Source organism: Pseudophryne corroboree (genome assembly GCF_028390025.1).
Source record: "Pseudophryne corroboree isolate aPseCor3 chromosome 3 unlocalized genomic scaffold, aPseCor3.hap2 SUPER_3_unloc_7, whole genome shotgun sequence".
Taxonomy (NCBI): Eukaryota; Metazoa; Chordata; class Amphibia; order Anura; family Myobatrachidae; genus Pseudophryne; species Pseudophryne corroboree.
In genome coordinates, this window is record NW_026967563.1 from 204,444 (window position 1) to 318,744 (window position 114,301).

General features: G+C 48.1%; 2 protein-coding genes across 3 annotated transcripts; both read left to right on the forward strand.

Annotated features, from left to right (window-relative positions):
* Positions 1–9,473: 9,473 nt before the first annotated feature.
* Positions 9,474–96,277, forward strand: LOC134984617 (uncharacterized). 2 transcript variants are annotated; one of them, XM_063950162.1, is made up of 7 exons: positions 9,474–9,535; positions 13,123–13,271; positions 16,603–16,794; positions 38,156–38,234; positions 38,355–38,452; positions 38,551–38,953; positions 96,151–96,277. In XM_063950162.1, exons 2-7 carry the CDS (start codon positions 13,194–13,196, stop codon positions 96,189–96,191), a joined length of 891 nt encoding a protein of 296 aa, XP_063806232.1. In that variant the 5' UTR covers positions 9,474–9,535; positions 13,123–13,193; the 3' UTR covers positions 96,192–96,277. The 2 variants fall into 2 exon arrangements, with proteins under 2 accessions (XP_063806232.1, XP_063806233.1); XM_063950163.1 differs by lacking the exon at positions 16,603–16,794 and having other exon boundaries at positions 96,151–96,233.
* LOC134984616 (gastrula zinc finger protein XlCGF17.1-like) lies at positions 96,199–110,041 on the forward strand. Its single transcript, XM_063950161.1, has 2 exons — positions 96,199–96,287; positions 108,685–110,041. Exon 2 carries the CDS (start codon positions 108,726–108,728, stop codon positions 109,680–109,682), a length of 957 nt encoding a protein of 318 aa, XP_063806231.1. The 5' UTR covers positions 96,199–96,287; positions 108,685–108,725; the 3' UTR covers positions 109,683–110,041.
* The last annotated feature ends 4,260 nt before the right edge of the window (positions 110,042–114,301 follow it).

Sequence of the window (114,301 nt, forward strand, 5' to 3'; positions counted from 1 at the left end):
TTTTCTCTAACGTCCTAGTGGATGCTGGGACTTCCTTAAGGACCATGGGGATTATACCAAAGCTCCCAAACGGGCGGGAGAGTGCGGATGACTCTGCAGCACCGAATGAGAGAACTCCAGGTCCTCCTCAGCCAGGGTATCGAATTTGTAAAATTTAGCAAACGTGTTCGCCCCTGACCAAGTAGCTGCTCGGCAAAGTTGTAAAGCCGAGACCCCTCAGGCAGCCACCCAAGATGAGCCCACTTTCCTTGTGGAATGGGCTTTAACAGATTTTGGCTGTGGCAGGCCTGCCACAGAATGCGCAAGCTGAATTGTACTACAAATCCAGCGAGCAATCATCTGCTTAGACGCAGGAGCACCCAACTTGTTGGGTGCATACAGGATAAACAGCGAGTCAGATTTTCTGACTCCAGCCGTCCTGGAAACATATATTTTCAGGGCCCTGACTACGTCCAGCAACTTGGAGTCCTCCAAGTCCCTAGTAGCCGCAGGCACCACAATAGGCTGGTTCATGTGAAACGCTGAAACCACCTTAGGTAGAAATTGAGGACGAGTCCTCAATTCTGCCCTGTCTGAATGAAAAATTAGGTAAGGGCTTTTATAGGATAAAGCCGCCAATTCTGAGACACGCCTGGCCGAAGCCAGGGCTAACAACATTACCACTTTCCATGTGAGATATTTAAAATTCACAGTGGTGAGTGGCTCAAACCAATGTGATTTTAGGAACCCCAAAACTACATTGAGATCCCAAGGTGCCACTGGAGGCACAAAAGGAGGCTGTATATGCAGTACCCCCTTGACGAACGTCTGAACTTCAGGCACTGAAGCCAGTTCTTTCTGGAAGAAGATCGACAGGGCCGAAATCTGAACCTTAATGGATCCCAATTTTAGGCCCATAGACAGTCCTGCTTGCAGGAAATGTAGGAACCGACCCAGTTGAAATTCCTCCTTAGGGGCCTTCTTGGCCTCACACCACGCAACATACCTCCGCCAAATGCGGTGATAATGTTTTGCCGTTACATCCTTCCTGGCTTTGATCAGGGTAGGGATGACTTCATCTGGAATGCCTTTTTCCTTCAGGATCCGGCGTTCAACCGCCATGCCGTCAAACGCAGCCGCGGTAGTCTTGGAACAGACAAGGACCCTGCTGAAGCAGGTCTTTTCTTAGAGGTAGAGGCCACGGTTCCTCCGTGAGCATCTCTTGCAGTTCCGGGTACCAAGATCTTCTTGGCCAATCCGGAGCCACGAGTATAGTTCTTACTCCTCTCCTTCTTATGATTCTCAGCACCTTGGGTATGAGAGGCAGAGGAGGGAACACGTATACCGACTGGTACACCCACGGTGTTACCAGAGCGTCCACCGCTATTGCCTGAGGGTCCTTTGACCTGGCGCAATATCTGTCCAGTTTTTTGTTGAGACGGGACGCCATCACGTCTACCATTGGTTCTTCCCAACGGTTTAAAATCACTTGGAAGACTTCTGGGTGAAGTCCCCACTCCCCCGGGTGGAGGTCGTGTCTGCTGAGGAAGTCTGCTTCCCAGTTGTCCACTCCCGGAATGAACACTGCTGACAGTGCTATCACATGATTTTCCGCCCAGCGGAGAATCCTTGCAGCTTCTGCCATTGCCCTCCTGCTTCTTGTGCCGCCCTGTCTGTTTACGTGGGCGACAGCCGTGATGTTGTCCGACTGGATCAATACCGGTTGACCCTGAAGCAGAGGCCTTGCTTGACACAGGGCATTGTAAATGGCCCTTAGTTCCAGGATATTTATGTGAAGAGACGTTTCCATGCTTGACCACAAGCCCTGGAAATTTCTTCCCTGTGTGACAGCTCCCCAGCCTCTCAGGCTGGCATCCGTGGTCACCAGCATCCAATCCTGAATGCCGAATCTGCGGCCCTCTAGAAGATGAGCACTCTGTAACCACCACAGGAGAGACACCCTTGTCCTTGGAGATAGGGTTATCCGCTGATGCATCTGAAGATGCGATCCGGACCATTTGTCCAGCAGATCCCACTGAAAAGTTCTTGCATGGAATCTTCCGAATGGAATCGCGTCGTACGAAGCCACCATTTTCCCCAGGACTCTCGTGCATTGAAGCACTGATACTTGGCCTGGTTTTAGGAGGTTCCGGACTAACTCGGATAACTCCCTGGCCTTCTCCTCCGGGAGAAACACCTTTTTCTGGACTGTGTCCAGAATCATCCCTAGGAACAGTAAACGTGTTGTTGGAATCAGCTGTGATTTTGGGATATTTAGAATCCACCCGTGCTGACGTAGCACTACCTGAGAGAGTGCTACTCCGACCTCTAACTGTTCTCTTGACCTTGCCCTTATCAGGAGATCGTCCAAGTAAGGGATAATTGAGACGCCTTCTTTTCGAAGGAGAATCATCATCTCGGCCATTACCTTGGTAAAGACCCGGGGTGCCGTGGACAATCCAAACGGCAGCGTCTGAAACTGATAATGACAGTCCTGTACTACAAACCTGAGGTACCCTTGATGAGAAGGGAAAATTGGGACATGAAGATAAGCATCTTTGATGTCCAGAGATACCATATAGTCCCCTTCCTCCAGGTTCGCGATCACTGCTCTGAGTGACTCCATCTTGAATTTGAACCTTTTTACGTAAGTGTTCAAGGATTTTAAATTTAAAATTGGTCTCACCGAGCCGTCCGGCTTCGGTACCACAAACAGTGTGGAATAATACCCCTTTCCCTGTTGTAGGAGGGGTACCTTGATTATCACCTGCTGGGAATACAGCTTGTGAATAGCTTCCAATACTGCCTCCCTGTCGGAGGGAGACGTTGGTAGAGCAGACTTCAGGAACCGGCGAGGGGGAGATGTCTCGAATTCCAATTTGTACCCCTGAGATACTACCTGCAGGATCCAGGGGTCCACTTGCGAGTGAGCCCACTGCGCGCTGGAATTTTTGAGACGGGCCCCCACCGTGCCTGAGTCCGCTTGTAAAGCCCCAGCGTCATGCTGAAGCTTTTGTAGAAGCGGGGCCGGGCTTCTGCTCCTGGGAATGGGCTGCCTGGTGCAGTTTTTTCCCTCTTCCTCTGCCCCTGGGCAAAAAGGAGTGTCCTTTTGCCCGCTTGCCCTTATGGGAATGAAAGGACTGATTTTGAAAAGACTGTGTCTTCTTCTGCTGAGAGGTGACATGAGGTAAAAAGGTGGATTTCCCAGCAGTTGCTGTGGCCACCAGGTCCGATAAACCGACCCCAAATAACTCCTCCCTGTATACGGCAATACTTCCATATGTCGTTTGGAATCCGCATCCCCTGACCACTGTCGCGTCCATAATGCTCTCCTGGCAGAAATGGACATCGCACTTACTCTTGATGCCAGGGTGCAAATATCCCTCTGTGCATCTCGTATATATAGTAAAGCATCCTTTAAATGCTCTAAAGTTAATAATATAGTGTCCCTATCCAGGGTATCAATATTTTCAGTCAGGGATTCAGACCAAGCCACCCCAGCACTACACATCCAGGCTGAGGCAATCGCTGGTCGTAGTATAACACCAGTATGTGTGTATATGCTTTTAAGGATATTTTCCAGCCTTCTATCAGCTGGTTCCTTGAGGGCGGCCGTATCTGGAGACGGCAACGCCACTTGTTTTGATAAGCGTGTGAGCGCTTTATCTACCCTAGGGGGTGTTTCCCAACGCGCCCTAACTTCTGGCGGGAAAGGATATAGTGCCAATAATTTATTAGAAATTAGCAGTTTTTATCGGGGGAAACCCACGCTTTATCACACACCTCATTTAATTCATCTGACTCAGGAAAAACCACAGGCAGTTTTTTCACACCCCACATAATACCCCTTTTTGTGGTACTTGTAGTGTCAGAAATGTTCAACACCTCCTTCATAGCCGTGATCATGTAACGTGTGGCCCTACTGGACATTACGTTCGTTTCCTCACCGTCGACACTGGACTCAGTATCCGTGTCTGGGTCTGTGTCGACCACCTGAGGTAGTGGGCGTTTTAGCGCCCCCTGACGGTGCCTGAGACGCCTGGACCGGCACTAATTAATTTGCCGGCTGTCTCATGTCGTCAACAGTTTTTTGCAAAGTGCTGACACTATCACGCAATTCTTTAAACACGACCATCCAGTCAGGTGTCGACTCCCTAGGGGGTGACATCACTAACACAGGCAATTGCTCTGCTTCCACATCATTTTCCTCCTCATACATGTCGACACAATCGTACCGACACCCAGCACACACACAGGGAATGCTCTGATAGAGGACAGGACCCCACTAGCCCTTTGGGGAGACAGAGGGAGATTTGCCAGCACACACCAGAGCGCTATATATGTACAGGGATAACCTTATCTAAGTGTTACTCCCTTAATAGCTGCTTATATTGTTATAATATGCCAAATAGTGCCCCCCCCTCTCTTGTTTTCACCCTGTTACCGTAGTGTACTGCAGGGGAGAGTCAGGGAGCTGTCCTTCCAGTGGAGCTGTGAGGGAAAATGGCGCTTGTGTGCTGAGGAGATAGGCTCCGCCCCCTTCTCGGCGACCTTTTCTCCCGCTTTTTTCTGGAAAACTGGCAGGGGTTAAATACATCCATATAGCCCAGGAGCTATATGTGATGTATTTCTTTTGCCACATAAGGTATTTTATAGGTTTTATTGCGTCTCAGGGCGCTCCCCCCCCAGCGCCCTGCACCCTCAGTGACCGGAGTGTGAAGGGTGCTGAGAGCAATGGCGCACAGCTGCGGTGCTGTGCACTACCTTATCCGAAGACAGGAACGTCTTCTGCCACCGCTTTCTCCGGACCTCTTCGCTCTTCTGGCTCTGTAAGGGGGCCGGCGGCGCGGCTCCGGGACCCATCCATGGCTGGGCCTGTGATCGTCCCTCTGGAGCTAATATCCAGTAGCCAAGAAGCCCAATCCACTCTGCACGCAGGTGAGTTCGCTTCTTCTCCCCTTAGTCCCGCGTTGCAGTGAGCCTGTTGCCAGCAGGACTCACTGAAAATAAAAAACCTAAATATACTTTTACTTCTAAGCAGCTCAGGAGAGCCACCTAGATTGCACCCTTCTCGGCCGGGCACAAAATCTTAACTGAGGCTTGGAGCAGGGTCATAGGGGGAGGAGCCAGTGCACACCAGCTAGTCCTAAAGCTTTTACTTTGTGCCCAGTCTCCTGCGGAGCCGCTATTCCCCATGGTCCTTAAGGAAGTCCCAGCATCCACTAGGACGTTAGAGAAATAATAAATACAACACAGGCCGCTCCCCCTGTATACTATGACAGCACAGAAAGCTAACCCTGTATATTATGACAACACATGCCGCTCCCCCTGTATACTATGACAGCACAGAAAGCTACCCCTGTATATTATGACAACACAGGCCGCTGCCCCTGTATATTATGACAACACAGGCCACACCTTCTGTATAGAAAGAAAATACATTCCGCTCACCCTATATAATAATAGTAACAAGACACCACAGGTCCCTCCACTTGTATATTATGACAACACAGACCGCTCCCCCTGTATACTATGACAGCACAGGATGCTACCCCTGTATATTATGACAACACAGGCCACTCCCCCTGTATACTATGACAACACAGGCCACTCCCCCTGTATACTATGACAGCACAGGATGCTACCCCTGTATATTATGACAAAACAGGCCACTCCCCCTGTATATTATGACAACACATGTCGCTCCCCCTGTATACTATGACAGCACAGGAAGCTACCCCTGTATATTATGACAACACAGGCCGCTCCCCTTGTATTCTATGACAACACAGGCTGCTACCCCTGTATATTATGACAACACAGGCCGCTCCTCCTGTATACTATGACAACACAGGCCACGCATCCTGTATAGAAAGAAAATACATTCCGCCCACCCTATATAATAATAGTAACAAGACACCACAGGTCCCTCCACTTGTATATTATGTCAACACAGGCCACTCCCCCTGTATACTATGACAGTACAGGATGCTACCCCTGTAATATGACAACATAGGCCACTCCTTCTGTATAGAAAGCCAATACATGCTGCTCACCCTACATAATAATAGTAACAAGACACCACAGGCCCCTCCCCCTGTATACTATGACAGCACAGGCTGCTCCCCCTGTATCCAATGATGGCACAGGATGATATCCCTCTATATTATGACAATACAGGCCGCTCCCCCTGTATACTATGACAACACAGGCCACGCATCCTGTATAGAAAGAAAATACATTCCGCCCACCCTATATAATAATAGTAACAAGACACCACAGGTCCCTCCACTTGTATATTATGACAGCACAGGTCACTCCCCCTGTATACTATGACAGCACAGGATGCTACCCCTGTATATTATGACAACACATGTCGCTCCCCCTGTATACTATGACAGCACAGGAAGCTACCACTGTATATTATGACAGTACAGGCCGCTCCCCCTGTATAATATGACAGCACAGGAAGCTACCCCTGTATATTATGACAACACAGGCCGCTCCCCTTGTATTCTATGACAACACAGGCTGCTACCCCTGTATATTATGACAACACAGGCCGCTCCTCCTGTATACTATGACAACACAGGCCACGCATCCTGTATAGAAAGAAAATACATTCCGCCCACCCTATATAATAATAGTAACAAGACACCACAGGTCCCTCCACTTGTATATTATGACAACACAGGCCGCTCCCCTGTATACTATGACAGCCCAGGATGCTACCCCTGTATATTATAGCAACACAGGACACTCCTTCTGTATAGAAAGACAATACATGTCGCTTACCCTATATAATAAAAGAAGACACCACAGGTTCCTCCACATGTATATTATGACACCACAGGCCACTTACCCTGTATAAAAGGGCAACACAGGCTGCTCCCCCTGTAAAGTAGGATGTCATAATCCACTACCCCTGTATAGGAGGATGCCCCAGGTCGCTCCCCCTGTACAGTAGAACAACACATGCCACTCCCCTGTATTTTAATACAGCTCCCCTGAATATTAATACAACATATGCCGCTCCACCTGTATAGTACAATGCCACAGGACACAACACCTGTAATGGCCCGTTTATAGAATTACAGTAACGGCGGGGTCTGCGCCACCTGTATTACGGTACCGGCGGGGTGTGCGCCCTCTGTATTACGGTAACTGTAGGGTCTGCGCCATCTGTATTACGGTAACGACGGGGTCTGCGCCACCTGTATTACGATAACGGCGGGGTCTGCGCCACCTGTATTACGATAACGGCGGGGTCTGAGCCACCTGTATTACGGTAAAGGCGGGGTTTTGCGCCACCATTATTACGGCAATGGTGGGGTCTGTGCTACCTCTATTATGGTAACGGTGGGGTCTGCGCCAGCTGTATTACGGTAACAGCAGGGTCTGCGCCACCTGTATTACGGTAATGGCGGAGTCTGCGCCACCTGTATTACGGTAACAACGGGGTCTGAGCCACATGTATAACGGTAACGGCGGGATCTGCACCACCTGTATTACTGTAACGGCGGGGTCTGAGTCACCTGTATTACGGTAACGGCGGGGTCTTGTGCCACCTGTATTACGGTAATGGTGGGGTCTGCGCTACCTGTGTTACGGTAACGGCGGGGTCTGCGTCACCTGTATTACGGTAACGGCGGGGTCTGAGCCACATGTATAACGGTAACGGCGGGGTCTGCGTCACCTGTATTACGGTAACGGCGGGGTCTGCGTCCCCTGAATTACGGTAACGGCAGGGTCTGTGTCCCCTGTCTTACAGTAACGGCGGGGTCTGCGCCACCTGTATTACGGTAACGGCGGGGTCTGCGTCCCCTGTATTACGGTAATGGCGGGGTCTGCGTCCCCTGTATTACGGTAATGGCGGGGTCTGCGTCCCCTGTATTACGGTAATGGCGGGGTCTCCGTCCCCTGTATTACGGTAATGGCGGGGTCTGTGTCCCCTGTCTTACAGTAACGGCGGGGTCTGCGCCACCTGTATTACGGTAACGGCGGGGTCTGCGTCCCCTGTATTATGGTAACGGCGGGGTCTGCGTCCCCTGTATTACGGTAATGGCGGGGTCTGCGTCCCCTGTATTACGGTAATGGCGGGGTCTCCGTCCCCTGTATTACGGTAATGGCGGGGTCTGCGTCCCCTGTATTACGGTAATGGCGGGGTCTCCGTCCCCTGTATTACGGTAATGGCGGGGTCTGTGTCCCCTGTCTTACAGTAACGGCGGGGTCTGCGCCACCTGTATTACGGTAACGGCGGGGTCTGCGTCCCCTGTATTATGGTAACGGCGGGGTCTGCGCCACCTGTATTACGGTAACGGCGGGGTCTGCGTCCCCTGTATTACGGTAATGGCGGGGTCTGCGTCCCCTGTATTACGGTAATGGCGGGGTCTGCGTCCCCTGTATTACGGTAATGGCGGGGTCTCCGTCCCCTGTATTACGGTAATGGCGGGGTCTGTGTCCCCTGTCTTACAGTAACGGCGGGGTCTGCGCCACCTGTATTACGGTAACGGCGGGGTCTGCGTCCCCTGTATTATGGTAACGGCGGGGTCTGCGCCACCTGTATTACGGTAACGGCGGGGTCTGCGCCACCTTTATTACGGTAATGGCGGGGTCTGCGACACCTGTATTACGGTAACGGAGGGCTCTGCGCCACCTGTATTACGGTAACGGCGGGGTCTGCGTCCCCTGTATTACGGTAATGGCGGGGTCTGCGTCCCCTGTATTACGGTAATGGGGGGGTCTGCGTCCCCTGTATTACGGTAATGGCGGGGTCTCCGTCCCCTGTATTACGGTAATGGCGGGGTCTGTGTCCCCTGTCTTACAGTAACGGCGGGGTCTGCGCCACCTGTATTACGGTAACGGCGGGGTCTGCGTCCCCTGTATTATGGTAACGGCGGGGTCTGCGCCACCTGTATTATGGTAACAGCGGGGTCTGCGCCACCTGTATTACGGTAATGGCGGGGTCTGCACCTCCTGTATTACGGTAACGGCGGGGTCTGCGCCACCTGTATTACAGTAATAGGACACTAGAGTGTCAGCCACATGTACAGGGATAATGCAGCACCAGAGGCTGCTCCAGCTGCACTATAACAAGGCACCAGAGGCTGCTCCCCCTGTAGTACAGAACCTGACACCAGAGCTGCTCAGCCTATAGAATAATAATAATAATATCATTACCTGCTGCCAGACACAACAATGGCTGCTCTCTGCTCCTGCTGCCTTGTGGGAATGATAGAAGGAAGGCGGAGCTCAGACCAGGGGAAAATGGCCGCCGCTCCTGACGTCACTACACGGCCAGGGAACCTATTGCTGCTGCCGGACAGGTCTACAAGAAAATGGCCGCCGGCCTTCTGCACGGAGGACAATTATGGTAATAGTCATTACAGAGGGCGGGGATGTGGGAGGGGAGCAACCGGTCACTAGAAATCAGCTTGTGCCAATCACTCTTTACTTCCGGCCTGTGCGTTCCACCTTACTTCCGGACTGTGTGTTCCACATACAGGAAGTTAGTTTTCTTGGACTGCTGCAGCCTCGCAGTGTCCGTGGAGATCAGGTAATTGCGTCTTACTATACAGGGGGAGCAGCCTGTGGTGTCCTGTTATTATTACTATACAGGGGGAGCAGCCTGTGGTGTCCTGTTATTATTACTATACAGGGGGAGCAGCCTGTGGTGCCCTGTTATTATTATTATTATTATGTCAGCTGCAGGGCATTACTACACCACTGGCAGTGTGACAGCTGCAGAGCATTACTACACCACTGGCAGTGTGACAGCTGCAGAGCATTACTACACCACTGGCAGTGTGACAGCTGCAGAGCATTAATCCACCACTGGCAGTGTGACAGCTGCAGAGCATTACTCCACCACTGGCAGTGTGACAGCTGCAGAGCATTACTACACCACTGGCATTGTGACAGCTGCAGAGCATTACTCCACCACTGGCAGTGTGACAGCTGCAGAGCATTACTACACCACTGGCAGTGTGACAGCTGCAGAGCATTACTACACCACTGGCAGTGTGACAGCTGCAGGCTGAGCCCCCTCATTGCCGTCCCCCCCAGCAGTCACGTCACTATAATGGTGTAAAATGTGAAATGCCCGCTAGGAGGGTGCCACACGTATAACGACGGCCATCTGCTGTAGAGACACCGGGTTGTATTTTATAATGCCAGTATCAGAAGAGACTGACGTCACGTATGTAACAAGAGTTTCTGCAGCAGCTGTGCCTGGCGTTTACTATTATTCTATAGGCAACCTATTATTTTATATACGTGCCGGCAGCCGGGCTGTTACTCTGCCCCGTGCTGTGTGCAAATGTGGGGAATACCAGGGAGGCGCTCTATCCAAATGATGCAACCAAAACATAAAAACAATATAAACAGTAATATAGAGCAAAACATATACTAATGGGTGTTACCCTGAGGTGTATGATATCTCTGGTATATATAATATACACAATGAGTATACACAAAGGTATCACTGATATAATCAATGTAAAAGGAAAACGCTGATCCTTCTACATAGGAGACTCTCAGAGGATTTGTCAGTCTCTTATAGTAAATTAGTAGGCCACAGTGTGAGTGAGAAGAAATCCTCCAGCTCTTGGAAAAGCTGCCCGGTGTGCGGAGAAACGCGTTGAGGGCACAGAGAGAGGGATTGCTGATACCTATAGTGCCCACAGAAGAAGATACAACCTCCAATAGCTGATGGTTCACCAATTGCCGGCAAATGTGAAATGAACATCGTGGAGAGACTGCACCATGTGTTCCTCCCTATTCCGGGTAAGTCCAGACACTGTGCTGCTGATACAAACCTTACCCGTGCTGGGAGTACGAGACAGCGGCTCTGCGCATCCACATTGCACCGCACGACAGGGAACAGCTTATAGCAGACCGCGCCGCCCAGAGCTTCTTCACCCGGGCAAAGGGTGATGCGAAGCGGGTCTGCAGTATCAACTTTGTGTTGCAAGCATAGGCGTGTTCAGGGGGGGTTCCTGGTGCGCACATGCACCCCCTAATGTCCGGCACCCCGATCTCACATGCCTGATGCAGCGATCACCGAGCAGGCTGATTACTGTCCCCTCTGCGCTGCACCCTGTCAGGACTGCATTACTGACCGGATGCCTGGGTTAATCAAGGGTGCCACTGCCACCGGCTTTCAAACTCCCAGTTCCACCTCCATGTACCATACCCTCCAACATTTTACACATGAAAATTGGTACAAATTAGAAAAGGGGGCGTGGGCACGGGTAAAGGGGACGTGGCTACATCCCTTTTCCTATACTTTCAATGGAAGTTTGGAGAGCCAAAAATTGGTACAGACCTTTAAAAAAAGCTACTGTACCTATTAAAAAGGTCCACCTGGAGGGTATGATGTACAAAAACAGCGTGATGTGACGTGATGACGTCATGCTGCTTGCAAGCCCACCCATCACACGCCCACCTATCTCCTTCTATTCTATGCCAACACCAGCCACTGATGAGCAGCATGTGGCTGGTGGTCGGTAGCAGCATTAACACGTCACACGTTTATCCAGCAGCAGCAGTACTAGTGTGCGACTGTCAGTGTCAGCTTGCAGGTGAAAGAGAGGGGGAGCCAGACCAGGCTGAGGAGGAGCAGTGTAATTGCAGTGAGTGCCATCTGGGGTGTTTGTTTGGTGCACATCACAACATCTGACAATGTATCTGCATTATTAGGATTGGTACAAGGGTGGATATTTTATATTGCGTTGACCGTCAATAGATGATGCTAGACACACCCCTCCAACGGTACACCTCCTAATAAAATGTGCTGCGCACGCCTATGGTCGCAAGGACTACCAACACTGGTGCAGTGACTACTAACCACCATCACATCTATACATATGTATACTCACTTTGTTGTTACACCGGAACTAAGCGGATGGACAATTACCATATAAAGGTCATTCTGGTTCAGGACACATTCCTGTATGAACCATATCAGCTGGAGGATTTCTTCTCACTCACACTGTGCGCTGCTAATTTACTATAAGAGACTGACAAAACCTCTGAGAGTCTCCTATGTAGAAGGATCAGCGTTTTCCTTTTACATTGATTTTATCAGTGATACCTTTGTGTATACTCATTGTGTATATCATGTATACCAGAGATATCATATACCTCAGGGTAACACCCATTAGTATATGTTTTGGTCTATATTACGGTTTATATTGTTTTTATGTTTTGGCTGCATCATTTGGATAGAGCGCTACCTGGTATTCCCACATTTGTCTATGTTTGTGGAGGCCGGTTACCCCTCTCCGGGTGGCTGCTAACCCTAAGGTGTATTCCATCACAGACCTGCCCAGCGCCAACAAACCTTGTTTTTTCATGCTGTGTGCGCTGCCAACATCTGCACCCATGCAGCAAGTAGGGGAGGGCAGCATCTAGAAGCAGGCCCAGAGAGCGGCACTTACTCCTCCAGGGGGCTTCCTCGCTCATCCGCCTCAGGGGGCTCCCAGCAGCTCATCCTTCCTAGGCTGCAGAGGGTGTGGGTAGGAGGCAGGGGGCTGCGGGTCTAGCATGGCAGGAGTCTCTGGTATGGGAGGGCCGGGTTATAGCCTGCAGGCAGCTGGCACTGTACCCCGCTCGTGGCTGCTGCTGCTGACCCCGTCCGAGCCCCATCTCATGTTACTCCATGCGGCTGCTCCCCTGTCTGTCTCCTGCCGCGTTTCCCCTGCCTGTCTCCTGCCGCCTTTCCTTGCCTTCCTGTCTCCTGTCACCACCCACCCTACAGCCTCATGCCAGCTCCATGAATGAGGCCATGAAATTTTCCTCAGGAGATCCTGTCCCTTCACAACCAATTCTCACCCTTACACCACTTCATGGCTGCAGCCATACTCGTCTGACAACTCAGGACACATAGAGCACATGCTCCGTACGGGTCGGGCACATGAGCGGTGTACCGAACATCAGTTCATTGTGACTCCTCCCACAATAGCGCTAATATCTAGATCAGGCCCACTATACAGTACAGCCTTATGGGGCTGGGTCACAGGAACCTTGGAGACACTTTCCAGGACTCTATGGCTGTGGGGAAATAGGAGACTTAATGATCACTCTATTGCATATTTACTATGTTACATGTGCAATATGTTTTATGTGTTATATTTATTCCAGGAACTCCAGCTGTGGGGAACGGAGTCTTTATTACACATCACACGTTCTGTATTCTCTCTGATTCACAAAGGATGGACAAGGACAGGAGTCACAGGACTGAGAGTATAGTAGAAATCACCCTGGAGATCATCTACCTGCTGACTGGGGAGGTGAGTGGATCTGGGAGCGTTTCAGTGACCTTATATCTATAGTAATAATACCGGGACATGACTGGGGAGGTGAGTGGATCTGGGAGCATAACAGTGACCTTATATCTATAGTAATAATACAGGGACATGGCTGGGGAGGTGAGGCGATCTGAGAGCATCACTGTGACCTTATATCTATATTAATAATACAGGGACATGACTGGGGAGGTGAGGGGATCTGGGAGTGTCACACTGACATCACTAGTATCTATAGCAATACAGGGACATGACTGGGGAGGTGAGGGGATCTAGGAGAGGCACAGTGACATCACTTATAGCTATAGCAATAATACAGGGACATGACTTGGGAGGTTAGGGGATCTGGAAGTGTCACAGTGACATTACATATATCGCTAGTAATAATACAGGGACATGACTGGGGAGGTGAGGGGATCTGGGAGCATCACAGTGACATCACTAATATCTATAGTCATAATAGAGGGACATGACATGGTAGGTGAGGGAATCTGGGAGGGTCACAGTGACCTAACATCTATAGTAATAATAATAATAATAATTCAGGGACATAACTGGGGAGTTGAGGGGTTCTGGGAGCACTACAGTGACTTCACTTATATCTATAATAATAATAATAATACAGGGACATGACTTGGGAGTTGAGGGTTTCTGGGAGCACTACAGTTACTTCACTTATATCTATAATAATACAGGGACATGACCGGGGAGGTGAGGGGATCTGGGAGCATCACAGTGACTTCTCTTATATCTATAATAATAATAATAATGCAGGGACATGACTGGTGAGGTGAGAGGATCTGGGAGCATCACAGTGACTTCACTTGTATCTATAATAATAATAATAATACAGGGACATGACTGGGGAGGTGAGGGGATCTGGGAGTGTCACAGTGACATGACTTATATCTGTAGTAATAATACAGGGACACGAAAGGGGAGGTGAGGGACTATGGTAGCGTAACTGTAACATCACTTATTTTTAGTAATAATATAGAGACATGACTGGGGAGTTGATGGAATCTAGGAATGTCACAATTATGTCACATATAGCTATAGAAATACACAGGGACATAACTGGTGAGTTGAGGTGATCTGGGAGCGTCACAGTGACATCACTTATATCTTTAAAAATAATACAGGGACATGACTGAGGAGATAAGGGGATCTGGGAGTGTCACAGTAACATCACATATCTATAGTAATAATACAGGGACCTGACTGGGGAGGTGATGGGATTTGGAGCCTCACTGTGACATCACTTATATCTATATTAATAATACAGGTATATTACTGGGGAGGTGAGATAATCTGACAGCATCACAGTGACATCACATATATCTATAGTAATAATACAGGGACGTGATTGGGGAGGTGATGGAATCTGGGAGCGTCACAGTAACCTAACTTATATCTATAGTAATAATACAGAAACATGACTGGAGATGTGAGGGGATATGGAAGCGTCACTTTGACATAGCATATTTATAGTAATAATTCAGGGACGTGACGAGGTGAGGGGATCTGGGATCACAGTGATGTCACTTTTATCTATAGTAATAATACAGGGACATGACTGGGGAGGTGACGGGATCTGGGAGCATCACAGTGATATCACTAATATCTGTAGTCATAATAGAGGGACGTGACTTGGGAAGTGAGGGAATCTGGGAGCGTCACAGTGATCTAACTTATATCTATAGTAATAATACAGGGACATTAATGGGGAGGTGAGGGAATATGGTAGCGTAACTGTAACATCACTTATTTTTAGTAATAATACAGGGACATGACTGGGGAGGGGGAGGGGATCTGGGAGTGTCACAGTGTATATCTATTGTAATAATACGAGAACATGACTGGGGAGGTGAGGGGATCTGAAATTGTCACTGTGACATCACTTATATCTATTGTAATAATACGAGAACATGACTGGGGAGGTGAGGGGATCCGGGAGTGTCACAGTGACGTCAGTCATATCTATAGTAATAATACAGGGACATGACTGGGGAGGTGAGGGGATATGGAAGCGTCACAATGATAATACAGGGACATGACTGGGGAGGGTGAGGGGATCTGGGAGTGTCACAGTGTATATCTGTTGTAATAATACGATAACATGACTGGGGAGGTGAGGGGATCTGGGATTGTCACTGTGACATCACTTATATCTATTGTAATAATACGAGAACATGACTGGGGAGGTGAGGGGATCCGGGAGTGTCACAGTGACGTCAGTCATATCTATAGTAATAATACAGGGACATGACTGGGGAGGTGAGGGGATATGGAAGCGTCACAATAACCTCAATTATATCTGTAGCAATAATACAGAGACATGACTGGGTGGGTTTAGGGGATCTGAGAGCGTCACAGTAATGTCACTTTTATCTATAGGTGAGGGAATCTGGGAGTGTCACAGTAATGTCACTTTTATCTATAGTAATAATACAGAGATATGACTGGAGAGGGTGAGGGGATCTGGGAGTGTCACAGTGACATCACATATCTATTGTAATAATACGAGAACATGACTGGGGAGGTGAGGGGATCTGGGAGGGTCACTGTGACTCACATCTATAGTAATAATACAGGGACATGACTGGGGAGGTGAGGGGATCTGGGAGAGTCACAGTGACATCACTTATATCTATAGTAATAATACAGGGACATGACTGGGGAGTTGAGGGGATCTGGGATTGTCACTGTGACATCACATATCTATTGTAATAATACGAGAACATGACTGGGGAGGTGAGGGGATCTAGGAGAGGCGCAATGATGTCACATATCTATAGTAATAATACAAGGACATGACGGGAGGTGAGGGGATCTGGGAGCGTCACAATGACCTCACTTATATCTGTAGCAAAAATACAGAAACTTGACTGGGTGGGGTGAGGGGATCTGGGAGCGTCACAGTAATGTCACTTTTATCTATAGTAATAATACAGGGATAGGACTGGGGAGGTGAGGAAATCTGGGAGTGTCACAGTGACATCACTTATATCAATAGTAATATTACAGGGACATGACTGGGGAGGTGAGGGGATCTGGGAGCGTCACAGTGACATCACATATCTATAGTAATAATACAGGGACATGACTGGGGAGGTGAAGGGATTTTAGAGCTTCATAGTGACGTCAATCATATCTATAGAAATAATACAGTGACATGACTGGGGAGGTGAGATGATTTAGAAGCGTCACTGTGAAGTCACTTAAATCTATAGTAATAATAAAGGGACATGACTGGGGAGGTGAGGGGGATCTGGGAGTGTATATATTGATATTTGATGTCTCCTCCATTACTCAGGATTACAAAGTAGTGAAGAAGACATCCAATGAGTGTGAGATACTCAACAGCCATCCCCGTGTGTCAGGAGGACTGAGTAGAACCCAGAGCCCCATCCCAGTGCCTCCACCTCTCTCACTAATACATGAGAGACACAATGACCAAAAGATCCTGGAACTCACCAACAAGATCATTCAGCTGCTGACTGGAGAGGTGACTGCTGGGAATGGGGCATTATACAGTAACACAGGAGACATGTCTGGGTGATGACTGGAGAGGTGACTTGATAAAGCTAAATATTTATCTTATATAAAACCCTTTAAGAGGTCTAAGAACAATGTACGCTATTTACGTATGGAGTACCGTAAGGGTACGCACGTTGCGTAACACTCGCTTATCCGTGGTCGAGACGCTCAAGCGTCACGTTCGCTCACGGCCAAGGGAACACAGGCAGGCACGATATTGGCTGCCGACTAACGTAATGGTTCGCTATAGCGTAGCGGACGCTCGGGACCACGAGGAGATCACCAGCGGCGCTGACGCTCACAATGTTAAACCTTTATATCTAAACCATAAACAGTGTATTATGCAGCAAAACCTTAGTGTAGTGATAGGGTGTAAATGCAACACAGTATAACCTTATTAACTCAAAAGCTGTTCGAGCGTCACCGACGCTCTGAGAATACTTAACACTATAAGAAATACACAGATACCGTGCTTAGGGTCTAACGCCTTATATGAATGTTAATACTTGCAAAAAGATAAATACAGTACAAGTCACACACTACAATATAACATAGACTAACTAACCAGATAACTACACAGGAAATACAATATAATACAATTACGTTTAAGGGAAATTTGGAGAGAAAGAGGAGAAGAGAGAGAGAGAGAGAGAGAGAAATGGCTCACAATAAGAACAATATGATTGCGGAGAAAACTTACGCACAAGGGGAAACGATCGCATGCGCCTCTGGATATCCAGCTCCCGATTATCAGCAATGAGAACCGTTGAAGAGAGTGAGCTGGATACCATCGGCTTGTCTATTTATGCCCCACACACAATACAATTCAATGGTCCCTACAATCTCATTGTTCATTGGACACAGGAATTCGGCTTCGCATTATAACAAAAGGTCATAGGTTGATTCATACAGGTGGGCTGTGACTGTTTCCAACTGCTCAGGTGGGTGGGAAACTAGGTTTCCCGCCGCATGGCTAAGTAAGTGCAAATAATAGTAAATGGTCATAAACTTCTTATGTCCATAACTATTCGCACGAGCGATTAATCCGCTCCAAACCAACACCAGAATATTGCTAATTAAATACTCTTCCGATGGATACTAAACACCACTGTATGACCCGTGTTGGACCCTTCGTACAATACAAAGAGGGATCTCTCTGTCCAGGAACATGCTACCTTAACTAAACTTTCAGAATCTATCAAAGGGACCATGATCTTTAAAATACATTATATAGTGAAAATATGTAACGATTTAGTCGCACGCTACGAACACATAAACTCTACCGTAAATCCGCATACCGTGCACCTGCGGGTGCACGTAACAGCGGGTATGCGCACGCACGGGAGAGCGCACGCATGCGCAGCACGGACCTGTACGAGGTGCAAATATGGTAGTGTGCGTAGAGATATTTTTCTGACTTTGACAGTCCACTCTTTGGCAGTCAACAATAACTGCCACTTTCTAAAACATTTCAAAAAGAGAAAAATATATGTCAGGGGTTAATACATTTCCATGGTTGGGTAAGGGAGGAGAGAGGAGAAGGTGTGAAGAGGGTATGACCTAGTGAGATAGCAGAAGCATGTTGTGTATGAATCCATGTTTGGGGGGTCATGTATCATCGTGCCGTACGTGTTGTACATCAAGCTTCGAGGTATTGCGAAGTATACATTTGAATTCCTTCTTATCCCGTATTAAGGGTCTGTGGATGGGCTGTCAAACTCTACCGAGCTCTTTTCGGCTGTGGTTGCAACAAAATGGGGAAGCACATTTTAGTTGATGATACATGAATGGGGGAGGTATGTGGTTGCTGATATCTGTGCCTGTATTCCCTATCGACTATGTGTGTCATTACCTGAGGGTTGTAGAAATGAAGATAAAGAACACTTATGGTAAATGCAGTGGTATTCTATGTCAGGTTAATGAACATTTGTTGGTTGAGGTCTTGTTCGGTGTCTGTTGATTGCAGTCTTCTTTGTGCTTTTGCCCATAAGGTGCGAGCAAAAAGCTTTGTCAATGTCCATAGGCTTACAAAAGTGTTGGGCTAGCGTAATTTTTAAATTTCTAGGGAAACTGGGGGTCTATGGCATTGTTCATCAAAATCTGTGTATAAGGTTGTCAAAACTTCTTCTTTAATCCATCTGTTGTCTGTATATCGGCTCATCAAATTCCTCATCCAAGTGGGTCTCTTTACCTTGGAGAAAAACGGAAAAACAGGTGAAAGAAACGGACTGTATAATCGCATTTTCATTACATCATTGTTTCTACCGTTGGGTCATAAATCAAATCCATTGGAATTACAGTTTCCTCACTCCTTAGACTCATTACCCTGGTACGACGTTTGCACTTCATTAAAGCCTGACCGCATCTAAATATCAAGCCAATTGATATGACAACACCTAAGATACATAGAAGAAACTTCCCAACATCCATTATGACTCCTTGAGCCCATTCTCCTAAACCAGAGAACCAATTTCGCGGGTTCAACCATGACACCCAACCAGTCAGCTCATTACCTACGGCAGCAAGAGTGAGATTGTGTCTCCTGCGAAATTCCCACTTTAATTGGAGAATATCATCCATCTTTTGGTCTATGATCTCGACCGGGTCCTCGGTACTATTTGTGATATATGTGCAACATTTCACGCCGTACTGTGTTGCCAGTGTGACACAATATCCGCCTGTCACTGCTGTGAGGTAATTGAGAACCATTCTATGCTGTACCAGTTCTGTTTTATAAGCTTGAAGTTCTCTTCCAGTATACCTAAACGTGTCATCATACATTTCAGTGATATTATCTAACAAATTTGCAAGCGCAGATATGTATCTATAGTTCATCACTCCCCTAGCGGTGCGAGTGAAATCTAACGCAAGTAGAACCTGAATCCCGGTGGATTCATGGATCAGATCAGAGGCCGGATGCTCTGTCCTTTCTGTCAGTTGCCTTATAACTACGTGCTCGTAATGGGTATGAGTATAAGGAGCTTGGGCACCACGGTGTATGTCTTTCATTTTGTCATGTGATACAGTCATTACTTCAGGCAGTACTTTTCCAATATAACACAATCCTTCAGAGTTTGGGGCAAGCCACTTATACGCCTTCCTCCCGCATATGAAATATGCATCATCGGGGAGAACATATGGGACAAAGTAGGACATAACCATATTACACATCCTCCATGTGAAATCTCCTACCCCTAATGCTCCCATCTGTTTAGTACACGTATCAGTTTGTACGATATGTGCGCAGTATCCTGGTGATACCTCTCCAACTCTCGTAATTCTACTTCCTAGGGTATACCTATATCGGAAAGATTTTTCTCTACTGGCTATGTGGCGTATAAGTTATGTATCTGTCGGCATTCTATCTGCTCTATATGAAAAGGTCATGGTTTGGCTACTCCATGACACTTCCCAATTTCCCGGCTTTCGGGGATTGGTAATGTTAAAACATATTAGGGATCTATCCACATGATATTGGTGGAGCTTCAAACTAGGAGGACTGGAGATATTAAACCTCCTGTCCACCGGTCTCCCACCCTTTAGCTCAAGTACCTCCCCTACCGTTAAAGGAAATGGTACTAGCCCTGATTTGCTATGACCTTGAGGTACTTGAGAGCATACCCAACAATCTGTTTGATTTAACACACTACCCACTAAGGAGTGATAGTCACTCAATGGATGCCAGTCCATGTGGATATTAAAACTGGATTGGAATTTCTTGATACACCCATCCTCAACTACATTGTCACAAAGCCTACAGATACAGTTTTCTTCAGCTAACAATCCTTCACAATTCCTTCTATTGTCAATGCTATCGGATCGTTTTCTGATACTCGCCTTTACTTGTTGGTTAAGTTGTTCTTGGAAAACTACGCCTTCATCTTTATCATCAGAACCCATTCCAGAACCTCTCTTGACCTCCATGGTACTCTCGCCGGAACAGACTGCTCTGGTCAACATCATGGTCAACAGGAAAATCCGGATCACAGTCTCTTGGGGCAAGTCCATCTTATAGGAGGAAATGGAGAAGAATGAGAAGGGGGGAAAGAAATAATTGAGGGAGATGGGATGGGAAGTTGGAGAAAAACAATAAAAGGGAAACAGGGGATCGACAACTGCTTTCGATCTTGTGATTCTCAATGCTCGGGTGCCGCCTCAATCCTCCTGGAACAGACACTCCAGTGATACAACTTCTACCGTCTGTTCCTTATCACGGGACTTCTCTGGATCAGCGACCTTCTTACAGTGGGACGAATGAACCCAAGTCTCTCTCTCGGCAACCTTCAATGCTGTAGTGCTAGTCAATAAGACTTGGTATGGTCCTTCCCATCTGTCAATAAGGCAACCTGAGCGTAGAAAATTCCGTATCATTACATAATCCCCAGGTTCAATGTCATGACAATTACTATCTGGTAAATCAGGAATCACTAACTTCAAATTATCATTTTGATTCCTTAACTGTTTACTCATGTTAATCAAGTATTTTACAGTCACTTCATTGTTACACTTCAAATCATCCTGAGGGTTAATCATAACATGTGGTTGTCGACCAAACAAAATTTCAAAGGGAGACAGATTAAGAGGGGACCTGGGAGTGGTTCTGATGCTGTACAGTACAATGGGTAAAGCTTCTGGCCATGTCAATCCTGTCTCTGCCATAACTTTGCTCAGTTTATTTTTAATAGTGCTGTTCACTTATTCCACCTTCGCACTCGCCTGTGGACGGTATGGAGTGTGCAGCTTGCTATCAATTCCCATCAACTTACACATCCCTTGAAAGACATCACCTGTAAAATGGGTACCCCTATCACTTTCGATTATTCTAGGGATACCATATCTACATACAAATTCCTGCACAATTTTCTTAGCAGTAAACATGGCCGCAGGAAATGCTTCGACCCAATTTGAGAATACATCTATACAAACAAGTACATATTTCAAATTTCAACAAGGGGGTAATTGAATGAAGTCAATCTGTATTACCTGGAAAGGGCCGCCTGCAGGTGGGATATGAGATGGTTCTGTTGGTATTGCCTTTCCGATGTTCTTTCTCAAACAGGTAAGGCATGACATTGCTCTTTTACCCGCATGAGATGAAAATCCTGGGGCGCACCAATATGCTCTTACCAACTTGCACATCCCTTCCTTGCCCAGATGAGTCAGCCCGTGAGCTGCCTCAGCTAAACATGGAAGGTATGCTCTGGGGGCCACCGGTTTACCATGTCCATCCGTCCAGAGTCCTGAGGACTCCTGGCCATATCCCTTTGCCTTCCAGACTGCCTTTTCCTGTATGGAACACAAATTTTGCATTTCACACAGTTTCTGTGTGTTGATGGTATTAAATACCATCAGTTGTGTGGTGTCTGTCTGTCTGGGGGTACCGGTTGCTAACTTAGCAGCTTCGTCTGCTCGGCTGTTACCAAGTGATACTGGGTCCTGGCTATATGTGTGTGCTTTACACTTGATAACAGCCACTCTGTCGGGTTCCTGTATCGCTGTTAGAAGCCTTTTTATGTGAGCTGCATGCGCTACCGGTGTACCAGCTGCCGTCATGAAATTTCTGAGGCGCCATAGGGCTCCGAAATCATGGACTACCCCGAAGGCGTATCTAGAATCAGTGTAGATATTGGCTGACTTACCCTTAGCCAATTCACATGCTCTGGTTAGGGCGACCAGTTCAGCAACCTGGGCTGAGTGAGGTGGGCCTAGCGGTTCTGCTTCTATGGTGCCTTGGTCATCTACGACTGCGTATCCAGTACACAAGTCTCCCGAGTCTGACTGTCTATGACAACTACCATCCGTGTAGAACGTGAGTTCTACATCTTCCAGTGGGTTGTCACTGATGTCAGGCCTTGCGGTGAAATTTTGGGTCAAATATTCCATACAATCATGTGTGTCTTCCTTTGTATTAAATCCTCCTTCCCCATCACTCTCACCTTCCACCCTTTGTGCCTGTCCAGGCACACCTGGGAGATATGTTGCAGGATTTAATGTACTGCATCTCCTTATGGTGATGTTTACGGGGGCCATTAGTGCCAATTCCCATCTTGTAAACCGCGCTGATGAGACGTGCCTGGTTTGGGCAGAATTTAACAAGGCTGACACTGCATGTGGTGTATGAATTGTGAGGTTGTGACCTAGCACTACATCTTCGCTTTTCGTTACTAGCAATGCTATCGCAGCAACGCTTCGCAAGCATGTGGGGAGGGATCGTGCTACCGTATCTAGCTGAGCGCTGTAGTATGCTACCGGCCTGCTGGCATCACCGTGTTTTTGGGTTAGGACGCCTGCCGCGCAACCAGCACTTTCTGTTCCGTACAGCTCAAAGGGCAGTGATCGCGCTGAGCACAAAAAAAAGTGGGTCCCAGGGACCCCTCACTTTTAAAAATTGGGGTCCTACAGGTTCTTTTCTGGGTTCCATCGGAATTAAGGTTTTTATTAATATTAATCTTATTTGGACACTACAGAGGTGTTGCAAGGTGTGGGAATGGGGTGAAAGTGCTACTGGGCTGTGTAGCATGCAGGACTTTCTGCCCCAGAGCTTTAAGTAGATTTTTTGGTGCCCTTTGGCAGAAAGTGAGGTGGAGCTCCACCTCCTAGAGCCGAAACACAGGCGGTGCGCGCCGCAGGCGCGCCGCAAAAATTTAGGGGCATGGCTTCATGGGGAAGGGGAATGGCCACATAATAGTGCCAATTCACATTGCACCATCTAGAACCTCCTATACACACTGCGCCAGGTAGAGCACGTTATACACACTGCGCCAGGTAGAGCACGTTATACACACTGCGCCAGGTAGAGCACGTTATACACACTGCGCCTGGTAGAGCACACCGTTATACACACTGCGCCAGGTAGAGCCATTATACACACTACGCCAGGTAGAGCACGCCGTTATACACACTGCGCCAGGTAGAGCACACCATTATACACACTGCGCCAGGTAGAGCACACCGTTATACACACTGCGCCAGGTAGAGGACGCCGTTATACACACTGCGCCAGGTAGAGCACGCCGTTATACACACTGCGCCAGGTAGAGCACACCGTTATACACACTGCGCCAGGTAGAGCACACCGTTATACACACTGCGCCAGGTAGAGCACACCGTTATACACACTGCGCCAGGTAGAGCACGCCGTTATACACACTGCGCCAGGTAGAGCACGCCGTTATACACACTGCACCAGGTAGAGGACGCCGTTATACACACTGCACCAGGTAGAGGACGCCGTTATACACACTGCACCAGGTAGAGGACGCCGTTATACACACTGCACCAGGTAGAGCACGCCTTTATACACATTGCACCAGGTAGAGCACGCCGTTATACACATTGCACCAGGTAGAGCAAGCCGCAGCACAGTAAAGAAGGCCATATACCTTAATGCTATATATACTAAAGACTCTGTACATGGGGCACACTTACTACAAAGCTACTCTAGAGAGCACAGATTACTCAAGGTGATCAACTCAGTTACATACCCATGTACATGAAAGCTAGGACTCCGTGCCGTGCATTCACCTCACTCCCACTCTGCCGCCTGCTATATGGGAACGTACCTTCCGCACCAGGGCCCTGTGCTGTCACCGCTGCTTCCGTCCGGTAAAAGTGGTGAGAAGAAGTTTGTAATGGGGGGGGGGGTGTACCCAATGCGGCCACCTCGGGAACTGGCTAGCTGGGCATCCGTAGGGAAGCTGAGGACACCTGATGGTGACGGGGCAGCCCTCTCTTCTCACGGCAGCAGTGTGCTGGCAGAGCACGGCAGGGGCTGGAGGTGAGGTTCCTGGCCGATCACCGCTGCTCTCCTTCACACAGATCGTGGGAGAGCACACTGGAGGCAGCAGAGAGGGAGGCAGATATCGGGTTGGGAGGGAGCTGCAGTTCAGAGTCTTGGTGAGTCACCTCCCGCCCGCAGCACAGCGTACAGCAGCCGCAGAGCCGTCTTCTCTCTCTGCCCGGACCCCGTGTGAAGCCGCTGCACGTGACCAGGAGGGGGAGGGGGCACCGCCAGACTGCCAGTTGTAAGGCTCCACCTCCGCTCTGTATGTGCAAGAAGCGCCGTCGCTGTCAGTTTACAAGGAGTTGGCTGCAGCGGAGCGCGTCCCCGGGGACCCTCACATTTTTTAAAAGTGAGTCCCCGCCTTCAGATCCGGGTAAAATACGCGCTATAGCGCGTATTTGCGAACACTGAAGGGTTTCCCATAGTCTGGCATACCTAATGCTGGTGTCTGCGTTAGGCACTGTTTAAGTCTCTCAAATGCCATTTCGGACTCGTCTGTATGCGAAATCCGATCCGGTTTGTTTGAGGAGACCATCTCCTGCAAAGGTAACGCTAGAATGGAAAATCCTGGGATCCAGTTACGGCAATACCCACACATTCCTAAAAACGTTCTGATCTGTTGCTGGGTTTGTGGCAGAGTCATGTCTCTAATTGCTTGAATTCTATCAGCGGTCAGGTGTCTCAGTCCTTGTGTTAGACAGTGTCCCAAATATTTTACCTTAGTTTGGCATAATTGTAACTTGTCTTTGGAAACCTTGTATCCTGTGTCTGAAAGATGAAACAGGAGCTGTTTCGTATCCTTCAGGGACGCTTCCAATGAATCTGAACACAGCAGTAAATCATCCACATACTGTATCAGTACTGATCCACTCTCTGGTTGGAAAGACTGTAAACAATCATGCAAAGCCTGAGAAAATATACTTGGACTATCTATGAAACCTTGGGGTAATCGAGTCCATGTGTATTGGACTCCTCTGTATGTAAATGCGAACAAATATTGGCTGTCAGGGTGCAGGGGTACCGAAAAGAAAGCGGAGCAGAGGTCAATAACAGTGAAAAATTTCGCAGTGGGAGGTATTTGCATAAGGATGACAGCTGGATTTGGCACTATGGGGAACTGACTCTCAACTATTTTGTTAATCCCCCTTAGATCCTGCACTAGCCTGTAACCCCTCCCCCCACTCTTTTTAACAGGGAAGATGGGACTATTGGCAGTGCTGGACGTTCTTACCAGAATGCCCTGTTGTAGCAAGCGCTCTATTACTGGGTAAACTCCTAACTCCACCTCTGGCTTCAGAGGGTACTGTGGGATTTTTGGAGCTATCCTACCATCTTTTACTTGTACAACTACCGGAGCTACGTTTGCTATTAATCCAGTGTCCTGTCCATCTTTAGTCCAAAGTGACTCTGGTATCTGAGATGTCATTTCTTCTACTTGGGATGGAGTCCTATTTGTCATAATGGTATGTGACATTAATTTTGATGGGGAGTCTAACATGTCTCGCACTTCCTGAGCGTGATTCTCAGGTATGTCCAAGAATACACCTTCAGGAGTACAATAAATGACGCACCCCATTTTACACAATAAGTCTCTTCCCAGGAGATTAGTCGGTGCCGATGCAGCCAGCAAAAAGGAATGCTTGGTATGCAAAGGCCCTATTGTAATCTCTGCTGGTTTGCTAACAGGGTAATGCTGGACTACTCCTGTTACTCCCATGGCTGGAATTGTCTTACCAGTGGTTCTCATGCCCACTGTCGAATTTATCACTGATTTGGCCGCCCCCGTATCTACAAGAAAGTTTAATGATTTAACAGCTACATAATTGCAATTTCGGGTTCACTTCCAAGGCTTGCAATCAATTTTACTGGCTGCAGATTACAGGTATGGCCACACCCCTATTGGGTATGGTGACCTCCCTGAATCCCGCTGGCAGCAACTATTTGTGAAGGGGTTAAATGGGAACTGTCAGAAGCTTGCCAGCCTCTTTTTGGGGGATATCTTTTTGTTTCCCCTGTATGTGGCTCATAACTCCGTTTCTGTGGACCCTGATCCCAATGTCGTGTGTCGTGTCGTTGTCTAGGGGGTTGATAAGATTTTTGTATATTTCTTGATTTACAGTCTCGTGCAAAGTGTCCCTCTCTGTGACAAACATAACAGGTTACCACATTTGACTTACCCACAGGGTTTGGTGATTTATACAAAGGCTGCCTTGTGGTCAGGGCCTGTATACTTACGGCCATTAATTTATCACCTTGTAGTTCCCTGTGTCTGGTGATATTCCGGTCGTGATCAATAGCAGCCTCTCTCAAGGTAGCCACTGACAGACCTCGCCAACATGGTTGCGTGGTCTGTACCCTAGTCTTTAATGCCTCTTTTAAACCATCCATTAGTACAGATACTGCTACTTCTCGATGGTTTATGTTTGTTTTAATGTCCTCTATGCCTGTGTATTTTGCCATCTCTAATAATGCCCTGTGAAAATACTCTGCAGCTGTTTCTGACTCCTTTTGTTTAATGGAGAAAATCTTGTTCCATTTAACTACCGCTGGGAAATACTCCTTTAACTGTAAGCTTATTCTTTTTACGTTATCTTTATTGTACACATCTGTAAGAGGTACATCCTGATCTAATCCACAGTCAGCTAAAAATTGAGCTGCGTTGACATTGGAGGGTAAACAAGCCCTCAGCAATATCTGCCAATCTTTGTTATTGGGCTCTAAAGTGTTTCCTAGGTCTCTGATGTATTTTTGGCTAGCAACTAAGTCTTTTCTGGGGTCAGGGAATTCAGACACTATGGTCCTTAATTCCATTCGGGTAAACGGGCTGTACATGGCAATGTTCCTAACAGGAGTGACTCCTGAAGTGTCCGTTTTCCCATTTGGCACTACTATTACCTTAACAGGATTAATTCTAGCAACCTCATTCTGTGTAGATTCTACAACCTGTGGTGAAATAGTTTCAGCATAGTGTATGGTGCCGTACTTACCCGTTGATACGACCTCACCTATCCCTCCGCTAGGGGCTTTTGTTACTAATCTCGGGGGTGGAGCCGTGCCTACTGTTGTCTCTGCTATGGTGGCTGCTAGAGAGAGCGCTGATATTGTTGCCGATTCGTCCTCTTGATCACACTCCTGGGGAAAGTTCAAAACAGGGTACAACTTGCACGGGTTAATTGTTATGCACACCAGTGCCTGCAGGAAAGTACTGGTGTCAGAACTGTTATGCACTCCAGTGTCTGCAGGAATGTACTGGTGTTTGAACTTTTATGCAAAACAAATGGACTCAGACAAACTGGGGAATATGACATAACGTACACAGAAGGTGATAGGGTAACAAAATACACACAAGGTGAACAGGGAAGCCCATAGGCTAAGGAACTGGGTATCTCCCTTGTATAAGAACTACTCAGATGTAAAAAGCAAGATGTTGTGTTTTAATACGTAGAGAACCCGAAATGCTGTTGCTAAGGGCAACAGCAAAACCCTAAAGGGTTACCAACGGGTGTGGCAGTAAACTCCTTGGTCAGAGATGGAATGATAGACACAAGGAGAGTCTCCACAATCCTATTTCTCACTTGCAGTGCACAGGTTTTAGCTTACTGCCACTAAACTGACCCCTGACACCTAGCACAGTGAGACAGGATTAGACAGGCAAGTCTTAGAATACAGCCGCAAACTTGCTAGGTTCACAGAGTAGTAACAGAACTCCAGCAAGCTAAACGACTGACTCCAGTCTTACTGCTAGGTCTGGATTGGCAGAGTGTAATACCAAATCCCCAGGCCTATTTGCAGTAAGCAACAAACAAATACAAAGCTACACAGTACTGGCTAACTTTCATGAACTGACTAACCAACAAAGATTCAGCAGCATCTGCTTACTCTGAAAAGAGGCCTTATAAAGCAGGTGCTGTCCACGCCCCACTCAGACCTCACAGACTGTGAGCACAAAAACCAGCACCGGATCCCCTGCCGTGCACAGAGCCTATAACCACTGCACAGCAAAAGACCCGAACCGGAGTATCAGCTGCGCTCAGGTTACTCCACTAGCACTTGTCTCCCGGTTGCCATGACGACGTGGCAGCACAGGGCAGGAGACCCTAACAGTACCCCCCCTCTGACGAGGGGTCAAAGAACCCCTACCACCGGGTTTATCAGGGAACTGCGAGAAGAAAGAGCGTATCAGTCTGGGGGCATGAAGATCACAACTGCGCACCCACGACCGCTCCTCCGGGCCATACCCCTTCCAGTGCACCAAAAATGACAGCCGACCCCGAACCACCTTGGAGTCAAGAATCCTTTCAACAACAAACTCCCTCTGGCCACGTATCAGAAGAGGGGAAGGTCTTCCACTGGAAGAAGGATTACTAATCGCCCGTTTTAAAAGGGAACAATGAAATGTTTTATTGATACCCAAAGAACGGGGCAGATCTAACTGAAATGCCACCGGATTGATAACCCTGGTGATCTTATAAGGGCCGATGAACCGGGGCCCTAACTTATGAGATGGCTGTCTCAACTTCAAATTCTTGGTAGACAACCAGACGAAGTCTCCTAATTTGAAGCTGCATGGTCTTTTCCGCTTATCAAAAACCCTTTTGGTCACTAATGACACAGACACAAGGGCTTTCTTCACTTTCCGCCAAATACCTCTAAGGACCGAAACCACAGAGGAACCACCAGGCGTGGAGTCCAGGGGGTCAAAAGAATTGGCCTTAGGATGATGCCCATACACACAAAGGAAGGGAGAGATCCCTGTAGCAGAGTGAGCCGCGTTGTTATAGGCAAACTCCGCCATGGACAGATGAGCAACCCAGTCAGTCTGACACTTGGAGACATAACACCTGAGGAACTGCTCCAAGGACTGGTTCACCCTTTCAGTCTGCCCATTAGACTGTGGATGGTAGCCTGACGACAAGCTGACAGAAATCTGGAGATCGGAACAAAATGCCCTCCAGAATTTGGCCACAAACTGGGATCCGCGGTCAGAGACCACATCAAGTGGCAACCCGTGGAGACGCACAACATGCAGCATAAATAAATCAGACAGGCGTCTGGCTGATGGCAGCCCAACCAGTGGAACGAAGTGCGCCATCTTCGAAAACCTGTCAACGACAACCCAGATGGCTGTCATCCCCGAGGATTTGGGCAAGTCCACCACAAAATCCATTGAAATGTGGGTCCATGGCTTAGATGGGATAGAGAGTGGATGTAATGGGCCAACAGAACCCCTCTAGGAGTCTTATTTCGGGCACAGATGTCACATGCCCGAACCCACTGATCCACATCCTTAGCCACCGAGGGCCACCACACCGCCCTAGATAGCAACTCCCGAGTTCTGGCAATACCCGGGTGACCTGCCGACTTCTTGGCATGGAATTCCAGGAACACTCGCTGTCTTAACCTAGGAGGCACAAACAAAAGACCTACCGGAAGGTCTGGAGGAGCCTGCTCCTGTGCTCTAAGGACTAATGATAAGAGGTCCTGGGTAATGCCCACTTTAATACATGATGGGGAAACAATGGGCAACGGCTCCTCGGTGGTCTCCTGGATTGGAGCAAAACTCCGCGAGAGCGCATCAGCCTTGATGTTTTTTGACCCAGGGCGATATGTTATCAAAAAGTTAAAGCGAGCAAAAAACAAAGCCCATCGTGCCTGCCTGGCATTGAGACGCTTCGCTGACTCTAAATATGCCAGATTCTTATGGTCAGTGAGAATTGAGACCACAAACTTAGCCCCCTCAAGCCAGTGTCTCCACTCCTCCAGTGCATCCTTAATAGCCAACAATTCCCGGTTACCCACGTCATAATTCATCTCGGCAGGCGAAAATTTACGGGAAAAGTAAGCACAGGGATGAAGGCGATTATCAGACACTCCCATCTGAGAAAGCACTGCCCCAATACCCATCTCAGAGGCATCCACCTCCACCACAAAAGGACGCTCTGGATCTGGGTGTCGCAGCACCTTGGCCGAAACAAATGCCCTTTTGAGACGGGCAAAAGCCGCTTTAGCCTCACAAGACCAGTGAGCAACATCCGCCCCTTTCTTAGTGAGTGCCACCAAGGGCGCCACTATAGATGAAAATCCAGCGATAAATCGTCTATAAAAATTTGCAAAGCCCAGGAAACGCTGAAGCGCCTTCAAACTAGTGGGCTGCACCCAATCCAGGACTGCCTGTACCTTGGAACCCTCCATTTGGAAACCCTCTGGGGAGATAATATATCCTAGAAATGCGATTTGCTGAACTTCAAATTCGCACTTCTCCAGCTTCGCCCCAAGCCGGTGGTCTCTGAGTTTCTGGAGGACTAAGCGTACATGCTTCCGATGTTCCTCCAGGGAATGGGAGAAGATTAGGATGTCATCTAAGTATACAACTAAGAATCTATCCAAATATTCCCTGAGCACATCATTCATGAAATCCTGGAAGACTGCCGGGGCATTACAGAGCCCAAAAGGCATCACCAAATATTCATAATGCCCTGAGTGGGTATTAAAGGCAGTCTTCCATTCATCCCCCTCTCTTATTCGGATTAGATTGTACGCACCGCGTAGGTCAATCTTAGAAAAAATGGTGGCAGTACGAAGCTGGTCAAACAAGACCGAAATGAGAGGCAATGGGTATGAGTTTTTAATCATGATACGGTTCAATTCCCTGAAGTCGATGCAGGGTCGCAACGAACCGTCCTTTTTACCCACGAAGAAGAACCCCGACCCAACTGGAGACTGTGAAGGTCTGATAAATCCCTTAGCCAAGTTCTCCTGAATGTACTCTGCCATAGCCTGAGTCTCAGGACGTGACAGGGAGTACAACCTGCTCTTGGGAAGCTTAGCATTTGGCAACAAATCAATGGCACAGTCATAGGGGCGATGGGGAGGTAATACCTCTGCAACTTTTTTGGAGAACACGTCCGCAAAATCTGCATAACACCCTGGCAATCCTGGCAAACTTAGCTGCGAGAGCCTGACTGGAAGGCTCAAGCAACTCCTGAAACAATCAGTACCCCAACTAAGAATCTCCCCAGAGACCCAGTCAAATTGAGGATTGTGGGCCCTTAACCAGGGTAACCCCAACACCAATGGGGCAAAAGTACAGACAGTCACATAAAAGGACAATTTTTCAGAGTGTGTGGCTCCAATAAACAAAGAAATCTGGCTAGTGCAAGAGGTAATTTTACCTTGGGATAATGGTTCCCCGTTTAACCCACAAATCTCAATTTCCGATGCCAAGGGTACTAAGGGAACAGAGTGTTTCAGGGCGAATTGGCGGTCCATAAAAACCCCGTCGGCCCCACTGTCCACAAAGGCCTCAGTCTTGACAGTTTGACCGAGGATCTTCAAGGTCACTGGAATGATAAAAGTCTTCTTGGGAAATTCTGACTTCTGGCCTGACAGGATATTTCCCATCACCCTCAGGCCCTGAAGTTTTCCGGCTTTTCTGGGCATGATACTACCACATGACCTTTATTCCCACAGTACAAACACAACCCCTGCTGTCTCCTCCGCGTCTTCTCACGCGAGGAGAGGCGGGTAGCCCCAATCTGCATAGGCTCCTCAGAAAATTCCTCAGAGTCTGAGGTTCCCTTGGGAAGGAAGGAAATCTCAGTCTCCCTTTCAAGCCTACGCTCTCTCAGCCGTCTATCCACCCGGATGGATAACTGCATGAGCTGATCCAAGCTATCAGGCAAGGGATATTGTACCAGTTGGTCCTTTATCTGGTTAGAAAGACCTCTTCGGTACTGGTGTCTCAGGGCTGGGTCATTCCACTGGGTATCATGGGCCAACCTCCGAAACTCCATACAGTAAATCTCAACTGGCCTTCGCCCTTGCTTAAGGATCGAAATCTGAGCCTCGGCTGAGGCCATCTTGTCAGGGTCATCATACAACATGCCCAGTGCCGTAAAAAAAGCATCAAGACTTTTAAGCGACGGACAGTCAGGCTGCAACCCATATGCCCAGACCTGTGGGTCTCCTTGTAGCAAGGAAATCACTATGCCCACCCGCTGAATCTCCGTCCCAGAAGACTGAGGCCTAAGCCGGAAGTATAGCTTGCAGCTCTCCTTGAAAGAACTGCGAGCGATCTCCAGAAAAACGATCCGGGAGATTTACTTTCGGCTCCTTAACCCCTGCAGGTGCTGCTCCTGCGGGAGATCCGCCAGCAGCCTGGGAGGTGTGCATTTTAATGGACAAATCATTAAATTGTCGAGTCAGGACCTGCACCTGATCGACCACCTGTTGCAACGTATTTTGAGGGGTATGCTCCATATTCCCACAAAATTTCAACAGGAGTATTAGGCTGCTGAATATGTTATGCACACCAGTGCCTGCAGGAAAGTACTGGTGTCAGAACTGTTATGCACTCCAGTGTCTGCAGGAATGTAATGGTGTTTGAACTTTTATGCAAAACAAATGGACTCAGACAAACTGGGGAATATGACATAACGTACACAGAAGGTGATAGGGTAACAAAATACACACAAGGTGAACAGGGAAGCCCATAGGCTAAGGAACTGGGTATCTCCCTTGTATAAGAACTACTCAGATGTAAAAAGCAAGATGTTGTGTTTTAATACGTAGAGAACCCGAAATGCTGTTGCTAAGGGCAACAGCAAATCCCTAAAGGGTTACCAACGGGTGTGGCAGTAAACTCCTTGGTCAGAGATGGAATGATAGACACAAGGAGAGTCTCCACAATCCTATTTCTCACTTGCAGTGCACAGGTTTTAGCTTACTGCCACTAAACTGACCCCTGACACCTAGCACAGTGAGACAGGATTAGACAGGCAAGTCTTAGAATACAGCCGCAAACTTGCTAGGTTCACAGAGTAGTAACAGAACTCCAGCAAGCTAAACGACTGACTCCAGTCTTACTGCTAGGTCTGGATTGGCAGAGTGTAATACCAAATCCCCAGGCCTATTTGCAGTAAGCAACAAACAAATACAAAGCTACACAGTACTGGCTAACTTTCATGAACTGACTAACCAACAAAGATTCAGCAGCATCTGCTTACTCTGAAAAGAGGCCTTATAAAGCAGGTGCTGTCCACGCCCCACTCAGACCTCACAGACTGTGAGCACAAAAACCAGCACCGGATCCCCTGCCGTGCACAGAGCCTATAACCACTGCACAGCAAAAGACCCGAACCGGAGTATCAGCTGCGCTCAGGTTACTCCACTAGCACTTGTCTCCCGGTTGCCATGACGACGTGGCAGCACAGGGCAGGAGACCCTAACATTAATACTTGCATTGGTCAACTTATTAACATTTACACAGTTGCTAAGTGTTTGTTTGTTACACCCCAGTGCGTCATTCTCCGCAACCAATTTCTCTCCTGATATGTATGGTGGCGGTGGGGCCGTGGCTATCAGTTTCCTGATAGGACCAGATTCCGCCGCCTGAGCCAATCCTCTCTGTATTTCACCTTCCTGTTGCCACAACAGCAAATAATCATAATGTTTGATTCGTCTCTTTGCTGATATAATGAGACATATCCTCCTTAAATTTTGCAACACTTCTGGGCTGAAGCTGCCTACTCTTGGGAATTTCTCCCCGTCATGTACAGTCATTTTCTCCCATTCATCACATAAAACTTCTGTGTGTGAACCGTATTTTTCACACATCACATACCTTGCCGACCCGACTGGTCGGTTCACTGAATCAACCCGAACCGAGGTTGATCGTCCCCTACCTGAACAATTGGCCCCCATAACTTGCAGGCGTTGCACTTAGCGAACCCTTACAAACAAACCAAAATGTTCACGATAGGCCAACGGTGGCGGTTTACCGAGTACCCCACTCACTCGCCCACGCCGACCAATACGACCTACACACCGCCTTAGTGCTGGCGTACTCGACCCAGGGCCCCTGACTTGAACCTCTATTTACTGGAACATGCGAGGGTTATCCGCAGAACACTTACTCTTTCCAGTAACTATTGGTTGTTGGACAATTCCTGAGTGACCAGCGAACTTCCCTTTAGAAAAATAAAAAATTACACAAATCACGTCAGAATGTACAAATAGCGTTTATGACCCTTAATGGTACGCAAATGGTCAGGTTTACTAATGCACACAATTACGTGCGGTACAATCGTTCAGTACATAAGCAACTAATCTTATATACGGAGCGACCAACGGAATCGAAAATTTCGGCTGCGAATTCCTTCAGCAAGAGCTTTATGGCCTATATGGGTTCTGCACCAACCCCCGGGGTTGTGCTCTTTTCTCTATTTATAGCGGACTTCCTTGTCTGCTGTACTTGGACCTCCTGGTCTGTGCTACAGTATGACCTCCTGGTCTGCTATACTCTAATGCTCTGATTTATGTTTAACAAGGGATGCCTCCCTTGCCACCATGTACGTCACTTACACGTATGTACCCTGTGGTTCAACCTCAAAAATTGTATATAACACACTCACTCACCACATGTACACTTTTGTTTCTATTTCTATTTCTGCGCAGAAATTTTTCTTTAGACCAGATGTGTTGTGAATTTGGAGAAGGATCTGTTAATCTAAATCTCGGACACTAAAATAGATTTGCGCTATTTATCGCGTTGCCACCTCTTCGCCTGCTAAAATAACACTTATCGTGTGATTTGAGTTACGTGGGTGTACCCAGACGCTCCGTTGCGTAATTTACGCTGCGTGCGTCGGCCTTTGCGTACGCGAGTCTCAGTCCTTTGTTAGAGACACGTGGACGCAAAGCCAATGTCCACCGTAACACAACTAACACGTTTATCAATGTAGATGATTTTTAACTGTTATCATCTACCAAGCACCACACAGGTCTCTCCTTGTATCTCAGGCCAAGCTGTGCACGTGTTTTACAATTTACTCCTTAATGTATTACTTTTACACTTTAACTATTTAAATAGCGACAAATCTCTCTTAGCACGTTTATCAATTATACAATGGCAAACAGGAGAGTGATATATGAAAATACACGAAAGAAATGCAGATATGCGTGTGTGTGTACGCAAGACAGAAATAAACAGTTTTAAAAGACACTAGTGTTTTGTTCTTACCTCCGGTTCCGGATTCCCTCAGCACCCTTTACTAAGCGAAGCAGACGCTTATCCAAACAGCACTATGAGGAATATGATCTCCCGCCCTTTGCTGATGGATAATGTCTGCTGAAATTACCTAGCAGAGATATGTGAAGGACTGGACGAGTCCCCAATTGATAAAGCTAAATACTTATCTTATATAAAACCCTTTAAGAGGTCTAAGAACAATGTACGCTATTTACGTATGGAGTACCGTAAGGGTACGCACGTTGCGTAACACTCGCTTAGCCGTGGTCGAGACGCTCAAGCGTCACGTTCGCTCACGGCCAAGGGAACACAGGCAGGCACGCTATTGGCTGCCGACTAACGTAATGGTTCGCTATAGCGTAGCGGACGCTCGGGACCACGAGGAGATCACCAGCGGCGCTAACGCTCACAATGTTAAACCTTTATATCTAAACCATAAACAGTGTATTATGCAGCAAAACCTTAGTGTAGTGATAGGGTGTAAATGCAACACAGTATAACCTTATTAACTCAAAAGCTGTTCGAGCATCACCGACGCTCTGAGAATACTTAACACTATAAGAAATACACAGATACCGTGCTTAGGGTCTAACGCCTTATATGAATGTTATTACTTGCAAAAAGATAAATACAGTACAAGTCACACACTACAATATAACATAGACTAACTAACCAGATAACTACACAGGAAATACAATATAATACAATTACGTTTAAGGGAAATTTGGAGAGAAAGAGGAGAAGAGAGAGAGAGAGAGAAATGGCTCACAATAACAATAAGAACAATATGATTGCGGAGAAAAACTTACGCACAAGGGGAAACGATTGCATGCGCCTCTGGATATCCAGCTCCCGATTATCAGCAATGAGAACCGTTGAAGAGAGTGAGCTGGATACCATCGGCTTGTCTATTTATGCCCCACACACAATACAATTCAATGGTCCCTACAATCTCATTGTTCATTGGACACAGGAATTCGTCTTCGCATTATAACAAAAGGTCATAGGTTGATTCATACAGGTGGGCTGTGGCTACTTCCAACTGCTCAGGTGGGTGGGTAACTAGGTTTCCCGCCACATGTATAAGTAAGTGCAAATAATAGTAAATGGACATAAACTTCTTATGTCCATAACTATTCGCACGAGCGATTAATCCGCTCCAAACCAACACCAGAATATTGCTAATTAAATACTCTTCCGATGGATACTAAACACCACTGTATGACCCCTGTTGGACCCTTCGTACAATACAAAGAGGGATCTCTCTGTCCAGGAACATGCTACCTTAACTAAACTTTCAGAATCTATCAAAGGGACCATAATCTACAAAATACATTATATAGTGAAAATATGTAACGATTTAGTCGCACGCTACGAACACATAAACTCTACCGTAAATACGCATATCGTGCACCTGCGGGTGCACGTAACAGCGGGTATGCGCACGCACGGGAGAGCGCACGCATGCGCAGCACGGACCTGTACGAGGTGCAAATATGGTAGTGTGCGTAGAGATATTTTTCTGACTTTGACAGACTGCTGGGAATGGGGCATTATACAGTAACACCAGGGGACGTGTCTGGGTGATGACTGGAGAGGTGACTGCTGGGTATGGGGCATTATACAGTAACACCGGGGTATGTGTCTGGGTGATGACTGGAGAGGTGACTGCTTGGAATGGGGCATTATACAATAACACCAGGGGACGTGTCTGGGTGATGACTGGAGAGGTGACTGCTGGGAATGGGGCATTATAAAGTAACACTAGGGGGCGTGTATGGGTGATGACTGGATAGGTGACTGCTGGGAATGGGGCATTATACAATAACACCAGGGGACGTGTCTGGGTGATGACTGGAGAGGTGACTGCTGGGAATGGGGCATTATAAAGTAACACTAGGGGGCGTGTATGGGTGATGACTGGAGAGGTGACTGCTGGGAATGGGGCAGTATACAGTAACAACACCAGGGGATGTGTCTGGGTGATGACTGGAGAGGTGACTGCTGGGAATGGGACATTATACAGTAACACAAGGGGACGTGTCTGGGTGATGACTGGAGAGGTGACTGCTGGGAATGGGACATTATACAGTAACACCAGGGGACGTGTCTGAGTGATGACTGGAGAGGTGACTGCTGGGAATGGGACATTATACAGTAACACCAGTGGATGTGTCTGGGTGATGACTGGAGAGGTGACTGCTGGGAATGGGACATTATACAGTAACACCAGGGGATGTGTCTGGGTGATGACTGGAGAGGTGACTGCTGGGAATGAGGCATTATACAGTAACACCAGGGGACGTGTCTGGGTGATGACTGGAGAGGTGACTGCTGGGAATCGGACATTATACAGTAACACAAGGGGACGTGTCTGGGTGATGACTGGAGAGGTGATTGCTGGGAATGGGACATTATACAGTAACACCAGGGGATGTGTCTGGGTGATGACTATATCACTGTGTGTGTCAGGTTCCTATAAGGTGTCATGATGTCACTGTCTATGTCTCCATGCAGGAGGTGGAGTGTATAGAGGAACACAGAGGTCTGTACAAGGACGTGATGATGGAGAATCACCGGCCCCTCATATCACTGGGTAAGAGGAGACTGTCATGTATTTTTCAGGGGAGAGCAGGTATGGGGCCCCCTATATATACTCACATCATCTGATAATCACATATATACACTGTACTCAGTCACTGTGTGTCTCCTACAGATGGGCCCAGTAACAGAGATACCCCAGAGAGATGTCCCCATCCTCTGTATTCCCAGGACTGTACAGAGGAGCATCACAGGATCCCACAGGAGGATCAGGTAGGTGGGCTATAGGGTCACCCCAATAAACCAAAGTGACTGTCACTATATGTTGTGTAGAGGAGCTGTGTGTCATTATATTTGTCTTGTTTACATAGGGTGAAGCCCAATTAAATAATATTAAAATCAAAGATACAGAGGAAGAAGAAGAGACGTATGTGACTGATAAGAAGGCAGAAGATATAGAGGGAGAAGAAGAGACGTATGTGACTGATATAAAGGCAGAAGATATAGAGGGAGAAGAAGAGACGTATGTGACTGATATAAAGGCAGAAGATATAGAGGGAGAAGGAGAGACGTATGTGACTGATATAAAGGCAGAAGATACAGAGGGAGAAGAAGAGACGTATGTGACTGATATAAAAGCAGAAGATATAGAGGGAGAAGAAGGGACGTATGCGACTGATATAAAGGCAGAAGATATAGAGGGAGAAGAAGAGACGTATGTGAGCGGTGATCAGCAGTGTAAGGAGGAGGAGATCCCTACAGATATCAGCACAGGTGAGTAATAATCACTTATTACAGAAAAGAGTCACATATTCTCCTTCCTCAGTCACTACAGCAATCTCTTATCCTACACCCTCTGTCAGTACAAACTAATGAGGAATTTGTTTTTTCCCAGTGTGGAGTCTGGAGCCATCACCTCTATTATACTCCTGCTCTCCCCCTCACATCATGTTACTGTGTGTTACCAGCCCAGAGATCTGACCAGTCTCCTCCCCACACTCTCTGGTGTATCTCATACATCAGGAGCCATCAACCCCTATTATACTCCTGCTCTCCCCCTCACATCATGTTACTGTGTGTTACCAGCCCAGAGATCTGACCAGTCTCCTCCCCACACTCTCTGGTGTATCTCATACATCAGGAGCCATCAACCCCTATTATACTCCTGCTCTCCCCCTCACATCATGTCACTGTGTGTTACCAGCCCAGAGATCTGACCAGTCTCCTCCCCACACTCTCTGGTGTATCTCATACATCAGGAGCCATCAACCCCTATTATACTCCTGCTCTCCCCCTCACATCATGTCACTCTGTGTTACCAGCCCAGAGATCTGACCAGTCTCCTCCCACCACACTCTCTGGTATATCTCATACATCAGGAGCCATCGGCACATATTAATCCCATGGTCTTCTTATCATGTCACTGAGGTCAGGTAGGATTTGTTTTCTGTAACTAACATGGTGTTGAGTCTCAGCAATAAGAAGGCAAGCTGAGAAATGAGCTCTCTGCCCTAGAACGCCAGTCTCCTTTTTCGAGTAGACCGTGACATTGGTCTTCAGCACACAAATGAATAATGCATAATAGGAGGTCACTGGATTCAGTGGACCATGTATTAATTAAGAATTGGAACCTCTTAATAGTTCTTATTTTCTAAAGCAGAGTAATGTGAAGTGTATGTGACAGGATGGTCTTCATTCCTTAATATAGGTACTCCATTCCTGGTATGTCTGCAAGAAGAGACCTCATAGATAGAAAAGTTCATCCTCCATGAGCAAACAGATTGATTATGGGGAGTGATATTCTGTGCAGATGTCCTGGAGAAGGTATCCAGACAATCCCTGTTATACAGAGTGGAGATCATGTAGAGAGGGATAGACACCTTGATAGAAGAATGGTCTGGTTACGCCCCTTGGCTAGATGACCGGTCTGGTTACGCCCCTTGGCTAGAGGATCGGTCTGGTTACGCCCCTTGGCTAGAGGATCGGTCTGGTTACGCCCCTTGGCTAGAGGATTGGTCCGGTTTTGCCCCTGGGCTAGAGGATCGTTCCGGTTTTGCCCCTGGCTAGAGGAACAGTCCGGTTTTGCCCCTGGCTAGAAGAACGGTCCGGTCAGGCCCCTGGGCAGCAGGTGATCACTAAAAAAGCCTAGTTATTCTCCCATTTATAGCGGATCTTTCTTCTGGAGAAAAATGAAATGATACTAAAATTCTCAGGTGAAAATGACTGTGTATTCTCATTATCTGTAACTTCCGCAATTTAAAGACCTAAGAAACTAGGTTTGTAAGACATTACAACAGGAAACTACGTAGAAAGCCCTTTCGAATGTGTTCTTCTAGCACCACACAACTGCACAGTACGCAGACATTTGGCCGCTTTATCAGAAATCAGTGAGAAATGGATAAAGTATTGAATTCCATCAGTATTCAAAGGGAAAAGTCTTTATACAGGACTCCATCAATCCTAGATTAGAGTTAAAGTCTATGCACGGTTGTCGACTGAATAAGTCTTCTCTACAACCTACAGATCAGAGAGGCTGAGGCTTTTACTATAGAATATTCTTCTTCAAAAAAATACTCTTTCTCTAGCATCCATAAGAGATTTTGCGGAAATAGTATGATGGGGTATAGATGGGGTCCAAAGGATCCGGTGCACTTTAAATTTCTTCAAGTGGGTGTGCTGGCTCCTCCCCTCATACAGGCAGTATAGGCAAAACTGTGCCCGAAGGAGAATGGACATACTTGATAGAAGGAACATAACAATGAGTGGTGAGATTCACACACCAGCACACCATCAACATAAAATGACCAGCAATGGCTGGAAACAAAAACATATCAAAGCTATGGTTAATGTGTGAGATAATTTTCGATATGCGAGGTGCCTCCGCTCTTCTTCAGTATTGAGCCAGAGCAGCTTTTGTGGCTATAAATATATGTCCTATAATATATTTGTTTGATTGAGTTTTGATGTATCACGTTGAACATGAGAAAGGTGCAGACTATTTCATTGCCTCCTAGCTTCAAGCAAAGCTGAATAAATAACAGTATCTTTAGGACGTTTCTTATGGTTTAGCCTCTAATTCCACAACCACTTGAACCTCCTGATGTTAGGCACCACGTTCCCTGTTGCAGGGTGGATTAATTAAGTGTGCTCACATGTTCTCTGGTCGTGCAGCAGGGCAGCTGCACGACATTTATTGTAATTAGGCTCTGGACTCTGATTGGAGGACTCCCTGCTAAATGCCTTCTCAGTGCCTCACACAGACGCTGGTAATAGCTTCCTGCATGCTGCTCATGTTTGGTGAACGTCTGTTCCTGGTCTGCTGTGCCCGGTCCTTCCAGCTCTCTGAGTCCCTGAGTCTTGGTGTTTGGTGTCCCATTCCAAGGAGTTCGTCTGGTCCTCTTTCTCCCGTGACAGTCGTTAGAGTAGCTCGCTTGGTTTCGTGAGTGGCGGCTCTGCCGCATGTTGTGGCTTAGGCCACTTTATATTATTCTCTGATTTTGGAGCATTTGCAGAGGATTCCGCTTCCACAGTTCTCTCTGGTACTCGGCGGTGCCGTGTAGGAGAGTGTACTAGTGGAGTATTTTGGTTGTCCTTTTCCCTGGCGGAAATCCGCGCATACTTTAGTTTTAGGTTTGTTAGTAGCCCCTGGCCTTGTTGTTTAGTTAGAGGGCCCCTTGTTATCACCCTGTCTCGGTTCACTCTTTGTCTCTCATTAAGACCTGAGGGGGCATCGGAGTTGGGCAGACGTAATCCGCCCTTCAAACGCGGCTACTATGGGCTCAAGAAACCATAGTCTCGCAAGAGTGTACTGACAGCACAGGCGAGACAACGGAGATAGGGTGCCAGGGCCTATTCCCCTTCCTTTCCCCTTTCCCAGCATTACGTTCTGGTATTCAGGTCCCATCGTATAAGAACACCCCAGACCTGAGTATTAGAATCATAACATTATTACCGGCCCCCCAAAAAAAAGGGGGGTTGAATTTTTTCCCCATTTTGTTTTGGTGAGAGTAAAAACCCGGCTTCATGAATCCGGCAGGGTTAGGACCAAATCCCGGTCAGCTTTTAGTTAACCAAATTCAAGAACTGACTCAGATGGTTCAGGACCTTTCTCTTCGGGTGAGATCGCAGGAAGATCTTTTGCGAGCCTCCCCGAGGGTGGTCCCAGAACCAAAGATGCATTTACCCGACCGTTTTTCGGGTGACCGAAAATATTTTTTTAATTTTAAAGAAGCTTGTAAGCTATATTTTCGTTTAAGGCCTAGTTCCTCTGGTACTGAATCTCAGCGGGTTGGGATTATTATGTCATTGCTCCAGGGGGATCCACAGACCTGGGCGTTTGGGTTAAAAACTGAAGATCCTGCTTTGTTATCTGTAGACAAGAAAAAAAAGAGATCACAAAACGGAGACCGTTTGTGATAACCCGGCGCTGCAATAGTGTAAATAGTTATATATTTGAGATGTTTCAGCAGCTAAGCATAAACAACTTGCCAGGTTGCAACGTTAAAATCTAGAGAGAAAAAAAAGGAGGGGAGTATGCTTTGCGCTTGAAACAATATATCAAAAATTAGATGTGCAGTCGGACAGAGAAGATAGACTCAGTACAACTTCAAAATGATAATAAAAAAACACTTTTATGGTATCAATTAAAGCAGAGTATGCCACATATAGAATGAATTAAAATAATGACAGTTTTACAATTTGTTAGATAAACTAAACTGAAAATAAAAATAAACATAAGGATAAAAATAAAACAGTTAAATGATTATATTCAAATGGTGATAATAAAAAAATCACAACACTGGCGTCCCAGTGTATTATTTTGGGTTTGTAATTCCCGCAGGGATAAATGACAGTCTCACAGTCTCAGATATTAGTATAGTTCTTTAAAGGAAAGGTGCAATCTGTAATTAATGCTCCCGTGCTGGTTCCTGCGTTAGTGTAGAAACAGGGTCCTCATTAGATGAAATACACGAGGAGTAATAATGTGTGCTTTATTTCCTGTTATAATTACAGCTGGTAGTTGCCGTCTTTCCCGGTAAGGTTTTGTTAATTATAAATATAGCAGCAATGTTCAATTTAGATGGATTTAGCCGCCGTGAACAAACTACTGGGAACAGGTGTTAGGCCCCACAGCGGGGGTCACACAGAACTCACCCGACCAGTGTTTGTACAGCCGTGCGGCAATGATGAATCCAGCGTGCGGCAAAAAGCTGTGACCGAAGCTGTCACGGTTATGCTGAGCTGCGGACTGGGTCCTTTCGGCGGGTATCACCAAGTGAGAAGTGTATCGAGGAAGTCTCCGTTGCTAGGAGACGAAACGCGTTGACGCCCACTCTCGATTTTTCCTTTTATTTATTTATCCCTGCGGGAATTACAAACCCAAAATAATACACTGGGACGCCAGTGTTGTGATTTTTTATTATCACCATTTGAATATAATCATTTAACTGTTTTATTTTTATCCTTATGTTTATTTTTATTTTTATTTTCAGTTTAGTTTATCTAACAAATTGTAAAACTGTCATTATTTTAATTCATTCTATATGTGGCATACTCTGCTTTAATTGATACCATAAAAGTGTTTTTTTATTATCATTTTGAAGTTGTACTGAGTCTATCTTCTCTGTCCGACTGCACATCTAATTTTTGATATATTGTTTCAAGCGCAAAGCATACTCCCCTCCTTTTGTTATCTGTAGACGCCTTTTTCAAATCGTTAGGTCTGTTGTATGATGACCCAGATAGAGAGGCGTCAGCAGAGAGTCACCTGCGTGCTCTAAAACAAGGTAAAAATCCAGCAGAGGAGTATTGTACCGAATTTCGCTGTTGGTTGAACGACTGTGGCTGGAATGACCCGGCCCTGCGCAGTCAGTTTTGCCTCGGTTTATCTGAACTTATTAAAGACAGTCTCCTTCAGTACCCCGCTCCTGAGACTCTCGATAAACTCATGGAGCTTGCTATTAAAATAGATCGTCGTCTCCGAGAGCGGAGGGCTGAAAGAGGAACACCTGTAAGATCAAGTCCTTGTGTTTATACCTTCCCAGAGGACGTCGAGGAGCCCGTGCAAATGGGTCTCTCCCGGCTGTCCCCAGAGGAAAGAACCAGAAGATTAAGTTCTGGTCTCTGTTTATACTGTGGTTGTAAGGGACATATTGCTCGCAACTGCCCGAACAAGTCGGGAAACGCTCTGACCAAGTGAATTGTGAGGGGGTTCACTTAGGTCTGCAGCTTATCTCCTCAAATGACTGTCTCTTAGTTCCTGTTAAGATTTCCTTCGGCCGCCTCAGATCATTGGTGTCGGCCTTTGTCTACAGTGGAGCTGCAGGAAATTTTATGGATTTAACTTGGGCAAAGGCCTTAGACATTCCACAGATACCGTTGGATAAACGTATCACCATGCACGGGTTAGATGGGGGTCCGCTTTCTAATGGGATAATTACTCACCGCACACCTCCAGTATTACTTACAGTAGGAGCCTTACATTCTGAAGATATAGAATTCTACCTTACACATTGTCCGGCAGTTCCTGTAGTTTTGGGTCACCCTTGGCTTGCCTTTCATAATCCCACCATTGATTAGCGGTCCGGGGAGATTTCCCAATGGGGTCCTTTTTGTGTTAAGGAATGTATTTCTCATCCAGTCTGGGTTGTGGCAGTCGTCCCAGAGCTTATTCCTGTAGAATATCAGGATTTTGCCGATGTGTTCTCCAAAGGCAATGCGGACATCCTGCCTCCCCATCGGTCCTACGACTGTGCAATTGAGTTAGTACCAGGTGCCACTTTGCCTAAGGGGAGATTATATGCCGGGCCGGAAACCACGACCAAGAATAACTATATTCAGGAAAGTCTTAAGAAAGGTTTTATTAGGCCTTTAAAATCTCCATTGAGTGCAGGATTTTTCTTTGTCGAGAAAAAAGATGGGTCACTTAGACCATGTATTGATTTTAGGGCTCTGAATAAGATCTCTGTGAAAAACACCTATCCTTTGCCTTTAATTTCTGTGCTTTTTGATCAGTTACGCTCTGCCGTGATCTTTTCGAAAATTGATCTTAGGGGAGCTTACAACCTCATCCGAATAAAATCTGGAGATGAGTGGAAGACGGCTTTCAGCACTCAGTCGGGTCGCTATGAATACCTGGTGATGCCGTTTGGCCTGTGAAATGCTCCGGCGGTTTTTCAAGACCTTATTAACGATGTTCTCCATGACTTCCTTGGGAAGTTCGTGGTCGTTTATTTAGACGACATTTTGATATACTCTGAGTCTATGGAACAACATGTTACCCAGGTGCGTCTAGTTCTTCAAAAATTACAAGAGAATCATTTATATGCTAAGCTTGAGAAGTGTGATTTTCACATCACAGAGGTGTCTTTCTTGGGGTACATTATTTCTCCCCAGGGATTCTTCATGGAACCGAAAAAAACTCCAGGCCATCCTTAATTGGGCGCAACCCACTAATTTAAAAGCAATTCAGCGCTTTTTAGGGTTTGCTAATTATTATAGGCGGTTCATTCATACTTTTTCTGACCTGGTCGCTCCCATTGTAGCCTTGACTTAAAAAGGAGCGGATCCCTCCAATTGGTCGCATGAAGCTGAGTTAGCCTTCCGGGCCTTGAAGCAGGCCTTTGTCTCTGCTCCTGTCCTCAGACATCCTAATCCGGAGCTTCCCTTTATTGTGGAGGTTGATGCCTCAGAGGTTGGAGTGGGGGCTATCCTTTCTCAGAAAGATCCGGAGTCTCAGGAGTTACATCCTTGTGCCTTCATGTCCAGGAAATTCTCCTCCGCTGAATCCAACTATGACGTTGGTAATCGGGAATTACTGGCAGTAAAATGGGCTTTCGAGGAATGGAGGCATTGGCTGGAGGGAGCTAGGCATACTATTACTGTTTTTACTGACCATAAGAACCTGCAATATATTGAGTCAGCTAAAAGGCTTAATGCTCGGCAGGCACGTTGGGCATTGTTTTTTACTCATTTCAGGTTTATAATCACCTTCAGGCCTGGTTCCAAGAATACGAAAGCTGATGCCCTGTCACGTTGCTTTCTTCCGGTTCACAATAGCAATCCTGTTACTACCCCTATAGTTCCATCTTCAGTCATCCGGGCAGGCCTCACACAGGATTTATATACTCAGTTAAACCAGCTTCAACACCAAGCTCCTAGACTTACTCCTGCTGGTCGTCTTTTTGTCCCTGAATTCTTGAGAGGCACTGTTTTAACTGAGTTTCATGACAACAAAGTCTCGGGGCATCCGGGTATCACTAAGACCTTGGAGTTAGTCTCTCGCTCAGTGTGGTGGCCTAGTCTTTCAAAAGACGTTAAGGAATTCGTCCATTCCTGTCAGGTTTGTGCACAGCATAAGGTTCCTCGTTCGTTGCCTATCGGGCAACTCATGCCTTTAGCCATTCCTCTCAGGCCATGGTCTCATATTTCCATGGATTTCGTGGTGGACCTTCCCCTTTCAGCCGGATTGCGAGTCATTTGGGTGGTAGTTGTTATGATTCCCGTACTCCAGACCAGAGGTGATCTTTATGGCAGAGGTCTGAGTACTGGAAAGATATGCTGGTACGGGAGCAGTGTTATGCACACCAGTGCCTGCAGGAATGTACTGGTGTCTGAACAGAGAGGGATGCAAAACAAATGAACTAACAGACAGACTGGGAAGTATGACATCACATACACAGAAAGTGATAGGGTAACAAAACCAACACAAAGTGAACAGATAAGCCCAGAGGCTAAGAAACTGGGTGTCTCCCTAGTATTACAAATGCTCAGATGGAAAAGGCAAGATGTTGTGTTTTAATACGTAGAGAACCCGAAATGCTGTTGCTAAGGGCAACAGCAAAACCCTAAAGGGTTACCAACGGGTGTGGCAGCAAACTCCTTGGTCAGAGATGGAATAGTAGACACAAGGAGAGTCTCCACAATCCTATTTCTCACTTGCAGGGCACAGGTTCAGCTTCCTGCCACTAAACTGACACATGGACGCCCTGCACAGTGAGAGAGGATTAAGCATGCAGGTCTGAAAGTACAGTCACAAACCTGCTGGGTTCTCAGAATAACAAAAGAACTTCAGCAGGCTAAACGACTGACTCCAGTCTTACTGCTAGGTCTGGATTGGCAGAGTGTAGTACCAAATCTCCAGGCCTATTTGCAGTAAGCAATAACAAATACAAAGCTACACAGTACTGGCTAATTTTCAGGAACTGACTAACCAACAAAGATTCAGCAGCATCTGCTTAATCTGAGAAGAGGCCTTATAAAGCAGGTGCTGGCCACGCCCCACTCAGACCTCACAGACTGTGAGCACAAAAACCAGCACCGGATCCCCTGCCTGTAACCACTGCACAGCAAAAGACCCGAACTGGAGTATCAGCTGCGCTCAGGTTATTCCGCTAGCACTCGTCTCCCGGTTGCCATGACGACGTGGCAGCACAGGGCAGGAGACCCTAACAGTACCCCCCCCTCTGACGAGGGGTCAAAGAACCCCTACCACCGGGTTTATCGGGGAACTGTGAGAAGAAAGAGCGTATCAGTCTGGGGGCATGAAGATCACAACTGCGCACCCACGACCGCTCCTCCGGGCCATACCCCTTCCAGTGCACCAAAAATGACAGCCGACCCCGAACCATCTTGGAGTCAAGAATCCTTTCAACAACAAACTCCCTCTGGCCACGTATCAGAAGAGGGGAAGGTCTTCCTCTGGAAGAAGGATTACTAATCGCCCGTTTTAAAAGGGAACAATGAAATGTTTTATTGATACCCAAAGAACGGGGCAGATCTAACTGAAATGCCACTGGATTGATAACCCTGGTGATCTTATAAGGGCCGATGAACCGGGGGCCTAACTTATGAGATGGCTGTCTCAACTTCAAATTCTTGGTAGACAACCAGACGAAGTCTCCTAATTTGAAGCTGCAGGGTCTTTTCCGCTTATCAAAAACCCTTTTGGTCACTAATGACACAGACACAAGGGCTTTCTTCACTTTCCTCCAAATACCTCTAAGGACCGAAACGACAGAGGAACCACCAGGCGTGGAGTCCAGGGGGTCAAAAGAATTGGCCTTAGGATGATGCCCATGCACACAAAGGAAAGGAGAGATCCCTGTAGCAGAGTGAGCCGCGTTGTTATAGGCAAACTCCGCCATGGACAGATGAGCAACCCAGTCAGTCTGACACTTGGAGACATAACACCTGAGGAACTGCTCCAAGGACTGGTTCACCCTTTCAGTCTGCCCATTAGACTGCGGATGGTAGCCTGACGACAAGCTGACAGAAATCTGGAGATCGGAACAAAATGCCCTCCAGAATTTGGCCACAAACTGGGATCCGCGGTCAGAGACCACATCAAGTGGCAACCCGTGGAGACGCACAACATGCAGCATAAATAATTCAGACAGGCGTCTGGCCGATGGCAGCCCAACCAGTGGAACGAAGTGCGCCATCTTCGAAAACCTGTCAACGACAACCCAGATGGCTGTCATCCCCGAGGATTTGGGCAAGTCCACCACAAAATCCATTGAAATGTGGGTCCATGGCTTAGATGGAATAGAGAGTGGATGCAATGGGCCAACAGGAACCCCTCTAGGAGTCTTATTTCGGGCACAGATGTCACATGCCCGAACCCACTGATCCACATCCTTAGCCACCGAGGGCCACCACACCGCCCTAGATAGCAACTCCCGAGTTCTGGCAATACCCGGGTGACCTGCCGACTTCTTGGCATGGAATTCCAGGAACACTCGCTGTCTTAACCTAGGAGGCACAAACAAAAGACCTACCGGAAGGTCTGGAGGAGCCTGCTCCTGTGCTCTAAGGACTAATGACAAGAGGTCCTGGGTAATGCCCACTTTAATACATGAGGGGGACACAATGGGCAACGGCTCCTCGGTGGTCTCTTGGATTGGAGCAAAATTCCGCGAGAGCGCATCAGCCTTGATGTTTTTTGACCCAGGGCGATATGTTATCAAAAAATTAAAGCGAGCAAAAAACAAAGCCCATCGTGCCTGCCTGGCATTGAGACGCTTTGCTGACTCTAAATATGCCAAATTCTTATGGTCGGTGAGAATTGAGACCACAAACTTAGCCCCCTCAAGCCAGTGTCTCCACTCCTCGAGTGCATCCTTAATAGCCAACAATTCCCGGTTACCCACGTCATAATTCATCTCGGCAGGCGAAAATGTACGGGAAAAGTAAGCACAGGGATGAAGGCGATTATCAGACACTCCCATCTGAGAGAGCACTGCCCCAATACCCATCTCAGAGGCATCCACCTCCACCACAAACGGACGCTCTGGATCTGGGTGTCGCAGCACTTTGGCCGAGACAAATGCCCTCTTGAGACGGGCAAAAGCCGATTTGGCCTCACGAGACCAGTGAGCAACATCCGCCCCTTTCTTAGTGAGTGCCACCAAGGGCGCCACTATAGACGAAAATCCAGCGATAAATCGTCTATAAAAATTTGCAAAGCCCAGGAAACGCTGAAGCGCCTTCAAACTAGTGGGCTGCACCCAATCCAGGACTGCCTGTACCTTGGAACCCTCCATTTGGAAACCCTCTGGGGAGATAATATATCCTAGAAATGCGATTTGCTGAACTTCAAATTCGCACTTCTCCAGCTTCGCCCCAAGCCGGTGGTCTCTGAGTTTCTGGAGGACTAAGCGTACATGCTTCCGATGTTCCTCCAGGGAATGGGAGAAGATTAGGATGTCATCTAAGTATACGACCAAGAATCTATCCAAATATTCCCTGAGCACATCGTTCATGAAATCCTGGAAGACTGCCGGGGCATTACAGAGCCCAAAAGGCATCACCAAATATTCATAATGCCCTGAGTGAGTATTAAAGGCAGTCTTCCATTCATCCCCCTCTCTTATTCGGATTAGATTGTACGCACCGCGTAAGTCAATCTTAGAAAAAATGGTGGCAGTACGAAGCTGGTCAAACAAGACCGAAATGAGAGGCAGTGGGTATGAGTTTTTAATCGTGATACGGTTCAATTCCCTGAAGTCGATGCAGGGTCGCAATGAACCATCCTTTTTACCCACGAAGAAGAACCCCGACCCAACTGGAGACTGTGAAGGTCTGATAAATCCTTTAGCCAAGTTCTCCTGAATGTACTCTGCCATAGCCTGAGTCTCAGGACGTGACAGGGAGTACAACCTGCTCTTGGGAAGCTTAGCATTCGGCAACAAATTAATGGCACAGTCATAGGGGCGATGGGGAGGTAGTACCTCTGCAACTTTTTTGGAGAACACGTCCGCAAAATCTGCATAACACCCTGGCAATCCTGGCAAACTTAGCTGCGAGAGCCTGACTGGAAGGCTCAAGCAACTCCTGAAACAATCAGTACCCCAACTAAGAATCTCCCCAGAGACCCAGTCAAATTGAGGATTGTGGGCCCTTAACCAGGGTAACCCCAACACCATTGGGGCAAAAGTACAGACAGTCACATAAAAGGACAATTTTTCAGAGTGTGTGGCTCCAATAAACAAAGAAATCTGGCTAGTACAAGAGGTAATTTTACCCTGGGATAATGGTTCCCCGTTTAACCCACAAATCTCAATTTCCGATGCCAAGGGTACTAAGGAAACAGAGTGTTTCAGGGCGAATTGGCGGTCCATAAAAACCCCGTCGGCCCCACTGTCCACAAAGGCCTCAGTCTTGACAGTTTGACCGAGGATCTTCAAGGTTACCGGAATGATAAAAGTCTTCTTGGGAAATTCTGACTTCTGGCCTGACAGGATATTTCCCATCACCCTCAGGCCCTGAAGTTTTCCGGCTTTTCTGGGCATGATACTACCACATGACCCTTATTCCCACAGTACAAACACAACCCCTGCTGTCTCCTCCGCGTCTTCTCACGCGAGGAGAGGCGGGTAGCCCCAATCTGCATAGGCTCCTCGGAAAATTCCTCAGAGTCTGAGGTTCCCTTGGGAAGGAAGGAAACCTCGGTCTCCCTTTCAAGCTTACGCTCTCTCAGCCGTCTATCAACCCGGATGGATAACTGCATAAGCTGATCCAAGCTATCAGGCAAGGGATATTGTACCAGTTGGTCTTTTATCTGGTTAGAAAGACCTCTTCGGTACTGGTGTCTCAGGGCTGGGTCATTCCACTGGGTATCATGGGCCAACCTCCGAAACTCCGTACAGTAAACCTCAACTGGCCTTCGCCCTTGCTTAAGGATCGAAATCTGAGCCTCGGCTGAGGCCGTCTTGTCAGGGTCATCATACAACATGCCCAGTGCCGTAAAAAAAGCATCAACACTTTTAAGCGATGGACAGTCAGGCTGCAACCCATATGCCCAGACCTGTGGGTCTCCTTGTAGCAAGGAAATCACTATGCCCACCCGCTGAATCTCTGACCCAGAAGACTGAGGCCTAAGCTGGAAATATAGCTTGCAGCTCTCCTTGAAACAAAAGAACTGCGAGCGATCTCCAGAAAAACGATCCGGAAGATTTACTTTCGGCTACTTAACCCCTGAAGGTGCTGCTGCTGCGGGAACTCCGCCAGCGGCCTGGGAGGTGTGCATTTTAATGGACAAATCACTAAATTGACGAGTCAGGACCTGCACCTGATCGACCACCTGTTGCAACGTATTTTGAGGGGTATGCTCCATATTCCCACAAAATTTCAACAGGAGTATTGGGCTGCTGAATATGTTATGCACACCAGTGCCTGCAGGAATGTACTGGTGTCTGAACAGAGAGGGATGCAAAACAAATGAACTAACAGACAGACTGGGAAGTATGACATCACATACACAGAAAGTGATAGGGTAACAAAACCAACACAAAGTGAACAGATAAGCCTAGAGGCTAAGAAACTGGGTGTCTCCCTAGTATTACAAATGCTCAGATGGAAAAGGCAAGATGTTGTGTTTTAATACGTAGAGAACCCGAAATGCTGTTGCTAAGGGCAACAGCAAAACCCTAAAGGGTTACCAACGGGTGTGGCAGCAAACTCCTTGGTCAGAGATGGAATAGTAGACACAAGGAGAGTCTCCACAATCCTATTTCTCACTTGCAGGGCACAGGTTCAGCTTCCTGCCACTAAACTGACACATGGACGCCCTGCACAGTGAGAGAGGATTAAGCATGCAGGTCTGAAAGTACAGTCACAAACCTGCTGGGTTCTCAGAATAACAAAAGAACTTCAGCAGGCTAAACGACTGACTCCAGTCTTACTGCTAGGTCTGGATTGGCAGAGTGTAGTACCAAATCTCCAGGCCTATTTGCAGTAAGCAATAACAAATACAAAGCTACACAGTACTGGCTAATTTTCAGGAACTGACTAACCAACAAACCTCTGCTTAATCTGAGAAGAGGCCTTATAAAGCAGGTGCTGGCCACGCCCCACTCAGACCTCACAGACTGTGAGCACAAAAACCAGCACCGGATCCCCTGCCTGTAACCACTGCACAGCAAAAGACCCGAACTGGAGTATCAGCTGCGCTCAGGTTATTCCGCTAGCACTCGTCTCCCGGTTGCCATGACGACGTGGCAGCACAGGGCAGGAGACCCTAACAAGCAGGAAAGCCTAGTAACCCCTGGCGCCCTAACTCCGTTGTCTCGCCCGTGTTATCAGAAATCCCCTGCGAGACTATGGTTGCTTGAGCCCATGGCAGCCGCGTTCGAAGGGCGGATTATGTCTGCCCAACCCCGATGCCCCCTCAGGTCTTAATGGGAGACAAAGGGAAATCCGAGACAGGGTGATAACAAGGGGCCCTCTGACTAAGCAACCAGGCCAGGGTTTACAAGCTATCTAAGTTAAACCAAAAGTATGTGCGGACAAACCGCCAGGGAAAAGGACAACCAAGGATCCACTGATCCGTTACTCCTATCCAGCACCGCTGGATACCAGAGTGGATCTGTGGGAGCGGAATCCTCCGCAAAAGCTCCAGACACAATAAACTAAATAATCAATAGTAAGCGGTCAAGCCGCAACACACGGCAACGCCGCGACTCACGAACACCACAGGATGTTAAAGGTGCTCGGTCGGACTCCAGGAATAGATGACAAATTCGAGTACTGGATCACTGAGGACAGGAACAACCGGGTTGAGCAGGACTGGAATTTCTCTGTAACTGACACAGCAAACAGGAAGCTATCACCGGCGTCTGTGAGAAGTCCTGGGAGTGCTTTTAATTGGGAGCCCTCCAATCAAGATCCAGACAGGGTAATGATCAATCATGCCGTGCAGCTGCATGCTGCACGGCCAAGCTACCAATTAACTGATTTATTTAGACCCAGCAACGGGGAACGCGGTCCGACAGTGGCGTCCCCGTTGCTAGGGTCAGAGCGGCTCTGTGCGCCCGGCGTCTAGCATTGCTAGGGAGCCGGCGGCTGTCTGCCTGCGGCTTCCCTAGTTGCTAGGCGCCGGGCCGCACTGACGGGCGGACCCTCGGCGCCTAACAGTACCCCCCCCTTGAGGAGGGGTCAAGGAACCCCTAAGGCCAGGTTTCTGAGGAAATTCTCGAAAAAATGCCTTTTTGAGCCTCGGGGCATGGAGATCCTCATCCAGGACCCAGGACCTTTCCTCTGGACCATAACCTTTCCAATGCACCAAAAAATAAAGTCGACCCCGAGACAACCTGGAATCAAGAACCTTCTCCACCAAGAACTCCTGCTGACCCTGTACATCTATTGGTGATTTCCCCTGAGAGATCTTGCGAGGAAATCTACTGGACGAAACATAGGGTTTTAACAAGGAGCAATGGAAGGTATTTCCGATCCGTAAAGTTTTTGGTAAACGTAACCGGAAAGCCACTGGATTGACTTTTTTGATAATATGAAATGGTCCAATAAATTTAGGACCCAATCTGGCTGAGGTTTGTCGAAGTTTAATGTTGCGAGTCGACAACCATACCTTATCTCCAACTTTAAAAGTGCACGGCCGCCGGAGCCTGTCAGAAAATTTTTTTCTCCCGAAATGCCGCTTTTCTGAGAGCCAGGTGCACTTTTCTCCAAATGAGTTTGAGATGAGAGGTCAAGGTCAGCGAGGAGACAGAGGAATGTTGAAAAAAGGAATTAGCTCTGGGGTGAAAACCAAAAACTGTAAAAAAAATGGAGATACATTGGTGGAGGAATGACAGGTATTGTTGTAAGCAAACTCTGCAAACGGAAGAAACTCAGACCAGTCATTTTGGAGTTTGGCCGAGTACAAACGCAAATATTGTTTTAATGATTGATTAACTCGCTCAGTCTGCCCGTTGGATTGGGGATGGTAGCCAGACGTTAAAGATAATTTCATCTTTAATGAGGCACAAAAAGACTTCCAAAACTGTGCAATGAATTGTGGACCCCGATCAGAAACAATATCAGTGGGTAACCCATGGTGTCTGAAAACATGGCGGAGGAACAAGACTGCCAATCCCTGGGCAGATGGCAATCTGGGAAGAGCAATGAAATGGGCCATTTTGCTAAAACGGTCCACTACCACCCATATGACTCGGCATCCGGCTGACAGAGGGAGGTCCACCACAAAATCCATGGAAATATGAGACCATGGCCTAAGAGGAACATTCAAGGGCATAAGTTGACCGATAGGCAAGGAACGGGGAACCTTATGCTGTGCACAGACCTGACAAGAAAAAACAAACTCCTTAATGTCTTTGGAAAGACCAGGCCACCATACCGAGCGGGAAACTAATTCAAAAGTTTTAGCGATCCCCAGATGCCCGGCAACCTTGCTATCATGAAACTCCGTCAAAACCGTTGCTCTCAAAAACTCGGGGACATAAAGACGACCAGCAGGAGTATTTCCAGGAGCTTGATGTTGAAGCTGCTTTAACTGGGTAAATAAATCTTGTGTGAGACCTGCCCGAATGACTGAAGACGGAAGTATGGGGGTAACAGGACTGTTGTCTTGAACTGGAAGAAAACTGCGTGACAGGGCATCTGCCTTGGTATTCTTGGAACCTGGCCTGAAAGTGATAATGAACTTGAAACGAGTAAAAAATAAAGCCCACCGAGCTTGCCGGGCATTCAGCCGTTTAGCTGATTCAATGTATTGAAGATTTTTGTGATCAGTCAAAACTGAAATAGAATGAGTGGCTCCTTCAAGCCAATGCCTCCACTCCTCGAAAGCCCATTTAATAGCCAGTAATTCCCGGTTACCAACATCGTAGTTGGATTCAGCAGATGAGAATTTCCTGGACATAAAGGCACAAGGATGTAATTCCAGGGAATCCGGATCCTTCTGAGATAGGATAGCCCCTACTCCAACCTCCGAGGCATCTACCTCAACAATGAAAGGCAATTCTGGGTTGGGATGTCTGAGGACCGGGGCTGAGACAAAGGCTTGTTTCAAGGCCTGAAAAGATAACTCCGCTTCACGTGACCAGTTGGTAGGATCTGCTCCCTTTTTAGTCAGTGCCACAATGGGAGCAACTAGGTCAGAGAAAGAGTGAATAAATCTTCTATAGTAATTCGCAAACCCTAAAAAGCGCTGAATTGCTTTTAAATTGGTGGGTTGCGCCCAACTAAGGATGGCTTGGAGCTTCTTTGGTTCCATACAGAATCCCCGAGGGGAAATAATGTACCCTAAAAAGGATACCTCCGTGACATGAAATTCACATTTCTCCAGCTTGGCATATAGGTGATTTTCACGTAATTTTTTTAGAACCTGACGCACCTGGGTAACATGTTGTTCAATGGAGTCAGAATATATCAAAATATCGTCTAAGTAGACTACAACGAATCTTCCAAGAAATTCACGGAGCACATCGTTAATGAGATCCTGGAAAACTGCCGGAGCGTTGGACAGGCCGAATGGCATAACCAGATATTCATAGTGGCCTGATTGAGTACTGAATGCCGTTTTCCACTCATCCCCTGACTTGATTCTGATGAGGTTATATGCTCCTCTCAGGTCAATCTTAGAAAAAAATCACAGCCGAACGTAGCTGATCAAAGAGGACAGAAATCAGCGGCAAAGGGTAAGTATTCTTCACTGAGATTTTATTCAAGGCTCTAAAGTCAATGCAAGGTCTGAGTGATCCATCCTTCTTCTCCACGAAGAAGAAGCCTGCACTTAAAGGGGATTTAGATGGCCTGATAAATCCTTTCCCTAGGCTTTCTTTAACATACTCATTCATGGCCACAGTTTCAGGTCCGGACAATGCATATAACCTTCCCTTAGGCAAAGTGGCACCAGGAATTAACTCGATAGCACAATCATAAGGCCTATGGGGAGGCAGAATATCCGCATTGCCCTTGGAAAATACATCAACAAAATCCTGGTATTCCACAGGAATGGGTGCGGGAATGACAGCAGCTATTCTGATGGGAAGCGTAATACATTCCTTATTACAGATGGTACCCCATTGTAAGATCTCCCCCGACTGCCAATCAATGATGGGATTATGAAAGGCCAGCCAAGGGTGACCAAGAACCACAGAAACTGCTGGGCAATGGGTAAGGAAAAACTCAATCTTTTCAGAATGCAGAGCTCCTACTGAAAGTAGAACAGGAGGGGTACAGAGAGAAATGACCCCATTGGACAAGGGACTCCCATCTAAACCATGCATGGTGATATGCCTACCCAAGGCTACCTGAGGAATACCGAAGGCCTTAGCCCATGTTAAATCCATAAAGTTCCCTGCAGCTCCACTGTCCACAAAAGCCGAGACCGAGGAACAGAGGCTGCCAAAGGAAACTTTAGCTGGAACCAACAGTGAATTATTTGAGGAGATAAGCTGCAGACCAAAGTGAACCCCCTCACAACTCACTTGGTCGAGGCGTTTCCCGACTTGTTCGGACAACTACGGGCAAAATGTCCCTTACCCCCACAGTATAAACAAAGACCAGAATTTTGCCTTCTGGTTCTTTCTTCAGGAGACAGTTTGGAGAGGCCTATCTGCATGGGCTCCTCTATGTCCACAGGAATGGAAAAAACACAAGGAGAAGACCCGACAGATGCTCCTTTTTCAACCCTCCGCTCTCTGAGACGACGATCAATCTTAATAGAAAGCTCCATGAGTTTATCGAGAGTCTCAGGAGCGGGATACTGAAGGAGACTGTCTTTTATAGACTCGGATAAGCCGAGGCGAAACTGACTGCGCAGGGCTGGGTCATTCCATCCACAGTCGTTCGACCAACGGCGAAACTCCATACAATACATCTCTGCGGGATTCCTACCCTGCCTGAGAGCACGCAACTGACTCTCGGCGGATGCCTCTCTATCAGGGTCGTCATACAATAGCCCTAAAGATCCCAGAAAGGCGTCTACAGACAATAAAGCCGGATCGTCTGTCTTTAAGCCAAAAGCCGAGGTCTGAGGATCCCCCTGTAGCTAAGAAATAATAATTCCTACCCGCTGAGATTCCGTACCTGAGGAGACTGGTTTTAAACGAAAATACAGTTTACAAGACTCTTTAAAATTAAAAAACTGCTTTCTATCCCCAGAAAAACGGTCAGGCAGATGCATTTTTGGTTCAGGAATGACCCTCTGGGAAGTCCGTAACAGATCTTCCTGTGACTTCACCCGAAGGGACAGATCTTGAACCATCTGAGTAAGCTCTTGAATCTGGCTAACTAAAAACTGGCCAGGATTTGGCCCAACACCGGAGGGATTCATGAGGCTGACTAATCTCCCAACAGAATAAGGGAAAAAATTAACTCCTGTTTAATTTTAAATTTTAGTCTGGCCGGTGATAATTTTATGATTCCCGTACTCCAGACCAGAGGTGATCTTTATGGCAGAGGTCTGGGTACTGGAAAGATATGCTGGTACGGGAGCAGGAAAGCCTAGTAACCCCTGGCGCCCTAACTCCGTTGTCTCGCCCGTGTTATCAGAAATCCCCTGCGAGACTATGGTTGCTTGAGCCCATGGCAGCCGCGTTCGAAGGGCGGATTATGTCTGCCCAACCCCGATGCCCCCTCAGGTCTTAATGGGAGACAAAGGGAAATCCGAGACAGGGTGATAACAAGGGGCCCTCTGACTAAGCAACCAGGCCAGGGTTTACAAGCTATCTAAGTTAAACCAAAAGTATGTGCGGACAAACCGCCAGGGAAAAGGACAACCAAGGATCCACTGATCCGTTACTCCTATCCAGCACCGCTGGATACCAGAGTGGATCTGTGGGAGCGGAATCCTCCGCAAAAGCTCCAGACACAATAAACTAAATAATAAATAGTAAGCGGTCAAGCCGCAACACACGGCAACGCCGCGACTCACGAACACCACAGGATGTTAAAGGTGCTCGGTCGGACTCCAGGAATAGATGACAAATTCCGAGTACTGGATCACTGAGGACAGGAACAACCGGGTTGAGCAGGACTGGAAACTCTCTGTAACTGACACAGCAAACAGGAAGCTATCACCGGCGTCTGTGAGAAGTCCTGGGAGTGCTTTTAATTGGGAGCCCTCCAATCAAGATCCAGACAGGGTAATGATCAATCATGCCGTGCAGCTGCATGCTGCACGGCCAAGCTACCAATTAACTGATTTATTTAGACCCAGCAACGGGGAACGCGGTCCGACAGTGGCGTCCCCGTTGCTAGGGTCAGAGCGGCTCTGTGCGCCCGGCGTCTAGCGTTGCTAGGGAGCCGGCGGCTGTCTGCCTGCGGCTTCCCTAGTTGCTAGGCGCCGGGCCGCACTGACGGGCGGACCCTCGGCGCCTAACAGTAGTGGACCGTTTTAGTAAAATGGCTCATTTCATTGCTCTTCCCTGATTACCCTCTGCTCAAGGCTTTGCAGTTTTGTTCCTCCGCCATGTGTTCAGGCTCCATGGTTTGCCCACTGATGTTGTCTCTGATCGGGGTCCGCAATTCATTGCACGATTCTGGAAACGTTTTTGTGCCTCGTTGAAGATGAAACTGTCTTTAACATCTGGTTATCATCCGCAGTCTAACGGGCAAACCGAACGAGTCAACCAGTCATTAAAACAATACTTATGCTTGTATTTGGCCAAACTCCAGAATGATTGGTCCGAGTTTCTTCCTTTGGCTGAATTTGCTTATAATAACTCTTGTCATTCCTCCACCAAGGAGTCCCCTTTCTTTTCAGTCTTTGGTTTTCATCCTAGAGCCAACTCTTTTTTTCCATTATTCTCCAGTTTCCTCGTTGACCTTAACCTCCCATCTCAGAGCAATTTGGGGAAAAGTGCACCTTGCCCTGAGAAAAGCTGCCTTCCGTGAAAATACATTTTCTGATAGGCTCTGACGTCCTTGCACTTTTAAGGTGGGAGATAAGGTATGGTTGTCAACTCGTAACATCCAGCTCCGACAACTCTCAGCTAGACTGGGACCCAAATTTATTGGAACGTTTTGTATCATTAGAAAGGTCAACCCTGTTGCTTTTCGGCTACGCTAGCCAAGATCTCTCAGAATTGGAAATACTTTCCACTGTTCCCTGTTGAAACAATATGTTTCTTCCAGGAGATTTCCTCGGAGGACCTCCCAGGGTAGATCTCCAGTGGATGTGCAGGGACAACAGGAGTTCTTGGTAGAGAAGGTTTTAGATTCTAAAGTGTCCCGGGGCCGGCTTTATTTTGTGGTTCACTGGAAAGGCTATGGTCCGGAGGAAAGGTCTTGGGTCCTGGATAAGGATCTACATGCTCCTAAACTCAAGAAATTTTTCTTTCAGGAATTTCCTCATAAACCTGGCTTTAGAGGTTTGTTGACCCCTCCTCAAGGGGAAGGGTACTGTTAGGCACCACGTTCCCTGTTGCAGGGTGGATTAATTAAGTGTGCTCACATGTTCTCTGGTCGTGCAGCAGGGCAGCTGCACGACATTTATTGTAATTAGGCTCTGGACTCTGATTGGAGAACTCCCTGCTGAATGCCTTCTCAGTGCCTCACACAGACGCCGGTAATAGCTTCCTGAATGCTGCTCATGTTTGGTGAACGTCTGTTCCTGGTCTGCTGTGCCCGGTCCTTCCAGCTCTCTGAGTCCCTGAGTCTTGGTGTTTGGTGTCCCATTCCAAGGAGTTCGTCTGGTCCTCTTTCTCCAGTGACAGTTGTTAGAGGAGCTCGCTTGGTTTCGTGAGTGGCGGCTCTGCCGCATGTTGTGGCTTAGGCCACTTTATATTATTCTCTGATTTTGGAGCATTTGCAGAGGATTCCGCTTCCACAGTTCTCTCTGGTACTCGGCCGTGCCGTGTAGGAGAGTGGACAAGTGGAGTATTTTGGTTGTTCTTTTCCCTGGCGGAAATCCGCGCATACTTTAGTTTTAGGTTTGTTAGTAGCCCCTGGCCTTGTTGTTTAGTTAGAGGGCCCCTTGTTATCACCCTGTCTCGGTTCACTCTTTGTCTCTCATTAAGACCTGAGGGGGCATCAGAGTTGGGCAGACGTAATCCGCCCTTCAAACGCGGCTGCCATGGGCTCAAGCAACCATAGTCTCGCAAGAGTGTACTGACAGCACGGGCGAGACAACGGAGATAGGGTGCCAGAGGCTATTCCCTTTTCATTCCCCTTTCCCAGCATTACGTTCTGGTATTCAGGTCCCATCGTATAAGATCTCCCCAGACCTGAGTATTAGAATCATAACACCTGATCAGTTTGTCTAATCCGTGCCACCGCATGTATAGCAGCGTCTTTGATAAATACCTCAAGGGTACACCAATGGTTCATAATGGAAGTATCTTCAGAAGCGTTCACCTCTAAGAGAAAGTGACTCTTGCAAAATTCTGGTGCCTTCAGCATCCAATAATATGTAATCCTACAATCTGTAAATGAGGAGTGGCTGGAAAAGGCGATCAGGACCATATCAGGGGGTGTGATCCGACCATGTGTTTATCAGTAGTGGAGGATCTATCAAGATGAGGCTCTGGAGCAAGAGTACAATCTCCAATAAGGAGAAGTGCAATTTCTTGTAGCTTTTGAAAAAAATATTTAAGAAATTGGGGCTGTCTGGCATTAGGGGCATAGAGAGAAGTGAGGGGGACATATTTATAATTAATTTCCAAACTAGAATCAAATATCTACCATTGCAATCCACCCGCTTGTTTTCCAGGTGAAAGGGGCAGGATCTATGGGAAAGGAAATACAATATGAGAGTGCGCTTTTCAAATCCAATGTAGATTTTATTAATTTAAAAAAATTATTGTATACACACAATTATATATAATCTGCCGGCCGGCTACATAAAAAGCTTATTTCAATTAGATATAAGAGATATTTATATATAATTTGTTAAAACTTAATTTCAATAAACAATCCTAAATGTTTATAATCTCATTGTGCTGAGTTTTTATCCAAATACTACAATCACTTTTCCCAAGTCACTCTGCCCAAGTCCATATATTTATAAGAACATTTAGCAACTTATTGCACCAGTTGTAATTGATAGCAATCTGTTGAGCAAGGCCATACAAATTGAAGCCAAGCAAATGGTTAGTAACAATCTAAACCACAGCCTTTCTCACGGCTGAGCAGTTCCATTTAGGCAGTTCATAAATTGATTTTGTTACAGCTGTAACTGATTAGAAATACTATGTATCAATTTAAAATTTGTATACCATACAGGATGTCTCTGTTGTCCACCTTGTATACATGCATACGGCGTCCCTCCTGGTTAGTGTTTCTCGTCACTGTCCGTTTTCTCTGGAGGGGAATAAATTTATATATCACTCGCCGCTCTTATCCTCCCGGCGCTTGGCCGCACGGCTGGTATTTTTCCTCGTCACCCTTACTGAAGGTTCGTGGACTGATGTCGGGCAAAGAAGGCACATGCTTCCCCTCGCCTTCGGGGTGTTTGCGTTCGCCGACCAGCTGATGTGCAAAGTGCTGCTGTCTGTGTGAGAGTATGTGACAGACGCGTTTCCCCGCCTACTCAAGAGCATCGGCGGCTTCCTCAGTGTCAATATCCTTACTCTCTGCTACCTCCTTTAAATAGCAATGTGAATGATATACGCATGTGCAGTGAGCACATTTCACAAATATTCTTTCTCATTAACCATATGCTTCCCTATTAACCATATGTATTCACTAATCATAAATTATGTATACCTGCAGCAAAACAATTAATTACTTTAGAGTCACAATATTAGAATTACATTTATATAGAGGAACCGTTGTGTATAGGAACCACTATATATAAAAAACTAGAATGAGAGGAATATGAGAACTCTTTATATATATGTATGGTTGATTACATGAGTGGTGTGGTTAATTATACACATATATATATATATATATATATTTAATGTGGGGTGAATACATATATATAATATTCTGATCACAATTATGGGACGCATATTAGGCGTCGCTATGTAATTATGGTGAAAATTAAAATTTAAGCTTGATTCAGATAAATAGTAATGGTGATCGATATTGTGTTTATTTATTTATTTATTTATTTATTTATTTTTGGAGATAGTGATTCTGTTCACATGTATGCGTGTCTCTAGTTTTTTATATATAGTGGTTCCTATACACACCGGTTCCTCTATATAAATGTAATTCTAATATTGTGACTCTAAAGTAATTCATTAATTAATTGTTTTGCTGCAGGTATGCATAATTTATGATTAGTGAATACATATAGTTAATAGGGAAGCATATGGTTAATGAGAAAGAATATTTGTGAAATGTGCTCACTGCACATGCGTATATCATTCACATTGCTATTTAAAGGAGGTAGCAGAGAGTAAGGATATTGACACTGAGGAAGCCGCCGATGCTCTTGAGTAGGCGGGGAAACGCGTCTGTCACATACTCTCACACAGACAGCAGCACTTTGCACATCAGCTGGTCGGCGAACGCAAACACCCCGAAGGCGAGGGGAAGCGTGTGCCTTCTTTGCCCGACATCAGTCCACGAACCTTCAGTAAGGCTGACGAGGAAAAATACCAGCCGTGCGGCCAAGCACCGGTAGGATAAGAGCGGCAAAAGATATATAAATTGATTCCCCTCCAGAGAAAACGGACAGTGACGAGAAACACTAACCAGGAGGGACGCCGTATGCATGTATACAAGGTGGACAACAGAGACATCCTGTATGGTATACAAATCTTAAATTGATACATAGTATTTCTAATCAGTTACAGCTGTAACAAAATCAATTTATGAACTGCCTAAATGGAACTGCTCAGCCGTGAGAAAGGCTGTGGTTTAGATTGTTACTAACCATTTGCTTGGCTTCAATTTGTATGGCCTTGCTCAACAGATTGCTATCAATTACAACTGGTGCAATAAGTTGCTAAATGTTCTTATAAATATATGGACTTGGGCAGAGTGACTTGGGAAAAGTGATTGTAGTATTTGGATAAAAACTCAGCACAATGAGATTATAAGCATTTAGGATTGTTTATTGAAATTAAGTTTTAACAAATTATATATAAATATCTCTTATATGTAATTGAAATAAGCTTTTTATGTAGCCGCCGGCAGATTATATATAATTGTGTGTATACAATAATTTTTTAAAATTAATAAAATCTACATTGGATTTGAAAAGCGCACTCTCATATTGTATTTCCTTTGGTCTTTTTTGGGGTAAATGACCTATTACCCCTGAGAGAGCTGCTTTCAAAACCGACAATTGCAGCGCCAGGAATACTGTGTTTGTTGGATCTATGGGAAAGGATGGCCACAGGAGATATAGCATGTTGGGTAGTTATTGGTAAACTAAGGGGGAGAGTGCAATGGAACATGTGATTCCTGAGTGGCTACCACCGCCAGCTTCTGGCCAGTAAAATATTTTATTGCAAGACGTCTCTTACGGGGAGAATTGAGACCTTTTATATTAAGACTTAAAAATGTCCCCGTGATAGAGATCAGATCATGGTATGAAACATCTAGGATCATCTATATAAAGTCCAATAGAGTCTGTAGGGCGTGTGCATACTTCAAACTATCAAATCACAGAAAAAATAAAATAGGGAACAAAAATGGGAGACAAATAGAAATAGCGTCCATAAAGGAGCTAGAGATTCCGTCACTAGGGTACTGTGACAGAAAGGTAGAAAAAGGTGGCAGTCGTGCCTAAAAGGGAAACCCACCGACTACCCCAAGTAGCCATACGAGAGGCAAAATCTAGTCATCATAGTAACAATTGTACAAAGAAATATCAAATCTCAATGTAACCAATGTATCCAAAGGAGGTAAAGGCCAAGAACATGGCCTAATATCCAATGTAGGTTCTACCAACACAGGTATAAGGGCAACAGGGTGTTACATGAATCAGTCATGCTTTACCTGAACACCCAAACATTCTAGAAAGGTATTATGAAACGTAACAGTGGAAAGATTATCAGACCATATAGCAATTATATATCACAGGAAATAAAGATAAAAATATACGTTTTATATCCATAACAAGAGCAAATAAATCTGGCCCAAAAATAGATCCATGCCCCACTTAGTCCCAGTTGGCACATGTTACAGTAGGAAACAAACTCTGAGTGTCTCTAACAGTCTTACTCCTTTAGCATATCACTTCGAGACGGAAGACAACTCCTCCGGGATTGGTTTAGGTAAAGTGTCATGAAGGACTGTCAACAGGAATGTCCCACTTTTTCAGAATAGCAGGGCCATCCTCGAGTGAAGGTATCACTGTGAAGGCTCTGTTTCGCATTACAATAAGCTTAGTAGGAAAGCCCCATTTGTATTGCACATTTCTCTAATGTCCTAGTGGATGCTGGGTACTCCGTAAGGACCATGGGGAATAGACGGGCTCCACAGGAGACTGGGCACTCTAAGAAAGAATTAGGACTACTGGTGTGCACTGGCTCCTCCCTCTGTGCCCCTCCTCCAGACCTCAGTTAGAATCTGTGCCCGGAAGGAGCTGGGTGCATTTTAGTGAGCTCTCCTGAGCTTGCTATTAAGAAATTATTTTAGTTAGGTTTTTTATTTTCAGAGAGCTTCTGCTGGCAACAGACTCTCTGCTACGTGGGACTGAGGGGAGAGAAGCAAACCTACTAACTGCGGCTAGGTTGTGCTTCTTAGGCTACTGGACACCATTAGCTCCAGAGGGATCGAACACAGGACCTGACCTTGTCGTCCGTTCCCGGAGCCGCGCCACCGCCCCCCTCGCAGAGCCTGAAGACAGAAGCCGGCGGGTTGAAGCAAGAAGACGTCAAAATCGGTGTCAGAAGACTCCTGTCTTCATATGAGGTAGCGCACAGCACTGCAGCTGTGCGCCATTGCTCCCACATTACACCCACACACTCCGGTCACTGTAGGGTGCAGGGCGCAGGATGGGGGCCCTGGGCAGCAATTGAGTACCTCCTGGCAAAAAGCAGCATATATACAGCTGGGCACTGTAATATGCATGAACCCCCGCCATTATTTTTACACAAAATCGCGGGACAGAAGCCCGCCACTGAGGGGGCGGGGCTTCTTCCTCAGCACTCTGAGAGGAACTCCCCAGGCTCTCCCCTGCAGAAGAAGAGGGTGAAAAGAGAGGGGGGGCACATAAATTGGCGTTAAAACAATATATACAGCAGCTACTGGGTTAACACTACGTTACTGTGTGTTTCCTGGGTCATATAGCACTGGGGTGTGTGCTGGCATACTCTCTCTCTGTCTCTCCAAAGGGCCTTGTGGGGGAACTGTCTTCAAATAGAGCATCCCCTGTGTGTGTGGTGTGTCGGTACGTGTGTGTCGACATGTCTGAGGTAAAAGGCTCCCCTAAGGAGGAGATAGAGCAAATATATGTGTGTGAGGGTGTCTCCGTCGACAACGCAGACACCTATTGGATATGTGTAATTAAGTGCTAAGGTGAATTTATTGCACAAAAGATTAGAGAACAGACAGGGAATCTACCCAGGTCTGTCACTCTGTCGCAGAGACCTTCAGTGTCTCTCAATGCTCACTATCCAAAATAATAAACACTGATGTCGACACGGAGATTGACTCCAGTGTCGACTACGATAATGCAAAGTTACAGCCAAAATGGCAGGAAAGTATTCAATATATGATTGTTGTAATAAAAGATGATTTGCATATCACTGATGACTCATCTGTCCCTGACACGAGGGTACACATGTTAAGGGGAAGAAAGCTGAGGTAAATTTCCCTCCTCATGAGGAAAAAGAGCGGGAATCTCCAGACAAAAGACTGCAGTTTCCCACAAAGAATTCTCAAGGAGTATCCTTTCCCCACTAGGGCCAGGATACGATGGGAATCTTCCCCTAGGGTGTCACGTTTGCCCAAAAGGTTACCTGTCGTAACAGCTGTTCTCAGGGATCCTGCAGATAGCGTGCACATTCTGGTACACTACTCAGACCGGCGATTGTGTCGACATGGGTTTAGAGCGCTGGGGCAGCGTGGACAGTTACCTTATCAGCAGAAATTGAGACCCTAGTATGTAGATATTATAAGGCCACGGTCGTGCCCTTATATTAAGGCTGAATCGAACAAACGGAATTCTCCCATAGGGAACTTCTGAGATGGGGGCATGGTGTTTGAGGGGCTACACCTCAAATCTGATTGGACGTACTGAGCTGAAATTTGGCATGGGCGCGTAGAATCGTCACCCTGTGCTGCATGCCAAATTTCAGGGCAAAATAATAAAAAATGAGGAATTGGGAGTAACCTAAAGTTCCAACTGTCAGTTTTTTTCTGTGACTTCCTTTGTGGCTTTTTGACACCGTTTTCCTATAGAGTGAATGAGGATTTTTTTGGGAAGGCATAACTCAGGACAGAGGACGAATTAAGACTTCGGGTTTGTTTTACTAGATAGAGTATGGCCCAGTGTAGTGCCTTTTGGGGTTGTGGTCTTTCAGAAAGTTATAGGGTTTTTTTAATTAAGAGAAATATGCCCCATTATAGAGATAGGGCTTTTCAATTTGTTGCGGCTGCGCAGTGGCCGCCAGGAGAGCGAGAGTGAGTGAGGGAAGGGGTCTCGTGCAGGCTGAGGTTATAAAAGTAACTGCTGGCTGCGGGAGGAGTACAGCGGTTCCTGGGTGTGTGCACCTGCGGTCCGTTACAGACTGCAGCGACCCATTAGGACTGTGGAGGAGCGGGGTAGCGGCATAGCAGCCGCAGGCATACCGAAAGTGCTCACTACTGAGCAATATGGTCCCCTTACCCGAAGTGGGAGCCGCAGCGGGAGGAATAGCTGGAGCTGCGCCGCAGGAGAAAGGAGACATCCGGCGCAGCGCTGACTCCTCACTGACAGCGCTTGTCTACTGAGCGATGTGTTACCCCCACACCTGAAGCGGGTGCGGGAGCGGCAGCCGGAGAAGACAGCTGTGCTGCACGGAAGAAGTCAGGCAGCAGCGGCAGCACCAGCGGGCTGAGGTGGGGAGGATTAGTATGGTCCCTTACGTGCGGCTCACATTCAGATCCATCCGGCTCCCTTCCCCTCCTCCCCTGCACCCTTAGCAGCCTGCCCCCACATCTCATTCACCCACCGCCGCAGACTCCTCCCCCACACGGTTATTATAATAAGGCCACCCCCCCCAAACCTGCTGTGTGTCCAGCCCCCCCCCCTCACCTGCTGTGTGTCCAGCCACCCCCCACCTCACCTGCTGTGTGTCCAGCCACCCCACCCCCCCCCCCCTCACCTGCTGTGTGTCCAGCCTACCCCCCCCTCCCCTCCCCTGCTGTTTGTCCGGCCACCCTCCCCTCCCCTGCTGTGTGTCCAGCCCCCCCCCCGCTGTGTGTCCGGCCTACCCCCCCCTGCTGTGTGTCCAGCCCCCCCCTCACCTGCTGTGTGTCCAGCCCCCCCCTCACCTGCTGTGTGTCCGGCCTACCCCCCCCCTCACCTGCTGTGTGTCCGGCATACCCCCACCCCTCCCTGCTGTGTGTCCAGCCCCCCCCTCACCTGCTGTGTGTCCAGCCCCCCCCTCACCTGCTGTGTGTCCGGCCTACCCCCCCCCCCTCACCTGCTGTGTGTCCGGCCTACCCCCCCCTCCCCCTCCCTGCTGTGTGTCCGGCCTACCCCCCCTCCCTGCTGTTTGTCCGGCCACCCTCCCCTCCCCTGCTGTGTGTCCGCCCCCCCCACCCTCCCTGCTGTGTGTCCGGCCTACCCCCCCCCCCTCCCTGCTGTGTGTCCGGCCTACCCCCCCCCCCTCCCTGCTGTGTGTCCAGCCCCCCCCTCACCTGCTGTGTGTCCGGCCTACCCCCCCCCCTCACCTGCTGTGTATCCGGCCTACCTTCCCCCCCCTCCCTGCTGTTTGTCCGGCCTACCCCCCCTCCTCCCCTGCTGTTTGTCCGGCCACCCTCCCCTCCCCTGCTGTGTGTCCTGCCTACCCCCCCTCTCTGCTGTGTGTCCAGCCACCCCCCCTCTCTGCTGTGTGTCCGGCCACCCCCCCCCCCAGCTGCGCCTGACACACACAGACATGCAACGCCTGACACACGTATACGCATATGCAGCGCCTGACACACGCACACACACAGCACCTGACACACACACACACACACACACACAGCACCTGACACTCACACACACACACAGCACCTGACACTCACACTGACCTGACACACACGCACACACTCACACGCAGCACCTGACACACGCACACGCATATGCAGCGCCTAACACACGCACACACGCAGCACCTGACACGCACACACACAGACGCAGTACCTGACATTCACACGGATCTGACACACACGCACACACTCACACACAGCACCTGACACACACAGACACGCAGCGCCTGACACACACAGACACGCAGCGCCTGACACACACAGACACGCAGCGCCTGACACACACAGACACGCAGCGCCTGACACACACACGCAGCGCCTGACACACGCAGCACCTGACACACACACGCACCTGACACTCACACGCAGCACCTGACATACTCACACGCAGCACCTGACACACACGCAGCATCTGACACACACACACACGCAGACATGCAGCACCTGGCACACACGCAGCATCTGACACACACACACACGCAGACATGCAGCACCTGGCACACACGCAGCGCCTGACACACACGCAGACACGCAGCACCTGACACACACGGACACGCAGCACCTGACACACACAGACACGCAGCATCTGACACACACGCAGACGCGCAACACCTGACACACACGCAGACACGCGGCACCTGACACACACGCAGACACGCGGCACCTGACACACACGCAGCACCTGACACACACACGCAGCACCTGACACACACACGCAGCACCTGACACACACACGCAGCACCTGACACACACACACACACACGCAGCACCTGACACACACACACGCAGCACCTGACACACACACACACACAGCACCTGACACAGATATGCAGCGCCTGATACACACACACACGCTGACATGCAGCACCTGACACACCCACACACACAGACATGCAGTACCTGACACACACACACACGCAGCACCTGACACACATATATACATGTGGCATTTAACGCACACACGCACAGCACCTGACACACAATCATATACACTCAGAGCACCTAACACACACATACACTCGCAGCACCTCACACACACTCGTATACACACGCAGCACCTGCCACTCACACATATATACACATGCAGCACCTGCCACTCACATATACATGCACAGCACCTGACATACACACATGTAGGTACGCGCCACCTGACACACACACACGTACACGCACGACACCTGACACACACGTACGTACGTACGTACGTACGTACGTGCACGGCACCTGACACACACGTACATGCATGCACGGCACCTGACGCACACGTACATACTAGTGATGAGTGGGTTCGGTTCGTCGGAATCCGGACCCTCCGGACTTCACTCATTTTACATGGGTCCGAGGCAGGTTCGAACCTTCCCGCCTTGCTCGGCTAACCCGAGCGCGCCCGAACGTCATCATCCCGCTGTCTGATTCCCGCGAGATTCGGATGTCTGCATTCGTGGAAATGGGTCCCATGTGTAAACATGGGACCCCTTTCAGTCCGTCTGGTCCGGGTGTTCGGTTTGTTGTTTTGCCAAGTACGTGGATTTAATCTGGAACCTGGATCAGGTGAGTATAATTATCTTTTTTCTCTATCGTCCTAGTGGATGCTGGGGTTCCTGAAAGGACCATGGGGAATAGCGGCTCCGCAGGAGACAGGGCACAAAAAGTAAAGCTTTTCCAGATCAGGTGGTGTGCACTGGCTCCTCCCCCTATGACCCTCCTCCAGACTCCAGTTAGATTTTTGTGCCCGGCCGAGAAGGGTGCAATCTAGGTGGCTCTCCTAAAGAGCTGCTTAGAAAAAGTTTAGCTTAGGTTTTTTATTTTACAGTGAGTCCTGCTGGCAACAGGATCACTGCAACGAGGGACTGAGGGGAGAAGAAGTGAACTCACCTGCGTGCAGGATGGATTGGCTTCTTGGCTACTGGACATCAGCTCCAGAGGGACGATCACAGGTACAGCCTGGATGGTCACCGGAGCCGCGCCGCCGGCCCCCTTGCAGATGCTGAAGTAAGAAGAGGTCCAGAATCGGCGGCAGAAGACTCTTGCAGTCTTCTAAAGGTAGCGCACAGCACTGCAGCTGTGCGCCATTTTCCTCTCAGCACACTTCACACGCAGTCACTGAGGGTGCAGGGCGCTGGGGGGGGCGTCCTGGGAGGCAAATGAAAACCTATATATTGGCTAAAAATACCTCACATATAGCCCCAGAGGCTATATGGAGATATTTAACCCCTGCCATAATCCGTTAAAGAGCGGGAGACGAGCCCGCCGAGAAAGGGGCGGGGCCTATCTCCTCAGCACACAGCGCCATTTTCTCTCACAGAAAGGCTGGAGAGAAGGCTCCCAGGCTCTCCCCTGCACTGTACTACAGAAACAGGGTTAAAACAGAGAGGGGGGGCATTAATTGGCGATATTAATATATATATAAAGATGCTATAAGGGAGAAACACTTATATAAGGTTGTCCCTATATTTATTATAGCGTTTTTGGTGTGTGCTGGCAAACTCTCCCTCTGTCTCTCCAAAGGGCTGGTGGGGTCCTGTCCTCTGTCAGAGCATTCCCGGTGTGTGTGCTGTGTGTCGGTACGTGTGTGTCGACATGTATGAGGACGATGTTGGTGAGGAGGCGGAGCAATTGCCTGTAATGGGGATGTCACTCTCTAGGGAGTCGACACCGAAATGGGTGGCGTATTGAGAGAATTACGTGAGAATGTCAACACGCTGCAAGGTCGGTTGACGACATGAGACGGCCGACAAACAATTAGTACCGGTCCAGGCGTCTCAGAAACACCGTCAGGGGCTTTAAAAACGCCCATTTACCTCAGTCGGTCGACACAGACACGGACACTGAATCCAGTGTCGACGGTGAATAAGCAAACGTATTTCTCATTAGGGCCACACGTTAAGGGCAATGAAGGAGGTGTTACATATTTCTGATACTACAAGTACCACAAAAAAGGGTATTATGTGGGAGTTAAAAAACTACCTGTAGTTTTTCCTGAATCAGATAAAATAAAATGAAGTGTGTGATGAAGCGTGGGGTTACCCCGATAGCAAATATTGGCGTTATACCCCTTCCCGCCAGAAGTTAGGGCGCGTTGGGAAACACCCCTTAGGGTGGATAAGGCGCTCACACGCTTATCAAGTGGCGTTACCGTCTCCAGATACGGCCGCCCTCAAGGAGCCAGCTGATAGGAAGCTGGAAAAATATCCTAAAAAGTATATACACACATACGGTGGTTATACTGCGACCAGCGATCGCCATCAGCCTGGAGATGCAGTGCTGGGTTGGCTTGGTCGGATTCCCTGACTGACAATATATTATTGATATAGAGCATTTAATAGGATGCATTCTATATATATGTACGCGAGATGCACAGAGGGATATTTTCACTCTGGCATCAAGATAAGTGCGTTGTCCATATCTCCCAGAAGATGTCATGGACACGACAGTGGTCAGGTGATACAGATCCCATACGGCACATGGAAGTATTGCCGTATAAAGGGAAGGAGTTAGTTGGGGTCGGTCCATCGGACCTGGGGACCACGGCAACAGCTGGGAAATCCAACCTTTTTACCCCAAGTTACATATCAGCAGAAAAAGACACCGTCTTTTCAGCCTCAATCCTTCCGTTTCCATGAGGGCAAGCGGGCAAAAGGCCAGTCATATCTGCCCAGACATAGAGGTAAGGGAAGTAGACTGCAGCGGGCAGCCCCTTCCCAGGAAAAGAAGCCCTCCACCACGTCTGCCAAGTCCTCAGCATGGCGCTGGGGCCGTGCAAGCGGACTCAGGTGAGGTGGGGGGGTAGTCTCAAGAGTCTCAGCGCGCAGTGGGATCACTCGCAAGTTGACCCCTAGATCGTACAAGTATTATCCCAGGGGTACAGATTGGAGAGTCGAGACATCTTCTCCTCGCAGGTTCCTGAAATCTGCTTTACCAACGGCTTCCTCCGACAGGGAGGCAGTATTGGAAAAGATTCACAAGCTGTATTTCCAGCAGGTGATAATCAAAGTACCCCTCCTACAACAAGGAAAAGGGTATTAGTCTTCCACACTATATTGTGGTACTGAAGCCAGACCGCTTGGTGAGACGTAGTCTAAATCTGAAATCTTTGAACACTTACATAAAAAGGTTCAAATCAAGATGGAGTCACTCAGAGCAGTGATAGCGAACCAAAAAGGGGACTATATGGTGTCCCTGGACATCAAGGATTACCTCCATGTCCAAATTTGTCCTTCTCAACAAGGATACCTCTGGTTCGTGGTACAGAACTGTCAATAGCAGTTTCAGACGCTGCCGTTGAAGTATCCACGGCACCCCGGGCCTTTACCAGGGTAATGGCCGAAAAGATGATTCTTCAAAGAAAAAAGGCATCTTAATTATCCCTTACTTGGACGATATCCTGAAAAGGGCAAGTTCAAGAGAACAGTTGGACGTCGGAAGAGCACTATCTAAAGTAGTTCTACGACAGCACGAGTGGATTCTAAATATTCCAAAAATCGCAGCCGTTTTCCGACGATACGTCTGCTGTTCCTAGGAATGATTCTGGGCATAGTCCAGAAAAAGGTTTTCTCCTGGAGGAGAAAGCCAGGGAGTTATCCGAACTAGTCAGAAACCTCCTAAAACCAGACCAGGTATCAGTGCATCAATGCACAGGAGTCCTGGGAAAAATGGTGGCTTCTTACGAAGCGATTCCATTCGGCAGATCTCACGCAAAAAAAATTTCAGGGGGATTTGCGGGACGAATGGTCCGGATCGCATCTTCAGATGCATCAGCGGATAATCCTGTCTCCAAGGACAAGGGTGTCTCTTCTGTGGGGGCTGCAGAGTGCTCATCTTCTAGAGGGCAGCACGTTCAGCATTCAGGACTGTGTTCTGGTGACCACGGATGCCAGCCTGAGAGGCTGGGGAGCAGTCACACAGGGAAGAAATTTCCAAGGAAGTGTGGTCAAGTCTGGAGACTTCTCTCCACATGAATATACTGGAGCTAGGCAATTTACAATGCTCTGAGCCTAGGAAGACCTCTGCTTCAAAGTCAACCGGTGCTGATCCAGTAGGACATCATCATACCAGTCGCCCACGTTAACAGACGGGGCGACACAAGAAGCAGGAGGGCAATGATAGCAAGGATTTTTCGCTGGGAGAAAAATCATGTGATAACACTGTCAGCAGTGTTCATTCCGGGAGTGGACAACTGGGAAGATTTCCTCAGCATGTATGAATTCCACCCGGAAAAGTGGGAACTTAATCGGGAAGTTTCCACAGGATTGTAAACCGTTGGGAAAGACCAAAGGTGGTTATGATGGCGTCCCACATGAAGCGCCAGGTCAAGAGACACTCAGGCAATAGCTGGGACGCTCTGGTAACACCGTGGGTGTACCAGTCGGTGTATGTGTTCCATCCTCTGCCTTTCATACCCAGTGTATTGAGAATGATAGGAAGGAGAGGAGTAAGAACTATACTCGTGGCTCCTGTTTGGCCAAGAACGACTTGGTACCCGGAATTTCAAGAGATACTAAGAAGGGTCTTGATTCAGCAAGAATCTTGTCTGTTCCAAGATTTACCGCAGCTGCGTTGACGCCAGGGCGGGTGAACGCCGGATCCTAAGGGAAAAAGGCATTCCGGAAGAGGTCATCCCTACCCTGGTCAGAGCCAGGAAGGAGGTGACCGCACAACATTATCACCGTTTAGGTGAATATATGTTCCATGGTGTGAGGCCAGGAAGGCTCCACGGAAGAATTTCAACTAGGTTAATTCCTACATTTCCTGCAAACAGGAGTGTCTATGGGTCTCAAATTGGGGTCCATTAAGGTTCAAATTTCGACCTGTCGATTTTCTTCCAGAAAAGAAATTGGCTTCAGTTCCTGAAGTCCAGAAGTTTGTTAAGGGAGTACTGCATATACAACCCCCCCTTTTGATGTCTCCAGTGGCACTGGGAGATCTCAACGTAGTTTTGGGATTCCTAAAATCACATTGGTTTAATACAACTCAAATCTGTGGATTTGATATATCTCACATGGAAAGTGGCCATGCTGTCGGTCCTGGCCGGGGCCAGGCGAGTGTCAGAATTGGCGGCTTTGCCTCAAAAAGCCATATCTGATTGTCCATTCGGACAGAGCAAAGCTGCGGACTCGTCCCCAGTTTCTCCTTAGGGTGGTGTCAGCGTTTCACCTGAACCAGCTTATTGTGGTACCTGCGGCTACTAGGGACTTGGAGGACTCCAAGTTGCTGGATGTTGTCAGGGCCCTGAAAATATAGTTTCCAGGTCGGCTGGAGTCAGGAAATCTGACTTGCTGTTATCCTGTAGGCACCCAACAAACTGGGTGCTCCTGCTTTTAAGCAGTCGATTGCTCGTTGGATTGGTAGCACAATTCAACTTGCACATTCTGTGGCAGGCCTGCCACAGCCTAAATCTGTTAAGGCCCATTCCACAAGGACGGTGGGCTCATCTTGGGCGGCTGCCCGAGGGGGTCTCGGCATTGCAACTCTGCCGAGCAGTTACGTGGTCGGGGGAAAACACGTTTGTAAAATTCTACAAATTTGATACCCTGGCAAAAGAGGACCTGGAGTTCTCTCATTCGGTGCTGCAGAGTCATCCGCACTCTCCCGCCCGTTTGGGAGCTTTGGTATAATCCCCATGGTCCTTTCAGGAACCCCAGCATCCACTAGGACGATAGAGAAAATAAGAATTTACTTACCGATAATTCTATTTCTCGGAGTCCGTAGTGGATGCTGGGCGCCCATCCCAAGTGCGAATTATCTGCAATACTTGTACATAGTTATTGCTAACTAAATCGGGTTATTGTTATTGTGAGCCATCTTTTCAGAGGCTCCTCTGTTATCATACTGTTAACTGGGTTCAGATCACAGGTTGTACAGTGTGATTGGTGTGGCTGGTATGAGTCTTACCCGGGATTCAAAATTCCTCCCTTATTGTGTACGCTCGTCCGGGCACAGTATCTAACTGGAGTCTGGAGGAGGGTCATAGGGGGAGGAGCCAGTGCACACCACCTGATCTGGAAAAGCTTTACTTTTTGTGCCCTGTCTCCTGCGGAGCCGCTATTCCCCATGGTCCTTTCAGGAACCCCAGCATCCACTACGGACTCCGAGAAATAGAATTATCGGTAAGTAAATTCTTATTATTTTCAGGTACCCGTGGATTCTTCTTGGAGAAGAGGACCGACTGCTTCGTGTCAACATAGGTAAGTATGTGTGTGTCGGCAGGTGTGAAATAAAGTTATACTTTCACGGTGTCTGTGTCCTGTTTTTATTTGGGTATTTTTTTCCCAGTAGAACTACAGGTACCAGCGGGCCCGTTTTTCTCCCGCATGCTGGTACTTGTGGTTCTCAAAGTACCAGCTTGCGGGAGAGGCTTGCTGGGACTTGTAGTGCTACTGGAAAAAACAATATTCTTTCAATTTTCTCAAGGCTATCAGCCTCCCATCCGCAGCCCTTGGATGGGGGGGACAGCCTCGGGCTTCATTCCTGGCCCTTGGGTGGCTGGGGGGGGACCCCTTGATTGAAGGGGTCCCCACTCCCCCAGGGTACCCCGGCCATGGCAGGGCACTGTATAAAAGTGACCCCCGGCTGTGGCATTATCTGTCCAGCTAGTGGAGCCTGATGCTGGTGTAAAAAATATGGGGGACCCTACTCTTTTTGTCCCCCGTATTTTTTGCACCAGGCGCAGAGCCCGGCGCTGGTTTTAAAAATACGGGGATCCCCTGTCCGTTTTTCCCCCGGATTTTTAGAACCAGGATCGGCTCGAAGAGCCCGAGGCTGGTTATGCTTTGGAGGGGGGACCCCACTCAATTTTTTTTTCCGGGTTTTTCACATTCCATTAAAAAAAAAAACCCAAATAATAATCTTTTAAAAAATATATAAATAATACTTGTGCCTCCAAAAAAGACAAACCAAGTACCTAATCCCTTCTAATATAAATAGATATGCTATTACCCCCCAAAAAACAGCAAAAAAAACATGTTTTAATTTTTTTTATTAGATTCCGCCTGCAAAGTGTGGCGGATTGAAAATGACGAATTTACTGTTTAAAAGCACTGTTGTCGAATTTACAAACTTCAATTGAATATACTTTTGTCGAATTGCCGCATTTGTACCATTGCAGAAAAGTCGAATTTGTCAAATGTCGAATTTTAAAAAGTCGAATTTTGAGAGCCTGTAAGAATAGGCCCCTCCCCCTTCTTCACATCAGCCGTCCTCTTCTACCCCTGTACCTTGCTCTCTCCTGTCTGTGCTCTCTCCCGTCTGTAGGACTAGGCCCCGCCCCCTTCTTACGCTCCAGTGACTGCTCTCTCCTGACAAGTGGACCAGGCCTGCCCCCTACACGCTGCTGGTGTCTTCATTGTTACTTGGTCTGGAGCTCCGTTGGGGAGAGAACTCACGTGAGCTCATTAAGAATGAGGAATTGGGATGTTTTAATTTTATTGTGAGTAGTGTAGTGTGGTGATGTAGTATGTTGTATGGGGGGTATAGTGTAACTATGAAGTGCAGCATATGGGAAGGCTATAGCATAGTGATGTAGTGTGGCATATGGGGGGTGGTAGCGCATAGGCGTGCGTACAGGGGGTGCCTGGTGCGCACAGGCACTCCCTAATGTCCAGCACCGCTGCACGCCACGCTTGCTGTAGCACAGTGATCGCTGAGTGTGTGATCAGTGGAGCCTAGCCTGCAGCTCATTTCTGTACCTCCCACCACCGCTGCACCCCCCCCCCCCCCCCCCCCCCCTCTGCCTGCTGCTAATACTATGCTGAGTGCATTCGTTGGCGGCCTCGCTGGCAGTGTTCCTCTAGGGGGGACTGGGAGCCGCCAGCAGACACATTCTGCTGAGACCTACTTGTCAGTGCGGGTTCCGGACAGCAGGCGGCGGGTGGGAGGGCAGACGGGGAGCAGGTGTCACAAGGAGTGTGTGGGTAACTAATTCACAATACTTCCGCTCAACGTGGCACTGCTGGTCCTTCATCTCCCATGTCTCTTCACCAGGTGGCGGGCGGCCCGGAAATTAAGTGATGTGTTGTGCAGCAGTCAGTGTGAAGTGACTGTGAGTAACACTGGTGGTGCTGATGATGCTGCTGCAGAATCGGGAAGCAATTAATTCATAAATATAATGTACTCTATCAGTGTATTATACATACATAAACATGTACATACGTGTATTTGTGTATACATGTATATGCATGTATATACATGAGTGTGTGTGCATATATATATACAGCCAGTTCCCAGGAACAAGAGTCCTCCCCCGCTTCCGCTAAGTCCACAGCATGACGCTGGGGCTCCACTGGTGAAGCCAGGTGCGGTGGGGGCCCGTCTCAAGTGCTTCAGCGGTCAGTGGGCTTGCTCACAGGTGGATCCCTGAATTCTACAAGTAGTGTCTCAGGGATACAAGCTGGAATTCGAGACGTCTCCCCCTCGCCGTTTCCTAAAATCAGCCTTGCCAACATCTCCCTTGGACAGGGAGGCTGTGATAGAGGCAAATTCACAAGCTGTATTCGCAGCAGGTGATAGTCAAGGTACCCCTCCTTCAACAAGGAAGGGGTTACTATTCCACAATGTTTGTGGTACCGAAACCGGACGGTTCGGTGAGACCCATTTTAAATTTAAAATCTTTGAACACGTATATAAAACGGTTTAAGTTCAAGATGGAATCGCTCAGGGCGGTTATCTCAAGCCTGGAGGAAGGAGATTACATGGTATCACTGGACATCAAGGATGCTTACCTGCATGTCCCCGTTTACACTCCTCACCAGGAGTACCTCAGATTTGTGGTACAGGACTGTCATTACCAATTCCAGGCGCTGCCGTTTGGTCTGTACACGGCACTGAGGGTGTTTACCAAGGTAATGGCCGAGATGATGATACTCCTGTGAAAAAAAAGAGTTATAATTATCTCGTACTTGGACAATCTCCTGATAAAGGCGAGGTCCAAGGAACAGTTGTTGATCGGAGTAGCACTTGCTCTAGGCTGGTGCTACAACAGCACGGCTGGATCCTGAATATTCCAAAGTCGCAGCTGGTTCCTGCAACACGTCTATTGTTCCTAGGGATGGTTCTGGACACAGAACAGAAAAGGGTGTTTCTCCCGGAGGAGAAGGCCAATGAGTTGTCATCGCTAGTCAGAGACCTCCTAAGACCAAAACAGGTGTCGGTGCACTACTGCACACGAGTCCTGGGAAAGATGGCAGCTTCTTACGAAGCAATTCCGTTCGGAAGGTTCCATGCACGGATCTGTCAGTGGGATCTGTTGGACAAGGGGTCCGGATCGCATCTTCAGATGCATCAGAGGTTAACCCTGTCTGCAAGGACCAGGGTGTCTCTACTTTGGTGGCTGCAGAGTGCTCATCTTCTGGAGGGCTGCAGATTCGGCATACAGGACTGGGTCCTGGTAACCACGGACGCCAGCCTTCGAAGCTGGGGAGCAGTCACACAGGGAAGAAATTTCCAGGGATTATGGTCAAGCCAGGAAATGTCCCTACACATAAATATTCTGGAACTAAGAGCCATTTACAATGCCCTAAGTCAGGCAAGACCCCTGCTTCAAAGTCAGCTAGTACTGATTCACTCAGACAACATCACGGCGGTCGCCCATGTAAACCGACAGGGCGGCACGAGAAGCAGGATGGCGATGGCAAGAGCCATGAAGATTCTCCGATGGGCGGAAAATCACGTGTTAGCACTGTCTTCAGTGTTTATTCCGGGAGTGGACAACTGGGAAGCAGACTTCCTCAGCAGACACGACCGAATGGGAATGGCCACAGGTGGACATGATGGCGTCCCGCCTCAACAAAAAGCTAGAAAACTATTGTGCCAGGTCAAGGGACCCTCAGGCGATATCGGTGGATGCTCTAGTGACACCGTGGGTGTACCGGTCGGTTAATGTGTTTCCTCCTCTTCCCCTCATACCAAGGGTGCTGAGGATAATAAGAAGGAGAAGAGTAAGAACTATAACCATTGTTCCGGATTGGCCAAGAAGAGCTTGGTACCCAGAACTTCAAGAAATGATCTCAGAGGACCCATGGCCTCTACTGCTCAGACAAGACCTGCTGCAGCAGGGGCCTTCTCTGTTCCAAGACTTACCGCGGCTGCGTTTGACGGCATGGCGGTTGAACACCGGATCCTGAAGGAAAAGGGCATTCCGGAGGAAGTCATTCCTACGCTGATCAAATCCAGGAAGGACGTGACCGCAAAACATTATCACCGCATATGGCGAAAATATGTTGCTTGGTGTGAGGACAGGAAGGCCCCAATGGAGGAATTTCAACTGGGTTGATTCCGGCACTTCCTACAGTCAGGGGTAACTATGGGCCTCAAATTGGGGTCCATTAAGGTCCAGATTTCGGCTCTGTCGATTTTCTTCCAAAAAGAACTGGCTTCCCTGCCGGAAGTTCAGACTTTTGTTAAAGGAGTGCTGCATATTCAGCCTCCTTTTGTGCCTCCAGTGGCACCTTGGGAACTCAACGTGGTGTTGGATTTCCTTAAATCACATTGGTTTGAGCCACTTAAATCGTGGAGTTAAAATATCTCACGTGGAAAGTGGTCATGCTATTGGCCCTGGCTTCGGAGTCAGAGTTGGCGGCTTTGTCATGTAAAAGCCCTTTTTTCCATATGGATAGGGCGGAATTGAGGACTCGTCCCCAATTTCTGCCTAAGGTGGTTTCAGCGTTTCATTTGAACCAACCTATTGTGGTGCCTGCGGCTACTCGGAACTTGGAGGATTCCAAGTTGCTGGATGTAGTCAGGGCCCTGAAAATTTGCTTCCAGAATGGCTGGAGTCAGGAAAACTGACTCGCTGTTTATCCTCTACGCACCAAACAAGCTGGGTGCTCCTGCTTCAAAGCAGACTATTGCTCGCTGGATATGTAGCACAATTCAGCTTGCACATTCTGCGGTGGGACTTCCGCATTCTAGATCAGTAAAAGCCCATTCCACGAGGAAGGTGGGCTCTTCTTGGGCGGCTGCCCGAGGGGTCTCTGCTTTACAACTTTGCCGAGCTGCTACTTGGTCGGGGTCAAACACATTTGCAAGATTTTACAAGTTTGACACCCTGACTGAGGAGGACCTGGAGTTCGCTCATTCGGTGCTGCAGAGTCATCCGCACTCTCCCGCCTGTTTGGGAGCTTTGATATAATCCCCATGGTCCTTACGGAGTCCCAGCATCCACTTAGGACGTCAGAGAAAATAAGATTTTACTCACCGGTAAATCTATTTCTCGTAGTCCGTAGTGGATGCTGGGCACCCATCCCAAGTGCGGATTGTCTGCAATACTTGTACATAGTTATTGTTAACAAAAGGGTTATTGTTGAGAGCCATCTGTGCAGAGGCTCCGTTGTTGTCATACTGTTAACTGGGTATAGTAACACGAGTTGTACAGTGTGATTGGTGTGGCTGGTATGAGTCTTACCCGGGATTCAAAATCCTTGCTTAGTGTCAGCTCTTCCGGGCACAGTATCCTAACTGAGGTCTGGAGGAGGGTCATAGGGGGAGGAGCCAGTGCACACCAGGTAGTCCTAAAGCTCTCTTTAGTTTGCCCAGTCTCCTGCGGAGCCGCTATTCCCCATGGTCCTTACGGAGTCCCAGCATCCACTACGGACTACGTGAAATAGATTTACCGGTGAGTAAAATCTTATATATATATATATATATATATATATATGACTTGGGGTTTGTTTTATTAGATAGAGCATGTCCCTGTGAAGTGCCTTTTGGGGTTGAGGTTTTTCAGAAAGTTACAGGGTTTTTTTAATTAAGAGAAATATGCCCCATTATAGAGATAGGGCATTTCAATTTGTTGCGCCTGCGCAGTGGCCGCCAGCAGGGGGTGTACCTAGAGTGCCTTCTCTTGAGAGCCGCAATATGGCCGCCTTCTCCCCGGTTATTCTGTAAATAGGAAAATAACCTCACAGGTTCACATAGGGCAGAGTTGCCACTACTAGTGCAGGGCTGTAACGTACAGTACTAAGGAAAAGCCATATACTAAAGCGGCACGGTGACCTCACCCCTCTCAGAGACACCAGGGCGCAGCACACTGTACGGGGTACACTTGGTACACACACCTGTTAGCTCAGGGCAGCACTATAGGACCCTCCTGTAATGCTGTGCTGGTGGCGTGTAGTGATCAGGGCACTGGGAGACAGGCAGGCTGGTCTCCGTCTCTGCTGCCTATAGAACTTCCACCTCTGTTATATATCAGGGCTGCTCTCCTGTTGTTATGATTCCAATACTCTGGTCTGGGGATATCTTATAGCAAGGACCTGAGTACTGGAACATAATGCTAGGAAGGAGAGTGGGAATGGGAATAGCCCCTGGCGCCCTATCTCCGTTGTCTCGCCCGTGCTGTCAGAAATCTCTTGCGAGACTATGGTTGCTTGGACCCATGGCAGCCGCGTTTGAAGGGCGGATTACGTCTGCCCAACTCCGATGGCCCCTCAGGTCTTAGTGGGAGACAAAGAGAAATCCGAGACAGGGTGATAACAAGGGGCCCTCTACTAAACAACAAAGCCAGGGGCTCAAAACTAACTTTAAACTAGGGTATGTGCGGAAAACCGCCAGGGAAAAGGACAACTAAAATACCCACTTGTCCACTCTCCTACCCGGCACCGGCGAGTTCCGGAGAGGACTGTGGGAGCGGAAACCTCCGCAAATGCACCAACACAAAATACAAAATAAAGCGGCCTAGGCCGCAGCACGCGGCAGAGCTGCCACTCATGAAAACCACACGAGATCCTCTAGCGACTGTTGCGGGTAAATGAGGACTGGAAGACTCCTTGGGAAGAGATGACAACACCAAGATTCAGGAACTCTGAGGACAGGAATGACCGGACACAGCAGAACTGGAACAGACGTCGGCAAACCAAAGCAGCATGCAGGAAGCTATTACCGGCGTCTGTGTGAAGCACTGAGAAGGTATTTAGCAGGGAGTCCTCCAATCAGAAGTTCAGAGCCTGATTAGCACAATGCCGTGCAGCTGCCTTGCTGCACGACCAGAAGACAAGTGTGTGTGTAGTTCACTTGATTGACCCTGCAACGGGGAGCGCAGTCCGTCCGTGGCGTCCCCATTGCTAGGGTCCAGGCGGCTCAGCGCGCCCGGCGTCCTAGCGTTGCTAGGGAGCCTGCGGCTAGTACATCACGGACCACGGCGCCTAACACCTGTGTGTTCTCTTCCTCTCCTACCTCACACTGGAACTGGCCGCCCAGAGAACGAGAGGGCAGCGGCTGACATCAGAGAGGGTGCAGCAATCTATGTGGGCAGAGCCCCTCACAGCAAGGCGTCCTTATGCTGTGCCCCATGTAATCACTGTGTGATCCATACAGACTCTCACCCTGGTATGCTCTCTATTTATTATTGATTTTTTTACACTGCGGCATGCTCAAGGGAAGGGAGCAGGCACCCCCCCACCCCACCGCCACTACTCCTCTGCCAGCATCACTGCCGAGCCGGTCAGTGTTCCGGCGGCAATGAGCAGTAGGCAGCCACCAGCAACAACAGTCAGAAAGCTGTTACTCCTGGCAGCAGTAGCGTCAAGCTGCAATTCAGCCAGCGGCACGATGATCCGGGAGACAGTGGCAGCACAGGGAAGCAGTACCCCCTCCAATCGCAGCACCAACCAGGAGACTGAGGCAGCAACCTGCCCCCAGCAGCAGCACCACCCTGATGATTTGTAAGATGCATTTTGGTGTCACAAGAAGGTGGCCGGAGTAGTGGCTGGCTGTGGTCACACCCCGGGGAAAAGTGATAGAGATTTCAGTGTTCCCTTGCGCGGGGATTTGATGTGTAGATGTATGGATGCTATGTATGTATAGATGACAGCGGCAGTGTGCGGATATATGACAGCGGCAGTGTGCGGATGTATGAGAGCGGCAGAGTGCGGATGGATGAGAGCAGCAATGTGTGGATGTATGAGAGCGGCAGTGTACGGCTGTATAACTGCATCGGTGTGCGGCTGTATGAGTGCGATGGTGTGCGGCTGTAAGAGTGCGATGGTGTGCGGCTGTAAGAGTGCGGCAGTGTGCGTCTGTAAGAGTGCGGCAGTGTGCGTCTGTAAGAGTGCGGCAGTGTGCGTCTGTAAGAGTGCGGGGTTGTACGGATGTATAAGAGCGGGGTTGTACGGATGTATGAGAGCGGCAGTGTATGGATATATGAGAGCAGCAGTGTACAGTTGTGTGAGCGCAGCAGTGTGCGGATGTATGAGAGCGGCAGTGTATGGATATATGAGAGCAACAGTGTACAGTTGTGTGAGAGCAGCAGTGTGTGGATGTATGAGAGCGGCGGTGTACGGATGTATGAGAGCGGCAGTGTGCGGATGTATGAGAGCGGCAGTGTGCGGATGTATGAGAGCAGCAGTGTACAGTTGTGTGAGAGCGCCGGTGTACGGATGTATGAGAGCGGCAGTGTGCGGATGTATGAGAGCGGCAGTGTGCGGATGTATGAGAGCGCCGGTGTGCGGATGTATGAGAGCGCCGGTGTGCGGATGTATGAGAGCGCCGGTGTGCGGATGTATGAGAGCGGCAGTGTGTGGATGTATGAGAGCGGCGGTGTACGGATGTATGAGAGCGGCAGTGTGCGGATGTATGAGAGCGGCAGTGTGCGGATGTATGAGAGCGGCAGTGTGCGGATGTATGAGAGCGGCAGTGTGCGGATGTATGAGAGTGGCAGTGTGCAGATGTATGAGAGTGGCAGTGTGCAGATGTATGAGAGTGGCAGTGTGCGGATGTATGAGAGCGGCAGTGTGCAGATGTATGAGAGTGGCAGTGTGCAGATGTATGAGAGCGGCAGTGTGCGGATGTATGAGAGCGGCAGTGTGCGGATGTATGAGAGCGGCAGTGTACGGATGTATGAGAGCGGCAGTGTATGGATGTATGAGAGCGGCAGTGTATGGATGTATGAGAGCAACAGTGTACGGATGTATGAGAGCGGCAGTGTACGGATGTATGAGAGCGGCAGTGTGCGGATGTATGAGAGCGGCAGTGTGCGGATGTATGAGAGCGGCAGTGTACGGATGTATGAGAGCGGCAGTGTACGGATGTATGAGAGCGGCAGTGTATGGATGTATGAGAGCGGCAGTGTACGGATGTATGAGAGCGGCAGTGTGCGGATGTATGAGAGCGGCAGTGTGCGGATGTATGAGAGCGGCAGTGTATGGATGTATGAGAGCGGCAGTGTACGGATGTATGAGAGCGGCAGTGTGCGGATGTATGAGAGCAACAGTGTATGGATGTATGAGAGCAGCAGTGTACAGTTGTGTGAGAGTGGCAGTGTATGGATGTAGGAGAGCGGCAGTGTATGGATGTATGAGAGCAGCAGTGTACAGTTGTGTGAGAGCGGCAGTGTGCGGATGTATGAGAGCGGCAGTGTGTGGATGTATGAGAGCGGCAGTGTACGGATGTATGAGAGCAGCAGTGTATGGATGTATGAGAGCAGCAGTGTACGGATGTATGAGAGCGGCAGTGTACGGATGTATGAGAGCGGCAGTGTACGGATGTATGAGAGCAGCAGTGTACGGATGTATGAGAGCGGCAGTGTACGGATGTATGAGAGCGGCAGTGTATGGATGTATGAGAGCGGCAGTGTACGGATGTATGAGAGCAGCAGTGTATGGATGTAGGAGAGCGGCAGTGTATGGATGTATGAGAGCAGCAGTGTACAGTTGTGTGAGAGCGGCAGTGTGCGGATGTATGAGAGCGGCGATGTGCGGATGTATGAGAGCGGCAGTGTATGGATGTATGAGAGCGTCAGTGTGTGGATGTATGAGAGCAGCAGTGTGCGGATGTATGAGAGCGCCGGTGTGCGGATGTATGAGAGCGGCAGTGTACGGATGTATGAGAGCGGCAGTGTGCGTATGTATGAGAGCAGCAGTGTGCGGATGTATGAGAGCGGCAGTGTGCGGATGTATGAGAGCGGCAGTGTGCGGATGTATGAGAGCAGCAGTGTGTGGATGTATGAGAGCGGCGATGTGCGGATGTATGAGAGCAGCAGTGTATGGATGTATGAGAGCGTCAGTGTGTGGATGTATGAGAGCGGCAGTGTGCGGATGTATGAGAGCGCCGGTGTGCGGATGTATGAGAGCGGCAGTGTACGGATGTATGAGAGCGGCAGTGTGCGTATGTATGAGAGCAGCAGTGTGCGGATGTATGAGAGCGGCAGTGTGCGGATGTATGAGAGCGGCAGTGTGCGGATGTATGAGAGCAGCAGTGTGTGGATGTATGAGAGCGGGGTTGTATGGATGTATGAGAGCGGCAGTGTGCAGATGTATGAGAGCGGGGTTGTATGGATGTATGAGAGCGGCAGTGTGCGGATGTATGAGAGTGGCAGTGTGCAGATGTATGAGAGCGGCAGTGTATGGATGTATGAGAGCGGCAGTGTATGGATGTATGAGAGCGGCAGTGTGCGGATGTATGAGAGTGGCAGTGTGCGTATGTATGAGAGCGGCAGTGTGCGGATGTATGAGAGCGGCAGTGTACGGATGTATGAGAGCGGCAGTGTACGGATGTATGAGAGCGGCAGTGTATGGATGTATGAGAGCGGCAGTGTATGGATGTATGAGAGTGGCAGTGTACGGATGTATGAGAGCGGCAGTGTGCGGATGTATGAGAGCAACAGTGTACAGTTGTGTGAGAGCGGCAGTGTACGGATGTATGAGAGCGGCAGTGTACGGATGTATGAGAGCGGCAGTGTATGGATGTATGAGAGCGGCAGTGTACGGATGTATGAGAGCGGCAGTGTACGGATGTATGAGAGCGGCAGTGTGCGGATGTATGAGAGCAACAGTGTACAGTTGTGTGAGAGCGGCAGTGTGCGGATGTATGAGAGCGGCAGTGTATGGATGTATGAGAGCGGCAGTGTGCGGATGTATGAGAGCGGCAGTGTACGGATGTATGAGAGCGGCAGTGTGTGGATGTATGAGAGCGGCAGTGTGCGGATGTATGAGAGCAGCAGTGTATGGATGTAGGAGAGCGGCAGTGTACGGATGTATGAGAGCGGCAGTGTACGGATGTATGAGAGCGGCAGTGTGCGGATGTATGAGAGCGGCAGTGTGCGGATGTATGAGAGCGGCAGTGTATGGATGTATGAGAGTGGCAGTGTACGGATGTATGAGAGCGGCAGTGTGCGGATGTATGAGAGCAACAGTGTACAGTTGTGTGAGAGCGGCAGTGTATGGATGTATGAGAGCAGCAGTGTACAGTTGTGTGAGAGTGGCAGTGTATGGATGTAGGAGAGCGGCAGTGTATGGATGTATGAGAGCGGCAGTGTACGGATGTATGAGAGCGGCAGTGTATGGATGTATGAGAGCGGCAGTGTACGGATGTATGAGAGCGGCAGTGTACGGATGTATGAGAGCGGCAGTGTGCGGATGTATGAGAGCGGCAGTGTGCGGATGTATGAGAGCGGCAGTGTATGGATGTATGAGAGTGGCAGTGTACGGATGTATGAGAGCGGCAGTGTGCGGATGTATGAGAGCAACAGTGTACAGTTGTGTGAGAGCGGCAGTGTGCGGATGTATGAGAGCGGCAGTGTGCGGATGTATGAGAGCAGCAGTGTATGGATGTATGAGAGCGGCAGTGTGCGGATGTATGAGAGCAGCAGTGTATGGATGTAGGAGAGCGGCAGTGTACGGATGTATGAGAGCGGCAGTGTACGGATGTATGAGAGCGGCAGTGTGCGGATGTATGAGAGCGGCAGTGTATGGATGTATGAGAGTGGCAGTGTACGGATGTATGAGAGCGGCAGTGTGCGGATGTATGAGAGCAACAGTGTACAGTTGTGTGAGAGCGGCAGTGTGCGGATGTATGAGAGCGGCAGTGTGCGGATGTATGAGAGCAGCAGTGTATGGATGTATGAGAGCGGCAGTGTACGGATGTATGAGAGCAGCAGTGTATGGATGTAGGAGAGCGGCAGTGTACGGATGTATGAGAGCAGCAGTGTATGGATGTATGAGAGCGGCAGTGTACGGATGTATGAGAGCAGCAGTGTATGGATGTATGAGAGCGGCAGTGTATGGATGTATGAGAGCAGCAGTGTATGGATGTATGAGAGCGGCAGTGTATGGATGTATGAGAGCGGCAGTGTACGGATGTATGAGAGCAGCAGTGTATGGATGTATGAGAGCGGCAGTGTATGGATGTATGAGAGCAGCAGTGTACAGTTGTGTGAGAGCGGCAGTGTGCGGATGTATGAGAGCGGCGATGTGCGGATGTATGAGAGCGGCAGTGTACGGATGTATGAGAGCGGCAGTGTACGGATGTATGAGAGCGGCAGTATGCGGATGTATGAGAGCGGCAGTGTACGGATGTATGAGAGCGGCAGTGTACGGATGTATGAGAGCGGCAGTATGCGGATGTATGAGAGCGGCAGTGTGTGGATGTGTGAGAGCGGCAGTGTACGGATGTATGAGAGCGGCAGTGTATGGATGTATGAGAGCAGCAGTGTACAGTTGTGTGAGAGTGGCAGTGTATGGATGTAGGAGAGCGGCAGTGTATGGATGTATGAGAGCAGCAGTGTACAGTTGTGTGAGAGCGCCGGTGTACGGATGTATGAGAGCGGCAGTGTGCGGATGTATGAGAGCGGCAGTGTGCGGATGTATGAGAGCGCCGGTGTACGGATGTATGAGAGCGGCAGTGTACGGATGTATGAGAGCAGCAGTGTACGGATGTATGAGAGCAGCAGTGTATGGATGTATGAGAGCAGCAGTGTACGGATGTATGAGAGCAGCAGTGTACGGATGTATGAGAGCGGCGGTGTATGGATGTATGAGAGCGGCAGTGTACGGATGTATGAGAGCAGCAGTGTGTGGATGTATGAGAGCAGCAGTGTGTGGATGTATGAGAGCGGCAGTGTACGGATGTATGAGAGCGGCAGTGTATGGATGTATGAGAGCGGCGGTGTATGGATGTATGAGAGCGGCAGTGTACGGATGTATGAGAGCAGCAGTGTATGGATGTATGAGAGCGGCAGTGTACGGATGTATGAGAGCAGCAGTGTATGGATGTAGGAGAGCGGCGGTGTACGGATGTATGAGAGCGGCAGTGTACGGATGTATGAGAGCAGCAGTGTGTGGATGTATGAGAGCGGCAGTGTACGGATGTATGAGAGCGGCGGTGTATGGATGTATGAGAGCGGCAGTGTACGGATGTATGAGAGCAGCAGTGTATGGATGTATGAGAGCGGCAGTGTACGGATGTATGAGAGCAGCAGTGTATGGATGTAGGAGAGCGGCAGTGTGCGGATGTATGAGAGCGGCAGTGTACAGTTGTGTGAGAGCGGCAGTGTATGGATGTATGAGAGCAGCAGTGTATGGATGTAGGAGAGCGGCAGTGTACGGATGTATGAGAGCGGCAGTGTGCGGATGTATGAGAGCAACAGTGTACAGTTGTGTGAGAGCGGCAGTGTGCGGATGTATGAGAGCGGCAGTGTATGGATGTATGAGAGCGGCAGTGTACGGATGTATGAGAGCGGCAGTGTGCGGATGTATGAGAGCAACAGTGTACGGATGTATGAGAGCGGCAGTGTGCGGATGTATGAGAGCAGCAGTGTATGGATGTAGGAGAGCGGCAGTGTGCAGATGTATGAGAGCGGCAGTGTATGGATGTATGAGAGCGGCAGTGTGCGGATGTATGAGAGCGGCAGTGTGCGGATGTATGAGAGCGGCAGTGTACGGATGTATGAGAGCGGCAGTGTGCGGATGTATGAGAGCAACAGTGTACGGATGTATGAGAGCGGCAGTGTGCGGATGTATGAGAGCAACAGTGTACGGATGTATGAGAGCGGCAGTGTATGGATGTATGAGAGCGGCAGTGTGCGGATGTATGAGAGCGGCAGTGTGCGGATGTATGAGAGCAGCAGTGTATGGATGTAGGAGAGCGGCAGTGTGCGGATGTATGAGAGCGGCAGTGTACAGTTGTGTGAGAGCGGCAGTGTATGGATGTATGAGAGCAACAGTGTACGGATGTATGAGAGCGGCAGTGTACGGATGTATGAGAGCGGCAGTGTACGGATGTATGAGAGCGGCAGTGTACAGTTGTGTGAGAGCGGCAGTGTATGGATGTATGAGAGCAACAGTGTACGGATGTATGAGAGTGGCAGTGTATGGATGTATGAGAGCGGCAGTGTACGGATGTATGAGAGCGGCAGTGTACGGATGTATGAGAGCGGCAGTGTGCGGATGTATGAGAGCGGCAGTGTGCGGATGTATGAGAGCGGCAGTGTATGGATGTATGAGAGCGGCAGTGTACGGATGTATGAGAGCGGCAGTGTGCGGATGTATGAGAGCAACAGTGTACAGTTGTGTGAGAGCGGCAGTGTATGGATGTATGAGAGCAGCAGTGTACAGTTGTGTGAGAGTGGCAGTGTATGGATGTAGGAGAGCGGCAGTGTATGGATGTATGAGAGCAGCAGTGTACAGTTGTGTGAGAGCGGCAGTGTGCGGATGTATGAGAGCGGCAGTGTGCGGATGTATGAGAGCGCCGGTGTACGGATGTATGAGAGCGGCAGTGTACGGATGTATGAGAGCAGCAGTGTATGGATGTATGAGAGCAGCAGTGTACGGATGTATGAGAGCGGCAGTGTACGGATGTATGAGAGCGGCAGTGTACGGATGTATGAGAGCAGCAGTGTACGGATGTATGAGAGCGGCAGTGTACGGATGTATGAGAGCGGCAGTGTATGGATGTATGAGAGCGGCAGTGTACGGATGTATGAGAGCAGCAGTGTATGGATGTAGGAGAGCGGCAGTGTATGGATGTATGAGAGCAGCAGTATGCGGATGTATGAGAGCGGCAGTGTGTGGATGTGTGAGAGCGGCAGTGTACGGATGTATGAGAGCAGCAGTATGCGGATGTATGAGAGCGGCAGTGTGTGGATGTGTGAGAGCGGCAGTGTACGGATGTATGAGAGCGGCAGTGTATGGATGTATGAGAGCAGCAGTGTACAGTTGTGTGAGAGTGGCAGTGTATGGATGTAGGAGAGCGGCAGTGTATGGATGTATGAGAGCAGCAGTGTACAGTTGTGTGAGAGCGGCAGTGTGCGGATGTATGAGAGCGGCAGTGTGCGGATGTATGAGAGCGCCGGTGTACGGATGTATGAGAGCGGCAGTGTACGGATGTATGAGAGCAGCAGTGTATGGATGTATGAGAGCAGCAGTGTATGGATGTATGAGAGTGGCAGTGTATGGATGTATGAGAGCGGCAGTGTATGGATGTATGAGAGCGGCAGTGTATGGATGTATGAGAGCGGCAGTGTATGGATGTATGAGAGCAGCAGTGTACAGTTGTGTGAGAGCGGCAGTGTGCGGATGTATGAGAGCGGCAGTGTATGGATGTATGAGAGCAGCAGTGTACAGTTGTGTGAGAGCGGCAGTGTGCGGATGTATGAGAGCGGCAGTGTGCGGATGTATGAGAGCGGCAGTGTATGGATGTAGGAGAGCGGCAGTGTGCGGATGTATGAGAGCGGCAGTGTACGGATGTATGAGAGCGGCAGTGTATGGATGTATGAGAGCAGCAGTGTATGGATGTAGGAGAGCGGCAGTGTGCGGATGTATGAGAGCGGCAGTGTATGGATGTATGAGAGCAGCAGTGTATGGATGTATGAGAGCGGCAGTGTGCGGATGTATGAGAGCGGCAGTGTACAGTTGTGTGAGAGCGGCAGTGTGCGGATGTATGAGAGCGGCGATGTGCGGATGTATGAGAGCGGCAGTGTATGGATGGCAGCGTCATAGGGAGGGATGTCGGAATGCTGTTATAGGGTTCCTAATACAAAATGGAATCCGTATAGTGGGCGGGGCTGGCACCATGGCACCACGTTGGGCTTGATGGGCAGGTAGTGCGGCAAGCACAACCAAATTGGCATCTGACGTCGCCCGCAGTCCACACTGTTGTGAGGAGTCAGTTAATTTTGCTGTGTAGTGCACTCACAGAGGACCTACCGCCCGTCCCCTCCTCGCATCTGAGCAGCAGGTCAGGCTCTTATTTTCTTTTTAATCAGGAGAGGCCGAGTGAACTGTGAGCAGGGGGCAGAGCTACATGGGACCCAGAGGGGCTGCTGTGCTGTCAGAGAGGGAGAGAGAGATGAAGCTACTGCAGATCCCCAGCTGATTGTGAGGTGCCGGGTTGAAGGGTGATGTGATCACCCTTCTCCCTCGCTGCCGCTGGGGACCACATCTAGGCTTCCTCCATCGAGGGCATGCGGCGCAGCAGTGGGCAGCGTGTAATGAGTTTGTCTGACTCATTATACTGCTGCCTGTTGTGGACACCTCCGTCCGTACGGACTGGTGAACATGCCCAGCACAGAGGTGACAGTGTTGGTGGAAGTGCTGCCCAGCTCTGACCCTGCAGGCCTCCCTGATCTGGCTGCGGTTGCTGCTCCTGCAGCCCGAAACCCCTGCCGGTCCCCTCCATAGACTTCTGCCCGTCCAGCGCTGAGGTGATAGGGGTAGCCCAGCTGCAGGAAGGGTATGTCTCTGGCTTTCTCTCCGGCAGGGGAAGGTGACAGTGGCGGAGGAAGTGCTGCCCACCTCAGACACTGCAGGCCTCCCGGATCCAGCTGCGGCCACAGCTGATGCTGCCAGAACCCCCTGCTGCATACTTGCCGATATTCTGGCTGCTCTCTGCGGGAGAGAGCAGCCAGGTCGGCTCAGCAGGGGGGCAGGGGCAGGCTCTGGCGTGGGGAGGAGGTGGACCGTAGGCGGGGCGGGCCAGGAGCGGAGTTACATGTCACATAGTTTAAGCCACGCCCCCGCTCTGTAATGCCGCGATCCCCGGCATTACACTGCAGGGGGCGTGGCTATGACAAGAATCTTGTCTTCAACTGCCCGGACCACCCACTTTACACAGTAAGTGGGCGGACGGGCAGGGTGACAGCTCGTTCCGGGAGACTTGCCTGCTCTTCCGTGGGGCCGGGAGGGTCACCTGATTTTTGGGAGCCTCCCGGCCATTCCGGGAGAGTAGGCAAGTATGCCCTGCTGGTCTCCTTTGTTGACTGCCACATGGCCAGTGCTGAAGTACTGGGGGTAGGCCAGCTACGGGAAGAGTGTCTCTGCCTCGGGCTCTCTCTCTCTGGCAGGGGAAGGAAGGGCTGATTCTCTGGCACATCAGGGAGGGCTAGGCTGCAGGAACACAGCACTGGAAGAAACAGAAGGCCGAACTCATGACCAAAAAGTGAGCAGTGCAGTGATCAGCCCCCTGGTCTTTCCCTCTCTCTGGGTGCAGAGCTGTATTCTACAGAGAGAGCTGGGATGGGAAGAAGGGGAACGGCACCTGACATACACATACACGCGCAACACCTGACACACACACATATACATGTGCGACACCTGACACACACACGTAGCATCAGACACAATAAAATAAACATGCAGCACCTGACACATGCATATACACACAGCACCTGACACATGCATATACACGCAGCACCTGACACATGCATATACACGCAGCACCTGACACATGCATATACACGCAGCACCTGACACATACATATACACGCAGCACCTGACACATGCATATACACGCAGCACCTGACACATGCATATACACGCAGCACCTGACACATACATATACACGCAGCACCTGACAAATGCATATACACGCAGCACCTGACACATACATATACACGCAGCACCTGACACATACATATACACGCAGCACCTGACACATGCATATACACGCAGCACCTGACACATGCATATACACGCAGCACCTGACACATGCATATACACGCAGCACCTGACACATGCATATACACGCAGCACCTGACACATGCATATACACGCAGCACCTGACACATGCATATACACGCAGCACCTGACACATGCATATACACGCAGCACCTGACACATGCATATACACGCAGCACCTGGCACATGCATATACACGCAGCACCTGACACATACATATACACGCAGCACCTGACACATGCATATACACGCAGCACCTTACTCACACACACATGTACACGCGCAGCACCTGACGCACACTCATGTACACACGCAGCACCTGACGCACACTCATGTACACACGCAGCACCTGACGCACACTCATGTACACGCGCAGCACCTGATGCACACTCATGTACACACGCAGCACCTGACGCACACTCATGTACACACGCAGCACCTGACGCACACTCGTACACGTGCAGCATCTAATGCACACATGTACACACGCAGCACCTGACGCACACTCATGTACACACGCAGCACCTGCCGCACACTCATGTACACGCGCAGCACCTGATGCACACTCATGTACACACGCAGCACCTGACGCACACTCATGTACACGTGCAGCATCTAGTGCACACTCATGTACACACGCAGCACCTGATGCACACTCATGTACACACGCAGCACCTGACGCACACTCATGTACACGCGCAGCACCTAATGCACACTCATGTTCACACGCAGCACCTGACGCACACTCATGTACACGTGCGTCACCTAATGCGCACTCATGTACACGCGCAGCACCTAATGCACACTCATGTTCACACGCAGCACCTGACGCACACTCATGTACACGCGCAGCACCTGACGCACACTCATGTACACGCGCAGTACCTGACACAGACATACGTATTCATGCACAGCACCAGACATACACTTGTACACACGCGGAGCACCTGATACTCACACACATATACACCCGCAACACCTGACACACAGACGTGCGGCAGCTGACGCATACACACGCACCATCAGACACACTCATATATACACGCAGCACCTGACACACACACACACACACACACACACACAGGACCTGACACACATACACAGGCAGCACCTGACACACACACATATACACGCGCAGCACCTGACACCACGCACTCACACGTACAAGCAACGCATTTCACGCCTACCTCCAGCCTCAGTCACAGGCTGCTGCCGCCTACCCCCCTCCCTGCATCAGCTGCAAATGCAGCAAAATATTTTGACCAAAGTCTAAAGGCCCATACACATTAAACGATGTCGCTCTGTGGGCGACATCGTCTAATGTTTCCCCTCCTGGGCCGGCCGGCGGCCGACTGTACACACTGAGCGATATTACCGCTCATATCGCTCAGTGACGTCACGCCCCCGCCAGCCCTGCATGAAGGTCATGGACGACAGTCCACATCCTTCTTGCATGCACTACCGACAGCGACGATTGTTGCCGACCCGCGGGGCCGCGAATCGTTTGTCGCTGGCTGCATACACACTTAACGATAAAACGAGCGACGTCGCTCAAGGAGGGGGAAAATGAGCGACGTCGCTCATTAAATCGTTAAGTGTGTACGGACCTTAAACAATTTGGTTTGGTTAATAAAATTATTTTGCACAGAACAGTGATGTTATACGAACATTTTCATTAAACATTTAAAAAATCAAATGTTTATTCTTACAGTGAAATTTTACATTTCTGAATAAAAAAAATAAATTTAAAAAAAGCGATGAAATTCCATAGACAAAAAACCTTACGGTTTCACATGTCCCATTAAGGCTTCTTAGACATGATCGAAATTTCAGAAACCTGTTGTAACTCTTCCACTCAAACTCCAAAAAGCAATGAAATTCTGATCATTAAGGCTGACGCCTTAATGGACGTGTTCCTTGCGCAATACAGATATGGTATGCCATCACAGCCTGTGGGTAAGTGCAGATTCAGCACTCTCACAGAGTGAGATTGCTGTCACTCACACAATGGTGGAGCTGCTAATTCACAGATTTGTGTGCTCATTGGAATACACACATGCAGTCTATGCAACTGAAGGTCTGTGCAGTTTTGTGGTGCTCCCATCCCACACAGTGCCCACAACCATCCCATTCAGTCACCACAACAATCCCACCTTGTTACAACATCCTTCTGACTCCATACATCCATCTCACTTAGTATACACATTTAGCTCCCTCAAATAGTACTGAATAGTCCCCTGATAGTACTGCTAGTAAATATTTTTTGCTGATGTGGATAGCAAATATTAAACTAATAACATTAATATATTTGTCTCTATTACAGTGAAAACAAAGTTTCAGCTAGCAGAAATAATGATTTATTTATCTTTGTGCTGATACTTAATATCAACACTATAATTGTATCAGAGTGATGTAATGCCAATCTTGTAAAAACCCATACAAAGATATAATCTGACTTAGCAAGTGCCCTTTCGGGCCGCAGCATATTATACTTTATTATATTTTCCTATATACAATAATTTATTTTCCTCTCCTGTTTATCTCTGACTATATATTAATTCTCTTTGCACTACCTCTTTTTTCTTGATTGTACCATTCATTTAATTCATATGTTTTGATTTATGAATTTATGTATAATACCAGCATCACATTACAGTGCTATAATGGTAATCATGTGAACACATTATTTCTGCTAGCTGAAACTTTGTTTTCACTGTAATAGAGACAAATATATTAATGTTATTAGTTTAATATTTGCTATCCACATCAGCAAAAAATATTTACTAGCAGTACTATCAGGGGACTATTAGCATCTATTTAAAAGTGTGCTACTAACCAGATATCAGCCCTATCTTATAAGGGAAAATCGATTCTACTTTATATATATTTTTGGTATAAGCACTTGCACTTTGTATATCTTCAATGCTCTCTCATCCACTAATCTGGACAGCAGAAGCATCTTGGTAGTCATACTCTCTCATTCAGCAGATTACGGCCATACTCCACAGGATACGCCTGATCTCGTCTGATCTTGGAAGCTAATCTGTGGCAGGCCTGGTCAGTAACTGTGTGGGGGACCAGCAGTGAACACCAGGTGCAGTAAACAACCCAGCTGAACAGCAGAAGTAAGACACCCTTCTCTTTACTCCATTTTTTCTCTCTTTTTATTCATAAATTAACGTTACATCAAGTGTTAACCTTGTAGATAAACCAATATATACTCACATTTGACAGTAATTTTGTACTCTCAGTCCTTCTTTGCCTGTTGCAATAAGGCCAAAGACATAACAATCAGTGCAACAAAAGCCTTTTGGTGAACACCACTGCCTCAATCTAGAGCAGTAGGTGCTGAAGGACCTATATAGGCAATTTCTTGATCATATTACATCTCTTTCATTTTGGAGCAGCAATATCGCGGAGAAATCCAACCGAAATATTATCCCTCTGGGACTCAAATATAACCTACCTTATAATTCAGATAGGATTCCCAGTTTATGTATAAATTACAAATAATTTTTCACCAAGGCGTTCGTTCCTATATATTAGATCACTATATTTTGAGTCACTATATTTTAATATGCTTATTAAAAGTTAAGTTTTAGTGTCTAATTTTCAAATAAGAGTGCCCCAACATAGAGTCTTTCTTCTCTTTCGTTTTGATGTATAATATTTCCAAGAAAATTCCAAAAGCGAATGGTACTCATAAAAACAAATAGTTCTTTAATCCATTCCAACAAAACAAAAGATTTTTCAAATAGAGTTGAAAAGTCTAAGCAACATACATAAAAAATGTGAAAAAATGATTTCCTGTTAAAAAAAATTTTGTTGGCCGTTAAAAGTACAAATTAAAAAAACGTGGAATCTTGCTACTCACAGTCCAGATAATGTCGACGCGTTTCGGTCGTGTGACCTTTGTCAAGACATATCTGGACTGTGAGGAGACTAGGTATTTATGAGGCCACTAGCCTATCTGTGAGTAGCAGGAAGTGGAACGGTCAATTAGCCCACTTCTTGTTCCTTAATAATCCCGATTACAATTATGTATTCAAAATCCAAAATAAATACATAATGCACTATGATACATACAATGTTGTTAACACAGCATTCATAAAATTCACATATTATATGTAGAACATCCGTTCCCGATCGATCGCGCTGAACGGCGCTTAGCCTTATGGGAATCGTAGTTCTCCTACTCCAATATGCAGTCCATATATGGTGTTTCCGCCGGAACCGGAAGCGGAAATGACGTATCGGCCGCTCGGACCAGCGGAGATTCCCAAAGGCTTCTGGTAGTTGTAGTTTAATACTCCGGATTCGGTCATGAACTGTATTTCTTAACGATAAACAGAATGAATTTAGCAAGGAGGGCAAAGATCGTACATTGTGATACAGCACCACTCAAATTACTGTGCCATAATAAAGTGCCCTACAATGATACAAGGGTTTTTTTTAAGCGATGGTAACGTCAGTCAGAATGTACATAACAATAACAAAACTAATTGCAATGACCCGTGGAAGCCCCTCCCCTCCGTGATCCTCACTAGTCCCCTTGGTAAACATGAGGTTTTACCTGCCATATGGGACCAGTTAATTCTATTGTTTAAAATAGATACTGATGTACCCATATTCCTGATCACTTAATAGCAATACCAATAAGCAATATAATGATGAGCCTAACCATATGCATACATTGTTTCTGTAATCCTGACTAAGACTACATAGTATCTAAATCAGAGATATTATAATGTATTGGCAAAAAATCAAAGGAACCATTTTAGCTCGAAATCACTGTTGAGCCCAGTTGGAATGAGAGTATTATATGTAAAAATCGCCTTCATTTCAGCTTTTGCAAGTTGGGACATTGTGTCCCTATACCGAATATTATTTTTAATATGTTTAATTCCATAAAAGCCCACAATGTCAGAAACTGCACAATTGTGGACCTTTTTGAAATGTAATGAAAGACAATGGGTCTCCAGACCTTTTTTAATATTTCTTATAAGTAAGGAATCGCCTTCCAAGTAAGAAACTTTACGTCCACCTCCTGTAAAGGTTCGAAGAAATCCGATTGCAGGAACTACAGCACCACATTAAGATCCCAAGGTGCCATAGGAGGCACAAAGGGTGGTTGGATGTGCAGAACTCCTTCAAGAAAGTCTGAACCACAGGGATAGCAGCCAATTGTTTCTGGAAGAAAATAAACAAGGCCAAAATCTGTACCTTGATGGAGCCCAAGCGTAGGCCAACACCTGCTTGCAGAAAGAGGAGAAAATGTCCCAGTTGAAACTCCACCGTAGGAAACTTTTTGGATTCACACCAAGACACTTACTTTTTCCAAATTCGATGGTAATGCTTAGACATTACCCCGTTCCTAGCTTGGATCAGAGTAGGAATAACCTTATTCGGAATGCCCTTCTGAGCTAAGATCTGGCGTTCAACCTCCATGCCGTCAAACGTAGCCGCGGTAAGTCTTGATAGGCAAATGGCCCCTGCAGTAAAAGGTCCTCGCGAAGATGAAGAGGCCTCAGATCCTCCAGCAGTAATGCCAGAAGATCCGCGTACCAAGCCCGCCTTGGCCAGTCCAGAGCAATGAGGATCGCCGGAACTCTTGATCTTTTTATTAGTTTGAGAATCCTTGGGATGAGTGGAAGTGGAGGGAACACATACACTGACTGGAACACCCATGGAGTCACCAGGGTGTCCACCGCCACTGCCTGTAGGTCTCGTGAGCTGGAACAGTACCTCTGAAGCTGCTTGTTGAGGCGAGAGGCCATCATGTCTATCTGAGGTATACCCCATCGGCGTGTTACCTCTGTGAATACTTCCGGGTGGAGGCCCCATTCTCCTGGATGGAGATCATGTCTGCTGAGGAAGTCTGCTTTCCAGTTGTCCTCTCCCGGAATGAAGATCGCCGACAGTGCCAGTGTGTGTCTTTCTGCCCAGAGGAGGATTCTTGTTACCTCTGACATTGCAGCCCTGCTCTTCGCTCCACCCTGCCTGTTTATGTAGTACACCGCTGTGACGTTGTCTGACTAAACCTGAATGTCTTGATCTTGCAGAAGATGAGCCGCTTGTAGAAGGCCATTGTATATGGCCCTTAGTTACAGAATGTATATTGGAAGGACCGATTCCTGGCATGACCACTTTCCTTGGAAGTTTTCCCCTTGGGTGACTACTCCCCAACCTTTGAGGCTTGCATCCGTGGTTAGAAGAATCCAATTCTGAATCCCGAACCTGCGGCCCTTCAGCAGGTGAGAAGTTTGCAGCCACCAGAGTAGTGAAATTCTGGCTTTCGGCAACAGGCATATCAGCTGGTGCATGTGAAGATGCGATCCCGACCACTTGTCCAGGAGATCCAGCTAGAAGAACCGTGCATGGAATCTCCGTATTGTAGAGCCTCGTAGGAGGATACCATCTTCCCCAGAAAGAGAATGCATCAATGAACCCATACCCGGGGAGGTTTCAAGACATCCCGGACCATTGATTGGATCACCAATGCTTTCTCCACCGGTAGAAACACCCTCTGCATTTCTGTGTCGAGTATCATCCCCAGGAAGGGCAGTCTCCCTGTCAGTTCCAAATGTGACTTTGGAAAGTTCAGGATCCACCCATGATCCCAGAGTAGTTGAGTTGAGATGCCTCTATCAGCCTATCATCCAGATATGGAATTATGTTCACTCCCAATTTGCAAAGGAGGAGCATCATCTCCACCATGACCTTAGTGAACACCCTCACTGCTGTGGAGAGGCCAAATGGTAACGTCTGGAACTGATAGTGACAGTCCTGTAGTGCAAATCGTAGATAGGCCTGGTGAGGTGGGATCAGATTGGAATGTGAAGGTACGCATCCTTGATATCAAGGGATACTAGGATTTCTCCCTCCTCCAGACCTGAGATCACCGCTCTCAGAGACTCCATCTTGATTTGGAAAACCCTCAAGTAGGGGTTCAACAACTTCAGGTTCAATATAGGCCTTACCGAACCGTCCGGTTTTGGTACCACAAACAGGTTTGAGTAATAACCCTTGGTTTTTGGGTGAGGTGGAACTGGAACAATAACATTTGTTCGTACCAATTTTTGAATGGCTTCCTGTAGAATAGCACTTTCTGTCAGCGAAGCTGGTAAGCCTGATTTGAAGAAACTGTGAGGTAGGAGTTCCTGAAACTCCAGTCTGTACCCCTTGGTAACAATATCCGTCACCCTGAGGTCTAGGCATGATGACGCCCAGATGTGACTGGAATCTTTTAGTCTCGCTCCCACCTGCCTGATCTCCAGACTGAGAGGTCCACCGTCATTCTGAGTATTTGGAGGAAGCAGAACCTGGTTTCTGTTCCTGGGAACCTGTTGGTGCAGGTTTTTTGGATCTTCCCCGACCTCCTCTAAAGAAGGTGGGAGGGGGTTTGGATTTTTTAAACTTTGCGGTCTGAAAGGACTGCAGTGTGGACGAAGGATAAGATTTCTTAACTAGGGCTGCTGCGGACGGATGAAATGTCGACTTACCCGCAGTTGCAGTGGAAATCCACGCATCCAATGCGTCCCCAGATAGTGCCTGACCTGTGACTGGCATGTTCTCCACACTTTTCTTGGATTCTGCATCCGCAGTCCATTGGCGTAGCCAGAGTCCTCTGCGTGCCGAGATAGCCATGGAAGTAGCAGGCCAATGTCCTTCATGGCCTCCACCATGAAACCTGCTGAATCTTGTATGTGGCGTAAAAACAAGTCAATGTCACTCCTATCCATAGTATCTAAGTCCTCTAGAAAGGTCTCTGACCACTTTACTATGACTTTAGAAATCCACGTACAAGCAATAGTGGACCTTAAAGCCACGTCTGTTACGATTCCTGTACTCCAGACTGGAGAAGATCTTATGGCAGAGATCTGAGTACAGGAATGAAATACAGGTTGTGGGAGCTGGAAAGCCTAGTAACCCCTGGCACCCTAACTCCGTTGTCTCGCCCGTGTTATCAGAAATCCCCTGCGAGACTATGGTTGCTTGAGCCCATGGCAGCCGCGTTCGAAGGGCGGATTATGTCTGCCCAACCCCGATGCCCCCGCAGGTCTTAATGGGAGACAAGGGGAAGTCCGAGACAGGGTGATAACAAGGGGCCCTCTGACTAAGCAACCAAGCCAGGGGTTACAAGCTAACTAAACTAAATCAAAAGGTATGTGCGGACTAGCCGCCAGGGAAAAGGACAACCAAAGATCCACTGATCCGACACTCCTATCCGGCACCGCTGGACACCAGAGTGGATCTTGTGGAAGCGGAATCCTCCGCAAAGCTCCAGAACACAATATAAACAAAATAATAAATAATAGCGGACAAGCCGCAACACACGGCTGCGCCGCGACTCACGAACACCACCAGATGTTAAAGGTGCTCGATCAGACTCCAGGAACAGATGGTAACTTCCGAGTACAGGATCACTGAGAACAGGAACAAACGAACAGACCGGGACTGGGAACTCTCTCTGCAGCAGAATCAGGCAAACAGGAAGCTATCACCGGCGTCTGTGAGGAGTCCTGGGAGTGCTTTTAACAGAGAGTCCTAATTAAACAATCCAGAGCAGCTGGCCCACTGCATGATTCCAACTGACAAAATGCAATCAGCAGCCAGGTGAGGCTGAACACATGGAACAAGCTGCAATTACACAGACTAACCAGCGGCAGCAGACAAGAGCATACTAAAACAGAGCAACAGGAAATCCTGGCATGCAAGACAACTAATAAACATGAAATACCTAACAAAAATGCAAAACAGGAATGAGCCACAGCCGTGGCTCATAACATTACCCCCCCCTTGAGGAGGGGTCAAAAGACCCCAATATTCAGACTATCCAGAACAAGGGATACAAAAAAAAAAAAACCTGACACACTGGTCTAACAGACAAGAAAACAAAAAACAAGCTGTAGCAACAACTTGTAACAGTGCCCTCCCCTTGATGGTGGCCACTGGACACAAGACAAGGAAAAAAAAAATCTCTCTTTTTTTCTTTTATCAAGGCAAGAGTCAAAAATTATTTCTTTTTCTTCTTCTTCTTTTTACAAAGCTCTTTAGGTCTGACCAAGGTAATTCCCCAAACATTGTCTGAACTGATGGTACCACCCAGCAAGGCTGCGTTCAAATCAGAGACAGGTCTCTTACCCTTGGGAGCTGAACTTTCTGGTAAAGTACTATTATTAGAAGAAGAAGTCAGAAAAGCACATCCTGCAGTCAAAGCAACGGGCTGGGACTCTTGTGCCGAGTTTACAGTATTTGGTGGACTCTCAGCAGACAAGACGGGTGACTTAGAGGAACCTGAACCAATTTCTTTGGAACCGTATCTTTTAACAATTGCATCACAGAATGCTTGGGGATCCTGAAGAATGGGATCTTCAGCTTTCATTAGGCTGGTTGCCCACTCAGAAGGCTCTCCTCTAAAAGAATAAATCAGATAGAGCCCAAGGTTTTCTGAAGTGATGCCCAGAAATGGTCTAGACAACATAATAGTGTAATAGTGTTTGAAAAGCGCCATAAATTGGGCGAAGTCCCCATCAAAGGTTATGGATGTTGAAATATCAGAGTCAGGATCTGTTTCCTTTTCATCTGACTGACTGGAGTGCTTTGCTAGGACCTGGTCACTATTGACCTTACTCGAGGCTGAGACTCTCTGAACCCCACCCGGGGCTGAGACTTTCTGAACCCCACCCGGGGCAGTGACTTTCTGAACCCCACACGGGGCAGTGACTTTCTGAACCCCACCCGGGGCAGTGACTTTCTGAACCCCACCCGGGGCAGTGACTTTCTGAACCCCACCCGGGGCAGTGACTTTCTGAACCCCACCCGGGGCAGTGACTTTCTGAACCCCACCCGGGGCAGTGACTTTCTGAACCCCACCCGGGGCAGTGACTTTCTGAACCCCACCCGGGGCAGTGACTTCCTGAACCCCACCCGGGGCAGTGACTTCCTGAACCCCACCCGGGGCAGTGGCCTCCGGGAACCCCGCTGGGGCAGTGGCCTCCGGGAACCCCGCTAGGGCAGTGGCCTCCGGGAACCCCGCTGGGGTCAGCACCTCGGATTCTTTTACTGGGACCGGGCCGTTGGCCTCCCTGACTGGGATCGGGCCACCGGCCTCCCTCTCTGAGTCGATAATTATCGAAAGTTCTTCCGTGACTATGACTTCCGTGACTTTTGCTGAAGCAATAACGTTCAGATCCTCCACTAATGCTATGCTTCTTAAGTTCTTTCCTGGGGAAGCGACTTCTAGACCCTTCTTTGGGGCTGCGTCTCTCGAGACCCCACTTGGGGATATTACTTCAAAGATCCCTTCTGGGGTTTTGCTTCTCGAGTTCCCTTCAAGAACTATGGTTTTAGATACCCTTTCTGGGTTTGCGCTCCTCAAGTCCCTACCTGGGGTAACAGTTTCTGAGACCCCTTCTGGTATGGAAACCTGAGCTACAATATTTGATTTCCCTCTATAAGCTTGGGCATCGGGTACCGCTCCAGCACTCTGGGCATCGGGTACCGCTCCAGCACTCTGGGCATCGGGTACCGCTCCAGCACTCTGGGCATCGGGTACCGCTCCAGCACTCTGGGCATCGGGTACCGCTCCAGCACTCTGGGCATCGGGTACCGCTCCAGCACTCTGGGCATCGGGTACCGCTCCAGCACTCTGGGCATCGGGTACCGCTCCAGCACTCTGGGCATCGGGTACCGCTCCAGCACTCTGGGCATCGGGTACCGCTCCAGCACTCTGGGCATCGGGTACCGCTCCAGCACTCTGGGCATCGGGTACCGCTCCAGCACTCTGGGCATCGGGTACCGCTCCAGCACTCTGGGCATCGGGTACCGCTCCAGCACTCTGGGCATCGGGTACCGCTCCAGGACCCTGGGCATCGGGTACCGCTCCAGGACCCTGGGCTACGGGCACCGCTCCAGGACCCTGGGCTACGGGCACCGCTCCAGGACCCTGGGCTACGGGCACCGCTCCAGGACCCTGGGCTACGGGCACCGCTCCAGGACCCTGGGCTACGGGCACCACTCCAGGACCCTGGGCATCGGGCACCACTCCAGGACCCTGGGCATCGGGCACCACTCCAGGACCCTGGGCTACGGGCACCACTCCAGGACCCTGGGCTACGGGCACCACTCCAGGACCCTGAGCTACGGGCACCACTCCAGGGACTTGCAACTCCGCTTCCACAGGAACCTCAAGAGAGGAGAGAAACATTCTCTTTTGATTCCTGAATCTATAATGGGGCTCCCTTGCCCAAGGACCCCAATTATAGGACAGAGAGCTTTTTTGTGTGGGTTGTGTGACAAGTACCTCTGCCACAGTAGAGACAGGAGTAGGTCTTGTATCATGACTCAACTTGGACAGAGGGCAAGACTCGTCACCACACTTTGGCTTGCGCAACTCACAGGTCTGCAGATAATGGCCTAAACCCCCACAATATAGGCATAAGTTTAAGTTTCTGCGACGCAGACGCTCCTCTTCTGAGAGCCTGGGCCGCAGAAAACTTTTAAACTTTTTCTCTTCAATTAAACCAGAGGATTCTCTTGTCACCATACTGTGAACAAGAGTCTCTTTAGAGATAGATGTACTCTCAACGACTTCTGGCAAAATAAGCAAGATTTTAGTCAGAAGGTTTTGCAGTTGCTTTAGGGATTGCTGAAAAGCTTCTAGTCGCTCTGGTCTCAAAGCACTGAATACAGAGTTCAGGGCTGCGAGAGATGCCTGCAGGGCTTGCATAGTAGACATAGGAGGATTTAAAACTAGACAAGACAAGACAAGGCAAGACAAGGCTAGGCAAGGCAAGGCAAGGCAAGACTAAATTTTGCTAAACAAATCAAGACTTTTTTTTTTTTTTTTTTTAAACACCGGACTGGATTCTAAACACCGGACTGGATTCTAAACACCGGACTGGAGTCTGCACACTGAATTCTATACAGGACTGGATTCTAAACACCGGATTGGATTCTGCACACTGAATTCTAGACAGGACTGGATTCTAGACTAGACACTGGACTGGGCCAAAAAAGAAAAAAAGTTTTTGTTTTTTTTTTGTGGTAGGCCGGTGATAATGTTACGATTCCTGTACTCCAGACTGGAGAAGATCTTATGGCAGAGATCTGAGTACAGGAATGAAATACAGGTTGTGGGAGCTGGAAAGCCTAGTAACCCCTGGCACCCTAACTCCGTTGTCTCGCCCGTGTTATCAGAAATCCCCTGCGAGACTATGGTTGCTTGAGCCCATGGCAGCCGCGTTCGAAGGGCGGATTATGTCTGCCCAACCCCGATGCCCCCGCAGGTCTTAATGGGAGACAAGGGGAAGTCCGAGACAGGGTGATAACAAGGGGCCCTCTGACTAAGCAACCAAGCCAGGGGTTACAAGCTAACTAAACTAAATCAAAAGGTATGTGCGGACTAGCCGCCAGGGAAAAGGACAACCAAAGATCCACTGATCCGACACTCCTATCCGGCACCGCTGGACACCAGAGTGGATCTTGTGGAAGCGGAATCCTCCGCAAAGCTCCAGAACACAATATAAACAAAATAATAAATAATAGCGGACAAGCCGCAACACACGGCTGCGCCGCGACTCACGAACACCACCAGATGTTAAAGGTGCTCGATCAGACTCCAGGAACAGATGGTAACTTCCGAGTACAGGATCACTGAGAACAGGAACAAACGAACAGACCGGGACTGGGAACTCTCTCTGCAGCAGAATCAGGCAAACAGGAAGCTATCACCGGCGTCTGTGAGGAGTCCTGGGAGTGCTTTTAACAGAGAGTCCTAATTAAACAATCCAGAGCAGCTGGCCCACTGCATGATTCCAACTGACAAAATGCAATCAGCAGCCAGGTGAGGCTGAACACATGGAACAAGCTGCAATTACACAGACTAACCAGCGGCAGCAGACAAGAGCATACTAAAACAGAGCAACAGGAAATCCTGGCATGCAAGACAACTAATAAACATGAAATACCTAACAAAAATGCAAAACAGGAATGAGCCACAGCCGTGGCTCATAACAACGTCTGTAGTAGTGTATAGTGATTTGAGTGTAGTCTCAATCTTGCGGTCAGCCGGCTCCTTTAAAGCGATTGAACCAGGGACAGGTAAAACCACCTTTTTAGAAAGCCTAGATACAGAAGCGTCTACTATAGGTGGGTTTTCCCAATTCTTCCTATCCTATTCAGGGAAAGGGAAAGCAAAGAGAATTCTTTTAGGGATCTGGAATTTTTTTCTCTGGGTTTTCCCAGGATTTTTCAAACAAGGAGTTTAACTCCTTTAGAAGCAGGGAAGGTAAGCGAGGACTTCTTATTTACTGTAAAATAAGATTCCTCTACTTGTTCCGGAACCTTCTCAGAAATATGCAAAACATCCCTATTGGCTTAAGTCATTAGCTGCACCCCTTTAGCAAGGGATGCATCCCCCCCCCCTGCATATCCCCATCACCGTCCCCTGTATCAGAGTCGGTATCAGTGTCAGCTTGCATTATCTGGGCAAGTGTATGTTTTTTGGGGTATGTAGGTGGGGTTTTAGATGAAGTAGTGGGAGCTGAATAACTCATACCCACTACAGATTGTCTCAAAACTGCGTCTCTTTCTCAGTATGTGACATGCTTGTTGAGATCTGGGATATCATTCCCCTTAAAGAATCCACCCATGGGGGTTCAGATTCAGAAGGCTGAGACAGCACATTGCATTCCTGAGTACATGGAATAGACTCCTCAGGAGAAGATACACACTCTGCAGCACAGGACACAGAGTCCTTAGACATGGTAATGTGGATATACACACTTACACACACACACACACACACACACACACACACACACACACTTACACACACACACACACACTTACACACACACACACACACACTTACACACACACACACACACACACACACACACTTACACACACACACACACACACACACACACACACAGGAAAATGTCAGACACAGTTTCCCCCAGAGTACCTTCAGAGAGTCACAGAGTATAAGGAGCAGCCACACAGCGCCCCTGTAGGCAGTTATTATGATAAAAGCCCGGCGCTGACTAACTAACCTTAATAGGGTAATCACTACTATAATCACATCCCCCCCCCCCCCCCCCTGGTACCGCAGAGGTATGCTGCAGTTATGTGGAGGGCAGCGCTCCCTGTCAGCGTCTCTTCCTATGATCTGCAGGGAGAAAATGGCGCTGGTGAGTGCTCTGAAAAGCACCGCCCCCTGTGTAATGGCGCCCGGCTTCCCACACTGATTGTTTATACTGGCCTGAGGATTTTAGTGATAACAGGGGGATTAGCCCCTGTTAGCTGCGTGACCAGTGTAGGGTTTATCAGCGCTGGCTCAGGACGCCCCTCAAAGCGCCTACACTGTGTGTTGCTGAGCCTTCCTGGAGCACAGCCTGTCAGAGCTGTGCTCCCACCCTTGTGCCGCCATACCCGCTGGTGACCCGCTAACTGGGCCACCGGCGCTATAATAACCACTCTTCTTTCTTCTGGCTCTGTTAGGGGGTGGCGGCCATGCTGCGGGAGTAAAAGCGGACATCAAAACTTGCGATCAGCACCCTCAGGAGCTCAGTGTCCTGTCAGCGGAGTAGAGAACCATTACCTCTTCAGGAAGTTGGTTCCTATTCACGACCCCCCCTAAGTCCCACGAAGCAGGGAGGCTGTTGCCAGCAGCCTTCCTGTAACCTAACTAACTCTAGAAGATAAACTAAGAAAACTCGTAGGAATTCCCCTAGCTGTGACCGGCTCCTCTGGGCACATTTTCTAAACTGATTCTGGTAGGAGGGGCATAGAGGGAGGGGCCAGCCCATACTATTAAACTCTTAAAGTGCCAGTGGCTCCCAAAGGACCCATCTATACCCCATGGTACTAAACGGACCCCAGCATCCTCTAGTACATAAGAGAAAGTAGAGTATAACCTAGCAGATGATGATGATGATGATGATTACAGGGTATTATATGGTATATTGCATGTAAAGTACCTTGTTCCACACCTACTCTACTGTAGCAATATACCTTATATAAGGGTGAGTAACACATGTACAGGCTTACCCGCGTATAAGCACACACATAAAGGAATGCTACCTTACCAATGCTTCCAGGAGTAACGTTAGGAGACATTTCTCTGATCCATCAGCTCATATGACTGATGTTATTGTTCATCTAGAATCTCCAATTCATACGATATGTTCCCCATCCATTGTTTTACATTGGTGCTGACATAGGACTTGGTGAGTGACTACATCTCCATTTATACTTTATGGTTAGTTACCAGTACAAGAGAGAGATATATCTAAGTCTTATTATAATATTACATATGTTATTGTGAGTGTTCTCAGGAGGGTGGACACAATGATAGTCTGAGACACAATATTATAAAGCCTTCATTAGAAGTTATGTTTTATTATACACACACATTTATAATTAAGTGTCCCAGAGAGTCGTCTTCTCCTATTGTTTACAAGATTAATATTGTTACAGAAAATGTCACATTTCCATAATGTATTTTATTTCCAGCAGATGGACACACAAGCAGGAATATCTCAGAAGGACATCTAATGGTATCCCAGGATTATGAAATAACAGATAATGACCGTAGACAGGATTCTCCAGGAGATAACCCCATTACCCCAATTATACATCCAGCTCTATCAGCTGATCCCCCTGATCCTGGGAAATGTTCTCCTGATCACTCTGATATTGGTGCATCTGTTACAGCTCTGACAGTAGATACAGTGTTTCCGTGTTCTATAGATGCCAAATGTTTTACACAGAGCACAAAGCATATTAATCCACAGACAGGTAAGGCAGGTGAGAGGCCACTGATATGTTCTGAGTGTGGGAAATGTTTTGCACGCAAATCAGTTCTTGTTAGACATAACAGAAGTCACACAGGTGAGAAGCTGTTTTCTTGCTCTGAGTGTGGAAAATGTTGTGTAAGTAAATCACAACTTGTTATACATCACAGAAGTCACACAGGTGAGAAGCCATTTCCATGTTCTGAGTGTGGGAAATGTTTCACACGTAAATCATATCTTGTTACACATCAGAGAATACACACAGGTGATCAGCCATTTTCTTGCTCTGAGTGCGGGAAATGTTTTACACAAAAATCACAACTTGTTACCCATCAGCAAAGTCACACAGGTGAGAATGTATTCACATGTTCTGAGTGTGGGAAAAGTTTTGCACACAAATCAGCTCTTGTTATACATCACAGAAGTCACACAGGTGAGAAGCCATTTCCATGTTCTGAGTGTGGGAAATGTTTTGCACACAAATCAGGTCTTGTTATACATCACAGAAGTCACACAGGTGAGAAGCCATTTCCATGTTCTGAGTGTGGGAAATGTTTTGTACGGAAATCACAACTTGTTACACATCACAGAAGTCACACAGGTGAGAAGCCATTTTCTTGCTCTGAGTGCGGGAAATGTTTTACACACAAATCACAACTTGTTACCCATCAGCAAAGTCACACAGATGAGAAGCCATTTCCATACTCTGAGAAGTAAATCAGCTCTTGTTGCACACAATAGACATCACTCAGGTGAGGAACCATTTTAATCTTCTAGAGTATACTTATCATTGCCATGCGTTGTTCTTCAAGGTTCTTATCCTATCTCCTATGCTCTTTGCAATATACATGCTACCGCAGGGTGAAATAATCAGATATCATGCCCTCATCTACTACTGCTGTACAGATGGCCTGTCTTTTGCTCCAGGTACTGAGAACCCAGTACCAATCCTAAATGGTTGTCTAGCTGAGCTCCAGGTGTGGGTGATGCCAGTTGATTAATTAATTAATTAAGTTTAAAATATAGAGAAAAATCTGTGTATTAAAGATATGAAATAAAGCTGTTTAAAAACAAAAGATTTCCGTTGAGTCTTTTTATGTGTCTGTGTATTATCTTATTTCCAGATAATTGTCGCTATGGTGACAGAAACAATTTCCTGTTAATGTGTCATTGTATTGTTCCTTTTGTGTCCAGTAGGTGGGCTCGGAAATGTTATCCTTGCAGCCCCAGTTGCTGGAGAAAATGAAGGAGGAGCTGTTGACGGGTCACGTTCCGCTTGAGCTGACAATTTTCTCACCAGCAGGTCTTTCCTCCTCTGCAGACTTGTGTCCGGAAAGAGAGATACAACGTAGGCTTTATAACTAGGATCGAGCACGGTGGCCAAAATGTAGTGCTCTGATTTCAACAGATTGACCACCCTTGAATCCTGGCAAAGCGAATGAAGGACTCCATCCACCAGTATTTCCAGGGAAGATGTTAAGTCTGAGGGACTATGCACAGGCCCAAATGATAATTGTTTTATGATCCTTCTATGTATGAACCAACCGATAGAGGGAATAATCCGAAAGTGTTAATACCAAAGATTAGCTAATCTGGTTGGAGGTGCGCCATTAAGCAAATTGCAATGACTGGTTAGGGGGTTTAGAATAAACAGCTAGTGGGCTTATATCTAAAGAAGCCTTAATGTGTGGCGCACTCTTTTATTCTTTATGTTTCATGAATAAATTAAAACATAACTTTTATTATTTTTATTTAAGATAGATTTTTCAATAGGCATGACATAAGGCAATTGATTGTCAGACTGGAAAGACAAAAAAATTAATGAAAGATATAAAATAATTTATATACCAGCACTAACTATGTATGGGTATATGGGTAGAGCAATAACTGATATAAGCAAGAGAAATATAAAAGAGATTTAAACACAGGTTTTATTTATCACATTTATGAGATCTTTTCACAACGGGATTGTGATCTCAGAAAAATACTGATTTACAGCTGCTCCCTGCAGAGCATTACTACTGCATACAGCCTAAGTGTTCCCTGCAGAGCGTCACTACTGCATACAACCTAAGTACTGCCTGCAAAGTGCTACTACTGCATACAACCCAAGTGCTCCCTGCAGAGCGTTACTACTGCATACAACCCAAGTGCTCCCGGCAGAGCGTTACTACTGCATACAACCCAAGTGCTCCCTGCAGAGCATTACTACTGCATACAACCTAAGTGCTCCCTGCAGAGCATCACTACTCCATACAACCTAAGTGCTCCATGCAGAGCATTATTACTGCATACAACCTAAGTGCTCCCTGCAGAGCGTTACTACTGCATACAACCTAAGTGCTCCCTGCAGAGCGTTACTACTGTATACAACCTAAGTGGCCTTTTCTGGTTACCACTATGTCTTACAATGACCACTTTGTTACTACCCGTAGCGTATCACACGATAAGACAGTGTTACTACCTATAATGTATTACAGTGGGATCGTTCTCAAAGGCACAAAGAAACATATATGTTCAATTCAACACATATGTAATAATATTGGTATTGAGAGGGAAATGTTTTCCTATAACCAAGTATATCATTTATATATCATTCCCCCTCTTTTGCCTATATCGTTGGATGTGTAGGCTTGAATGGACTTTTGCTGCTGCTCCATCCTCTAAATCAGTGGTTCTCAAACTCGGTACACAGTGCATGTTCTGCAGGTAACCCAGCAGGTGTACTCATTACTCACTGACACATTTTAAAAGGTCCACAGGTGGAGATAATTATCTTGTGATTCTGTGAGGAGACCTGGAAAACATGCACTGTGTGGGGTCCTGAGGACTGAGTTTGAGAACCTGTGCTCTAAATCATATAGAGCGTATGATTCGAAGAGTGGTTCGCTGTAAGAGAACCCACTCCAGAGATAATTGGTCAACCAATTAACTCTGGAATGGGATCTCTTAGAGCAGGGCTGGCCAAACCGGTCCTCGAGATCTACCAACAGTTCATGTTTTCCAGGCCTCCTGGAGATCTGTAGAATTGGCAGTTAGGAATGAATGCAGAACATTAATTTGTAATGACTACACCTGTGCACCAGCTAGGTGGCCTGGAAAATGTGCACTGTTGGTAGATCTCGAGGACCGGTTTGGCCAGCCCTGTCTTAGAGCGAACCTCTCTTCTTTTGTGGATGCTCATTTACAGAAATATGTTATCTCTTTACCTTCACACATTAAAGACACAACTCACTTTTTACTAGAGATGTGCACCGGAAATTTTTCAGGTTTTGGATTCGGTTCTGCGGACGTGTTTTGGATTCAGACGCGTTTTGACAAAACCTTCCTGAAAATTTTTTGTCGGATTCAGGTGTATTTTGGATTCGGGTGTTTTTTTTTACAAACAACCGTCAAAAACCGCTTAAATCATAGAATTTGGGGGTCATTTTGATCCCATAGTATTATTAACCTCAATAACCATAATTTCCACTCATTTCCAGTCTATTCTGAACACCTCACACCTCACAATATTATTTTTAGTCCTAAAATTTGCACCGAGGTCGCTGGATGGGTAAGCTAAGCGACCCAAGTGGCCGACACAAACACCTGGCCCATCTAGGAGTGGCACTACAGTGTCAGACAGGATGGCACTTCGAAAAAATAGCCCCCAAACAGCACATGATGCAAAGAAAAAAAGGCGCAATGAGGTAGCTGTGTGACTAAGCTAAGCTACCCAAGTGGCCTACACAAACACCTGGTCCATCTAGGAGTGGCACTGCAGTGTCAGACAGGATGGCAGATTTAAAAAATAGTCCCCAAACAGCACATGATGCAAAGAAAAATTAAAGAAAAAAGAGGTGCAAGATGGAATTGTCCTTGGGCCCTCCCACCCACCCTTATGTTGTATAAACATGACATGCACACTTTAACAAACCCATCATTTCAGCCACAGGGTCTGCCACATGACTGTGACTGAAATGACTGGTTGGTTTGGGCCCCCACCAAAAAAGAAGCAATCAATCTCTCCTTGCACAAACTGGGAAGATGTCCACCTTCTCCTCATCCTCCGATTCCTCACCCACTTTTACTGTGTACATCCCCCTCCTCACAGATTATTAATTCGTCCCCACTGGAATCCACCATCTCAGGTCCCTGTGTACATTCTGGAGGCAATTGCTGGTGAATATATCTACGGAGGAATTGATTATAATTCATTTTGATGAACATCATCTCCACATTTTCTGGAAGTAATCTCGTTGCTGACAAGGTGAGCGGCTGCACTAAACACTCTTTCGGAGTACACACTGGAGGGGGGGCAACTTAGGCAAAATAAAGCCAGTTTCTGCAAGGGCCTCCAAATTGCCTCTTTTTCCTGCCAGTATACATATGGACTATCTGACGTGCCTACTTGGATGTGGTCACTCATATAATCCTCCACCATTCTTTCAATGGTGACAGAATCATATGCAGTGACAGTAGACGACATGTCAGTAATCGTTGGCAGGTCCTTCAGTCCGGCCCAGATGTCAGCACTCGCTCCAGACTGCCCTGCATCACCGCCAGCGGGTGGGCTCAGAATTCTTAGCCTTTTCCTCACAGCCTCAGTTGCAGGAGAATGTGAAGGAGGAGCTGTTGACGGGTCACGTTCCGCTTGACTTGACAATTTTCTCACCAGCAAGTCTTTGAACCTCTGCAGACTTGTGTCTGCCGGAAAGAGAGATACAACGTAGGTTTTAAATCTAGGATCGAGCACGGTGGCCAAAATGTAGTGCTCTGATTTCAACAGATTGACCACCCGTGAATCCTGGTTAAGTGAATTAAGGGCTCCATCCACAAGTCCCACATGCTTAGCGGAATCGCTCTGTTTTAGCTCCTCCTTCAATCTCTCCAGCTTCTTCTGCAAAAGCCTGATGAGGGGAATGACTTGACTCAGGCTGGCACTGTCTGAACTGACTTCACGTGTGGCAAGTTCAAAGGGTTGCAGAACCTTGCAAAACGTTGAAATCATTCTCCACTGCGCTTGAGTCAGGTGCATTCCCCCTCCTTTGCCTATATCACAGTTAGCTGTATAGGCTTGAATGGCCTTTTGCTGCTCCTCCATCCTCTGAAGCATATAGAGGGTTCAATTCCACCTCGTTACCACCTCTTGCTTCAGATGATGGCAGGGCAGGTTCGGGAGTGTTTGCTGGTGCTCCAGTCTTCGGCACGCGGTGGCTGAATGCCGAAAGTGGCCCGCAATTCTTCGGGACACCGACAGCATCTCTTGCACACCCCTGTCATTTTTTTAAATTTCTGCACCACCAAATTCAATGTATGTGCAAAACATGGGACGTGCTGGAATTTGCCCACATGTA

Coding starts and splice junctions, on each gene's coding strand:
- LOC134984616 (XM_063950161.1), top strand. CDS start 108,726: ATGGTATCCCAGGATTATGAAATAACAGATAATGACCGTAGACAGGAT.
- LOC134984617 (XM_063950162.1), top strand. CDS start 13,194: ATGGACAAGGACAGGAGTCACAGGACTGAGAGTATAGTAGAAATCACC. Junction 13,272..16,602: donor TCTACCTGCTGACTGGGGAG/GTGAGTGGATCT, acceptor TCCATTACTCAG/GATTACAAAGTAGTGAAGAA. Junction 38,954..96,150: donor CCCTACAGATATCAGCACAG/GTGAGTAATAAT, acceptor CTCATTCAGCAG/ATTACGGCCATACTCCACAG.